Source organism: Aquarana catesbeiana, linkage group LG02, assembly GCF_042186555.1.
Source record: "Aquarana catesbeiana isolate 2022-GZ linkage group LG02, ASM4218655v1, whole genome shotgun sequence".
Taxonomy (NCBI): Eukaryota; Metazoa; Chordata; class Amphibia; order Anura; family Ranidae; genus Aquarana; species Aquarana catesbeiana.
In genome coordinates, this window is record NC_133325.1 from 350492943 (window position 1) to 350607121 (window position 114179).

The following is a 114179-nucleotide window of genomic DNA, read 5'->3' on the forward strand; positions in this document are numbered from 1 at the left end:
TGTGTGACACAGCAGTGCAGTAGGACAGCAGTAGGACATGGTAAATACATGTCACAGATTTTAATTATGTAAATGTGAGGGATTCTTCACAAAATAAGATTACAAACCTCAAGACCATTAATAGCAATAGGGGTAGGCTAGAAATAATTTAAACACAATGTGGAAATTTATATATGATTTTACATTTTGACCATAAGTATGCTTTAAACCAGTTTTCCATCCATTTTCAGACTGAATTTTCTAATCCTATAGACCTTAACTTACACATTAGCCATTTGTGTAGAAATGTGCCAAACATAGTTCAAGTATGCCATATCCACAGCCACTGTCTAAGTTTTCTGCTTACTTCCTAATAAAAAAGTAGATTTGCTTCACAACTTCCATGCTGACTAAAATATTATTTCTCAACAAAAACTCATCTACATGGTCTTCTGTGAAATTTTCAAGTATCTTCCTGAATATAGAAATTAAACAAACAGGTCTATAATAACTTGGTAAAAACTTGGTTCCTTTTTAAAAATAGGTGACATATGGGCCTTGCGCGAATCCACTGGTACCATGCAAGTCAATAAAGTATATTAAAACCCAAGAAGAAAATTGTTAGTGTGGCAGTTTACGGGTCTTTAGCTGTAGTGACTGCATTCGTTTTTTTTGCTTTATTTTAAGCTGGTAATTCTGCCATGAACTCACTTCTTGTCCTAATCTGACAACATGTCTAAAAGGTGACAACAGTGGGTATGTTAGGACTATATAACACTTCCCTCACACAGTGAACACTACCCAGAACAGTGGGAAATATTTTGTAATACACATACTGTAGATAGCAGGGAACATGTCTAACTGATAACAATCTAGAGGCTGAGAGTACAGGAAATGATCAGCTCACAAGACAAATAGCTGGATGAACAGCTGTTTTTTTTAATTTTTTTTTTATATAAAATGCTTTTTATTGTATATTTAACAGACTAAAGGGGAGCAAATAAAAGAAGTTCATTGTTAGAGTTTACATACACTTTAAATAATACCTAAAAATTACAAACAATGGCTTTAAAATTACTGAGCTCAGTTCTCTAAGAGTAGGTTGGTACACAGCATCTGGTCCAAATGCTTTAATCACCTTTATTTTGATTGTTTCTGGACCATATTAATTTTGAGTCATTGTGGTTCATTTGAGGCTGTGACAATACTACCCTCAGTATGGACTTGAGCTTCACCACTTTCCTCAGTATACATGCTCAGACTCGATTTCCTTTACTATTATTTTTATTATTATTATTATTGTTATTATTTGGGGGTTGTCTTACTGTCTTTCACAACCTGTCATTAGTTTTGATTTTTTTGTTATCTGAATTTTCCTTTTACATATTTTGTTAAATAGCATTAACTCTGTCACCACATGGTGGCACTGTGGACAGCACAATAAAATATATCATGCAACATCCTATTAGATAGTTGAAACCACTGGATAATTGAATAGAATGGACTTTATAGGCATACTTACAAAGGTTTACAATTTTTATTTATGAAAAATACAAACAAACAAATTAAAAAAACATATACAAACTTTCACAAACTTACTGTATATGTTTTTTTAATTTGTTCATGTCTTAGATTTTTTTCATAAATAAAAATTGTAAAACTTTTTAACTATGCCTATAAAGTCCATTCTTCTCAATTCTCCAGTGGTTTCCACATATTTTGTTATACCGTATTCTTGGTAACATTAAAATAATTACTGTGTTTCTTAATTTTTAATGCTGTTTTCTTAGCCTTTATGGCTTTTTAACACTGGATGTGACCCACATAAGTTTTCCTTTTAGCCTGTTCATTCTTGGAAAGCAGCCTTCAACATTGGGAAATGTACTCACTTAAAATAAAGTGTTTTTATTTTTTCAGTATGCGCTTGTTGTGTACAGCTAACATGTTATGGTCGCTGCTACCCGAATCTTCTTTTATATGAACATTTGTATATTACGTTCCACATTGTTTTAAACTATAAGGTCCAGCAGAGTGTCAGATGGGCTTCTATGAACTGTACAATAAAATAGTATTGTAATAAGTTTAACATTTCCACCCTTTTCAGTTCTATCAGTTCCATTATGGTCATGTATTTGTCAATTTAAGGGTAGTTAAAATCTCATATTATCTCCCTTATCCCAGTCCTCCCTATCCGTGTAAAGAGCTGAGTCTCTACCTTCTCGTTTGCACTGGGTTGGGGGTAACAAATTACTATAGTTAACTTTGAAATACACAAGACACTGGTGTTGGTTCAGCAAAGTTTTGTGTGAGTGTGTTTTATATGTTTTATCCTAATTTTAAAGATTTTAAACTATAGTAGAATTCATCTGTGTCCTGTGTTCTTGTGTTTTAGGGTGAAGCAATATCTAAGTGGACCTATGGGAGGACACACTAGGGTACCATATTGTGTAAACAACCTCTGATGATCTTTTTTACTATAAGGTCATATATCATCTCAAGGAAGAGGGGAGCATGCAGGTGTTGGAAAGAAAAATCAGTGTGATTTATTTTGACACTATAAAGTGATTACACCAATAAACTGATATTAATGGTTAATATTAAATAATGGGTAACATTTTTAGCCAGTGATTCCCTAATGTAAAAGTGATCCAAGCAACTGCCTTTGCCTCTCCGGGCTCTCCCATGCAATCTGAAAGCGCGGCACTGAAGCTGACGGTTCCACTGGCTGATCATAGAGCTGATCGGGGGCCAAAACGTCTCTAAACATCTCTATGGTCCAGGAGATCAGAAGTGGCGAGCATTTCTACACTTCCAGTAAGGGCAAATGTAAACAGAGCTTTTTAATTTTTTTTGGAAAGCACGAGATCAATGTATTTGAATGCGATCTGTTTGATATGCTACGAATAACTTTCTTATGTGAGTAGATTACTAATTTTTAATAAATTCCTTACTCATATACTGCACCATGAGATCTTTCCTTCCTTGCATGATTAGTGCTGGCTTGATGAGTGGTGGATCAATGTGGATGGGGGTATATTTGTTGTATTGGCAGAGCTGTTGAAGCTTACTCCCCAGTCATCCATCCATCTGGACGGAGTGTTATTCTGGTTTCATTCATCTATTACCTCAAGGGGTGCCCAATCCATCAGGAAGTGATTGTCCATCCATCCATCATGGAATATATTACCTAAATGTGATCTGACCTCTTATTATATGAGGTCAGAAGGTCTGGTAAGCGGCTTGTGATTATCTGGTGGTGTTCACAGTGGTGACAAGTTTATCGAACCACATGGTCTTTTGGGTTACTCCTCTTGGTCTATGGATTCACTACGTTTTAGGGGGCGTGGTCAACATCACCCGGTGACCACGCCCCCTAAAACGTCATAGTCCCAGCATGCCCAGGGACTGTGATGGCATAAGGGGGCGGGGTCTCCGCCTATATAAGTCACAGCGGAGCGCTCAGAGAGCAGTCCAGCCGGAGAGAATGTCGTGTCAACATCTGGAGATAAGAAGAGGGAAGAAGCCAAGAAGACAAGAAGCCAGAAGTCCGGTCCTCCGCTGGCAAAAGAGCGGCATAAAGACAGCGGAGGAGCCGGCAGAAGAACTGGAACACCGGGAGAAGAGGCCAGAGAGAGCGGAGAAGAACCAACCGGACGCCGGGAGAAGAGGAACCGGAGGGACCCACGAAGCCAGAAGAAGACCCCCAAATCCGGAGGAAGACCCCCGAAGCCGGAGGAAGACCCCCCCGGAGCTGTCTAATAAATTATTTTAAAAACCTGTGTAGTGTGTTTTATTATTGACACTTTTTTCCTAGGTAGATGGGTAGGGGTACCATGTACCCCATACTCATTCACATAGGGTGGGGGGCCGGGATCTGGGGGCCCTCTTATTATAGGGGGCTCCCGGATTCCGATAAGCCCCCTGCCAGCAGACCCCGACCACCAACGGCCAGGGTTGTCGGGAAGAGGCCCTTGTCCTCATCAACATGGGGACAAGGTGCTTTGGGGTGGGGGATGCCCCGCAGGGTGCCCCCCTCCCCCAAAGCACCCACCCCCATGATGAGGGCATGCGACCTGGTACGGTTCAGGGGGGGCCTCTCCCTCGTCCCCACCCCCTTTCCTGACCAGCCGGGCTGCATGCTCGGATCGGGGTCTGGTATGGATTTTAGGGGGGACCCCATGCCATTTTTTCGGCGTAGGGGGTTCCCTTTATAATCCATACCAGACTTATAGGGCCTGGTATGCCACGTGACGGGGCTCCCAAGGTGTCAATCTCGCCAATAAAAGTGGCGAGATTCACTTTCTTTTCTAGTCCCGTCGTACCCGAGTCACGTTCAAAATGAACGGACTTGGCCGTGTGTGGGCAAGTCCGTTCATTCTGAAAGTCCGCCGTAACTCCGGCGAAAGTCTGTCGGAAAGACGGGCGGACCAAGTCTGCTGGAAAGTCCGCTCGTGTGTACGAGGCATCACACTGCGGGATACCTATTGCCCTAGTTCCCTGCGCCTTTACTTGTATATTGTAAATATAGAACAGTAGAACAACAGACTAAGTCAGCAGCAAAGAGACAAAAATACATAACTGGGAATAAAATGACATGTTAATTTTAAAGAAACGTTCACAGAAAGAGTATGTACAAATAGCAAGACTACCACCAAAAAATAGATATCACAGATTGACTTGTATTTAGAGCACTACAGACAATGAGGTGCACCTTGGTCATACACAATTGTGCATGACGGACAGTATCATTATCTCCCTGTTGATGTTCATTGCAATTCCTGTAAGGAATTGAACCTATGATGATCACTAGAACTAACCAAGTCACTCCCATAATCCTCATGTAAACCCATCCAAAACTACGCGATAACTGACTGAGTCATTGAGACCAAGTGGATGAGTGGAACATAGAGACACTATCCACCTGGTCTCCCTTTGAAGGAGAATCTTGTCCCAGTCCCCACCTCTAGCACTGGGGTGGATCCGATCAAGTATCAGGAATTTGATGTCCAGGAATCTTCCCTGGTGGACATCCCGTACACGTCTCCCCATCTGTACCATATTAAGATGTTGTCAGTGAGATCGGTAATATTCTCATTAGCCGGAAACAATCTTTCCCCCTCCCCTAGGTACAGATTGGCGTAGGATGGGGCACAACATGTCCCCATCGCTACGCCCTGCACCTGGAGGAAGTGGGAAACATTGAATGAAAAGACATTGTGTGTCAGTATGAATTCAACAGCAATTCACCATATCTCAGTAGGTTGCTCTCTCCTTCTCCTTTTGGCCCATCCCTCCTCCCCCCTTCCCTTCTCTTTTCCCTTTCCCCTTTTTGAATCTGGATGCACTATGCTCATTATGCCTGTTAAAATGATGTCTTGCATTATAAACTATGTTATGCTTTATTTTTCTGTTATTTATCAGAACATAAATCATATTTTCGGATGCTGGAACTGGAGAAACTACTTTGTATACATATCTTCACATTCTATTTGCAAGATATTGTGTTATGTGTATTTGTGTCGTATGTCAGTGTATGTTTTAGCAATCATCATGCAATCATCATTAGTTTTGTTTTCCTTTTTGTATGCATAAAATCATTTTTTATACATTTCATTAGTGTTTTGCCAATTTAAAGTCCCATCTGGGGGTATCCAACCTTTTCTAAAAACTCAAGGCCAAGTCGACCTGTCATTGGCTACAGCAGAATAAAGTGAAGGTTCTGGAGTGGCCATCTCAGTTTCCTGACCTCAATGTCATTGAGGCACTCCGGGGAGATCTCAAACCTGCAGCTCATGCAAGACAGCCCAAGAATATACAGGAACTGGAGGCTTTTTGCCAAGAGGAATGGGCAGCTTTACCATCTGAGAAGATAAAGAGCCTCATCCACAAATACCACAATACACGGTATTAAGAACTGGGGTATGTAAACTTTTGATCCGGGTCATTTGGGTAGTTTCTGTTGTGATTATGATTTAAAAAGAGTAAACACAGTTGATTCATAATACATGGCTTCAGCCAAACACTAACCATGAGTGATATAAAAGTTTGTGTTATCATTCATATTCTCTGAAAAATGGCCAAGAAATCATAAATTCTGCCAGGGTATGTAAACTTATGAGCATAACTGTATGTCTAGGGTGTATATACACTCACAGGCCACTTTTTTCGGGTATACTTTGCTAGTAACAGGTTGTACCCCCCTTTTGCCTTTACAACTGCCTTAATTGTTCGTGGCATAGATTCCACAAGGTGTTGGAAACATTCCTCAGATTGTGGTCCATATTGACATGATAGCATCACTTAGTTGCTGCAGATTTGTCAGCTGCCCATCCATGATGCCAATCTCCCATTCCCACACATCCCAAAGGTGCACTATTGGATTGAGATCTGGTGCCTGTGGAGGCCATTGAAGTATGGTGACCTCATTGTTATGTTCAAGAAACCAGTGGTGAGATGATTTGAGACATGGTGCATTATCCTGCTGGAAGGAGCCATCAGAAGATGGGTACAGTGTAGTCATAAAGGGATGGACATGGTCAGCAACAATACTAATAGGCCGTGGTGTTTAAACAATGCTCAATTGGTACTAAGGGGCCTAAAGTGTGCCAAGAAAATATCCCCCACACCATTACACCACCACCACCAGCCTGAACCGTTAATACAAGGCAGGTTGGATCCATGCTTTCATGTTGTTTACGCCAAAAAATGAGACTCATCAGACCAGACAACGTTTTTTCAATGTTTTATTGTCCAATTTTGGTGAGCCTGAGCAAATTGTAGCCTCAGTTTCCTGTTCTTAGCTGACAGGAGAGGCACCTGGGGTGGTCTTCTGCTGCTGTAGCTCATCTGCTTCAAGGTTGGATGTGCTGTTCATTCAGAGATGGTATGCTGCATACCTTGGTTGTAACGAGTGGTTATTTGAGTCACTGTTAACTTTCTATCATCTCGAACCAGCCTGTCCATTATCCTCTGACATCAACAAGGCATTTTTGTCCACACAACTGCCCCTCACTAGATATTTTCTCTTTTTTGGACCATTCTCTTTAAACTGTGCGTGAAAATTCCAGTAGATCAGCAGTTTTTAAAATTTTAAGACCAGCCCGCTTGGTGCTAAAAACCATGCCATGTTCAAAGTCACTTAAATCCCCTTTCTTCCCCATTCTAATGCTCAGTTTGAACTTCAGCAAGTCGTCTTCACCACAGCAGATACCTAAATGCATTGAGTTGCTGCCATGTGATTGGCTGATTAGCAATTTGTGTTACCAAGCAATTAACCAGGTGTACCCAATAACGTGGCCGGTGAATGTACAGTATATAGGCCTGATTGCCCTTCTGTATTAATACACTGTATAATTAAAGTGTGCACGTATGTTTATGTGTATATAAACATAAGCTTAGTCTAAATAATATATCAATGTGAACACAGAATATGACTTTTATTGTAAACTTTATTTGAACTTCATTTCATCTTTTTTACATGCTTGTCATTTTCAGTTGTTGTATTTTGTATACATTGTATTGCTTTTAGTCAGTATGAGGAAGCTGTTTGTTTGAAGAAAGAGGAACTGTCATGCACGCTCACTATGTTGCGGTGCCAAGCCAAATACACCGCCTTTAAAAATTGCTTCATAGGGCACACAAAATGAGAACAGTTATCTAAAAATAAAGATATTAACATTCATAAGATTATTTTACCTATTATGTCCACTGGAACATGAAACACAAATACAATTTTTTTTTTTCAATATAATGATAAATGTTAGCATGCCTGTAAACTTGTAATTACTGCATAGAACCAAATACTAAAGAAAATGCAATGCTTAGTGGAAATGATTATGAATGTTTTATTCAGGGCTTTAATGTTGCTCTAACAAGGTATGGCAATCCTGAAATGGTTATAGGAGAGGAAAAAAAATCCAGAATCACTGTTGCACTGAACTAAAACTGGATTATACATGTAAAAGGGAACGGTTGTTAAAACAAGAGAGCATGTCTAGTCATGGGTAACAGCATCTGCTGACACTGGCCAAAAGGAGTTCACAAAACAGCAAGAGGTGTCTAGAGGCCAGTCTCTGGAACTTGAGATAATAACCATTCGCAAAAGGCTTCAGCATTTATCTCTGGGTCCCTGGTGAGATTTTGTAATCCTCAAACAGCAAGTTCATGCAGATTTTCTATTATCAGCTAATTAACTCTTCACAGGTGACTGATTCTTTTCCTTTGCAGAAGTATCTCTCTATATTATGGTTACTTGTTTCTCCAAATATCCATTATTTGATTTAGTTGCATGCTATATTTTCACGTTTGCAATGTTCCTCGTTTTATCTAATAATTGTAATGCTTTAAAGAGATGCAGTCACAACCACACAATGCCTAAAAGTAGACAAACTTTGGACAGATATAAAGGGATACAATAATGCTTTTCTGCATCCAATATTAAATCATTAAATATATTTTTGTAATGCAAGCAGTGCAAATACTTGAATCAGACTTGGTATTAGCTTCCTGCTGTCTCTGGATAGCAGATCCCAGACTGGAAGAGGGAGAAGCAGTGCAAGGAGCCAGTTAATTGTGCTTCCATAGGCCTAGAACAAGAAATTTGGCCTGGGGTAAAAAGTATAAATTAGCCCAAATTATGTCCATAATTCCTATTAAACACTATTACAGGCTCTAAATGTAAGTATTGTAAACTAAACTTCTCTAGTTATTATATTTATAAAAAAAAAATAAAGGATTTATTCTAGTGACTCATTGATGCAACACCAGCATCCCTGTTTATCAGCATTCCCTTTATTATACAATTATAAAGTATATACGTACAGTATATATATATACAGTAGCTCACAAAACTGAGTACGCCCCTCCCATTTGTGTAAATATTTTATTATATCTTTTCATGTGACAACATTGAAGAAATGACACTTTGCTATAATGTAAAGTAGTGAGTGTACAGCTTGTATAACAGTGTAAATTTACTGTCCCCTCAAAATAACTCAACGCACAACCATTAATGTCTGAACCGCTGGCAACAAAAGTCAGTACACCCCTAAGTGAAAATTTCCAAATTGGGCCCAATTAGCCATTTTCCCTCCCCGGTGTCATGTGACTCATTAGTGTTACAAGGTCTCTGGTGTGAATGGGGAGCAGGTGTGTTAAATTTGGTGTTATCACTCTCACTCTCTCATACTGGTCACTGGAAGTTCAACATGGCACCTTATGGCAAAGAACTCTCTGAGGATCTGAAAAAAAGAATTGTTGCTCTACATAAAGATGGCCTAGGCTATAAGAAGATTGGAAAGACCCTGAAACTGAGCTGCAGCATGGTGGCTAAGACCATACAGCGGTTTAACCGGACCGGTTCCACTCAGAACAGGCCTCGCCATGGTCAACTAAAGAAGTTGAGTGCACGTGCTCAGCATCATATCCAGAGGTTGTCTTTGAGAAATAGACGTATGAGTGCTGCCAGCATTGCTGCAGGGGTTGAAGGGGTGGGGGTCAGCCTGTCAGTGCTCAGCCCATACACTACACACTGCATCAAATTGGTCTGCATGGCTGTTGTCTTAGAAGGAAGCCTTTTTTAAAGATAATGCATAAGAAAGCCCGCAAACAGTTTGCTGAAGACAAGCAGACTAAGGACATGAATTACTGGATCCATGTCCTGTGGTCTGATGAGACCAAGATAAACTTATTTGGTTCAGATGGTGTCAAGCATGTGTGGCAGCAACCAGGTGAAGAGTACAAAGACAAGTGTGTCTTGCTTATAGTCAAGCATGGTGGTGGGAGTGTCATGGTCTGGGGCTGCATGAGTGCTGCTGACACTGGGGAGCTACAGTTCATTGAGGGAACCATGAATGCTAACATGTACTGTGACATACTGAACCAGAGCATGATCCCCTGTCGCAGGGCAGTATTCCAACATGATAACTACCCCAAACACACCTCCTAGATGACCACTGCCTTGCTAAAGAATCTGAGGGTAAAGATGATGGACTGGCCAAGCATGTCTCCAGACCTAAACCCTATTGAGTATCTGTGGGGCATCCTCAAACGGAAGGTGGAGGAGCACAAGGTCTCTAACATCCACCATCTCCATGATGTCCTCATGGAGGAGTGGAAGAGGAATCCAGTGAAAACCTGTGAAGCTTTGGGGAACTCCATGCCCAAGAGGGTTAAGGCAGTGCTGGAATAATGGTGGCCACACAAAATATTGACACTTCGGGCCCAATTTGGACATATTCACCTATATGCAGCTCAGTTTCAGGGTCTTGGCAATCTTCTTATAGCCTAGGCCATCTTTATGTAGAGCAAGAATTATTTTTTTCAGATCCTCAGAGAGTTCTTTGCCATGGTGCCATGTTGAACTTCCAGTTACCAGTATAACACACCTGCTCCCCATTCACACCTGAGACCCTTTAAGACTAATGAGTCACATGACACCAGGGAGGGAAAATTGCTAATTAGGCTCAATTACACTTGGGGGTGTACTCACTTTTGTTGCCAGCAGTGTAGACATTAATGGCTGTGTGTTGAGTTATTTTGAGGGGACAGCAAATTTACACTGTTATACAAGATGTATACTCACTACTTTACATTGTAGCAAAATGTAATTTCTTCAGTATTGTCACATGAAAAGATATAATAAAATATTTACAAAAATGTGAGGGGCGTACTCACTTTTGTGATACACTGTGTATATATAGATATCTATATATAGATATCTATCTATATCTATCTATATCTATCTATCTATCTATCTATCTATCTATCTATCTATCTATCTATCTATCTATCTATCTATCTATCTATCTATAGATATATATATATATTATATATATATATATATATATATATATATATATATATATATAGATAGATAGATAGATAGATAGATAGATAGATAGATAGATAGACAGACAGACAGACAGACAGACAGACAGACAGACAGACAGACAGATAGATAGATAGATAGATAGATAGATAGATAGATAGATAGATAGATAGATAGATAGATAGATAGAATTATACAAAAAAAATGATTAGTTAAACCCCAAATGCTTTTTTTTACCACTACTGTTTCTTTATACTGGCCTTTGAAATGTAGCAATTTCGAAAAGAAATAAAAATTGGTTAAACTAGTACTGGAAAACACTTTTTGAAAGATAAAAAAGTGAATTTTATATATAACTATATGGTTTAGACTAACATGAGGGACAAATGAGGAGGAAAGAGAGACTAAATTAGGGAGAGTCTCTCAGAATCAGGGACAGTTGGGAGCTATGCAATTAGTAGTCCTTTGAGTACTGTACAGTATTTCTGTAAATTGAACATCCCTGATGTAAAAATGATGATGGGATAAAGTAAAAACCACAAATAAAAATAACTCATTAGGCTATATGAATTTCGTTTTTTGTCATTTTGGACTTTGGTAATAAAGGAAATCTTTGTCTAAATTACATGATGTTAATATGCATTGGGTGTATTTAAGAATGAAAGGCCTAACAATAAATCACATAAATAAATGTCATAATAAAAATTAAATGATGTGTTATATGATGCCCTGAAAAAAACTGGTAGCTTACTGCTGGTAACAGTTATTCTCACAGTACATTTGTTATTGTATTTTGTGTGCTTTATGAGTGTCATAATTATAATATATCTGTCAATCCTGCCAGTCCTTTCTTGCCCCATCTGTCAGTAACAATCTACTTTAGTTGTCTCATATGCAGTATTTTATCTTTCACTACCTGCCCTGTCCTGTTTGCCGGTCACATCTTTTTCTGTGTGAGTCTCATCTTTCTCTTCCTGTCCCAACTTTCATAGGGATCTTTTTCTGCCTATTCAGCTTATAAGTCTTTCCTTGCCTGTCCTGCTTTTCAACCATTTTTCTCCACCCATGTGGTTTGTTAAAAAAGAGGTTTGTTAAAATAGATCTAAGCCATACCTCAATGATATTTAGTTTGCTAAAGGGCTAAGAAAATGTTTTAGAACTGTTTACATCCTTTTATTTGCACCTCAGTACTGCAGATCTTTTCTTGCCTCTTTCAGCCACTTCCTACCTATATGCACAACAGTAATAGTTATTTAATTAGTACATTAATTAATTGATAATAATTGATAATAATGATAACATTGATAACTGCAGAGCTTTGATCTGGACCAGTGTTCTAAAAGTGACAGCGGTGGACCATGCCTACACAATGTGTAGTCTCAGCCAGGGGTGTGTGTGTGACAGAGTCACAATGCAAGAGCACAGAACAATATTGGGCCCCACATGTCAAATCCAATTGAAAACTTTATTTAATTTACATTTAAACGTCCAAAATTCACCTCACCTGGCATGAATTTTGCCCAATAAGGGCTTAACCATAGAGCCCCTATTGGTTGAAATATATCAGAGTAAGGATCCCAGCTCAAGTAAATTTTGGACATTTCCATGTGATCCAAAAAAATGTTAAACTGAACTTATTGTGCAGCTATTTCTCCATATTGTTTGATGGACTGTGAGATTGGAGGGGCTCAAGGCTATGCCTTCACCAGAGATGTGAAGAGGAGAATCAAGTGGAGTTGTACCATTTCAATGATTGTTCTCAAATTCTAGAGCATAGCTAAGAGATAACTGTCACCCCATAAAAGGAAGTACTTGAACAAGAACCTTCATAGCATTCATTTGATGAAAGATGCAGATTTAAAAAGATTCGCCGGAAATGGAGGATACTTGATTCCTCAGCGTGACCAGATCTCGCTGAATACAGCAGCCACAGAGGACCTGACACCTCTCATTCTGCACACAGAGACTCCCTACATCATGGGCATCAGCCAGATGGCCAATTGTAAACTTAAGCAGTTGACAAACATCCTCCCGGCAAAGGCGAAACCGGCATGCACAGCAAAAGAATATAATGGCCGCAGCTCCACTCAGCATGCCAGCACAGAGCAGTTTTTCATTTACAGCTCTGGACAGCATCTGGGACCTTTGTGGCCATCAAACAGTTCATATTTTCAAAAGCTTCTAGGCCAGATGCTTTCACAACATTATATTAAAAAAATGTTGCCACACAATTGGTTCCTCATCTGGTTTAATACTTTAAAGCGCTATTGGATGTGGATTCCAAACTGAACAAAGACCCTAGCATTTTATCTAATTTAAGCTGATCTTGTTGGTAAATTACAATGTTTAATTGCTTGCCAAAATATATGCAATGAGACTCAATAGCTCTGTAGACTGGTATATTAACATCGATCAGATGGTTTTATCCAAAACAGGCAGACGGCAGACAAAATCCAGAGAGAGATAGACATAATCTCTTTATTGTGTTCAAACTGGGATTGCGGCAGGTATTCATAGGTATGTTACTTTCATTGGACCAACTTAAGGCCTTTGACACAGTGTTGTAGCCCTATTTATTTTGGTTATTGTCTAAATGGAATTTTGCCCCTAATTTCCATGCCATCCTGCAGACTTTGTATTGGGCTCCTTCGGCTCAAATTATAATGAAATATTATAAACTGGCTCCTGTTAATATCACATCAGGCACTAGGCAAGGGTATCCTTTATCACCACTTTATTTATTATAGCGATCAAAATTCTGGCCATTGTGATTCTCATTAACCCAAATATACTGTAATGGGTATCGAAAGTGGGGACAAACACTACATATGTGCTCTTTTTGCTAATGATTTACTTCTGTTCATCACCTCTACTCACACTATTCTCCCATATTTAATGGAACCCCTAGGTTTCTTTGAAATCATACCAGGTCTCAAGGTGAACTGTGACAAACCAGAGGCCCTTAATATAAATGTAGTAGATTGAACCTTCAAGAGTCTTTGGGCTCAATATCCATTTTCCTGTCAATCGTGTTCTATACCTTATTTGGGCATCAAATGAACCTCTCATGTCACAACCTTGTACAGCACGAATTACTCCCCTTTATTTGCCAAACTTCTGGAGGAGGTAGAGATGTGGTCGATGAATTCCCTTTCCTGGCCAAGCAGGATTGCAGCAGTGAAAATGGTGGTATTGCCCAAGGCAGCCCATATATTATACAATTTTCTTGTACAATTTTACGTTAAATTTACCAAAACCATATAATATGAGATCAAACCTAAACACTTTCAATTTGTATGCAATCAGGCAGGCCATTGCAATGCCTCGACTAGTTTCTAGTCGAGGAACATGATATCTGAGATCAATTGTCTTAGTGTATATTAATGACTCCATTGGCGCTATATTTGTATTGCCACCATGTTTTATTGTATTACCAATGATTTGTTCTTTGCATCAATAAAATCAACTATACATTTTTACAATAATGTTATACTTTCTATAATATTAATACTTTTTATTGTACCACAATAGTCCAATATGACCCCACTTTTCTGGTTGCCTGATTGGGGATCAGGCTACCAACCTTGTTAATTTGTACTTTGCTATCGCACTCATTGTGTTTATGGGATTCCACATGCAAACTATTCCCCCTCTGCGCCCAACACGCACTGGTAGCCCCATTGTTTAACAACCCAGTGTTCCATTTTGGGTTACAGTCTACCCAATTTCAGTGGTAGATAAATAAATAATTGGTGTACAGCAACATGAAACTCTCTTCCACAATCTCACCTTAGTAGCAGATTTAACTGTTCCTACACATCTGTCACTCTTTCAGTTAGTGACCGTGTTTCAGCCTACATTTGAAATAGATGACCATTAGCACCTGCTTAGTATAATTGGTTAATCATACACCTAAATTTAATCCTACAAATCCTTGACGTTGTGCAAGTGTGCAAGATAAAAATAAACAATTTAAACATCTATTTTTGAAAGTATTCTTACTTTTGCACAGCAATGTGTATATATATATATATATATATATATATATATATATATATATATATATATATATATATATATCTATATCAGATGCCACTGACAGCTTTTTTAGAATTAGTTTTTTGTTTGGACAGTAATATTTCCTTCTTTGCTATAACACTTGCGTATAGATTTGTCACTTCTATTAGTCCTTCTTCCCATTTATCTTTTTTGTCTACTTTCCTATCACCCTTATACATGATCCTATGCATCTATCTTAACATTTCTATATTTCCTTCCATTCCTCTAGTCTTGTAATTATTTCACTATTCTGTCTGTCAGTCATATATCACCCATCCCTTCCATCATTCTTGTCTTTCTTTATCTATCTTATCTGTCAGTTCTGATTTTCTCTAACTGCTTAAGTCTCATCTTTCCTCACCTGTTCTCTTTAAATGGAAGGTCTTTAATTGTTCTTTTTCTGTTGGGTGCTTTCGTTTTTATTTGTCCCTCTCATCCATCAGTCTTCTCTATTTTTTTGCATCTAGTTTGTCAGTCTTTTCTTTATCTGCTTATTCTGTTTGTCACTCTCATCTTTTTCTGCCCATACCATTTGTTAGTTTAATTTCTCTTTATCCATCCTATGTGTCACTTTTATCCTCCTTCACCCAGCCCATTTATCAATCTTACCTTCTGTTGTCACATATATATATTTTATGCATCCACTTTGCAGTCTTATCTTCCCGTGCCCACCCTATATTTCAGTCAAGTCTCCCTTGCCAGGTTTCATCTACGAGTATTTCCATTCCTGTTCACCCTTAGGCTGTCTCACCCAATAAATATTTTATGGTACTAAGAAGGATCTAAACGTTATCACTTATATCTAATTTTTCTGATTTGTTTTGACTTTTATACCATCGGCTCAGGGTTGTCTTGGTTGTCAAGCTAAATGTCTGATGCCCACTATGCATTTTCCACAAAGTACTTTTATATGAACCTTCAGTTGTAACCACACAACTGTCACTAAATCATTTCATGCTAAACTTATTATCAATTCTGTCTACTCTAAACATCAGCTATCTTTTCCTTGATGTCATGGCCTGTCTTATATATTTAGCTGCTCATATTTTAAGCATATTGTTTCTCTCTCCATTTGTCCTGCCCACCTGCCAGTGGAAATTTGCAGTCTCTGTCAGCCAGTTACGGTAGCTGTATTTTATCATGTACATTCGCTTTTTGTACATCTTTTAGTATCTATATCTATACTGTTAGTAAATTAACCTTGTTGCCCTTATGTGCTGTGTATTGTAAAGCTATCTCATATAGGATGAAAAATGGAAAAAAGACGAGTGAATAACATGCCCCTTATAGTCAATCAAGTATCATCTTTTATTATATGAGAAAATCAAACAACGACTGATTGGTCACTATAGGCAAGTTCACTCTTGTGGAAGAATTAAGTGCCTTTCTTTAATAAACAGGTCCCATGTAACAAATCACAACAAAATAACATAACAAAAATAAAAATAAAATGATTTTCACAGGAACTCAGCAGGTTTGTTATTAATGGCCTTTTTATTTTCGAAAGAACCATGCAGATATTGAAATTTTACTGTGGTTGAATGTTATTGTGCATGCAGTTCAACTCTTTTAAACATTTTTTCATTATTGAGTTAGGACAATATTATTTGTAGAACTGATTTTTGTGCACTTTTCCTTTTGTTACTTATATCATATTATCATATTTTTAATCCACAGATAATGTGCAATGAAACCTTTGTTTTCTTATTTCAAAAAAACCTCCCAGTAATTTCAAAGGTTGAACTCAAATGCTTATGTAAAAGACAGGCTTATCCATGTTTGATTTGACACTATACAGGAATGAGATTTGTTCTCTTCAAAACCTAAGGCATAAAGCTTGCTGGATAATCTAGGATTTTCATACCTTGCAGTGTCATAAAAATAGATATCAAACAGAAAAAGCTGAAATGAATCAGCTTTAAATGAAGCACTGTTCAAATAAACAAAATTCAAACACTTATAGTTTCCATTAAGACTCCTAAGGCCTGATTTACAAAAATGTGAAAAGAACTAGTACTTGCTTCAAACTTTTATTCTTTTGCAAAGAGAGCCTTTTCCTGACATGACTGGATGTTTAAAGTAAGCACAGGATGATATCAGTTTACCTCAGCTGATATATCAGTAAATCGAGGCTGTTTGGTGTGGATCTGGGGAGTGCAGGTGGACGTGGGCCAGGGGAGTATGGGTGCATTGCAAGAGTGGAACCAAGCATAGGGTAACATGGTTTGGGGAGAATTAAATTGTCAACAGATCAATGGTGTTGAAGGAGTTTGCAAATGGTCATCAGTTGGGGATTGCTAACTAGAAGTTCAAGAAAGTGAGGTTATAACATAAGTGAGTGCAGAAAGGTCTACAGAAAGCAGGAGGATGGTACTGAGGTGTATCTTCCACAAATTGTTTATTTATTCTACGTTGGTCCATGCGATATAGGTGAGATGGAAGGGGGGACCTATGCAGTTCATACTTTCCAAAAGCAACTCATTGATGTAACTGTATTGTACTCAAAGAGAGATGTATAGCAGTTTTTTTTGTATTGGAAAAAGCAGAGGGTTTATTGAATGATCAAGAATGTACACATCATTAAAACAAACAAGTGAAGGTGTGCCCAAATACTGTAATAAGCACACTTAAATAACCAAATAGAAAATAGGTGTGAGAAATGTAGATCAGGGTTTCTGATACTTAAAATATTGTTTGTGACTGTCCAGCAGGGACATGCGGTAAGGTGAGTGGCTGGCGAAGCACTGGCTAGTTTCAGAGCCAGATACACACAGGTTACGTATGCCGCAAACGTTGAAACAAGAACAATAATTCTAACCTCCTCTGTAACTCTAAACATGTAACCTGTAAAGAAATTTTAAAGCTTTGCCTATGGAGATTTTTAAGTACCGATGTTTGGCGCCATGTTTGGCCATCCCACGAGTGTGCGCAATTTTAAAGCGTGACATGTTAGGTAAAGTAAAGAACCCTCTACGCCATTTAAGGTTAAACCTCTTTTCTTCTCATTTTAATGAGTGGCCATGTGTCTTATTAAACTCCCTTCCGCGGAAAAGTTTTATCCTTATTGTGGGGTCACCATCACCAGTACGGCATTTGAAAATTGAAATCATATCCCCTCTCATACGTCTCCAGAACTTATTCTCCAGAGAGAATAAGTTCAGTGCTCGCAACCTTTCTTCCAGGGCCGGACTGACCATTCGGGCACTCAGGCACTGACTGAGGGCCCCATGCCACTAGGGGGCCCCATCAGGGTTGCCAGCCTCAGTAAGATCAGGGACAGATTGTAAAAATCTGTGTATTTTTACAATCTGTCCCTGAAATGTCTGACACCAACATCATTTTGATGTAAAATTTCGGAGGCTATAGCTGCTCCGCCCCTCCGCTACCTCCCCAGCCAATGGAAACTCAGTGCACACGCCCCCTTCCCCCGCGCGGCTTCTTTGAATACAGAGCAGGATATTCCAACAGCTGGAGGAGAGGAGAGGAGAGGGAGGCAGGGACACACCTGCAGTGTGGGATGGACTTCAGGCTGATGCAAGGTAAGCTGACTAACTTTGCTGAGTTAAATGTCGTTTTATCAGTGCTTTCTCTGGTGAGCTGAAGGGGGAGGCTGTATTTCCTCTAGCAGAGCTCCTGTCTCTGAGGCTGTTAGATCGTTTTTCTGTGTGTGATAAGTGCACTTCTCCTGGGGGAAGGATGTTCTGAACTTCTCCTCCAATCTCTGCTACATCTCCCTACTGATTACCTGCCCACATCATCCTCCTCTCCTGTATTACCACCGAATGTGTCTGTGAGCTGCTGGGGCACTACAAGTTCCAGCATGTCAGGAGATGCGGGCAGCAGCAGTGTGTTAGACTGATTTCTAGATGAAAAGTGCTGGTGTGTGTATACTGTGTGTGTATATATGCTGAATGTGTCTGTGTGTGTATGTAGTCTGTGTGTATACTGTGTCTGTATACTGTGTGTGTGTGTCTGTATACTGTGCGTGTGTTTGTGTGTATACAGTGTGTGTGCATACTGTGTCTGTATACTGTGTGTGTGTATACTGTGTCTGTGTCTGTATACTGTGTGTGTGTCTGTGTGTATACTGTGTGTGTGTGTTTGTGTGTATACTGTGTCTGTATCCTGTGCATGTGTCTGTGTGTATACTGTGTGTGTGTGTCTGTGTGTATACTGTGTCTGTATACTGTGCATGTCTGTGTGTATACTGTGTCTGTATACTGTGCGTGTCTGTGTGTATACTGTGTCTGTATACTGTGTGTGTCTGTGTGTATATTGTGCATGTCTGTGTGTATACTGTGTCTGTATACTGTGTATATTGTGTCTGTATACTGTGCATGTGTCTGTGTGTATACTGTGTCTGTATACTGTGCGTGTCTGTGTGTATACTGTGTCTGTATACTGTGTGCGTGTCTGTGTATACTGTGTGTGTGTCTGCGTGTATACTGTCTGTACACTGTGTGTGTGTCTGTGTGTATAATGTGTCTGTATACTGTGTGTGTGTCTGTGTGTATATTGTGTCTGTATACTGTGTGTGTGTCCGTGTCTGTATACTGTGTGTGTGTTCGTGTCTGTATACTGTGTGTGTTTGTGTGTATACTGTGTGTGCGTGTGTCCGTGTCTGTATACCGTGTCTGTATACTGTGTGTGTGTGTCTGTGTGTATACTGTGTCTGTATACTGTGTGTGTGTGTCTGTGTGTATATCGTGTCTGTATACTGTGTCTGTATACTGTGTGTGTGTCTGTATACTGTGTCTGTATACCGTGTGTGTGTCTGTGTGTATACTGTGTCTGTATACTATGTGTGTGTGTGTCTGTGTCTGTATACTGTGCCTGTATATTGTGTGTGTGTCCGTGTTTGTATATTGTATCTGTATACTGTGTGTGTCCGTGTCTGTATACTGTGTCTGTATACTGTGTGTGTGTCTGTGTGTATACTGTGTCTGTATACTGTGTGTGTGTCCGTGTCTGTATACTGTGTCTGTGTGTATACTGTGTGTGTGTCTGTATACTGCATCTGTATACTGTGTCTGTATACTGTGTGTGTGTCTGTGTGTGTATACTGTGTGTGTGTCTGTGGGTATACTGTGTCTCTATACTGTGTGTGTGTCTGTGTGTATACTGTATGATCCATGTGTGCCCTCTGCTGCTCAACAGAAATCGCTCTAAAAATCCCGTACCCATGAAAAATGCACTTGTTGCCATTTGGAGCCATCTGATTGATGAACTGCTGAGCTCGGCCTCGGATCCGGCAGCAGGTCTGGGTACACACCTGTGCAGTGACATCATGGCACACATCAAGCATGACTTTTATTTACATGCCTCAATGCCCAATCTGTGGCCAACCACAGCAGTTCACTATTCAGCTGGCTCCACGACACACTTGCGCAGTTCAAAGCCTGCAACAAGTGGATTTTTTTAATGATCTTCTTCTGATCTTCTGCTCTTTTGCAGCTCTTTTGCTAGGGGTGGCCCGGTCTTCTTCGTCGTCTTCTCCCCTCTGTTCTTGTTTTGATGTTGACACGACGCTCTCTCCCTCTGTAATGCTGGGTGCGCGTTGCGCAACGACTTATATAGGCATGGGGCATGGTCACCGGGTGATGTCATCCGATGACCGCGCCCCCTTATGATGTCACCGTCCCATCATGCACCGGGTGGTGACGTCATAAGGGAGCAGGGTCACAGGATGACATCACCTGGTGACCACGCCCCATGCCTATATAAGTCGTTGCTTAACGCGCACCCAGCATTACAGCAGGAGAGAGTGTCGTGTAAACATTGGAAGAAGAGCAGAGGGGAGAAGACAGCTGAGAAGACCGGGCCACCACTATCAGAAGAGCTGCAAAAGAGCAGAAGATAGCGGAGTAGCCCGGCAGAAGAACCGGAGAGCGGGAGACGACACCGGAGACCAGGAGAAGAGGCCGGGGAGCATGGAAAAGAAGGAAGAGACCCCCAAAGTTGGAAGAAGACCCCCGGAGCTGACTAATAAACTACTTTAAATACCTGTGTAGTGTGTTCTATTTTTGACACTTTTCCCAGGTGAATGGGTAGGGGTACGATGTACGCTCGCTCGCTCATCCCCACCCCCTTTCCTGACCCGCCGGGCTGCGTGCTCGAATAAGTTTGGTATGGAATTTGGGGGGGACCCCCACGCCGTTTTTTCGGCGAAGGGGTTTCCCTTAAAATCCATACCAGACCGAAGGGCTTGGTATTGTCTGAGGGGGGAACCACACATCAATTTTTTTTTCATTGTGGCGGGGTTCCCCTTCATCCTCAGCACACAAGTCGCACCGCAAGTCGGATCATAATGATCCGACTTCTGGTGCGACTTCTATTCAAATCAATGGGCTCCCATAGGGAACCATTGATTTTGAATAGAGGCAGAGAAACGCGGTTAAAAGCTAGCGCCAGTAAACGTGCATTGACGGCAATTCAAAGCGCTGATAAAATTGCATTTTTAAAGCAGCGTTTTCCTGCCAGCAATCCAACATTCAGAACGGCTGTTTATGAGCTCCAGTGTGCATGGAGCCTTAAAGGCATTGTAAAGTCTTGTTTTTGTATTTATTTTTAAATAACAAGCATGTCATACTTACCTCCTCTGTGCAGTTGGTTTTGCACAGAGCAGTCCAGATCCTCCTCTTCTCGGGTCCCACTTCGCCGCTCCTGGCCCCTCCCTCCTATGGAGTGCCCCCACAGCATGCAGCTTGCTGGGGGCCCCAAAATCTCCTATTGCCCGGGGGCCCCGTGAGTTGTCAGTCCTCCCCTGCTTTCTTCTTAACTAATATCCTCCAGTCCCTTTATTAGCTTTGTTGCCCTTCTCTGTACTCGCTCCATTTCCAGTACATCCTTCCTGAGGACTTGTGCCCAGACCTGGACAGCATACTCTGGGTGAGTTTTGTGGGGTGAGAGAATTAGCGCTTTATCTCTTGAGTTAATCCCCTTTTTATTGCATTCCAATATTCTGTTTGTTTTGTTTGCAGCAGCTTGGCATTGCATGCTATTGCTGAGCCTATCATCTACTAGGACTCCCAGGTCCTTTTTCAGCCTTGAATCCCCCAGAGGTTCTCCCCCAAGTGAGTAGATTGTATTCATTTTTTGCAACCCAAATGCATTATTTAAAATTTTTCCACATTCTTCATTTGCCATGTAGTTGCCCACCCCATTAATTTGTTCAGATCTTCTTGCAAGGTTTCCACATCCTGTAGAGAAGTTATTGCCCTGCTTAGCTTAGTATTGTCTGCAAATACAGGGGTTGAACTGTTTACCCCATCCTCCAGGTCATTTATGAACAAATTAAATAGGATTGGTCCCAGCACAGAACTCTGGGAGACCCCACTTTCCACCCCTGACCATTCCGAGTATTCCCCATTTATCACCACCCTCTGAACTCGCCCTTGTAGCCAGTTTTCAATCCATGTACTCACCCTAAGGTTCCATGCCAACAGACCTTACTTTGTAATGTAAATGTTTATCTGGAACTATTTCAAATGATTTTGCAAAATCCAGATACACCACGTCTAAGGTCCTTCCCTTGTCTAGATGACAGCTCACCTCCTCATGGAAGGTTAGTAGATTGGTTTGGCAAGAACGATTCTTCATGAATCCATGCTGATTACTCTAATGATACCGTTTTCATTACTAAAATCTTGTATATAGTCCCTTATCATCTCCTCCAAGAGCTTACATACTATTGATATTAGGCTAACTGTTCTGTAATTCCCAGGGATGTATTTTGGCCCTTTTTTAAATATTGGTGCTACATTGGCTTTTTGCTAATCAGCTGGTACCATTCCAGTCAGTAGACTGTCAGTAAAAATTAGGAACAATGGTCTGGCAATTACTTGACTGAGTTTCCTAAGGACCCTCGAGTGCAAGCCATCTGGTCCCAGTGACTTATTAATGTAAAGTTTTCCAAGTCTATTTCTAATTCTGTCCTCTGTTAGCCATGAGGGTGTTTCCTGAGATGTGTCATGAGGATAAACACTGCAGTTTTGGTTACTGAAGCCCCGATTCCCTCGTGAAGACTGAGGAGAAGAATAAATTCAATACCTTCGCCATCTCTCGATCCTTAGTAACTAGATTTGCTTCATCATTCTTTATCAATAAGTTTGTCCTGCCTCTTTTACTGTTTATATACTTAAAGAATTTCTTTGGATTTTTTTTGCTCTCCTCCGCTAAGTATTATACATATAATTATTATACAGTATCTCACAAAAAGTAAGTACACCCCTCACATTTTTGTAAATATTTTATTCTAACCTTTCATGTGACAACACTGAAGAAATTACACTTTGCTACAATGTAAAGTAGTGAGTGTACAGCTTGCATAACAGTGTAAATTTGCTGTCCCCTCAAAATAACTCAACACACAGCCATTATTATGGCCAAGACCATACAGCTGTTTACCAGGACAAGTCCCACTCAGGACAGGCCTCGCCATGGTCGACCAAAGAAGTTGAGTGCACATGCTAAGCATCTTATCCAAGGTTGTCTTTGGGAAATAGATGTATGAGTGCTGCCAGCATTAATGCAGAGGTTGAAGGGGTGGGGGAGCCTTTCAGTGCTCAGACCATACGCCACACACTGCATCAAATTGGTCTGTATGGCCATCATCCCAGAAGGAAGCCTCTTCTAAAGATGACAAGAAAGACAGGAAAAATTAGCTAAAGACAGGCAGACTAAGTACATGGATTACTGGAACCATGTCCTGTGGTCTGATGAGACCAAGATAAACTTATTTGGTTTGATTCAGATGGTGTCAAATGTGTGCGGCCGCGACCAGGTGAGGAGTACAAAGACAAGAGTGTCTTGCCTACAGTCAAGTATGGTGGTGAGAGTGTCATGGTCTGGGATTGCATGAGTGCTGCCAGTACTGGGGAGCTACAGTTCATTGAGGGAACCATGAATGCCAACATGTACTGTGACATACTGAAGCAGAGCATGATCCCCCCTTCGGAGACTGTACGCAGAGCAGTATTCCAACATGATATCGAACCCCAAAACACACCTCTAAGATGACCACTGCCTTGCTAAAGATGCTGAGGGTAAAGGTGATGGACTGGCCAAACATGTCTCCAGACGCGAACTCTATTGAGTATCTGTGGGGCATCCTCAAATGGATGGTGGAGGAGCGCAAGGTCTCTAACATCCACCAGCTCCGTGATGTCGTCATGGAGGAGTGGAAGAGGACTTCAGTGGCAACCTGTGAAGCTCTGGTGAACTCCATGCCCAAGAGGGTTAAGGCAGTGCTGGAAAATAATGGGGGCCACACAAATTATTGACGCTTTGATCCCAATTTGGACATTTTCACTTAGGGGTGTACTAACTTTTATTGTCAGCAGTTTAGACATTAATACCTGTGTGTTGAATTATTTTAAAGGGGACAGCAAATTTACACTGTTATACAAGCTGTACACTTACTACTTTACCTTGTAGCAAAGTGTCATTTCTTCAGTGTTGTCACATGAAAAGATATAATAAAATATTTACAAAAATGTGAGGGGTGTACTCACTTTTGTGATATACTGTATATACTGTATATTCCTCCAATGTGGACTCCCAGTTTTATAAGTTAATATTTTTTTACATTAGAGTAATATTTAATGTTACCTTCCCATTTTTTAGTTATTGTATTAAATGCAGAGGTTTTTTTTTTTTTTTTATAGAAAAGCTTCTAAAGGAAACTCTCAGTTGCTCAGTGGAATCTCTCTGCCTCTGCATTTATGTTTAAATGCCTAAGCACTAGCACACTTTAGTGCTACTTGATTCTTGTTGTGGTTCTTCCATTAAGATACAGTATGTATTCAGCATACCTAGACTAAAGCTGAAGAGCTTGCTAATACAGGCATACCCCACTTTTAAGTACGCAATAGGGTTTATTTACTAAAGCTGGAAAGTGCAAAATCGGGCTCACTTCTGCATATAAACCAATGAGCTTCCAGGTTTTATTACCAAAGCTTAATTGAACAAGCAGGGGTTAGAAGCTCATTGGTTTCTATGCAGAAGTGAGCCTGATTTTGCACTTTCCAGCTTTAGTAAATAAACCCCATTGTGTACTTAAAAGTGGAGTATGCCTGTAGTTTGTCAAATACTTTGGAAGTGTTTACCAAAGGTGATGTGTTTAAATTAGTGTATACAAGCTAGGGTTAAACAATTCTTACCTGTTTTGTCTGTTCTGGACAATTCTGTAAATTCCCTAAGAGTCCAGTGTGAAACTAATTTCCTTAAATGCATCAGTTATATTGCATGCAAAACTTTTAAATAGTAACACAAAAATACCTATAATAATGCCAAATTATAGCATGTTGGCAAAAAATGTGATATATGTAATTTGTATTCTTTTAAGAAGCAAATAATCTATCACAGCCTCATAGCATAACTACATCCTGATATATCCAGCATCTCTTACTTTCTACTCTCTCACAAAATTGGTTACAAAAAGATGATAATTTAGGAGAAATACATTTACCTAAGTGTAAAAAAACTATTTACGTGAGGAAGTAATACATTTTGACCTTCAAATACCTTGGTTTGCTTCACGCCAGTAACTGAGCCTAGTATGTCTAAATCATGACTATAATTGCGACAGTACACTGTAATCTCACTAGGGCAGATACAGACATAACTCACCTATATACTGTATGTACACTGTAGAGCAAAATGTAATTTACGACACTTTAAGAAAATATAATATAAAATGTTTTATTATTTTAGATGTGATGCAACTTAATGTAACATCTAATTATTGACTACGTAAGGAATAGTACATTTTAAAACACATTGGTTTCAGTTACTTTTGCTGTAATGTTTTAGACAACCCAAACTCTAGCATGTTAGCATAGTCATGACCCAATCCACTGCAATTCCATTCCCTTAAAACAGCTGTAAAGCTTATTTTTTGTTCTCTTAAAATAAAAAACATGTTATACTTACCTGCTCTGTGCAATGGTTATGCACAGAGCAGCCCTGAAACCTATTTTCTGGGGTCCTTCACCAACACTCAAGGCTTCTCATCTTCTGCGTGCACCACTATAACAAGCTATGAGGGTGCATGTGCAGGTTAGCTCCAGAGACGGGCTGTGTGTCATAGACACACAAAGCATAGTTCAGCCCCTCCCCCACTCCCACCTTACAAGGTTTGACTGACAGTAGCAGGAGCAAATAGCTCACACTTCTGCTGAGTCACCTGTGAGAAGAGAGAGAGGGGAGGAGAGCTGCTGGGTGGGTTGGGGGGGAGCAGCTATTGAAATGTGTTCTACCTTAATGCAGAGAATGCATTAAGGTAAAAAAAAACTTTTGCCTTTATAACAACTTTAACACTAGCGCCTACAACCAATAACTATCATTCCTTACAGCTATGACAGTTCCAGCCCAGGTAAGCCCTCTCAAAATCAAACTTCATTTATTGATTTAGTTTATTGCATAATTCTCTCAGACTTGAAAACATTTACATTGGGGGTTATTTATGAAAGGCAATTCCACTTTGCACTGCAAGTACACTTGAAAGTGCACTGAAAGTGCCCTTGGAAGTGCAGTCTCTCTAAATCTAAGGGGTAGATCTGAAATGAGTGGAAGCTCTGCTGATTTTATCATCCAATCATGCACAAGCTACAATGCTGTTTTTTATTTTCCTTGCAAGTCCCCCTCGGATCTACAGCGACTGCACTTCCAAGTGCACTTGCAGTGCAAAGTGTATTTTCCTTTAGTAAATAACCCCTATTGCCTGAACTCTATCATATATAATTTACTTAGAAACAAATGCACACTATCACTTACAAATATTGCAGTAGCTATATAACCAAAAACAGAATTAGTGAATAAAGCAAATTATGCTAAAGAACCTTTTTATTAGTGAAGATCACATTACATAGAATGACATGTTACAGTATCTAACATAAGTATAAAAAGACAAATGCATTAACTTTGAAGCATAGGGTTTCTTTTTTATAAATCTCATTATAAAAAGTGAAAGGTGTTTTACAGAGCATATTAAAATGACTTTGGAATATAATTTAAAAAAGACGCAATAATGTTCTTAGAAATACCGTATTTATCGGCGTATAACACGCACCGGCGTATAACACGCACTCCAAGTTTAGGAGGGAATTTTAAGGATAAAAACTTTTAGGAGTAAAGTTTAAGGAAGAAAAACTTACATTAAAATGCCCATCAATGCAGCCTTATCGGTGTCCATCTGCAGCCTTGTCAGTGTCAGTGCAGCCTTGCCCCAGTGTCCAGTGCAGCCTTGTCAGTGCAGCTTTGCCCCAGTGCAGCCTTGTCAGTGCAGCCTTGTCAGTGCAGCCTTGTCAGTGCAGCCATGTCAGTGCAGCTTTGCCCCAGTGCAGCCTTGCCCCAGTGCAGCTTTACCCCAGTGCAGCCTTGCCCCAGTGCAGCCTTATGTGATCGCCGCGATCCCTGCCGACATACACAGCCGTGTGTAAATTCAAATATGGCGCCGAGACTGCAGGGACCCGGCGGAGCCGAGATACACATACCCGAGAGTCCTCGGCTTTTCTCGGCGCCGCTTACAGTCCCGCCCAGTCCCGCCCTATGATGGACATCACACAGGTCCAATGGTGGGACTGGGCGGGACTGTAAGCGGCGCCGAGAAAAGCCGAGGACTCTAGGGTATGTGTATCTCGGCTCCGCCGAGTCCCTGCAGTCTCGGCGCCATATTTGAATTTACACACGGCTGTGTATGTCGGCGGCGATCGCGGCTATCGCCGCCATCGCTCCGATCACACAAAATTGGCGGGAATCGGCCTATAACACGCACCCACGATTTTCCCCTGATTTTCAGGGGAAAAAAGTGCGTGTTATATGCCGATAAATACCGTAGTTTCTTAGATTGGTCTATTGACTATATTATTGTGTCTTTTTATTTTAAGGATGCTTTTTTAACAAAATCACTCATTATAGACAAAGAAGGCATCCTTGGGCTGGGGACAGAGAGATTGAAAGTTTGGCCACTCTACCCTGGTATGCCTAAAAGTGACCCCCTAGAAGAGTTTAGCAAGCTGCTGCCCTATTCTGCTAGCAGTTAAGCTGGAATGTTTGGATGCCGAGTGGGGAAAATGTATTGTATGTACACAGTACATTGTGGCATCAGCTAAAAAGGAACAGACTAACAGGTGCTGCAACAATGAAAACCTTACCAGCAAGTTAGGCTAGCAGAATATTATAGTGGCTAACTGGTTAGTGCTAAGGTCCACCTTGTAGCACTAGGATCGTTAGTTTGAATCCCAATCAAGGTACTACCTGCACATGTTTGCATGTTCCTCCTGTGCCTGCCTCCCACACTGCAAAGACATGCTAGTAGGTAAAATAAATAGCCCTAGTAAGACCTTTTTTCCTGAAATCCTGTTCTCAGCTTAACTTTTGCACCACCTTGGATTTCTCTCCCCCCCCCCCCCTCCCCCCCCTTCCGTTCCCTTTATTTTTTTTATTATCTATTTTTAGCTTTTCTATTTTCTATTTCACTCTTGTTCTACTACCAAATAAAAAAAAACTGGGATTTGGCGGCTCCATACCTTTCATTATAAAGTTTAGTTCTTAGTCTTTGTGCAAAAGGGAAATGTTTTTGCAATGCTTCCTTGACCTGTATGTTTTTACTCTTTCAACACTGAACTTTTGGTTGGATGTTCCGTATGCCTTACTTGCTTATGATGATGCTCATATTCTAGTAATATGATGTTTTGGTTCTGCCTTTTCCTGGTGTTAAATAAATAAATAATTTACAAAAATAATAGAGGCATTTTTTATTTTTTTTGCAAATGATTGTATTCTCCTTGAGGGTAGGGACTGATGTGAATATACAGCAGGGGTAAGCAACCTTGGCACGCCAGCTGTTTTGAAACTACAAATCCCATCATGCCTCTGCCTCTGGGAGTCTTGTCTGTGATTGTCAGGGTTTTGCAATGTTTCATGGGACTTGTATTTTCACCACAGCTGGAGGGCCGAGGTTGCCTACCCCTGATGTACAGTATAGGTGAAGTGCTGTGTAAATTAACAGAGCTTTATAATTACATAAAATAAATAAATTAGCAATTAATTTAAAATTTAAATATTTTAAATAAATTAAATTAAAAAGAGTATTTAATTCACATATGAAGCTATAATTCTACCACTTTATAAAACTCTGTTTTGGCCATATGTTGAGTATGCCGTACACTCCGCAGGGAGAAATTCCTTAAACTGGAGTGTGTCCACAGAAAGGGAAGGGCAACAAAACTAATAACGGGGCTAAAGGACCTCAGTTTTGAGCAACAGCTAAACAAGTTTTCCCTGGAGTGGAGCCACCTAACGGGGAGTGAGAAGTGGTTCAGTCTCAAACTGCGTAAGGGGTTCTACACTGATAGAACGATAAAGATGTGGAGCTCCCTTCCACAGTTGGTGGTGTCAGTCGGAGTGTAGATAAATTCAAAAAACTTTCAGATGCCTTTCTCAGCAAACACAGCATACATGGATATGGAAATTGATAGCAAAATAAAGACCCATACACACACATACAGGTTAGACTGGATGAACTGGTGTCTTTACCCAACATTACCAAATATGTGACTGACTATGTAAGATGGCACTGGCAAGCAGGGTGGAACTGTAAACAGTACACAAGCATTTTTTTAAGGATTGTCAACAAAACACTCTTAGGACAGCTAAGTACCACCATGAAGCTTCTGTCATCTTTAGTCAGAGCTTATGTGACTAATTGAAATATGGGGGGCTGTGTCCAAATATGCTGGTCCAGATGCAGCATTTGACACCAGTAGTGAAAGGTTTTAGTAAACTGAGTTATAATTCCTCCTTAATCTATTTTAAAAGCTGTGCACACCTACGGTGGATTGAGTTTTCCTATGAAAAAGTTTATTCTAATGAATGTATTCATATAATGTATAATTTGACCTTTTATCACTGGTACTGCATTGTGATTATGTACACCTCACTATTTAATGTGGAAGACATTTGAAGGTAAATAATATTATATTATCAAAGCTGCTGATGGGCATGTAAAATTTTATATAATTTTTGCAAAATTAAAGCTGTGGGATGGGATTTTTTTTGTTGAAGAGATTATGGTAAATTGTCAGTTTTTTATGATTACAATACATATTTATATCATCTGTAGTAATCACAAAAGGAGGCTTTGCTTTTGGGTTTCTGGGGCTGATTTACCAAAAGCCAAATAGATTGTTTACTTTGCAAAAGAGGTTGGGAATTTTCCCTAGAGCTTAGTTAATGAGGTGAAGCCCTGCTGACTTCCATCATTCAATCATTTGCAAGCACAAATGCTGTTTCCATTCTCGTACATAACGGGACACAGAGCAGCCATATAATTACTACCTGGGTTATATGCCACCTTTAGGTGGCATATAGTAGAATAACCAAAACAGGAAGTCCCCCTCTATATTACCACTCCCATACAGGAAGTACTCCAGTTCTTCCGTCAGTGTCTAAAGGGTTGATGGTTACTTTTAACCACTTTCCACCTGGCCTATAGCAGAATGATGGGCAATAAGTGATTCAGTTATCCTGACTAGGTGTCATATGACGTCCAGAAGGATAACTGCCAGCGCGCTCCCATGGGGGCGCGCCCATGGGGGTGTGCATCGCGGCGATCGTTGTTGGAGCGTGTCAGTCTGACACACCGCAACTCTGATCTAGGTAAAGAATCTCTGACAGAGACTCTTTACCATATGATCAGCCGTGTCCAATCATGGCTGATCATGATGTAAACAGGAAGAGCCATTTATCAGCTTTTCCTCACTCGCGTCTGACAGACGCGAGTAGAGGAGAGCTGATCGGCTGCTCTTCTGACAAGGGGGTCTGCGCTGATTGTTTATCAGCGCAGCCCCTCCTCGGATGCCCACCCAGGACCACCAGGATGCCTCCAGGACCACCAGGGATGACCACCACACAGGACTACCAGGTATGCCACCCTAGACCACCAGGGATATGCCAATCAGTGCCCAGGCAGCTGCCAATCTGTGCCAATGAAAAATGCCTGCCAGTGCCAGTGCCACCAGTGATGCCTATCAGTGAAATCTATCAGTGCCAGCCATCAGTGCCCATTAATGCTGCCTATCAGTGCCCATCAGTGCCGTCTATCAGTGCCACTCATAAGTACTCATCAGTGCAGTCTTTCAGTGTCCATCAGTGTCGTCTATCAGTGCCCACCAGTGCCACCTATGAGTGCCAATCAGTGCCGCCTATCAATGCCTATCAGTGCTGCATGTCAGTGCCACCTATCAGTGCCCATCATTGCTACCTATCAGTGCCCATTGGCAGTGCCCATCAGTGCTACCTCATCAGTGCCATCTCATTGGTGCCACCTCATCATTGCTGCCTTATCAGTGCCCATCAGTGCAGCTTATCAGTGCCCATCAGTGAAGGAGAAAACTAACTTATGTAAAAAATTTTATAACAAAAACAAAGAAAAACTTTTTTTTTTTTCAAAATTTTCGGTCTTTTTTTATTCGTTTAGCAAAAAATTAAAACTGCAGAGGTGATCAAATACCACCAAAAGAAGAGCTTTATTTGTGGGAACAAAATGATAAAAAATTTAGTTTGGGTACAGTGTAGCATGACCACGCAATTGTCATTTAAAAAGTGACAGCACTAAAAGCTAAAAATCGGCCTGGGCAGGAAGGTGCAAAAGTGCCTGGTATTGAAGTGGTTAAGCTCCCTGTGAGCTTCAATGCTGTAATCCTGCACAGGTTCCTGACAATCAGGGCAGGGCCCTCTTTTCGCATGGGCACGCTGGGCAGTTGCCTGGGGGCCCCACTTGCCTGGGGGGCCACACCTGCCCAGCGACCCCAGCCAGGGCCGGATTGACCCCTACCGGCATACCTCCCAACCGTCCCTGAATGGGTGGCATTGTCATGCAAAGGGAGGGCTTTCCTGCTGCCCCGCATGTGCACACAGAAGCCCGCAGCCTGAGGCTGGTTTTCTCACTGTGCGTGTAAAAATCTTCTTTGATTGGACCTTCCGGCTGCTTGTTCTCATGGTGATTGGCTGCAGCTCATAGCAATCATGCTGTACTCACACCGTGACTCACTCTGTGCCTGGGGGCGGGGTCAGTTGCCGATCTGTACTGAAGACGAGGAGGTGCTACCCAATGGAGGAGGGCAGGTCAGTGTGCGCCTGATAGAAAAGTTGCTGCAGTTAAGCTGTGGCAGTGTCCTGACAGATGACAGATGGATTTCTGGTGAAGCCTGTGCCCAGAATCTTATCAGATTATTGGAAGACAGAAGCTGGGCTCAGGCTTCAGACACAGAGCACCACTGTTCTGTCTGCTTCATCTGTACAGAAATCTGCAGGAGATAAGGAGAGTGTGTGCTGATAATGGGGGAAGTTCTGTGTTTCAATCTGAATTGCACTGTTTATGCTTTCTCTCCTGAGCTCTCTGTCCACCCCAATTCGTCCTGAATCCTGCAATCTCCCCATCCACCCCCCAATCCCATCCTGTGATTCCCCCATTCACCCCCCATCCCAGCCATCCTGCGATCCCCCCATCCATCCCCCCATCCCAGACATCCTGCGATTCCCCCATCCACCAGCCATCCTGCGATCCCCCCATCCACCCCCCATCCCAGCCATCCTGCGATCCCCCCATTCCAGCCATCCTGCAATCCCCCTATCCCAGCCATCCTGCGATCCCCCCATTCCAGCCATCCTGTGATCTCCCCATCCACCCCCTACCTGCACCCCCTACCTGCACTCTGCACTCATCCTAGATCCCTGCACTCTGTACATAGCTCATTCCAAAACCCTGCGCTCTGCATATAGCTCATACCAGAACCCTGCACTCTGTACATAGCTCATCTCAGAACCCTGCACTCTATACATAGCTCATCCCAGAACCCTGCACTCTGTACATAGCTCATTCCAGAACCCTGCACTCTGTACATAGCTCATCCCAGAACACCGGCGCTCTGTACATAGCTCATCCGAGAACCCTGCACTCTGTACATAGCTCATCCCAGAACCCTGCACTCTGTATATAACTCAATCCAGAACCCTGCACTCTGTATTTAGCTCATCCCAGTACCCTGCACTCTGTACATAATGCACTCCAAACCCTGCATGCCTTTTTTTTTTAAATGAATGTGCTGGGGTTCATATGTATCCATGAGACTCTTGCTTGCAAAACAATAATAAAAGCATATTTTATAGGTACAAGGAAGCCCGAGTTTTGTTTAATGATGCCCCTTAAGCTCCTCCCACTGTCAGAAGTTTGACCACACCCACATTTGCAGTGGCACTCTATGCAAGGTTACTTCCTTCCTCAAGTGTCCCTCATTCGGAAGTTCAAAAGTTGGGAGGTGTGCCTACCGGGATACCGGAAAATTTCCCGGTAGGCTGTCTGCCCTGAGGCCGCTTTGAGTTGCATGCAGCGCTCCGCTCTTTCCCTCTCTCCTCCTCCTCCTGTGTATCACAGAGCTGGCTGGGTCTGTGTTTGGCGCCCACGCTGTAACAAGGTCCCGCCCCCCTAGACCAGCTCGTGTAATTGGAGATTGAATCAGTGTTCCACTTATCACACCAGCCGGTCTAGGAGGGCGGGACCTTGTTACAGTGTGGCCGTCGAACACAGACCCAGCCAGCTCCGTGATACACAGGAGGAGATGCCCGCTGTGTTTGTGCTACAAGGCAATGGTGAGTCTGTATTAATTGGCACAGTGATGCTGCATTCACAGCCACGGTGAGAGTGCAATTGTGGGCACAGTGAGACTGCATTCATGGGCACAGTGAGGCTCTAATTGTGGGCACAGTGAGGGTGCAATGGTGTGCACAGTGAGGCTGCAATGGTGGGCAAAGTGAGGCTGCATTCATGGGAACAGTGAGGCTGCAATTTTGGGCACAGTGAGGCTGCATTCACAGGCACAGTGAGGCTGCAATTGTGGGCACAGTAAGGCTGCATTCATGGGCACAGTGAGGCTGAAATGGTGGGCACCGTGAGGCTGCAATGGTGGGCACAGTGAGGCTGCAATGGTGGGCACAGTGAGGCTGCATTCGCGAGCACTGTGAGGTTGCAATGGTGGGCACAGTGAGGCTGCATTCATGGACACAGTGAGGCTGCATTTGATGGGCACAGTGAGGCTGCATTCACGGGCACAGTGAGGCTGCATTCACGGGCACAGTAAAGCTGCATTTGATGGACAATCATGCGTGATTGTGTAGACAGGGCCCCAGTGCGCTGTATTGCCCGGGGGCCTATAATGCTCTTAAGATGGCACTGAATCAGGGGACAGCTCTTTCAGATTGGATCCATTTCAAAAAGCTACTATGCTAAGATAAATGGTACCTGAGCCTCGTAAAGAAGATTCAAGAATCAACTACGAGGTTTTGCCTGTAATGCAACCTTCAGGTGCTGGACCCTGTGTAGTGGAAATCCTGGGCACTTCAGAACTAAGAATTTCCTGTAGGGTGCTGTACAGGTCCAAGGGAGTGGACCCCTATATTAAAATGGAACCCAGTCCTTGAAGGTTCGTAGTGACAGACCCCGCCGCAATGGGTGAAGGCTGGAACTCTGGCTTAGGCTATTGTCCTGCGGTTGGAGCGGTAAGTGGCCCTGTGTAAAATCAGGATCCAATTATTATCTATATTCCCCTGCAGCAGTGTATGCTTAGGCTGGCATGTTTGGAAAAAAAATGTTTGCTTACTATGCTTTTTGACCACTAGAGGGCATAGGAATGACACAAGGGCGCGCACGGGCGGGTGCACGTTGCACTGACGGCCAAGGAAAGCTTTTTTAAAGCTACATTACAAGTGTGTTGCTGGCCAGTGAAGGAGACACAGAGCAGGCTATCCTGGATGAGATTAGCAGTGGGCGAGCCTTGGACGCTTCCACTCCAGCTCGATCTACTGTCACAGGGGCCTATATTCCACCTGAATTTACACTCACTGAATTTGACAGCATGGCTATTGAAGCCAGGGTGCTAGGAGATCATGGTATCTCAGGACCAGTGATGTCTACATTGGTAACTGCCAGAAAGGTGGTCATCAGGAAGATCTATCACAGGGTGTGAAAGGCCACATTGCTTGTGTGAGGCCAGAAGTTGGCATCCTCGCAAGTACTTGGTTGGAAGAATTCTCTCTTTTCTTCAGTCAGGCTTAGACAAGAAATTAGCCTTGACAACAATTAAAGGGCAGGTTTCAGCCTTATCAGTGTACTTCCAGAAGCCTTTGGCTTCACATTCCCCGAGCCAAACTTTTCTTCAAGGAACGACTCATTTATTGCCTTCTGTGAAGATTCCTCTTTGTCCTTGGGATTTGAAGTTGGTTCTGTCAGTGCTACAGGAGCAACCTTTTGAAAAACAAGATTCCGTTAGTTCTTTTGACATTGAAGTTGGATTTTCTTTTTGCAACTCCTTTGGCTAGAAAGGTCTCTGAACCGGTGGCCCTTTCCTGTAAAGAGCCATATTTATTTTGCATCATGATAAGGTGGTTCTACGTCCTCTTCTATTCTTTTTGCCTAAGGTAGTTTCTAATTTTCATTTAAATCAAGACATTGTTCTACCTTCTTTTTTCTCTCAACCTGGCTCGCCAGAAGAGAATCAGTTTCACCTTTTGGATGCCGTGCGTGCAGTCAGAACCTATTTGGAAAGGTCTGCAAGCATCAGAAGTTCTGATGTGTTTTTTGTTTTGCCGGTAGGCCCCAAGAACGGTCGAGCGGTCTCTAAGGCGTCCATTTCACTTTGGATTTGCCAGTTAATTACTCAGGCCTATGGCCTGAAGGGTATGGCTCCTCCCTTTGGGGTTAGAGCTCATTCTACCAGGGGTGTTGGAACCTCCTGGGCTTTTTACCATCAGGCGTCAGCGGTGCAAAATTTGCAGGGCTGCTACATGGTCTTCGGTACATATGTTCACAAGATTTTATCAGGTGGACGTTAGGGCAGCGGAGGACTCGGCTTTTGGCCGTAGTGTTTTACAGGATGCTGTATAAATCTGATGGTGTTTTCATACAGTGTGTCTCCCTCTCCTCAAGGCTATTGCTCTGCAATGTCCCAGGTGGTAATGTATACAATAGAGGGGGCCCTCCTGTTTTGGTTATTCTACCAGTGTCCATTCACCTAAAGGTGGCGTATAACCCAGGTAGTAATGTATATGGCTGCTCTGTGTCCCGTGATGTACTCAAATAAATGGATTTTACAGGTAAGCATGAAGAAAAAAAAAAAATTCCCTTTACACTTGATTGGGTATTTTTTACAATATGCAATTGCACCACATTCACTTATTTGTGGGGAAGAGTCCTTTGCAAAGTGCAACTTCCGTTGCAAAGAGAACAGCCTATTTGCCTTTATTAATTCAAAACCGCTGACACTTACAAAAATACATAGAAATGGTTGTAGCAGCGCTGATAGGAGGGTGGCTTCATACAAACAAAATGATTCCTGATCCCATTAGTAATTGTATATTCAGAAGGATTTAGTCAGCTCCCTGTTTGCTCTCTATATTTTGACTGATGATCTTTTTGTACACTATTTGCAAGGCTATTTGAAATAAAAAGTACTGCTTTCATGTCCACTTTTGGCAAATAGGTTGTTTATATAAAAAAAATGCAAGAAACGGCTTTGAGGCAACATACAGTAGGTTGTTAAAATACATTACAGGCAAAGTTAAACTCACTTAGAAATAATTCTGCTTTAAAAAGTTTGATGCTGAAATGAAATCAAATACAAAAAAATATGTACTTACCCCTTCACAGGTTCTTTGTTATTAAAAATCTATTTATAGTGCACTTTCTAATGACCATTTTCTGGATTCTTCAGCCAAAATCATATTTTTTCCTTTCAAAAACAGCACAAAATGTCAATCTCTCTCAATAAACAGTTCTGCATAGTATACACTATATTGTCAAAAGTATTGGGACACCTGCCTTTACACGCACATGAACTTTAATGGCATCCCATTCTTAAGCTGGCCATACACCTATAGATTATCTGCAGATTTTCTATGGTTAGATGGAAAAAGTGGAAGATTCCTCCATCCACACAGTTTAGCGAACATGGAGAAATCTGTTGCACTTTTTCCATCTAACCATAGAAAATCTGCAGATAATCTATAGGTGTATGGCCAGCTTTAGTCCGTAGGGTTCAATATTGAGTTGGCCCACCCTTTGTAGCTATAACAGCTTCAACTCCTCTGGGAAGGATGTGCACAAGGTTTAGGAGTATGTCTATGGGAATGTTTGACCATTCTTCTAGAAGTGCATTTGTGAGGTCAGACATCCAAAGAAATATATATATAACACAAAAAATATAATAAAAATAAACGTCCAGTTCAAATAAGGAATTCCTCAATTGTGAAGGTGAAGCTCAAAAATAGCAAAGTGTACAAAAAAATATAAAATATATGGGACAAAAAATGATTCATTAATGATTCTAGCTTTTGGGGGGTGCCATTAGGGGAGGCTGCATACCTATCCCTCACCCTAAGCGCGGAGGTAACCATATTTCTTTTCATACTAATGTACAACAGGCTAATAGTACAGTCCAGGCAAAAGCACGAGTTGGAACTCATATACAGTATATACATATATATAGTACCTCACAAAAGTGAGTACACCTCTCACATTTTTGTAAATATTTTATTATATCTTTTCATGTGACAACACTGACGAAACTACACTTTGCTACAATGTAAAGTAGTGAGTGTACAGCTTGTATAACAGTGTAAATTTGCTGTCCCCTCAAAATAACTCAACACACAGCCATTAATGTCTAAACCACTGGCAACAAAAGTGAGTACACCCCTAAGTGAAAATGTCCAAATTGGGTCCAAAGTGTCAATATTTTGTGTGGCCACCATTATTTTCCAGCACTGCCCTAACCCTCTCAGGCATGGAGTTCACCAGAGTTTCACAGGTTGCCACTGGAATCCTCTTCCACTCCTCCATGATGACATCACGGAGCTGGTGGATGTTAGAGATCTTGCGCTCTCCACCCTCCGTTTGAGGATGCCCCACAGATGCTCAATAGGGTTTAGGTCTGGAGACATGCTTGGCCAGTCCATCACCTTAACCACAGCTTCTTTAGCAAGGCAGTGGTCATCTTGGAGGTGTGTTTGGGGTCATTATCATGTCATTATCATGTTGGAATACTGTCCTGCGGCCCATTCTCCGAAGGAAGAAGGACCATGCTCTTGTTCAGTATATCACAGTACTGTCACAGAATTTTCTGGATCTAACAATACAATTGGATAAAGGTATCATCAGTACTCAAACTTATTTCAAACCAGTGGAGCGAAACAGCTACATTCCAGTAGATAGCTGCCACCATGAACCATGGTTAATAAATATCCCAAAGGGCCAAATGGTACGTCTTAGAAGAAATTGTTCTGATAAAAATATTTTTCTGGAACAGGCTAAAGCTATAGGAATAAAGTTTATAGGGAAAGGTTACAATGAAGATTTCATTGAAGAGAAGATAAAAGAAGTATCCCGAATCCCAAGACATACATTAATCCAGGACAAGAATAAGACATTAAGTAAGCCTCCTGAGATTCCCCTTATAATGAATTATAATACTCAACATAAGGAGATTGAGAAGACCATCATCAGACATTGTTCACTTCTCAAGGCAGATAAACAATTACAATCGATTCTACCTGACAGACCTCATTTTATCTACAGGAGGGCCCCTACCCTCAGAAATCTGGTAGCAAAAAATATTAAGGATCCCCCCATTAAATACAACCAAATGTCCTTTTTTCAGGGAAAAGGTGTTTTTCCCTGTAAAAGGTGCTATGCCTGCACAAATATGAATTCTAGTGGCCAAAAATGCACCAGTTTTGTATCCACCAGTACTAATAAGGAACATCCCATTAGAGATTTTATCTCGTGTAGGACTGAAGGGGTGGTATATGTCCTTCAGTGTTCATGTGAACTACAATATATAGGGAGAACAAAACGTCCTCTATGGAAATGTTTAAAAGAACGTAAAAAGTGGGTTCCCCAAACATAGTGTATCACGTCATTTTGCTTCTCACCACAATAAGGATCCAACATTACTTAAATTTTGGGCGATTGACAAATATAAGCCTCATTGGAGAGGGAGAAACAAAATAAGAGAACTCAGCAAAAGTGAATCTAGATGGATATTTTAAATTGATACTTTTGCGCCCAGAGGATTAACCACTTGCTTACTGGACACTTAAACCCCCCTCCTGTCCAGACCAATTTTCAGCTTTCAGCGCTGTCGCACTTTGAATGACAATTGCGCGGTCATACAACACGGTACCCAAATGAAATTTTTATCATTTTTTTCCCACAAATAGAGCTTTCTTTTGATGGTATTTGATCACCTCTACGGTTTTTATTTTTTGTTAAAAAAATTGAAAAAGACAGAATTAAAAAAAAAAAAATGATATTTTTTTTATATTTTGTTATCAATTTTTGCAAACAGTTAATTTTTCTCCTTCGTTGATGTACGCTGATGAGGCGGCACTGATGGGCACCAATAGGTGGCAGTGATGGGCACTGATGGGTGGCGGTTATGGGCACTGATGGGTGGCAGTGTTGGGCACTGATTGGGCACTGGTTGATGGCAGCACTGCTAGGTGGCACTAATAGGTGGCACTTGTGGGCATTGATAGGTGGCACTTGCGGGCATTGATAGGTGGCACTTGTGGGCATTGATAGGTGGCACTTGTGGGCTTTAATAGGTGGCACTTGTGGGCACTGTGGGCACTGGCAGATGGCACTTGGAGGCACAGATGAGGCATCTGTGCCTCCTTCCTCTTTGGGACCGATGTCCCTTTGACATAAGCCGGTGATCGGCTTTTTTTCCTCCTCACGCTGTCAGCGTGAGGAGAAAACGAAACCGATCACCGAGCTTTTGTTTACATCATGTGACCAGCTGTCATTGGCTGACAGCTGATCACATGGTAAGGGGCCGGGACCGGCCCCTTACTCGGATCTGTGATCATCCGAGTCTCTGTGACTCGGTGATCACAGCGCGCACACCGCGCGCCCTGCAGGGTGCGCGCGGTGCGCGTGCATAGGGGAGGACGTCATATGACGTCCTCCCGGAGATTGAGGTCCGCGCTGTAGCCGTCATTCGGCTATGGCCCGGACCTCAAGTGGTTAAACATTGAATTTGATTTGAATTGTTTTATTTCTGATTTTTGAGTATTTTTAAGCAAAAAAATATTTTTACGATATTTTTAGAATAATGGTTCTAACATTTAGTCTATTTTAATACATTATTTTATAAATTTTATTGAATTGTTTTTCTATCATTATGATAATACTGATAAGTGTCTATATAAAGAAGAAGTACCTAGGAAAAAGAGTTTGGCACAAGCTTTTTAATAAATTGTGTATAGAGATTGGGTATTTATTGTTAGAAGATTATAATGATTCTTATCTGGAAAGTAATACATGCATACAACCACTGGAGGGAGTAGTTAACCAGCAGAAATTAAGTAACTAGATTGTATTTACATATTTTTTTCTAGTATTATTTAGTTTGTCTATATTTATAAATAATGATGTATTTGTAGGATTGTTTTTAAATGGATTGTTTTATGAATGAAAATTAATAAAGTATATAAGCGCTGAATCAATATGATGATTCTGATGATCACCGTCAGTCACTATGGCAACCGGCACGCTTGTACGAGCATAAAGATGGAGTCTCTGCGGTCACATGGCTACCCTTGATAAAGTCACATGACATGTGACGCAACACGTCGGGAGGAGCCAGTGATGTCATCCAATCTGTCTATGTGCGAGACACATTGTCAGTGGTGATAGGAAGGAAAACAAAACTGTTCCTGATTGTTTCACAAGCGCTGTTATTTGCCAGCTAAAATGTAAGTTAATATGCTGTTGATTCAGATGGCGTTTGTCTTTCTTTGTATTACACAAGCTAAATACGGAATGGGAGGATTCTATACCATTATCTATAAGCTTCAGAATTACAGGGCAGAGACTCACAGCCCTATTTAATTGTTTTGATTGAAGAAATTGGAAATAGCATCTTTGATGGAGGTTTTTGAACACACAAAGAATATTTGTCGCTATTTATAAGGACTGAGACACGTCATTTAATTTGCTGTACAATTTTCTCCTGTTTTTTACTGGGATGTTTTTTTAAGACAGCTATGGATTTTAATTATTTTAAGCCCTAATTTTGACTGTGGTTCACATAATATTTTTGTTTTACTTCACGGTATATATTATATGTGTAATATTCCAATAGGAAGTTAATTATTAGCGCACCTTACTATTTAAATTAGTTTTTTTTTATTATAGTGGTATCAGAGCACTTTTCGCATGAGTGCAGCTTTCATTATTTGGTTATTTCCTATTTTTCACCCACATTCTAGAGGATTTTTGGTATATATTCACTTTTATCCCAGTCCCTGTTATTTGCACATTTACTCATTTATTCATTTTTTTCACATGTTTGTTTTATAAATACTTTAACACCAGTTCATATTAATATTCATTTTACATATCAGCGCTTTAGTACACCTTAATAATTTACAGTACATGTTGGCATTCATGGTTCCCTCAATGAACTGTAGCTCACCAGTGCCGGCAGCACTCATGCAGCCCCAGACCATGACACTCCCACCACCATGCTTGACTGTAGGCAAGAACACACTTGTCTCTGTACTCCTCACCTGGTTGCCGCCACACACACTTGACACCATCTGAACCAAATAAGTTTATCTTGGTTCATCAGACCACAGGACATGGTTCCAGTAATGCATGTCCTTAGTCTGCTTGTCTTCAGCAAACTGTTTGCTGGCTTTCTTGTACATCATCTTTAGAAGAGGCTTCCTTCTGGGACAACAGCCACGCAGACCAGTTTGATGCAGTGTGCAGCATATGGTCTGAGCACTGACAGGCTGATCCCCCACCCTTTCAACCTCTGCAACAATGACAGAACTCATACGTCTATTTCCCAAAGACAACCTCTGGATATGACGCTGAGCACGTCCACTCAACTTCTTTGGTTGACCATGGCGAGGCCTGTTCTGAGTGGAACCTGTCCTTTTAAACCGCTGTATGTTCTTGGCCACCGTACTGCAGCTCAGTTTCTGGGTCTTGGCAATCTTCCTATAGCTTAGGCCATCTTTATGTAGAGCAACAATTCTTTTTTCAGATCCTCAGAGAGTTCTTTGCCATGAGTAGCCATGTTGTACTTCCAGTGACCAGAATGAGAGAGTGAGAGGGATAACACCAAATTTAACACACCTGCTCCCCATTCACACCTGAGACCTTGTAACACTAACAAGTCACATGACAACAGGGAGGGAAAATGGCTAATTGGGCCCAATTTGGACATTTTCACTTACATTGTAGCAAAGTGTCATTTCTTCAGTGTTGTCACATGAAAAGATATAATAAAATATTTACAAAAATGTGAGGGGTGTACTCACTTTTGTGAGATACTGTACACTGTTATATACTGTACAGTATACTATTTATAAACATATGCACATTATAAAAATTTCTAGACTAATGGAAATCAGTTTGTCATCCACCTACCCCTGCAGTGCTCTATGACTATCTAGAAAGAATGACAACACCTTTCCTGTTCTGAAAATTCTGTGCCATCACCCCGGACTCTCCCCGAATTTTGAACTACAAGTAATTATCAGCCCTAGTAATGCTAACACTGAGCTCTCTGCTTCTTGCAACACAATCTTTACAGAACATTCATTCATATCTGTGTTATGTGCAGATGTCAGTATTGTGTTATAAGGCACTCTCATATATTTTATTAAAGCATAAAAAGAGTGAAGATGGGTTGTATAAGCAATAGACACTTGGGGGACTAAGGAACTGAGAAGCCAGAGTGCAATCACTTAACCACAGTGTGAAATATATGGAAATGAAAAGTGTATCTGTGGAATAGAAGACTTATTATTAAGGTTCCATTAAAAGCTTAGTAAATAATCATCTGGTAATAATAAATAGTTTGAGTACTTTCTATTTAAAATTAACCTGAACTACCATTAAAAAAATACTAAGCTACCGGTACTGCTGAAAGGCACACAACATGTATTTACATTCCTAAAGTGTTACTTAACCCACAACAGTAAAATCAGTCTGTATATGCAGTAAAGCATGCTTGTTATACTCACTGTGGAATCTAAGGGGTTAATCCTCTGCATTGAGTAAAAAGAGCCGTTTGATCCCGTATGCACAGATCCTCCTCTCCGTCCACTGTCCCTAATCATTTCCTGATAGTACAGAGCTCGGGGGCAATCTGCACATGCTCAGCTTGGTGTGTATTGCTAGAGAGTTTTTTTTGGGGGGGGAGCATGCATGTGATCAGCACAGGGCCAATCAGCACTGTCCAGACAGAGGGTCAGGGGTCCTACATCCTTGTAGAACAATCAGGGGAGAAACTCCCCCTACAAGCTTTAACCAGACACCGATAGCAGTCACAAGACTGCTCTAACTGCCGATGAGAAAAATAGTTATTTGACAGTTTATATTTACTAAAATGATTGCATTTCCATGTTCGGTGTACTGTGGGAGACCAGATACAGTGAAGGCAGGGTCCTGGGTTTAGGAACACTTTAAATGGAGCGTTTGTTGCTGTGGAATCCTTTGGATTGTTTATCCAGGTTTTACATAAGATCTTTGCTTCTCTCCAAGTTGAAATCATGCCTTGCTCCCTCTAATGCCCCGTACACACGGTCGGACATTGATCGAACATTCCGACAACAAAATCCATGGATTTTTTCCGACGGATGTTGGCTCAAACTTGCCTTGCATAGACACGGTCACACAAAGTTGTCGGAAAATCCAATCGTTCTGAACGCGGTGACGTAAAACACGTACGTCAGGACTATAAACAGGGCAGTAGCCAATAGCTTTCGTCTCTTAATTTATTCTGAGCATGCGTGGCACTTTGTGCGTCGGATTTGTGTACACACAATCGGAATTTCCGACAACGGATTTTGTTGTCGGAAAATTTTATAGCAAGCTCTCAAACTTTGTGTGTCAGAAATTCCGATGGAAAATGTATGACGGAGCCCACACACGGTCGGAATTTCTGACAACAAGGTCCTATCACACATTTTCCATCGGAAAATTCGACCGTGTGTATGGGGCATAAGAGTAAGGTCACACCCCTTTCATTAAAATATCAAATGCCAAGCCCTTTACTGCCCACCTCAGTGCTGCCATTTGACAATTGAATGACAGAGAATGGAGATTAGACCAGAAAGAGGACAGGGTTAATCTTGTCTTGTGGTATAGCCTGGGTCATGAATTCTGTGTGCTTCACAGGAAAAATATAACTTTATAGAGGAAAGCTTCATTAGGTTGGAATTTCTTAATTAGTAATAAACCCAAAAGTAAACATTTATTATATTGCAGCTTATCAATTTCTAGATGTGTTGGTTGCATTTGTTTTGTTTTATGGGCTTTCTTTCTTCTATTTTCATCTGATGATCTGGTCAGTAATTCCAGTAAAAAGAGATGGATGTAGATGCTATCGACAGTACACCCAGTATCAAAGGAATAATAATAAAATGCATCCATAGGTATAAGTCTTTGTCATATATATGCAAAGTCCAAATGTCCAAAAGGAAGCACCAGGGCAAGCCATTCCAGAGTTTGGAAGTAGTTTAGGCTCTAAATGTCAAACAGAAAAACAGAAGGAAAGCGCCTCTAAGTGCATATTTACATATTTATTGTAAAGATGAAATAGCCAATTGGCCACTTTTTTTTTTTAATGATGTGGCACATATGTTAGTAAGTAGCTAAGTAGCTAATTGTAGCTAATTGTCAATTTTATCTTATATTTTATCTTTTATTTTACAATAAATATGGAAATCTGCACTTAGAGGCGCTTTCCGTCTATTTTTTGATCTGGTCAGTAAACCTGTTGTCTTTCAAAAGAACAAGCTGTCCAACAGAAAGTATCAGTTAAAAAGAAGAGACACTTAGCACTGGCAGGGGTGCCTAAAATGATCAGCTTTTATTTATGACCCCTGTGCCCATTCATCTGGAGTGGGAGCACTCTAACACAAGAGGAGTGTTACTGACCCTATCACCAGGAGAAAACAGAGGGAAAAGGCCTAAAAAATGGAAAAATAATGCAGCCACCTCATCTAATGATTGGTAAGCTGCAATATGTTACATTTTTGGTTTTGGATTTAATACCTCCTTAAATTGATGTGTGACAGCATGCAGCATTGTATTATTTAAAAGTACTGATCCCACACAGATCCTAGAATTGTACTGTTTTTCAATAATCAATAGTCATTGCCTTATCTCCTACCCTCAAAAAACACATCTTCCATTTATCGTCACTAGCTGTGCTCATAAACTGTATACTTTTTCCAGGTCTGTGTGGCCTCACCTTACATATTATAGCCAAATATGGATCTGTGTTTATTATCTTTTTTCAAATGGTTTTGCATTCCCATAAAGTCTATGGTGATTAAAAACTGACTTTAACCACTTGCCTACAGGGCACTTATACCCCCTTTCTGCCCAGGCCATTTTTCAGCTTTTAGCGCTGTCGCAGTTTGAATGACAATTGCGCGGTCATGCAACACTGTACCCAAACAGAATTTTTATCCTTTTCTTCACACAAATAGAGCTTTCTTTTGGTGGTATTTAATCACTGTTGGGTTTTTTATTTTTTACAAAAAAAAAAAGACCGAAAATTTTGAAAAATAAATGTTTTTTACTTTTTTCTGTCAGTAAATTTTATAACTAAATAATTTTTTGCCACTGATGAGGCAGGACTGATGGGCACTGATTGGCTGAACTGGTGGGCATTGATGAAGTGACACTTATGGGCACTGATGAGGTGGCACTTATGGGTAATGATTTAGTGACACTGATGAGGAGACACTAATATGCCGCACTTATGGGCACTGATAGGTGGCACTGATATGTGGCACTAATGAGCACTGATAGGTGGCACTAATGGGCACTGTTAGGCAGCACTGGTGGGCACTGATAGGCGGCACTGGTGGGCACTGATAGGCAGCACGTTTAGGCTGTACTGATGGGCACTGATGGGTGGCACTGATGGGCGACACTGATGGGCATTACTGATGGGCATTGACCGACAGCAGTGATGGGCAGTGATGGGCAGCACTGATAGGCGGCACTGATTGCCAGCACTGTCTGGCATCGCTAATGGGCACTTATGGGCACTGATTGCTGCCACTGGTGGGCACTGATTGCTGGCATTGGTGGGCAATGGGGGGCACTGATTGGTGACACTGTATTTCTATACGGTAATCAGGCCTGATTACATTCCTATATGCCCCCCTGCGTGGAGATGCCGCTAATTGGCTCTCCTCGCCACAAGGTCTGTCATTGTGAGGCGAGGAGACCCGATTACCGGTATCTCCGTGTTTACATGTGACCGGATGTGATTGGTCGTGGCTCTTTACAGAGATCGGGGTTGCGCCGTGTCCTAGCAACACAACGCAGCCGCGATCGCCACGCTGCACGCCACCGCGGGCGTGGGGAGAGCGGCAGTTCTGAGATGAGTCATATGACGCCATCCCAGAACAAGAGCCGCACCGCCCCACCTTCATTTGACGGTGGGGCGGGCGGCAAGCAGTTAAGCAGGTCCAATGCATGGCAGAAAGAGGTCAACTACAAGTCAAATGCACCTGTCAGTGTATTCTAAATGATCTCAGATGTAAAATGAATGGCATTTAACACAGGCACTAAAGCAGTTTGGCTGTCCCAGAAGATGTGCCATCCAAAGGGATCAGTGATTGGCCTAACAGCTGACAACACTGTGTTTTCTTATGACAGAGTCCCTTTAAGACAACTAACTTTGGTGTGGACTACCTATTTCTGCTTAACAACTGTCAGAAATGCTTTGATGAGTTTTGCAGATGTGATGTTTCCCCCTCCCCCTTGTTAAATTCCCGGATAAAACCTGACTAAGTGTTTGTTCACACTGGTCCGACATGCGCTCCAACTTCAAGAGCACAAGTCACATGTCACCTATGAGAGCCCTCTTAACTGGTCCGACTTGTGTCGGTCTGACTTTGAAAAAGGTTCTTGAACTACTTTGGTCCAACCTGGGCACGATTTCCACCTATTGGTTTGAATGTAAGTCACATCCAAGTTGGATCACCATCTTAACTGATCCGACTTGTGGCATGCGACTGAGGATCTTAAAGAGGAACCCCACTCCAATTTTTCTTAAAAAACTGTGTGAAGCATCCCTCAGATCCATACAAGGCCCTTTGAATCTGATATGGATCTTGAAGGGGAACCCCAAGCCAAATTTAAAAAAAAATGGCGTTGGGTCCCCCCCAAATCTATACCAGACCCTTATCCAAGCATGCAGCCCAGCAGGTCACAAAAGGGGGGGACAAGCGAGCTCCCCCTCCTGGGCCATGTGCTCTCAACATAAGGGGGGTTCTTTGGGGTAGCGGGGCTCCTCCCAACACCCTTGGGTGGTGGTTGTGCGGGTCTTCGGACAGTGGGGTTTAGCGAAATCTGGAAGGGGCCCCGAACCCCGACCCCTTCACAAAAAACAACAGACTGTTTTTGACAAGTCCTTTATTAAAAATGAATAATGTCCCCCATCGTAGCTCCAGCATGTCATCTTTCTCCAGTACCACCACCGATGTCTTCTTCCTTTGGTCTTATCCCTCCACCGATGTCTTCTTCCTCAGCCGCCACTGACCCACTAAAAATTTAAAAAACAGTGTCATCTTTGGTGTCTGCCAGTTCTTATATAGCCATGGGGCTTGGCCATCTGGTGATATAGAAAAATAAATAGAAAAATAAAAATAAATAATAAATAATATAATATATATAATATAATATAATATAATATAATATAATATAATAATAAATAATAAATAAAATACAAAATAAAAATACAAAATAGTATAGAAGAAAGCAGCACCATTTTGGACTTTCTTCTATACTATTTTTACAATTACTGTTGATACAGTGATCATTATTTGTGTATGGTTATGAACACATGATGTTATTGCCTTTATATAACATCTCTTGGATTATCATTTGCACTTTAACTGCACATGACACTTTATCATATGTAAACCTTTGGTCAATTTTTTTATTTTTACTACTTAATTTAGTTTTTGCAAGGAGATTCACTTCATCACACTTGTTTACGATCTATAAGGATCCCTATTAGTGGGGGTCCCCATTTGTCAATGTTGTCACTTTATTAGTGCTGCACATTTACTATATGATTAGTAAATAGTACGATATCTCATATTTACATGTTTTATACTTTCACATTTCTTCAGTTACTTCCTGGTTTCCAGCCTTAGGCAAATGATGTCATACATCCCAGGAGTCTTCAGGCGGCAAGGAGAAGTTTTCTCAGCTAAGCACACTCTCCTGCCTGCATCCCTGCGGTAAGAACAGATGGCTTCCAGAAAGTAAATGCTACATGAATTATCTGCCCTTTCTTAAAATGGCCACGGCCAGAATTGCTAGGGGGCATTTTTCAAAGCAATTTCTCAGCAAAATAAAGCATGGAAACATGGATGAATGGATGAGTTTGCTTTGAATATTACAAATAAATTAAACAGCCTTTTTGGTTTGTGGTGTTCAGATCAGGGCCGGCCCTACAATGGGTCCCGGGGGGGTCCATGGGACCCAGGCGACACTTTAAGAGGGGCGGCAACAAGGGCGTACTGCCTGAGGAATTGAGGCTCCCTCTCTCTAGCATGCAGTTTCATCCTTGTACTGCATCGCTGCTGTCACTCACTGTCCTGGTGGACTCCTGGCTGGCCGAGACCCGATTCAAGTTGTTTACCAGCGGCCCCTAGCTCCCTGCCCAAACTGGTTGCAAGCTGCGGCCCACCTGGCATCTAGCAACCAGTGACGTCATGAGAAGAAGGAGAGAGAGGCCCCAGCATTCAGAGCGGAGGAGGATTTAACTTCCTCCTCCTCCACTAACTCCACCCACGTCCTCCCCGTATGTTCTCCGGAGGCATGCAGCTGAAACCTCATGAGGAGCTGATTGCAGTGCCCAGAGGGAGAGAGAGCTGGAACAAAACCTTTAAAGAGTTTAGGTAAAAAAAAGACAAACCAAAGCACTTACAAACAGATGAGATATGAGGCTTAAGATCATCAGTCAGGTCTCCCCCAGCAGCCAGCGTTCTGTGCTAAACTGTGAGTACCTCACATCAGAGTTCAGGGGGTGTGTGCGTCAGCCTGGTGCCACTAGCAAGCCTCTCAGCGCAGACTGCTGAGAGGATGGTTGGCAGATGAGTATGCTGGCAGCAGAGGAGAAGACAGATGGGATGACACCCTCAGAGGGCTAGGAGGAGGACACATCCTTAGATATCTGGGCATGTGACCCCCCAAAAGTGAAGTCCCAGCATGAACCCTTGATATCTAAGGTCTAGTGAACTACAGGGCCCAGCATGAATCCCTCAGAGCTAAAGATGTGACTCCCCCTGGCCCCTGCATGGGAGGAATCACATTGACAGCCAGCAGCAGGAGAGGCGTTCACCTTCTTGAGGCTTTGGTGTGTTGGACTGGTGGTAGGCTGCAGTTGGCAAGTGGCACTGCATCTGGTGGCAGGCTGCGGTGGCAAGTGACACAGCTGCGGGTGGCAAGTGACTAGGCTGTGGCTGGCAAATGGCACTGCATCTGGTGGCAGGCGATGGGTGGCAAGTGGCACTGCATCTGGTGGAAGGCGATAGGTGGCAAGTGGCACACTGCATCTGGTGGCAGGTTATGGTGGAAACTGACACAGCCGTGGGTGGCAAGTGGTACACTGCATCTGGTGGCAGGCTATGGGTGGCAAGTGACACAGCTGTAGGTGGCAAGTGGCACACTGCATCTGGTGGCAGGCTATGGGTGGCAAGTGAAACGGCTGTGGGTGGCAAGTAGCACACTGCATCTAGTGGCAGGCTATGAGTGGCAAGTGACACACTGCATCTGGTGGCAGGCTATGGGTGGCAAGTGGCACAGCTGTGGGTGGCAAGTGGCACACTGCACCTGGTGGCCGGCTATGGGTGGCAAGTGGAACACTGCATCTGGTGGCAGGCTATGGGTGGCAAGTGACACTGCTGTGGGTAGCAAGTGGCACACTGTATCCGGTGGCAGGCTATGGTGGAATGTGACACAGTGGCGGGTGGCAAGTGGCACACTGCATCTGGTGGCAGGCTATGGGGGGGCAAGTGACACAGCTGCGGGTGGCAAGTGACACACTGCATCTGTTGGCAGGCTACAGGTGGCAAGTGACACAGCTGCAGGTGGCAAGTGGCACACTGCATCTGGTGGCAGGCTATGGGTGGCAAGTGAAACAGCTGTGGGTGGCAAGTAGCACACTGAATCTAGTGGCAGGCTATGAGTGGTAAGTGACACACTGCATCTGGTGGCAGGCTATGGGTGGCAAGTGGCACAGCTGCGGGTGGCAAGTGGCACACTGCATCTGGTGGCAGGCTATTGGTGGCAAGTGGCACTGCATATGGTGGCAGGCTATGGGTGGCAAATGGCACAGGTGTGGGTGGCAAGTGGCACACTTCATCTGGTGGCAGGCTATGGGTGGCAAGTGGCACACTGCATCCAGTGGCAGGCTATGGGTGGCAAGTGGTACACTGCATATGGTGGCATGCTATGGGTGGCAAATGGAACACTGCATTCAGTGGCAGGCTATGGGTGGCAAATGGCACTGCATTTAGTGGCAGACTATGAGTGACAAGTGGCACATTGCATCTGGTGGCAGGCTATGGGTGGCAAGTGGCACACTGCATCTGGTAGCAGGCTATGGGTGGCAAGTGGAACACTGCATCTGGTGGTAGGCTATGGGTTTTAAGTGGTACACTGCATCTGGTGGCAGGCTACGAGTGGCAAGTGACACAGCTGTGGGTAGCAAGTGGCCCCCCTCTTTTCCTGCAGCCTGCCAGGTTGCATGCTCAGATAAGGGTCTGGTATGGATTTCTTAGGAGACCCCACACCATTTTTTTTTAATTTTGGTGCGGGGTTCCCCTTAAAATCCATACCAGACCTGAAGGGCCTTGTATGGAATTTGGGGGGACCCCCATGCATTTTTTTTTTTTAATTTTAGTTTGGGGTTCCCCTGTGGGGGAATCCCATGCCGTTTTTATCAATGAACTTTTATGTGTATTGCCGGGCCCGACAATTCATTATAGATGAGTTTTAAATGACTTTTTTTCCTTTAGAAATGTAATTTTGCTGTCAGACTGTTTTAAACACGGGAAACATGCGCCCCTTTACAAGCATACTATAGACACCCCCCAGGTATGCAATTTAAAGGAATATTACACTTTTATTGTTTCACTTTAAGCATTATTAAACTCACTGCTTCCGAACAAAAGGCCATTTTTAAAACTTTTTTTTTCATTGATACATGTCTCCTGGGGCAGGACCCAGGTCCCCAAACACTTTTTATGACAATAACTTGCATATTAACCTTTAAAATTAGCACTTTTGATTTCTCCCATAGACTTTTAAAGGGTGTTCCGCGGCTTTTGAATTTGCCGCGAACACCCCAAATTGTTCGCTATTCGGCAAACGGGCGGACAGCCAATGTTTGAGTCGACTCATGTTCAACCTGAACATAAAGCCCATCCCTAGTGACAAGTGACATAGCTGCTGCATCTGGTGACAGGCTATGAGTGGCAAGTGGCACACTGCATCTAGTGGCAGGCTATGGGTGGCAAGTGCCACTGCATCTGGTGTCAGGCTATGGGTTGAAAGTGACATAGCTGTGGTTTGCAAGTGGTGCACTACATCTGGTGGCAGACTATGGGTGGCGTGACACAGCTCTGGGTGACAAGTGGCACACTGCATCTGGTGACAGGCTATGGGTGGCAAGTGATACACTGCATCTGGGGGCAAGCTATGCGTGGCAAGTGACATAGCCATGGGTGGTAAGTGGTACGCTGCATCTAGTGGCAGGCTATGGGTGGCAGGTGCCACTGCATCTGGTGGCAGGCTATGGGTGGCAAGTGGCACTGTATCTGGGGGTAGGCTATGGATGGCAAGTGGCACACTGCATCTGACGGCAGGCAACGGTGGCAAGTAACAAGCTGCATCTGGTAGCAGGCGACGGTGGCACACTGCATCTGGTGGCAAGTGGCAAGCTCAGGGCTCCCACTGATTCTGCATTGTGATGAGTTGAACTATTTCATTACATATTACAATGTAGTAATATAAATAATGTGATTTGATCATTCTTACACCATATCCATCATTGTGCTGGGATGATTTAAGTGCTAACACCAGCTATTTGCCCGACAAATCACCCGCCGCTGAATCCCCCATCAACTTCAAGACTACATCCCCCCTCAGCAGTTTGGAGATGCGGTCACCCTAGCCACCACCGCAGTACTGCTGTCGCCACATGTTGCATCATTGAGCTGGGATCAGAGCTTAGCTGGTAGGTGGCGGTGAAGAGGAAGGGGGGAGCTTTCATGGTGCTGCACAATTCATATACCTGTGAGCTGATGTTTTTGGGCATGTCTCTTTGCTGGAGGGGGCATGCCACTTTGCAGGAGAGGGCATGTCTGTTTGCAGGAGGGGGCATGTCTGTTTGCAGGAGGGGGCATGTCTCTTTGCAGGATGGGGCATGTCTCTTTGCAGGATGGGGCATGTCTCTTTACTGAAGGGGGCATGTATCTTTGCTGGAGAGGGCATGTCTCTTTGTTGTATTGGGCATGTCTCTTTGCTGGAGGGGGTATGTCTCTTTGCAGGATGGGGCATGTCTCTTTACTGGAGGGGGCATGTCTCTTTACTGAAGGGGGCATGTATCTTTGCTGGAGAGGGCATGTCTCTTTGTTGTATTGGGCATGTCTCTTTGCTGGAGGGGGTATGTCTCTTTGCTGTATTGGGCATGTCTCTTTGCTGGATGGGGCATGTCTCTTTGCTGGAGGGGGCAGATGTAGTGTAGTTCTGCTTTAAGCTGAACACATTCTGGATATGTCAGTTCACTATGATGTGTTCTAAAGGCAGGGAATGTGTAATAATGAAAGAATAAAAGGGAAGTATATTTTGAGTCAAAGGATAGTTAAGACACATTCATTCTTTGGCGATACCAGTTCTGGGTATAATTTCACCGTACACTACATGATCTAAAGTTCTTATCATGCTCATTATTTCATAAGAAATGATGACACCTTACCTTGTATAAAATAAATTGCCTTCATGCAAGGCAGTTTTGTTAATCAAACATTGCAGGACCCTTGTCCTTCTGGTGATTAATCAGATACCGAGCCTTCTCATTAAATAATAATACTGCTGAAACATCTGAGGTTTGCCTTCAAAATGTACTCAGCAGTGATCTGATGAAGTATATAAGCTACTATAGGATGCTATTATAAAATCCAGTATTTTAATTTTTAGAAATCATGTACCCAAGTAATAAAACTCAGTCGATTATATACATTTTTGCCAGTTATTATCAATGACTAATTTTACATTTATAAAATTAACCAGCTAATACACCCCTTTGGTTTAGTAGTTCATAGACAAAAAAAAAGATCATTCAGCATTGTTTTTACCATATTGAAACTCAAAGGCCTCAATCAGCAGGAGCAGGGGGGGTGGCATCAGGCCCCAAAATGTAAAGAGATTTTTTTTCTCTTACCTCTGTTTTCTTTTCTTCTTGCAATCATTTTTGGGCATTCTGAAGTTAATTTACCAATTCTGATAATATGTTCACTTTACGAAGATATTTTTAATTTTACAAGATCATTTTCCCTTAGCTTAGTGAAAGAGGGAAGCTCTGCTGACGTCCATCATCCAGTCATGCACAAGCTTTCAGATTCTGATAAGCCCCCCACCTGCAGACCCCGACAACCAATGTCTGGGTTTGTCGGGAAGAGGCTCTTGTCCCCATCAACCCCTTTGGCACCCCTCCCTATGTTGAGGGCAAGCGGACTGGTATGGTTCAGGAGGGGGGTTCTAGCTCGTCCCCCCCTTTCCTGGCCTGCAAGGCTGCTTGCTCAGATAAGGGTCTGGTATGGATTTTTGAGGGGACCCCACGCTGTTTTTTTTCTTAATTCTGTCACAGGGTTCCCCTTAACCACTCCAATACACTGTATTGTATACTATACATTATATACCCAGCACTGTATTAACCCCTTCCCGCCGACCGTACGCAGATATGCGTACTCGGCTTTCCGGGGTTATACTGGGATGATGCCCGCAGCTGCAGGCATCATCCCGGTACCGTTGTTTACAGCGGGCGATCGGCTACCCATGTATAACAACCGATGCGGCTAAAAGCCGCTCGGTTGTTGTACCGGAGGAACGGAGGGGACATCCCCCCCTCCCGCCGCTGTTGCCGGGCCTCCCGTGCGATCGGGAGGCCCGGTGTCCAATCGGGTACCTTCGGCGGCTGGGGGCGGGCTGGAACGAAGCTGTGAGCGGCTTCGTTCCAGCCTACTCGTGTAAACGCAGAAGCGACGTCATGACGTCACTTCCCGTTTACTTGGCTGCCAATGGCGCCGAATTTAAAAAAGTACACAGTATTCAGAATCGCCGTTTTCAGCGATCTGAATACTTTGAAGTGTAAAGGAGGGATGGGGGGTCTTTTAGACCCCCCATCCCTCCATAAAGAGTACCTGTCACCACCTATTACTGTCACAAGGGATGTTTACATTCCTTGTGACAGCAATAAAAGTAAAAAAAAAAAAAAAAAAAAATTTTTAAAACACAATTTATAAAGTAAAAAAATAAATAAAATAAATAAAAAAAAAAAAAAAATTTTTAAAGTGCCCCTGTCCCCGCGAGCTCACGCAGCGAAGAAAACGCATACAGAAGTTGCTCCCGCATATGTAAACGATGTTCAAACCACACATGTGTGGTATCGCCGCGATTGTCAGAGTGAGAGCAATAATTCTAGCCCTAGACCTCCTCTGTAACTCAAACCTGGTAACCGTAAAAAATTTTTAAAGCGTCGCCTATGGAAATTCATAGGTACCGTAGTTTGTCGCCATTCCACGAGTGCGTGCAATTATAAAGGGTGACATGTTTGGTATCTATTTACTCGGCGTAACATCATCTTTCACATTATACAAAAAAATTGGGGTAACTTTACTGTTTGGATTTTTTAAAATTCATGAAAGTGTCCCTTTTCCAAAAATTTGCGTTTAAAACACCGCTGCACAAATACCGTGTGATAAAAAATATTGCAACAATCGCCATTTTATTCTCTAGATTCTCTGCTAAAAAAATATATATAATGTTTGGGAACTCTAAGTAATTTTCTAGCAAAAAATACGGATTTTAACTTGTAAACACCAAATTTCAAAAATAGGCTTAGTCATGAAAGGGATATATACTACACTGACTGCACTATATACTCTCCACTGTATATTATATACTACACTGACTGCACTATATACTCTGCAATGTATTATATATACTACTCTGATGGCACTATATACGCTCCACTGTATTAGATATACTACACTGACTGCACTATATGCTCTGAACTGTATTATATATACTACATGGACTGCACTATATACTCTGAACTGGTCAATCAGCAGCCATCAATGCACTGCAATCTCACAGTGCATTATGGGGCACCCCGCGGCGATCGAATTTGGCGTAAATGCCCCATATGTTTTTTTCTTTGTACGAACAAACGAACAGCTGATGTTTCAGTCGAACGTATGTTCGACTCGAACATCCAGACCATCCATATTAGCTACATGCCATTTCCCACCCTCACCTTTCCCTAGCTTACATCACACTTTCAACCCCCTACCTTCACTACCTCTGCTGACAGAAATTACTTTCTGGCCTTATTTAACCCCCAGATAATGTATTGCTTTACTGCCTTCTGTCATAGACTTCACGATTCTCTCCCCCACATACTGTCATACTCTCCATACTCCTCTCCTGCACATACTGCCCGCACTCATACCTTGTATACTCCTCTTCTCCTGCAGATGCTGCCTTCTTTCATAGACTTCACAATTCTCTCCTCCACATACCATCATACTCTCCATACTCCTCTCCTGCAAATACTGCCCTCTCTCATACCTTGTATACTCCTCTTCTCCTGCAGATGCTGCCTTCTTTCATAGACTTCACAATTCTATCCCCCACATACCGTCATACTCTCCATACTCCTCTCCTGCACATACTGCCCACTCTCATACGCTGTATACTCCTCTTCTCCTGCAAATGCTGCCCTCTTTCATAGCCTTCACAAAAAGAAAGAAAGAAAGAAAGAAAGAAAGAAAGAAAGAAAGAAAGAAAGAAAGAAAGAAAGAAAGAAAGAAAGAAAGAAAGAAAGAAAGAAAGAAAGAAAGAAAGAAAGAAAGAAAGATGGAAGGAAAGAAAGAAAGAAAGGAATGATGGAAAAAGGAAGGAAAGAAAGAAAGAAAAGATGGAAAGAAAGAAAGAAAGAAAAGAAAGAAAGAAAGAAAGAAAGAAAGAAAGAAAGAAAGAAAGAAAGAAAGAAAGAAAGAAAGAAAGAAAGAAAGAAAGAAAGAAAGAAAGAAAGAAAGAAAGAAAGAAAGAAAGAGAGGGGGATGGAGAAAGAAAGAGAGAAAGAGAGAAACAAAGAAATGGAAGGAAAGAAAGAAAAAAGGAAAGAGAGAGATGGAAAGAAAGAAAGAAAGAAAGAAAGAAAGAAAGAAAGAAAGAAAGAAAGAAAGAAAGAAAGAAAGAAAGAAAGAAAGAAAGAAAGAAAGAGAGGGGGATGGAGAAAGAATGAGAAAGAAAGAAAGAGAGGGGGGTGGAGAAAGAATGAGAAAGAAAGAAAGAGAGGGGGATGGAGAAAGAATGAGAAAGAAAGAAGGAAAGAAAGGAAGAAAGATAGAAAGCGAGGGGGGTGGGGGAAGAAGGGAAGGAAGGGCATCCCCTACATCAGTGTACTCACTGGGAGGCAGGAGGGACTGGATGGATGGATGGATGGATCAGACTCCCCTTTTCCTTTTCTGTTTCCTGGACTTTAGCATGAATCTTCTCGGCCACACATCCCCTTCACTGAGTCAGAACAGAGAACACTGCCGAGGAGAGTGGGTGGGGCAGACACAGGAGGAGAGGGGGGAGGAGGAGCAGAACCTCTCTCTCCTCTCCTGTCTGGCTTTGCAGGCAGCAGGGGGAGGGGGAGATCTGTCAGAGCTCTGCTGAGCGTCTCTCCCTGTCTGTGATCCGGAGCTGTACATGAGCTCCGATCACACAGTGCCTTGGTCCAACTCGCAGCCTGTTATCTCTCCCTGTAGTACAGCGAGGAGACTCGGGACTGTGTGATGGCGGAGATCTCTGCTGCCGGAAGAGGCGGCTCTCTAATTAGGTAAACTATACGGCCGTGCGAGGCCCCTGTGACTGCGAGGCCTGAGGCTACCGCCTAATTTGTCTCATTAGAGAGCTGCCTCTGTGCAGGAGAGACCAGATCCCAATCCAATATGCAATTTTAAACGTAAAATTCTTCAGCTTATGTACCCTCTACTTCATTTATCCAACTTGCATCAAGTGATTCTGTGGAATTAGCTCCGCCACAAAGAGCCACAAAAAGGCAGGAATAGTGTAATAGTGCTTTTTAATTGCTTAAATATAGCACTTACATAACCCAGTAGAGGTTCAGCAAAACGAACAGTTCAAGGGAAAGCAAAAGCCGGTCCGACGCCGCTGTGTGACTCTTGGCGTGGGCGGAACATCTCAGCTATCCGAGCGGAAGTGGAGGGCTCCTGTTAATGTGCGTGTCAATTTCATTTCATGTGCGTGTCAATGTAATTTCATGCTCAAGCGCGCATCATCATTCGTTTTTCACATAATTGGATCATATAAGTCAATATTCACACACTTTATTGTCTAAAGTATCTCAAGTACTTTAGCAGATCAGCCTCACTGTAGGCGGCAATTGATTTGATTTGTTATGTCTTCTTTTTTTTGTGGGGGGGGGGTGCATTTTTCTTGTATTTTACAATTACATTAACCATTCTTTTTTTTTAATTATATTTTTCTGCTTTTATTTACTAATTGTAATTCAGCCCCAGTGTTGCCTATACTATTAAGTTGCCCACACACAGAAAGAACACTCATGATGCAACCTTCCACCTAGTTTCTTCTGAAACTTTGAAACAATTGAAACTGTTTATAGTAACATGCCTTGATCTGTTTAATCTCTTTTGGCATTTAAACCTTTACTTTGGTGAATTGCCAGGAAATTTTTGAGTGTTTTGGCTAGAATTACTATGGTAATGTGGTACACATATGCACTATGTGGCTTTAATTATTTATAGTGCAAGTGCTATACAGTACATAACCCATATGCTTATCTTATAGTGGTCATTATCAAGCAAAAAATATTTTTTTTATATTCTTGAAAATTAATAAAGCATTTGAGGGGTCAGTAATTTCACATTAACCCTGTAAAATATACCACTATCCTAAACCCATAAAACAAGGCCCAGACATTTTGACTTTCAAAAGTAAAAACTATTTTCAGATTCATTTGTATGTCTGATAATCACGTATTATGCAGCCTTAAATTAAACATTGATAATTTTTGTACTGCCAATAATGAATACCTTCCATTGTAATGCAAAAATGTAAGTCTTTTTGTATTCGACCTTATCTGTCTGCAAAACATTATATTCGGAATGCTCACCATGTCACCAGTGAACAGGAATGGAAAACATTTTAGGCATGGTGAGCAGTAACAGAAATGTTACATCATTCCACTTGATTTCTATAGCATTTGAAGATGCAGTGAGAATGTACGGTATGTACTTGTATTCAAAATTGATCCATTATTTTCCCACATGTGGCTCTTGCACAAAAAGAGACTTTTCAGAATATGAAGTTCATAATTCTTACATTTTTATGTAATTACATTTTTTAAGATTTGGTTTCAGACTCTGCGACAGTGAAACAGACATGATTGCTATTTTACTTGGCTGGATATCCCTTTTCAGGTGTAACAGTAAAAATGAGGTACCCGTTGTAATAAAAAGTTAAAACAGGATAAGAGCAAAAATCGGAGAACATGTAATGCCAACGTACACACGATCGGAATTTTCATCGGAAAAGCCTTGGATGGTTTTTCCGACGGAATTCTGCTCAAGCTTGTCTTGCATACACATAGTCACACCAAATTCCAACCGTCAAGAACGGTCAACGTACAACACGTACGGCGGCACTATAAAAGGGAAGTTTAATACCCAATGCTCCACCCTTTGGGCTCCTTCTGCTAATCTCATGTTTATCTCGTGTTAGTAGAAGTTTGGTGAGAGACGATTCGCTCTTTTCAGCCTCATGCTTTTTAAATCGTTACTGCTCTTCAGTAGGGATGAGCTTCGAGTTCGAGTCGAACTCATGTTCTACTCGAACATTGGCTGTTCGCAAGTTCGCCGAACAGCGAACAATTTGGGGTGTTCGCGGCAAATTCGAATGCCGCGGAACACCCTTTAAAAGTCTATGGGAGAAATCAAAAGTGCTAATTTTAAAGGCTTATATGCAAGTTATTGTCATAAAAAGTGTTTGGGGACCTGGGTCCTGCCCCAGGGGACATGGATCAATGCAAAAAAAAGTTTTAAAAACGGACGTTTTTTCAGGAGCAGTGATTTTATTAATGCTTAAAGTCAAACAATAAAAGTGTAATATCCCTTTAAATTTCGTACCTGGGGGGTGTCTATAGTATGCCTGTAAAGGGGCGCATGTTTCCCGTGTTTAGAACAGTCTGACAGCAAAATGACATTTTGAAGGAAAAAACTCATTTAAAACTACCGCGGCTATTGCATTGCCGACAATACACATAGAAGTTCATTGATAAAAACGGCATGGGAATTCCCCACAGGGCAACCCCGAACCAAAATTAAAAAAAAAAAATGATGTGGGGGTCCCCCTAAATTCCATACAAGGCCCTTATCCGAGCACGCAACCTGGCAGGCCGCAGGAAAAGAGGGGGGGACGAGAGTGCGGCCCCCCCCCCCCTCCTGAACCGTACCAGGCCACATGCCCTCAACATTGGGAGGGTGCTTTGGGGTAGCCCCCCAAAGCACCTTGTCCCCATGTTGATGAAGACAAGGGCCTCATCCCCACAACCGTGGCCGGTGGTTGTGGGGGTCTGCGGGCGGGGGGCTTATCGAAATCTGGAAGCCCCCTTTACCAAGGGGACCCCCAGATCCCGGCCCCCCCCCTGTGTGAAATGGTAAGGGGTTACTTACCCCTACCATTTCACTAAAAAACTGTCAAAAATGTTAAAAATGACAAGAGACAGTTTTTGACAATTCCTTTATTTAAATGCTTCTTCTTTCTTCCTTCATCTTCTTCTTCTTCTGGTTCTTCTGGCTCTTCTGGTTCTTCCTCCGGCGTTCTCGTCCAGCATCTCCTCCGCGGCGTCTTCTATCTTCTTCTCCTCGGGCCGCTCCGCACCCATGGCATGAGGGGGGAGGCTCCCGCTCTTCTCTTCATCTTCTTCTTCATCTTCATCTTCTTCTTCATCTTCTTCTTCTTCTTCTTCTTCTCTTCTTCATCTCTTCTTCCTTCTTCATTTCTTCTGCGGGCCGCTCCGCATCCATGCATGGAGGGAGGCTCCCGCTGTGTGACGGCGTCTCTTCGTCTGACGGTTCTTAAATAACGGGGGGCGGGGCCATCCGGTGACCCCGCCCCCCCTCTGACGCACGGTGAATTGACGGGACTTCCCTGTGACGTCACGGGGAATGCCACAGGGAAGTCCCGTCATGTCCCGTGCGTCAGAGGGGGGCGGGGTCACCGGGTGGCCCCGCCCCCCGTTATTTAAGAACCGTCAGACGAAGAGACGCCGTCACACAGCGGGAGCCTCCCTCCATGCATGGATGCGGAGCGGCCCGCAGAAGAAATGAAGAAGGAAGAAGAGATGAAGAAGAGAAGAAGAAGAAGAAGAAGATGAAGAAGAAGATGAAGATGAAGAAGAAGATGAAGAGAAGAGCGGGAGCCTCCCCCCTCATGCCATGGGTGCGGAGCGGCCCGAGGAGAAGAAGATAGAAGACGCCGCGGAGGAGATGCTGGACGAGAACGCCGGAGGAAGAACCAGAAGAGCCAGAAGAACCAGAAGAAGAAGAAGATGAAGGAAGAAAGAAGAAGCATTTAAATAAAGGAATTGTCAAAAACTGTCTCTTGTCATTTTTAACATTTTTGACAGTTTTTTAGTGAAATGGTAGGGGTAAGTAACCCCTTACCATTTCACACAGGGGGGGGGCCGGGATCTGGGGGTCCCCTTGGTAAAGGGGGCTTCCAGATTCCGATAAGCCCCCCGCCCGCAGACCCCCACAACCACCGGCCACGGTTGTGAGGATGAGGCCCTTGTCTTCATCAACATGGGGACAAGGTGCTTTGGGGGGCTACCCCAAAGCACCCTCCCAATGTTGAGGGCATGTGGCCTGGTACGGTTCAGGAGGGGGGGGGGCCGCACTCTCGTCCCCCCCTCTTTTCCTGCGGCCTGCCAGGTTGCGTGCTCGGATAAGGGTCTGGTATGGATTTTTAGGGGGACCCCACGCCGTTTTTTTTTTTTTTTTTTGGCGCGGGGTTCCCCTTAAAATCCATACCAGACCTGAAGGGTCTGGTATGGAATTTAGGGGGAACCCCACGTCAATTTTTTTTTTAAATTTTGGCTGGGGTTCCCCTTAATATCCATACCAGACCTGAAGGGCCTTGTATGGAATTTAGGGGGACCCCCACATCATTTTTTTTTTTTAATTTTGGTTCGGGGTTGCCCTGTGGGGAATTCCCATGCCGTTTTTATCAATGAACTTCTATGTGTATTGTCGGCAATGCAATAGCCGCGGTAGTTTTAAATGAGTTTTTTCCTTCAAAATGTCATTTTGCTGTCAGACTGTTCTAAACACGGGAAACATGCGCCCCTTTACAGGCATACTATAGACACCCCCCAGGTATGAAATTTAAAGGGATATTACACTTTTATTGTTTGACTTTAAGCATTTTTAAAATCACTGCTCCTGAAAAAACGGCCGTTTTTAAAACTTTTTTTTGCATTGATCCATGTCCCCTGGGGCAGGACCCAGGTCCCCAAACACTTTTATTGACAATAACTTGCATATTAGCCTTTAAAATTAGCACTTTTGATTATTCATGTTCGTGTCCCATAGACTTTAACGGTGTTCGCGTGTTCGAACGAATTTTTTTCCTGTTCGCATGTTCTGGTGCGAACCGAACAGGGGGGTGTTCGGCTCATCCCTACTCTTCAGTTTGTTCTTGTGGGTTTGTATCTGGTTTTCAGTGCGTGTAGTCAGTTCATATCTGTTTTCAAGTGCATTCTTGTCTGCTCATTTCTGATTTTCAGCTCACTCTTCACAGGCCTTTCTGTTCTTCAGTGCGTTCTGTTAGTTCGTTCTTACCAGCTGACCGTTTTGAAGCCATGTTGCGGTTACATACTCGTCGTAGAGTTTGTGCTGTGCGGGGGCTTGGTGTTGGGTTTCTTGCTTTAACCCAAGCCCAGTCCATGCACAGGGCGGGGAGGAGTTCATGGACGAAGAATTGGTTACTCCAGCGTGACCAGTACTCTCATATGCCTTTGCTGCAGGAGATCCAGGAGAATAACCCTGATGATTTCAGGAATTTTCTCCAGATGATGGACCCCGTTTTTCACCGTCTGTTGTCTTTGCTAACCCTGATGATTGCAGAAATTTTCTCCAGATGATGGACCCCGTTTTTCACCGTCTGTTGACTTTGCTATCCCCTTATATTACAAAGCAGGACACCTGCTTGCGGCAAGCCATCACTCCCCAGCAGAGGCTAGTCGCCACATTGGGGTACTTGGTTACAGGGAGAAGGCTACAGGACCTCAAGTTCTCGACAGGCATCTCCCCCCAGTCTCTGGGGATCATTATTCCAGAGACCTGTTCTGCCATCATTCAGGTCCTGCAGAAGGACTATATTAGGGTAAGTTTTCTCCTTTAACATCATATTCTATGTATTTAATGTATGATAATGTTTTGTATTTCTTTCATCATTCCCTAATTACCATGATTGTAATATGCTGTGAATGTCCCCTTTGTGCTCATGCATGCTGTAAGCTTTTAATGCTCCTTTTTTGGCCTACATGCATATTTGCCTTCACTAACCTCCCGGGCATGCTATCCTGGGCCCATACACACCTAGCCTAGTCACTTAACAATGTATTTTGTCAGCTCCATTGTAGTGCTTTATCCTAAACACCCCCTAAAATGTGTCCAAATGTTATTGTTGTCCTTAAATGCAGGCAGAGTGCCAGAGGCTTTTTTTTTTGGGTCCCAAAATCATTTATAACCCCCCTAAAAATTTTTCCAATGGGCCATCAGAAGGGGTGAGGAATCTGATAAGTGGACCTTACATTTTTGTCTTTAAATACTCCTTAAAATAAATGTTATACTGATGTTGGCCAAGGATGTTTGTGTCTAATCTGCTTGCAATGTTATGTGCAAAAATACAATTTTTTTTTTCTTTTTTGACTCCACAGTTTCCCTCAGCGCCACAGGAATGGCAGACTGTGGCCTCCCAGTTTGCCGAGCGGTGGAACTTTCCTAACTGCAGAGGGGCAATCGATGGGAAACATGTCCACATCATACTACCACCCCACTCGAGGTCATACTATTTTAATTATAAGGGTTTCAATAATATCGTGTTGATGGCGGTGGTGTCGGTGACATATGAATTTTTATATGTGGACGTGGGGAAGAATGGCTGGATGTCAGATGGTGGAGTCTTTGCCCAGACCGAGTTCTACCGATGTCCCCAGAGTGGTGGCTTGGGATTACCACTTGCGAAGAGAACGTTGAAGGACTCCCATTTGTTTTTATTGCTGATGAAGCATTTGGTCTGGGTGATCATCTGATGAGGCCATTCCCCCAGAGGACCCTCACCCTGGAGAAGAGGGTTTTTAATTACCGGCTGGCCAGAGCCAGAAGAGTCATGGAGAATGCCTTTGAGATAATGGCCAGCCGGTTCTGCCTATTTCTTACGGCAATTAATATGGTGGAGTACAAACTGAACCACACAGTTCTAGCATGCTGCATACCTCACAACCTTTTAAAGAGAAATGATCCTAATTATGTTGCCTCAGTTGGGCCTGAGGCCGGACTTCCTGAAAATACACTGACGGCCCTGGAAGCTGGCCGACCTTGCTTTCCCCCCCAAAGCGCCCGTGAAGTGCGGCAAAAATATGTTGATTATTTTATTGGTAGGGGGGCCATTGCTATGCCAGCAAATTTGTAAATATTTTCTATTTGAAAAAAAAATTTTATCTGATAAAATCTAGATTTTGATTTACTGCTTGTGTTTCTTTTAGCTGTCTCCTAGGTTCTCCTAGTGCACTTGTAGTGCCAAGTATTTTTTCCATTATTAAATAACACCTATTGTCACTGTAAACACCAACTTAATACAAAAACTGGTATTGAGCATTGAAAGAAGAAGCCACACATTGTTGAGTATAAAACCTTTTACTCTGTGCACATGCACATGTGCGTTATAAAACATTTTTGTGTAAAAAAACAACATCTTGGTTTTATAAAGTTTTACCTTGAACATTTTTTTTAGTACATAAACAGGCATGTTTCAAAACATAACATACACAACTCAGGAACTTACAAAGTTCAACATTGAAAAACTGAAGGCAATATCAGACATTATAGTGTCAAAAATGTGTTGATCTTGCCTTCATCAGATGGGGTGATGTCACTAATGTAAAAGCCAAATTTTGAAGATGCACACAAATTGGGAGTCAAACTGGGGATTTCCCTCCTGATCCCATGTCAACATGTGCTATCTCCCATCATGGGGGATCAATGGACATGTTTTGGGGGTGAACCACTTCCTCTCACCTACTTGAGTTGCAAGGAAGGGGTTGTACCCACAAATCCACTGGAGTACCTGTGTGAGACACCCTAAAAAGTTTGTTCTGGTGTCCCACACTAGTGCTCCTGAGTCCAGATGTGTAAACAGCTGCTGAGTATCCTCTCCTTACATTACACCGAATCAAGTTTGCAATTCATTCTAGTTTCAAACACATCTAGACAACAATGTCCTAAACTTCTTTTAATACAAATTAGCATGACCAAATGTAGTTAACCCTGTATCTGTCAAAAATAGGGATGAGCTTCGAGTTCGAGTCGAACTCATGTTCTACTCGAACATTGGCTGTTCGCAAGTTCGCCGAACAGCGAACAATTTGGGGTGTTCGCGGCAAATTCGAATGCCGCAGAACACCCTTTAAAAGTCTATGGGAGAAATCAAAAGTGCTAATTTTAAAGGCTTATATGCAAGTTATTGTCATAAAAAGTGTTTGGGGACCTGGGTCCTGCCCCAGGGGACATGGATCAATGCAAAAAAAAGTTTTAAAAACGGACGTTTTTTCAGGAGCAGTGATTTTATTAATGCTTAAAGTCAAACAATAAAAGTGTAATATCCCTTTAAATTTCGTACCTGGGGGGTGTCTATAGTATGCCTGTAAAGGGGCGCATGTTTCCCGTGTTTAGAACAGTCTGACAGCAAAATGACATTTTGAAGGAAAAAACTCATTTAAAACTACCGCGGCTATTGCATTGCCGACAATACACATAGAAGTTCATTGATAAAAACGGCATGGGAATTCCCCACAGGGCAACCCCGAACCAAAATTAAAAAAAAAAAATGATGTGGGGGTCCCCCTAAATTCCATACAAGGCCCTTCGGGTCTGGTATGGATATTAAGGGGAACCCCAGCCAAAATTTAAAAAAAAAATTGACGTGGGGTTCCCCCTAAATTCCATACCAGACCCTTCAGGTCTGGTATGGATTTTAAGGGGAACCCCGCGCCAAAAAAAAAAAAAAAAAACGGCGTGGGGTCCCCCTAAAAATCCATACCAGACCCTTATCCGAGCACGCAACCTGGCAGGCCGCAGGAAAAGAGGGGGGGACGAGAGTGCGGCCCCCCCCCCCTCCTGAACCGTACCAGGCCACATGCCCTCAACATTGGGAGGGTGCTTTGGGGTAGCCCCCCAAAGCACCTTGTCCCCATGTTGATGAAGACAAGGGCCTCATCCCCACAACCGTGGCCGGTGGTTGTGGGGGTCTGCGGGCGGGGGGCTTATCGGAATCTGGAAGCCCCCTTTACCAAGGGGACCCCCAGATCCCGGCCCCCCCCCTGTGTGAAATGGTAAGGGGTTACTTACCCCTACCATTTCACTAAAAAACTGTCAAAAATGTTAAAAATGACAAGAGACAGTTTTTGACAATTCCTTTATTTAAATGCTTCTTCTTTCTTCCTTCATCTTCTTCTTCTTCTGGTTCTTCTGGCTCTTCTGGTTCTTCCTCCGGCGTTCTCGTCCAGCATCTCCTCCGCGGCGTCTTCTATCTTCTTCTCCTCGGGCCGCTCCGCACCCATGGCATGAGGGGGGAGGCTCCCGCTCTTCTCTTCATCTTCTTCTTCATCTTCATCTTCTTCTTCATCTTCTTCTTCTTCTTCTTCTTCTCTTCTTCATCTCTTCTTCCTTCTTCATTTCTTCTGCGGGCCGCTCCGCATCCATGCATGGAGGGAGGCTCCCGCTGTGTGACGGCGTCTCTTCGTCTGACGGTTCTTAAATAACGGGGGGCGGGGCCATCCGGTGACCCCGCCCCCCCTCTGACGCACGGTGAATTGACGGGACTTCCCTGTGACGTCACGGGGAATGCCACAGGGAAGTCCCGTCATGTCCCGTGCGTCAGAGGGGGGCGGGGTCACCGGGTGGCCCCGCCCCCCGTTATTTAAGAACCGTCAGACGAAGAGACGCCGTCACACAGCGGGAGCCTCCCTCCATGCATGGATGCGGAGCGGCCCGGAGAAGAAATGAAGAAGGAAGAAGAGATGAAGAAGAGAAGAAGAAGAAGAAGAAGAAGAAGATGAAGAAGAAGATGAAGAAGAAGATGAAGAGAAGAGCGGGAGCCTCCCCCCTCATGCCATGGGTGCGGAGCGGCCCGAGGAGAAGAAGATAGAAGACGCCGCGGAGGAGATGCTGGACGAGAACGCCGGAGGAAGAACCAGAAGAGCCAGAAGAACCAGAAGAAGAAGAAGATGAAGGAAGAAAGAAGAAGCATTTAAATAAAGGAATTGTCAAAAACTGTCTCTTGTCATTTTTAACATTTTTGACAGTTTTTTAGTGAAATGGTAGGGGTAAGTAACCCCTTACCATTTCACACAGGGGGGGGGCCGGGATCTGGGGGTCCCCTTGGTAAAGGGGGCTTCCAGATTCCGATAAGCCCCCCGCCCGCAGACCCCCACAACCACCGGCCACGGTTGTGAGGATGAGGCCCTTGTCTTCATCAACATGGGGACAAGGTGCTTTGGGGGGCTACCCCAAAGCACCCTCCCAATGTTGAGGGCATGTGGCCTGGTACGGTTCAGGAGGGGGGGGGCCGCACTCTCGTCCCCCCCTCTTTTCCTGCGGCCTGCCAGGTTGCGTGCTCGGATAAGGGTCTGGTATGGATTTTTAGGGGGACCCCACGCCGTTTTTTTTTTTTTTTTTTGGCGCGGGGTTCCCCTTAAAATCCATACCAGACCTGAAGGGTCTGGTATGGAATTTAGGGGGAACCCCACGTCAATTTTTTTTTTAAATTTTGGCTGGGGTTCCCCTTAATATCCATACCAGACCTGAAGGGCCTTGTATGGAATTTAGGGGGACCCCCACATCATTTTTTTTTTTTAATTTTGGTTCGGGGTTGCCCTGTGGGGAATTCCCATGCCGTTTTTATCAATGAACTTCTATGTGTATTGTCGGCAATGCAATAGCCGCGGTAGTTTTAAATGAGTTTTTTCCTTCAAAATGTCATTTTGCTGTCAGACTGTTCTAAACACGGGAAACATGCGCCCCTTTACAGGCATACTATAGACACCCCCCAGGTATGAAATTTAAAGGGATATTACACTTTTATTGTTTGACTTTAAGCATTTTTAAAATCACTGCTCCTGAAAAAACGGCCGTTTTTAAAACTTTTTTTTGCATTGATCCATGTCCCCTGGGGCAGGACCCAGGTCCCCAAATACTTTTATTGACAATAACTTGCATATTAGCCTTTAAAATTAGCACTTTTGATTATTCATGTTCGTGTCCCATAGACTTTAACGGTGTTCGCGTGTTCGAACGAATTTTTTTCCTGTTCGCATGTTCTGGTGCGAACCGAACAGGGGGGTGTTCGGCTCATCCCTAGTCAAAAACATCGTATTTAGTTGGCAAACGAACAATGTTTACTGCGACCAATTACTGTGCCCACGAACATGAAAGTAGCCATTTAAAACTGTACAACAGTAAAGAAAAGCACATGGATCAGCATGCAAGTAATAATAATAATAATAATAATAATAATAATAATAATAATAATAGGGACACACAACAACTACTTACTTTTGATATGATAGTCTTTTCTATTTATTAACATTCAATTTGCAACAGTCATGAGCTGAAAATTGTGTGTGATTGATGAACCAAAAACTAAAACTATGTCCCTTTTTCATACACAGGAAGACCTCAGCCAGGACGAGGCTCTGGCATGTGGCAGACAGGAGGAGGCGGGGTAAGTGTCAGCCACGAGGTGGCCAGGCCCAATAGCCTCACCCAATCCCAGGTGCCTCCCCTCCGCCTTATAACAAAAAGGGCCAGGAAGGGGAGTAACATGGAGGAGGCAGCACTGGGCCTCATTAAGGAGGCTAATGAAAACACTGAAAACACCCCCCAACACTGAAGAGGTCTATGGCTGCTATGTAGCTGCAAAATTACAGCAAATGGAGGAGAGCCAACGCCTCATCTGTGAGAAGATTATTTTTCAGGCCCTTCATAAGGGGTTGAGGGGCCAAATGACTGATAACATGCACTTATGTGCACTCGACCATACTCCTCCTCCTCCTGCCACAGGTCCACCTCCAGAGCCACAGCCTCCAAGGAAGGCTGCAGGGAAGGCTGCAGGGAAGGCTGCAGGGAAGCGTGGAGGGAAGGCTACAGGGAAGACATGAAAGTGATGGCCTGGGTTCAATCTGGTCTGACAGAAGACGCAGGCTGTTGTAGTACCACAGCCTGGGGACATATATATGTCATCTGCTGCTTTTCCTGATCTCTGGGAGTCCTGGACCAGATTGTGCTCCTTATTATATGGACTTCTCAGGCTACCAATTTTTATTTACAAAGAGTTGATGTGTGCCCTGGGGTACAAAGGCTTTGCAAATTCAAGCAGTTTCTCCAGCTTTGCCTTACTCTTTATTTTGTTATGAGCCAGAATAAATGGAGATTTTTTTATATGAAAATACTTGCCTATGTGTTTTTCTTCAAATAGGACCGTTTGTTTGTGAGTAGGCAGGTACATTTCAAATATACAATGTCAAATTAACAAGGGATACCAACCAACCTCCTTGAGCTTTAAAAAAAGATAATAATGTTGTTGTCACATACCTGGTAGGTTTTGAGCCTGAAGTGCAGAGAGAGACCTCCCCTACGGCTCCCACTCACGGCCCTCTGGAATGGAGACAGAGGACACAGGAGTAAGGAGTGGTATGGGTGCCTGGCAGGATCAACAGTAACCCAGAAGTCCAGGAGTGGTGGGAACTCAGGAACCAGGAACTGAAGAGAAGACTGGAGACTGGAACGCAGACTGGAGCAAGGAACAACAGCAGGCAGCAGGCTGGATACTGGAACGCTGGACTGGAACCAGGAACAACAGCAGGTAGCAGGCTGGATACTGGAACGCTGGACTGGAACCAGGAACAACGGCAGGTAGCAGGCTGGTACTGGGATGCTGCACTGGAACCAGGAACAACAGCAGGTAGCAGGCTGGATACTGGAATGCTGGACTGGAACCAGGAACAACAACAGGTAGCAGGCTGGATACTGGAACGCTGGACTGGAACCAGGAACGCTGGACTGGAACCAGGAACAACAGCAGGTAGCAGACTGGATACTGGAACGCTGGACTGGAACCAGGAACAACAGCAGGTAGCAGGCTAGATACTGGAACGCTGGACTGGAACCAGGAACAACATCAGGTAACAGGCTGGATACTGGAATGCTGGACTGGAACCAGGAACACAACAGGTAGCAGACTGGTAACAGGGATCAAGCAGAAGGATAGTCAGCCAGGCCGGTGGACGATATCAGGCAGACAGTAGAGGTACCAGGGATCAGACAGGAGAATGGTCTAAGCAAGCCAGGGGGTCAGATGAAGGCGGATAGCTGGATAGTCCAAACAGGAAGCCGGGTCAGGTAACAGAAGGTTTCAGATCAGATCAGGTTTTTGGCACACGGAACGCTGTAGAGCAGACAGCGGGGACTGAGTATGACAGGCAGGTTTAATTAGCCCGCCTGGCGCCAACGGGGATACGTGCCTGTGTGCACGCGCGCGTGCGCGGTAGCGCCCGCGCGCCAGTGAGCCTGGAATGCCGATTACTGGCAGGATCTTCCTGATATTGCCCCCCCAAGGGGCAGCCTCCATATGCCCTTTCGGGCAAATTTTTCAGGATGGGACCTCTTAAAAGATTGTAACAGACCTTCAGCATGGATATTATCCGCAGGCTCCCAAGAATTCCCTTCGGGTCCAAACCCCCTCCATTTTATCAGGAATTGATTCTGATTACCTCTCCTCCCGTGGTCCAAGATAGATTCCACCTCGAATTCCTCCTCGCCATCTACCAAAACTGGATCAGGGGGATCCGTACTTCGATCTGGAAATGGATTGAAAATGGAAGGTTTGAGTAAAGATACATGGAATACCGGGTGAACTTTTAACGAATCAGGGAGTTCTAGTTCATATGCCTCATTAATCATTAATCATTAATCCTCCGTCTGACAGGAAAAGGCCCCAAGAACTTGGGACCCAATTTCTTCGAACGGCAGGCCAACCTAAGGTTCACCGTGGATAACCATACCCTCACCGGGTGCAAGTAACAGCTCACCTCGCCTTTTCTTATCGAAAGTTGTTTTGTTGTACTCCTAGGTCCTGGTCATGGTTTCCTGCAAAATTTGATTATTGGAGGTAAAGAAATTCAATTTCTCTGCGGGTTCTTTACATTCAGGGAGGGAATTAGGTAGGAATGAAGGATGGAAGCCATAATTTGCAAAAAATGGAGTTTGTTTGATAGTGGAGTGAATGGAGTTGTTGTAAGCGAATTCAGCCAATGGAAGTACGGAAATTGGCGAATCCAACGAACCGTTGGATTCCCTTTTTGTCTGTTGGGACCGGCCAATCTAATATTGTAGCGATCTTTTGAGGACCCATCTTAATGCCCCTACTGGAGATGATTAACCACAAAAATGGTATACTTTCCTGTTCAAACTCACACTTCTCTGCCTTTGCATATAAGCCATGCTGTCGAAGCCGAGCCAACACACTTCTGATGTGCCTGCGGTGAGATTCTAGGGAGAAAGAGAAGATTAGTATATCGTCTAAGCAGACGATGACAAACAGGTCTAGAAAGTCTTGTAAAACATCATTGATGAAATACTGAAATTTAGCAGGGGCATTACACAATCCAAAGGGCATCACCAAGTATTCAAAATGTCCATAGCGGGTACGGAAGGCAGTCTTCCACTCATCCCCGCCCCTGATACGGACCAAATTGTAGGCTCCACGGAGGTCAAGCTTAGTGAACACAGTGGCAGTTCCAAGTCTTTGGAACAATTTTGGTACCAGGGGAAGAGGATAGCGATTCTTTACTGTAATTTTATTTAGTTCACGGTAGTCCACGCATGGTCAAAGGGTATGATCCTTTTTCTGTACAAAGAAGATGCCCGTGCCTGCTGGAGATGTGGACGGGCGAATGAAGCCTTTCTTTAAGTTTTCATCAATATACTCCTTTAATGCCCCTTGTTCTACCTCTGTTAGGGGAAAAATCCTTCCGAACGGAATCTCTGCTCCAGGGAGCAACTCGATAGGACAGTCATAGGCCCGGTGGGGAGGCAAGGCCTCTTCCCCCGTTTACTAAACACATCTAGAAAGTCATGGTAAACTTCGGGAATAGACTGATGTAGGCTGGAATCTGTGTCCAGGCATAGCAAGGTAGTGGCCCTATGAGCGTCTTGAGATCCGCAGAACTGCTGACAATAGGAAGAAGAAAAGGTAACCTCTCCTGTGGCCCAGTTGATGTCAGGATTGTGCGCTTGCAACCATGGGGAATTATGGGGAACAAGGGTGAAGCAATGATGTCCAGGCGTAGCAATTCTTGATGAGAGTTAAATATGATAACAGGTATTGGAGCAGTACCTTGAGTGACAGGTCCGGATTTGATGGCGGTTCCATCAGCCAGATGGATGGAGAGTCCATGGGCCTTTGACAATAGGGGAATCTGGTGTTTTTCAGCAAAAGATGAATCCATGAAACAGCTGCAAGCTCCGGAGTCAATAATGGCGGTTATTTGCAGAGTCTTTCCTGGGAGCTGTAATGAGATAGAGAGAGCAAGGTGAGAAGTGCTCTTGGCCAGAGGAACAACATTAGTAGACAACGTCAGTAGACAGGGAGAGGCATTTACGGAGCTTAAGTGGGCAGTTCCTGACGTAGTGTCCAGGTTCCCCTCAATACAGGCACAGATTATTCATCCGACGACATTGACGCTCCTACTGGGTGAGGGAAGGCCGAAGGACCCCCAACTGCATAGGTTCAGGTGGGGTAAACGTGGAGGTAGGTGGCGCTGGTGAAGTATGATTTGGAACCTTGGGAAGCATCCAGGTTGGGCGAGAAAATCCTGTAACTCTTTCTGCCCTACGTTCCCTTAAGCGTCGATCGATCTGAATGGCCAGATCAATGAACGCATTCAGAGCCTGTGGTATACCAACCCTGGCTAACTCATCCTTCAAAGAATCAGAAAGTCCCATACGGAATAGTTAGCGGAGAGCCGCATCATTCCAGTTTGTGTCTGCACTCCACCTTCTGAATTCAGCCACATAATCCTCTGCTGCCCTGTGTCCCTGCTGAAGGGTACGCAGTGCAGTTTCCGCAGTCACAGAGAGCTGGGGGTCTTCATATAACTGGGCCAATGCGTTGAAGAAGGTGGTAAGGTTGGTCAGAGATACATCCTTTTGTTCTAAGAGACAATGGGCCCAGGTTTGGGGATCGCCTGTAAGTAAGGAAATCATGAAGGCCACCTTGGTGGCCTCCAGGGAAAAGGTGCGTGGTTGGAGGGCAAAAAATAGTTCACAGGAATTGCGAAAGGCCCTGAATTTATGTCGATCTCCGGAGAATCTTTCAGGTGTCGGAACTCTGGGTTCTGGAGGAAGCATCACCACCATTGGGGAAGCAGGAGGGGCTCCCTGGACACCGGTAGGGTTAGACAAAGTTAATACCTATTCTTCCAGCCGGGTGTATCCTTGCTGCAGATTCTTGACTGCTTCAGTCAATCCTGCCAGGTGTGCACATAGTTCCTCCATGGGAGAGGTTCCCTGCTCAGGCTCAGACATAGCTGTCTGCTACTGTCACGTACCTGGTAGATTTTGAGCCTGAAGTGCAGAGAGAGACCTCCCCTATGGCTCCCACTGGAATGGAGACAGAGGACACAGGAGTAAGGAGTGGTATGGGTGCCTGGCAGGATCAACAGTAACCCAGAAGTCCAGGAGTGGTGGGGACTGAGGAACCAGGAACTGAAGAGAAGACTGGAGAATGGAACGCAGACTGGAGCTAGGAAAAACAGCAGGCAGCAGGCTGGATACTGGAACGCTGGACTGGAACCAGGAACAACAGCAGGTAGCAGGCTGGATACTGGAACGCTGGACTGGAACCAGGAACAACAGCAGGTAGCAGGCTGGATACTGGAACGCTGGACTGGAACCAGGAACAACGGCAGGTAGCAGGCTGGTACTGGGATGCTGGACTGGAACCAGGAACAACAGCAGGTAGCAGGCTGGATACTGGAACGCTGGACTGGAAACAGGAACAACAGCAGGTAGCAGGCTGGATACTGGAACGCAGGACTGGAACCAGGAACACAACAGGTAGCAGACTGGTAACAGGGATCAAGCAGAAGGATAGTCAGACAGGCCGGTGGTCGATATCAGGCGGACAGTAGAGGCACCAGGGATTAGACAGGAGAATGGTCTAAGCAAGCCAGGGCGTCAGATGCAGGCGGATAGCTGGATAGTCCAAACAGGAAGCTGGGTCAGGTAACAGAAGGTTTCAGATCAGATCAGGTTTTTGGCATACGGAACGCTTTAGAGCAGACAGCGGGGATTGAGTATGACAGGCAGGTTTAAATAGCCTGCCTGGCGCCAACAGGGATGCGCGTGCGCGCGCCCGTGTGCGCACGCGTGTGCACGGTAGCGCCCACGGCCGCGCGCCAGTGAGCTTGGAATGCCGATTACTGGCAGGATCTTCCTGACAGTTGTGGAAACTTGACACACAAAAAAAAAAATTATGGAGATCATCATCTCCATTAGGAACGCTAGTTTTACCAGACCGAGCGCTTCCGTCTCATACTTGATTCTTAGCATGTGTGGTTTTTTGTGCATCGGAATTGTATACAGACAAACGGCATTTCCGTCGGAAAAATAGAGAACCTGCTCTCAATCTTTTGCTGGCAGGAATGCAGCCAGCAAAAGTCCGATGGAGCATACACACAGTCGCAATTTCCGACCAAAAGCTCACATCAGACTTTTGCTGGCGGAATTTCCGATCATGTGTACGCAGCATAAGTTGAACAAAATTAGCGAAACTCTAGATTGTATTCTAAACAGGATCAGGCAGATATATCTACATGAAAATATTTAGGAGACTCAAAACCTCATGATTCAGAATATGCTTTCTTAATTTACATTAGTTCACTAATATTGGAGTCTGATTCTTCCAACAGCTTCTATTTTAAAGGGCAAAAAGCAATATGCAAAGGACAACAAACATAGAGCAATAGAAAATATCTTAGATTGGTATGTGTAGGCAGGTGTTAATGTAGCCACTGGTAATCTTATGATCAGCACTGCTGCTCTGTCGGAATAGCAGGGCTAAGAGGTGATGTTGTGTTTGCTGGACTGCTAAATCCCTTCCTTCTCTGTGGTAAACAAATTAGTCACATGGTTGCTGTTGTTCATTGGGATGAGCCGAACTGCTCTGGGTTCAGTTTGAGCAGAAAACATCAAACTTCAAAAAAATTAGGTTGCTGAACCCGAACTCCATTGAAATCAATAGGAAACAAATCAGTCAAATCAGGGATTTCTGGCTATGCAATTCAATGGTGCCAGTGACATCAGCAGTTTCTAGATATGTGGTGGGTGCCAGTACCTCCTGAGCAATCACTAGCAGAGGAAAGCTGTCATATATAGTAGCGGTAGTAATACAGTATCTCAGAAAAGTGAGTACACCCCTCACATTTTTGCAAATATTTTATTATATCTTTTCATGTGACAACACTGAAAAATTGACACTTTGTTACAATGTAAAGTAGTGAGTGTACAGCTTATATAACAATGTAAATTTGCTGTCCTCTCAAAATAACTCAACACACAGCCATTAATGTCTAAACCGCTGGCAACAAAAGTAAGTACACCCCTAAGTGAAAATGTTCAAATTGGGCCCAAAGTGTCAATATTCTGTGAGGCCGCCATTATTTTCCAGCACTGCCTTAACCCTCTTGAGCATGACGATCACCAGAGCTTCACAGGTTGCCACTGAAGTCCTCTTCCACTCCTCCATGACGACATCACGGAGCTGGTGGATGTTAGAGACCTTGCACTCCTCCATCTTCCATTTGAAGATACCCCCACAGATGCTCAATAGGGTTTAGGTCTGCAGACATGCTTGGCCAGTCCATCACCTTTACCCTCAGCTTATTTAGCAAGGCAGTGATCATCTTGGATGTGTGTTTGGGGTAGTTATCGTGTTGGAAAACTGCCTGTGGCCCAGTCTCCGAAGGGAGGGGATCATGCTTCAGTATGTCACAGTAGTGTTGGCATTCATGGTTCCTTCAATGAACTGCTGATTTTTTGTTACATAAAGGAAATGTGTAAAAGAGAAGTTGTGCTGTCTGTCCCCTTTAAATCTCTTCAACCTGGCCAGCCTCACCCACATTTTGTGGTAGTCAGAAGAATGATGGAACTAATATCCACAGCAGCGGGTGTGGCGAAAGTGATGGCTATTTCAAATACCAGCAAGAAATGGTTCCTGAGCAAATGATTGATGTAAATGCAAATGCATTCAATGAAACCATCTGTTTGTAACGTGAATTAGACAGGGTCAATTTGGTTTGTTTGCAGGCTAACTAGTAGGTGTGCTGGGAAATTTTTGTTTGTGTTATTCAACCTTTTTACCTTGTCAAAAAGTTTGATATCTCAAGGATCCCCTGAAATAATGTTATACATGTTATATATAGTGTAATAGAAATAAATATTAACTACTGCAATACCGGGTACTTTCACCCCCTTCGTGCCCAGGCCAATTTTTAGCTTTCACTTTGAAAGACAATTCCGCAGTCATGCAACACTGTACCTAAACCAAATTCATTATCATTTTGTTCACACAAAGAGAGCTTTCTTTTGGTGGTATTTAATCACCATGTTTTTTTTATTTTTTGCTAAATAAATGAAAAAAGACTGAAAATTTTGAAAAAAAAACAAGTTTTTCTTCATTTCTGTTATAAAATTTTGCAAATAAATAATTGTTCTTGATAAATTTAGCCCAAAATGTATTCTACTACATTTCTTTGGTGAAAATCACCAAAATCAGTGTATATTACTTAGTCTGTTCAACAGTTATAGAGTTCACAAACTATGGTATTTATCTGAATCAATCCTGATCAATCCTAATGTACTGATGGACTATCTCATTTCTTGAGGCCTTAAAATGCCAGGACAGTACAAATACCCCCCAAATGACCCCTTTTTGGGAAGTAGACAGTTCAAGGTATTTAATAAGAGGCATGGCAGGTTTTTTGAAGTTGTGATTTTTTTGTCATATTTTTTTGGAATATGAAGAAATAAAAAAAAAAAAAAAATCACATTTTTTTTCTGCATACTGTCACCAGTGCAGTACAGCATCATCATATAACTGGTTTGGTAGTGATCAGGGACCAGGGACATTGATTTGGAAAATTAAGAAAGTAAATAAAATGTGATTTTATTTCACAAAGTTGTCATTTTATATTTGTAATTTCTCACATCATAGCATATGCAGTGAAGTGCTAGGACAGGAGAATCACCCACAAAGTTGCCACATTTTGCAAAGTAGATCCTCCAAAGTATTTAATTAGAGGTACTTTGAGTCTTTTCAAGATCACATTTTATTGCCACAAGTTTTTGTAAAATTGAAGAAAGAAAATGCTGGCTTACATCTGTCTGTGACACTGGGACTGGTGTGGTGGTGGTCAGAAATGCTGTTTCTGGCTTACACTGGTCTGATGACACTGTATGGATGTGGCGGTGATCAGGAAAACCTTTGCCTTCTTACACTGGTCTGGTGACATTGGCCCTGACGTGACAGTGATCAAGAACACTGATGCTGGGTGCACTGGTCTGGTCACACTGAATGAGTGTGGTGTCAATCAGGGATAATGTGGCTAAATGCACTAGTAAAGGGACACTGTGGTGGTCTGGCTAGTGATCAGGGACACTGGCTGGCTGCACTGACATACAGTGTCACCACAATAGCCACACAGTGTCCCTGATCACTAGCCACCCTAGTAGAGTATCGCCATAGTGATTGACAACAGTGATCATTGGGTAAAGTGCCAAGTCCATTAGCCCCAAACCCTGTTCTGTGATCTGCTGTTTCCGTTGGACACAGAAATCCCAGTGTGCCACTGCAAGCAAAGATGTGAGCAGCGCAAAGATTAGGCTGTTTTAGAATGGCCACCAGCCCTCAGTAGTCAGCCATCCTGCCATTTATGTACAATGGCCAGGAGGCAATTGGTTAAGAATTAAGCATGTGGGACATTTTCCAGTGCCATGTTCATTCCATGGAACTGGAAAATGTCCCACGTGCTTCATTTTTAACCACTTGCTGCCTGGCCATTGTAGATGAATGGCAGGATGATGACTGCTGAACATTTCATAGAAGTCAGAAAATGTTAATTTTCTAATTTCTATGCATTTTGCCTGCACTAGAAAATGCATGACAAATGGAACTTTGCAGCTTTTTTTACACATAAAAAATAATCTGTTCTTCATTGGAAAACTGATGAACTTGCCATGAAAAGATTCCCAAAGTTAATGATAATGAAAGAACAAAACTCTGCAAATGATTGAACACAATAAATTATGAATTTGCCTAATGGAAAAAAATGATAGATTACAGTTATTAAATCATCAAGAGTGATATATTGTTTTTATTTTTAATATACTGTATGTTTTCATTGTCTGTTAGCAATTGTACCATTTTATGTCTTCATCAATCTTTTTCATCCACTAGTCGAGTAATTTCTTAACAAAGAAAGGTGAAAGATACTTTTCAGGCTACATGGATACATGTCCAGAGTATTGTATATACTGTAGACATACAGCAGGTAAAATAACTATTGAACACGTCACCATTTTTCTAGGTAAATATATTTTTAAAGGTGCTATTGACATGAAGTGTTCACCACAAATGTCGGTAACAACCCATACAATACATACATACAATGAAACCAAAATAAATAAGTTCAGAAATTAAATTATGTGTAATAAAAGGGAATGATACAGGGAAAAAGTATTGAACACACGAAGAAAGGGAGGTGCAGAAAGGCATCGAAAGCCAAGACACCAGCTGAAATCAAAGCAATCCTGCCCCTTGTCAGTGCACATTAATATCAGCTGGTTCAATCTCATCTAATGACCTATAAAAAGGTGTCTCATTACCAAGGTGTCACACAAGAAACATCTTATGATGGGTAAAAGCAAAGAGCTCTCTCAAGACCTTCACAACCTTATTGTTTTAAAACATCCTGATGGAATTGGTTCCAAAAGGATTTCTAAACTTCTGAAGTTCCAGCGAGCACTGTTGGGGCCATAATCCGAAATTGGAAAGAACATCATTTCACCATAAACTGGCCACAATCAGGTGCTCCTCACAGGATTTCTGACAGAGGAGTGAAAATAGTTATCCTGTATGCATGCTCACCAGTTGGCCTGTATGCATGCTCACCACGCAAGACTCCATTATTGAAGAATTCCTCTATACTGGACTTCGGGACTGGGGGAAAATTATGTACATACAGTTTGCCCAAAGCAATAATATTCAAACAAGAAATCTGCCCCATTGAAATGGAGATTGTTGATGGTTCTCCTTTATCGTCAGGACCTGTTACCCATGAAACGATTCCTCTGGTACTCCAATTTGAGGCTGACCATTGTGAGATTATCAGCTTCCAACTGTTTACCTCACCCAAATTTCCTGTCATCCTGAGCATTCCTTGGTTTTCTTTTCACAATCCCTCCCATCAATTGTGAGGAGCACGGACTATACATTTTGCATCCCCCATTGTGAGGAACACTGCAGAAACCTTGTAAAATAAGTTCTCTACTGATCAAAGAATCACAAGTTGATGTGGTAACTACCCAGTCATATGACAACTTGACTCCACAATACCATGAGTTCTGGGATGTCTGTGATAAGAAGAATGCCTATCAATTACCACCTTATCGCCCATATGATTGTCCCATTGAGCTGCTCCCATGGGCAGAAATACCCTTCGGCCACCTATTCAATCTGTCAGAAACTGAATTAAAGGTGCTCCTGGAGTGGCTTGATGAGAATTTAAAGAAGGGCTTTATCAGACACTCAACATCTCCTGCAGGAGCAGCCCTGTTCTTTGTTGAAAAGAAAGATTTCACCATCCATGCGTTGATTACAGGGATCACTATTAAAAACCGTTATCCACTCCCCTTGATCTCTGAAATGTTGGAAAGGCTCCGTTCTGCAAAAATCTTTACAAAACTAGACTTAAGGGAGGCATATAACCTTGTTAGCATTTGTCAAGGGGATGAATGGAAAACCACCTTTAGAACCAGGGAACCAGATATGGACATTTCGAGTTCTTGGTTATGCCTTTTGACCTTTGCAACACACCTGCAACTTTTCAACACTTCATCAATGATGTTTTTTGAGATCTGCTGGACCAGTTTGTGATTGCTTATCTTTTTTAAAGGTGTTTATTTAATACTTTTCTTTTCACATAATTCCACAGCAGGAACATTTTTACAGGAATTTTCAGATAATAAACGACAAGCTATACAAGGCTAACTAGTTACCAAAATGGTGACATAGCACAGACATCTGCCAATAGGCAGTAACAGGGCACACAGTAACAATTCTAAACAAATTGGTTGGACAAAACAAAGCCCAACATATTACTCTATTAGTTTGTGAAAGAACCATACACAGCCATACCCAAACACCCATACAACATTCACACCCCTTCCACCTCCACCCTCACCATCAAACAGGAGAGGCCAAGAAGCCCATAGCCCGCACTTCCAACAAACCCATAATGTGATGGCATCAAAATATGTCCACCATATTATGATTGTTGAGATAGCGCAGTATCTTTGCAAAAGGAGTTTGCTATATAAAGCCAAGGCTGACAGATTTTAAATAACTTTTTAGGGCAAGCCCTACCCTTACATATCAACTTGAAAACAGGTAAATCTCAAAGAGCTATTGAATTTTACGTCCAACAAAATGGAAGTTCCCTGTCTAATAATAAGAGATAGATAGATTTAGCCTGGGTACAACTCCAGGAACTTCTGCATGTACTCCTTTTTCTGGGTATAAGGAGATAGGCCTTATGGATGTTTGGAGAGTACTACATCCTAAAGAGAGAGTTTTCCTGCTTCTCTAGCACCCATGGGACTTTATCCAGAGTAAGGATAAATGTTCCCACCAGAACATGCGAACAGGCAAAAAACTCGGACAAACACACAAACACCGTTAAAGTATATGGGACACGAACATGAAAAATCAAAAGTGCTCATTTTAAAGGCTTATATGCTAGTTATTGCCATAAAAAGTGTCTGGGGACCCGGGTCCTGCCCCAGGGGACATGTATCAATGCATAAAAAATTTAAAACTTTTTTTTTCAGGAGCAGTGATTTTTTTAATGCTTACAGTGAAACAATAAAAATGAAATATTCCTTTAAATATCGTGCCTGGGGGGTGTCTTTAGTATACCTGTAAAGTGGCACATTTTTCCCGTGTTTAGAACAGTACTGCAGCAAAATGACATTTCTAATGGAAAAATTGTCATTTAAAACTGATTGTGGCTGTAATGAATTGTCCGGTCTCAGCAATATAGATAAAACTCATTGAAAAAAACGGGTTCCCTCACAGTCCATTACCAAGCCCTTTGGGTCTGGTATGAATATTAAGGGGAACCCCCAAACCAAAATAAAAAAATTAATAAAAAATTGCGTGGGGCTCCCCCCAAAATCCATACTAGGCCCTTCAGGTCTGATATAGAAATTAAGGGGAACCCTGCGCCAAATTTTTTTTAAAAATGGCGTAGGGGTCCCCCCAAAATCCATACCTGACCCTTATCCAAGCACGGAACCTGGCAGACCGCAGGAAAAGAGGGGGGATGAGAGAGCATCCCCTCTCCTGAACTGTACCAGGCCACATGTCCTCAACATGGGGAGGGTACTTTGGGGTCTGACCCCAAAGCACCTTGTTGATGGGGACAAGGGCCTCATCCCCACAACCGGTGGTTTTGGGGGTCTGCGGGGGGGCTTATCAGAATCTAGAAGTCTCCTTTAGCAAGGGGACCCCAGATCCCGGCCCCCCTATGTGAACTGGTAACAGGGCACATTGTACCCCTACCCATTCACAGAAAAAGTGTCAAAAATGATAAAAAAGACAAGAGACAGCTTGGGACAAGTCTTTTATTAAAAAATGTTTAAAAAGTCCAGCGATGTAAATCCACGCCACCCGACGGACCAAAAAAAAAAATAAAAAAGCCACAACAGTTCCACCTCCATGGGAGACTTCCGCCGAGTGACGCTTCTTCTCAATGACAGCTGTTAAAGAGCTGAAGGCATGGCTACCTGGTGATGTAAACGGGTGATACCACAGGTAACCACGGGGACATGTATGTGTGTTTTTTCTATTGTACAGCCCTAATCGGGAATTTTTTATCATATTGATGTGTTTTGTCTTAATAAAACTTTTTTGAACATACATTTGTTGTATTTCCAAATTGCCTTAAAAATCCCACCTTTGAGGTACCTACTTTTTTCATATATTCAGCGATGATGGCAATTTATACGCCAAGCTGCATGAGTCTTTCAATACAGAGTAGAACATGGCATTGGCTATATCCATGATGTTACCTGTCATATCTGAAGCTACATATGCAGCTAGAGGATTGTCCGATCATTCCCATTGGTTCTTAGTCACCCTTATTGGTTTGACCTTTTCCCTTCAAAACAGAAAATAAAGCTAGATATTTTGACTTATGGCATTATTAATAAGTCTACTGTATCTTCACAGATCTATTGGGATTCATTAAAGGCTTACATGAGAGACCTGTTTATTTCACAAATTTCAAGAATAAAAAAAAATCTGGAGCCTGGAAATATACTGTGACTGAAGATGTCTTAAAGGCTGAACTTCAATACATAGCGAACCCTGCTAATGAAACACAGCAGACATGGATACAAAAACAACAGATAGATTCTGATATCTCTCGTAAAAAAGCAGAGCAGAAACGTTTTTTCCTTCAGCAACCTTATTTTGAGGAAGGGGAAAACACGGGTTAACTTTTGTCTACGATTGTAAAATTCCAAAAACCATTGTCACAAGTAGTGGAATTACAAATCTCTCCTACTGAAACTGCATGAACAATTTTGGAGATCTCATCAGCTTTTCTTGATTTCTATAAAAACTTGTATAGTTAAAAAGCATTAAAAGGAAACAAACTTTTGAATTCCATTACTTTAGTAGAATTGAGAGTGATAGGGAGATGCTGGATCAATTGAGAGTGATAGGGAGATGCTGGATCAACCTTGTCACTAGAAGAACTTCAAATAGCCGCTGCTAATTCACTTAATAATAAAGCCCCAGGCGCAGATGGGTTACCAGGGGAGGTTTACAAGGTTTTTGGAGAAGAATTGTTGCCTGAATTGTTGGAGGTATGTAATACAGCATTTGAAAGTGGTTATTTGCCATTTTCTATGAATGAAGCAATTATTATAGTGTTGTTAAAACCTGATAAAATCCCTAGTAACTCTGAATCATATCGCCCAATTTCATTACTTACCTCATATGTGAAGTTATTGGCAAAAGTATTAGCCACTAGTTGCCGAAAGTAACTTCTAAGATGCATTAGGATCAATCAGGCCTTATTCCAAATTTATCCACAGCAGTGAATATAAAGCGCTTAGTTCTTAATTTACAGGTTCCAACTGAAAACATGGGTAATAGAGCTATATTGTCGCTTGATGTGGCTAAAGCTTTTGATAGCATAGAATGGGACTTTTTGTGGTATTGCTTAGAAACATTTGGTTTTGGACCCCGGTTTATAAGATGGATTCAACTTCTTTATACTGCCCCAATGGCATGGGTGCAGGTAAATGGACATATATCAGAACCTTTTTCACTACAACGAGGTACAAGAAAGAGATGCCTATTATCACCTTTATTGTTTGCTTTAGCTTTAGAACCATTGGCTGCCCCTATCCGTCAATCAAAGAATATTATTGGGTCTTATAGATCTATGGGAGAGGACAAAATCGCTTTATATGTGGATGATACACTTCTATTTCTGGGAGATACCTCATCTTCATTGGAGGCAGTAATATCTTTAATTAATACATATGGCCCCTTTTCAGGTTTTAGGATAAATTGGGATAAGTGAGTACTTTTACCAGTGGTAATAACCTTGGTTTTACCTTGGTGATAATTCTGCCAGTTTCTGCTTCTCAGATAGCTGTAGTTTCTACATTTAAAAATCTAGGAGTACATGTCACATCACAAGTGGGTGCTTATGTGGAGGGGAATTTGTCCCAACTACTTAAGCGGCTTGGGCAAGCGGGGAAAATCTGGAGTAAATTGCCTTTGGCAACAATAAGTAGAGCTAATTTGATAAAGATGATTTGGATGCCACAATTATTACACTTGCTACATAACTACCCATATGGTTACCACAGAAATTCTTTAAACAAATAGATACTCTGTTTAGAGACCTTATATGGAGATATAAACAACCTCGGATCAGCCTGGAAATGTTGCAGCTGTAAAGGATGAAGGAGGTTTGTCTGTCCCTAATGCCCGGCTTTATTATCTGGCATCTCAACTTCAGCAATTAAATGGATGGACTACTATAGATTGTGAGGATCATATACAACAAATTATATTTTTCCCAATTGCCGATAGATCCACTAGTGCAGTTAATAGTTTCTTACCTTTTTTTAACAAACATAGTTATCCTACATTCTATTTGATACATAGGACTTGGACCACTGTTCAACAAGAAATTCATTATGAGGGTTATACACAACACATGCCCATATGGAATAATCTACAACTGCCTGAAGTGGCCAAACTTACAAATTTTGAGATGTGGAAAAAGGCAGGAAATGTGTTTTTTAGCAAACTCTATGACAATGATGTTCTGCAATCATTTGACAAATTGGCAGAGAAATACCATTTGTCTACTAAATTATTTTTTCAATACCTACAGCTATGGCATGCCTTGCAGACCCAAGCAAAGACCTTTATATTAAAATATAATCCTTCATCAATTTTGGCTATGGCAGTTACTACCAGACATGCTAAACAGGGACTAATGGGAAAGATACATTCTTCCATTAAAATGATAACAAGAATAATTTCACAAGAAGGTAGCTTAGGACGGTGGCTAAGAGACCTAGAGACACTTAGTAATGAGGAATGGGGCAAGCCTTGGAAGATTTATTGATTTATTGAAGGTATCCTTATCCTCCGCACAGTGTTTGACTCAACTATTTATTATCCATAGAGCTCACTATACTCCTTTAAAACTGTATTCCTGGGGTAAAGCATATACATCTAAGTGCTCAAAATGCATAAATGGAACTGGTACACTTATACATATGTTGTGGCGAGGCCCCAAACTGCATCGCTACTGGGAGTCCATATTTGATACTTTGAACCCCTTGTGCTTAAGTACAGCCTGACCCTAAAATAGCATTGTTAGGGGTTATGCCGGAAGATATTCTCCCAGTTAAAGTGCAGGTGACGTGGCTGAAAACTATGTACATGGCACGTAAACTTATATTGCAAAAATGGATATCAAACTCTCCACTAATGACAGATCAGTGGATTAATGCAACTAATCTTAATTTAAGATGAGAGGAACTGACTTTTAAACACAGAAGATGTCTTAAGAAATTTGAAGATATGGCATTGGTGGTTATGGTTAGTGTCTAATTTAGCTGAGAAATCAGAGGGGTATTTTAATTATGTGGGACATTATGTAAGAAATCTAATACTGGAGGGAAATGAATATATATAAAATAGGTACCATCTAGGAACAATTTGTAGGAGGGAATTGTGATAGAGTGCATGGAAAACACTGCGCTACTGAATAAAAAACAAAAGGAAGCAGCTACATACAATCTGACAAAGACAATAAATATATAAATTTAAAAATGTAGCGCATATTGTGTATGCCCCTGTTGAAGACCCCTAGGTCGAAACGCGTCGGGCTCTACACCACCCTCCATGTTGCCCATTTATTTTAATGCATTGTGATCATGTTTTTTATTGTCAAAGGTGTTTTTTTAGAAATAAAAATACCCCCCTTTTTTATCTGCACCATGTGGAGGCATATTTTTTCTTTCCACATATCCTCCTAATGAGGTCAAGTGCCTACTTCAGCTTTACAAGTGACGTCTTTGTCCACCTGATTTGTATCCTGGTTGTTTGCTGTGAGGACCTACCTGGTGGCCCCCGGAGATCCATGCAGATTCCAGCCTAGAGGATTCCAGTGACGGGACGTCCCTTTCCACGCCCTGTGTGGCACACTGCTCATGCAATTCCCTGTTGCTGACATGGGAATCCACGGGATCTGGTAAGAGGTTTTCTACATACCATCCTTTCTACCATTGCCTCATCTCTTTGTTATGGTCCGGTTTTTATGAAGTTTTATGAAGTCCGGTTTTTATGAAGTTCAATTTGGGACAATCATTTGAACACCACCAGACTTCGGAGTATACTCACCTTCCTGTGTTGAGGGACATTATTGTTCACTTATTATCATTTATCATTGACTTTATGCTTATCACAGGCCATCAGGCTGATGTTCCTCTAACTGTATTTATATTTTCCTCTGAAGCACAAATTAGAAATAATTTGGGAATTGTGATGGGGTCTGAAGAACGTAGATAGAGCGGGGGAAATCTTTTTTTTGTTTGTTTTGTTTTCTTTGGGTGGGGTAATGTGATGATAATGTCATAAGTGTTTATCTACTGTTATAAAATGTGAAAAAACTCAATAAAAAATTATTTGATTGAAAAAGGAAAACAGGTAAATCTTTATTCACCAGACGATAAAGGCATGGTATGGGGAGTGCATCATTATTATTCCATCCTAACAATATCAATTTCCTGGCATAAAACAGCTTAGAGTTCGAGCATGGGTCTGAAGTATAAAGTCATCGAAAACACCAAGCAGTCCATCCTCTGGGGTATGAGGCATAGGCAAATGTAGAGTATTATCAAAAAAAGAGAACATGTTTTTCCAATACATAGAGATATTTGGGCAAGTCCAGAACATATGTGGAAGGTCTGCACCCAAACAACGACAACGGGAGCAGGCCGCAGCAGAATCAAGGCCCATTCGGGCTAATTTAGCAGGAGTATAATGCAACTGATATATGAACAGACCTCCGAGGCCTCCTCCCAGCTTTCCTCAGACAACCCAGGGATCAGCACCTCCCACCTTTTTTGCGCAAGATGGAAAGAGTTTCACCCAACTGACTGGAAATGTGAATAGACAGTTGTAACCAGTTACAGTTTTAATATCAGGGTATGACAGTAGCACCTCAATTGGCGATTCCAAGAGCTCCTGGGTCAAGCCTCCAAACTGTGCCTGGACAGCATAAAGTAGAAATAGATATTTGTTAGTCACTCCATATCTAGCCTTTAAGTCATCAAACCATACAAAAAGGTTGTTACCAAAAATATTAGAGGTATGTCTGACCCCAAAACAGAACCACCACAAAGAGTCTGGGTGACCCTAAAAGCTCTGAAAAATGTTGATTATGACACAGTAGGGCACTAGGAGATACAGTTACCGTCTGTGACAACACTTTACCTCCCTTATGCCAAGCCAGCCAGCTAACATCGATTGGAGAGCTTCATGAGCAGTGTGTAATACTAGATCTGTGCATTGCATCAATAACATTAAGCTTAGACCCAAATAATGCATATAGTAGGGCAGTGGAAGAATTTGAGGCGGACTCCAGAAACCAAACATAAACAAAGGAGAAAGTTTTTGCCCCTAGATTACGACCAGAGGTTTCTTCATAAACCCGGCCCTAAGATGTCCTGGGAGGAGGGGAGTACTGTCAGGGCCTGAATTTGAACCCAGAACCTCTGCCACGTTAGGCAATGCCTCTTCTTCCTGAGCCGCCTGGAATGCTGGACAGTTCCCTGGATAATTACTTGAATGCTCCTGCCAGTTAAAAGCTAGGAGGAGGCCTCTTAAGTATAAACACATGATTGTTACAAGACTGCATCCAATACCGCAATGCATTTCGTGGAATTATGTCCACTTCCTTAGGAGTAGATGCAAGGTGCTTGTCTGCAGAAAATCGGCTAAAAATTGAACATGGCAGTACTGAAGATTGAATGCTCCCAAGGACGTCTATTCCAGGAGCTGTGGTAGTATGACCCGTGGGGACCAAAGGTACATAAAAAAGAGCAGTTGGACTTCCAGGAAAAAATCCACATATAGTAATCCATGGAAACATCCACAGCAAATCCAAGAGGTTTCTGTGGAAAATATTTTAATATGCATAATTACATAATGTAGATCTACAGTATCTCACAAAAGTGAGTACACCCCTCACATCTTTGTAAATATTTTATTATAACTTTTCATGTGACAACACTGAAGAAATTACTCTTTGCTACAATGTAAAGTAGTGAGTATACGGCTTGTATAACAGTGTAAATTTGCTGTCCCCTCAAAATAACTCAACACACAGCCATTAATGTCTAAACCGTTGGCAACAAAAGTGACTACACCCCTAAGTGAAAATGTCCAAATTGGGCCCAAAGTGTCAATATTTTGTGTGGCCACCATTATTTTCCAGCACTGCCTTAACCCTCTCAGGCATGGAGTTCACCAAAGATTCACAGGTTGCCACTGGAGTCCTCTTCCACTCCTCCATGATGACATCACAGAGCTGGTGGATGTTAGAGATCTTGCGCTCTCCACCTTCTGTTTGAGGATGCCCCACAGATGCTCAATAGGGTTTAGGTCTGGAGACATGCTTGACCAGTGCATCACCTTTACCCTCAGCTTCTTTAGCAAGGCAGTGGTCGTCTTCGAGATGTATTTGGGGTCGTTATCATGTTGGAATATTGCCCTGCGGCCCAGTCTCCGAAGGGAGGGGATTATGCTCTGCTTCAGTATGTCACAGTACATGTTGGCATTCAAGGTTCCCTCAAAGAACTGTAGCTCCCCAGTCCAACCACCATGCTTGACTGTAGGCATTACACACTTGTCTTTGTACTCCTCACCTGGTTGCTGCCACACATGCTTGACACCCTCTGAACCAAATACAGTCACATCGACACAATTCTAATCTTTTTGGCTCTATACACCACCACAATGGATTTGAAATGAAACGAACAAGATATGCTTTAACTGCAGACATTCAGCTTTAATTTGAGGGTATTTACATCCAAATCAGGTGAACGGTGTAGAAATTACAATAGTCTGTATATGTGCCGCCCACTTTTTAAGGGACCAAAAGTGGGACAGATTAACAATCATCCATCAAACTTTTACTTTTTAATACTTGGTTGCAAATCCTTTGCAGTCAATTACAGCCTGAAGTCTGGAATGCATAGACATCACCAGACGCTGGGTTTCATCCCTGGTGATGCTCTGTCAGACCTCTACTGCAACTGTCTTCAGTTCCTGCTTGTTCTTGGGGCATTTTCCCTTCAGTTTTGTCTTCAGCAAGTGAAATGCATGCTCAATTGGATTCAGGTCAAGTGATTCACTTGGCCATTGCATAAAATTCCACTTCTTTCCCTTAAAAAACTCTTTGCTTGCTTTTGCAGTATGCTTTGGGTCATTGTCCATTTGCACTGTGAGGTGTCGTCCAATGAGTTCTGAAGCATTTTGCTGAATATGAGCAGATAATATTGCCCGAAACACTTCAGAATTCATCCTGCTGCTTTTGTCAGCAGTCACATCATCAATAAATACAAGAGAACCAGTTCCATTGGCAGCTATAAATGCCCACGCCATGACACTACCACCACCATGCTTCACTGATGAGGTGGTATGCTTTGGATCCTGAGCAGTTCCTTTCCTTCTCCATACTCTTCTCTTCCCATCACTCTGGTGCAAGTTGATCTTGGTCTCATCTGTCCATAGGACGTTGTTCCAGAACTGTGAAGGCTTTTTTAGATGTTGTTTGGCAAACTCTAATCTAGCCTTCCTGTTTTTGAGGCTCACCAATGGTTTACATCTTGTGGTGAACCCTCTGTATTCACTCTGGTGAAGTCTTCTCTTGATTGTTGACTTTGACACCCATACACCTACCTCCTGGAGAGTGTTCTTGATCTGGCTAACTGTTGTGAAGGTTGTTTTCTTCACCAGGGAAAGAATTCTGCGGTCATCCACCACAGTTGTTTTCCGTGGTCTTCCGGGTCTTTTGGTGTTGCTGAGCTCACCGGTGCGTTCTTTCTTTTTAAGGATGTTCCAAACAGTTGATTTGGCCACACCTAATGTTTAATGATGGCTTGCTTCACTGATAGTGACAGCTCTTTGGATCTCATATTGAGAGTTGACAGCAACAGATTTCAAATGCAAATAGCACACTTGAAATTAACTCTGGACCTTTTATCTGCTCCTTGTAAATGGGATAATGAGGGAATAACACACACCTGGCCATGGAACAGCTGAGCAGCCAATTGTCCCATTACTTTTGGTCCCTTAAAAAGTGGGAGGCACATATACAAACGGTTGTAATTTGGTTGTAAATACCCTCAAATTAAAGCTGAAAGTCTGCAGTTAAAGCACATCTTGTTAGTTTCATTTCAAATCCATTGTGGTGGTGTATAGAGCCAAAAAGATTAGAATTGTGTCGATGTCCCAATATTTATGGACCTGACTGTATATTTATCTTGGTCTCATCAGACCACATGACATGGTTCCAGTAATCCATGTCCTTAATCTGCTTGTCTTCAGCATACTGTTTGTGGGCTTTCTTGTGCATCATCTTTTGAAGAGGCTTCCTTCTGGGACTACAGCCATGCAGAACCAATTTGATGCAGTGTGCAGCGTATGGTCTGAGCACTGACAAGCTGACCCCCCACCCCTTCAACCTCTGCAGCATTGCTGGCAGCACTTATACATGTATTTCCCAAAGACAACCTCTGGATATGACGCTGAGCACATGCACTCAACTTCTTTGGTCGACCATGGCGAGACCTGTTCTAAGGGGAATCTGTCCTGTTAAACCACTGCATGGTCTTGGCCACCATACTGCAGCTCAGTTTCAGGGTCTTGGCAATCTTCTTAAAGCCTAGGCCATCTTTAAGTAGAGCAACAATTATTTTTTTTCCGATCCTCAGAGAGTTCTTTGCCGTGAAGTGCCAATTTCCAGTGACCAATATGAGAGAGTGAAAGCAATAACACCAAATTTAACACACCTGCTCCCCATTCACAGATGAGACCTTGTAACAATAATGAGTCACATGACACTGGGGAGGGAAAATGGTGAATTTTGCCCAATTTGGACATTTTCACTTAGTGGTGTACTAACTTTTTTTTGCCAGCGGTTTAGACATTAATGGCTGTATGTTGAGTTATTTTACACTGTTATACAAGCTGTACACTCACTACTTTACATTGCAGCAAAATGTAATTTCTTCAGTGTAGTAACATGGAAAGATATAATAAAATGTTTACAAAAATGAGAGGGGTGTACTTACTTTTGTGAGATACTGTATAATTGTTAAAAAAAATGTTGTGTAGCCAATGGCTGCTAAGTTGATCAAGGAAGCAGAACAGAGTGTGATGAATGGTGTACTAGTAAAAAGGTATAGCTTAGATAGCTGGATAGAAAGTGAAAGAAAAATAAAGCCACTGTGAAATTCCACCCATGAAATGATAAAGACTCAAAAATGGGGGGCCATTATAGAGAAAAAAGTATGCAGGAGTGGATACCTTACAGCCCAGCATAATGGGGCTGTAGTCCAAAGTGTAATCCGCAATAACCCAAGAGGGTGAAGAAAGAAATCTAGTCTGGCTGACATTGCTTCTTATCCCATTGTCATGATCATGCTCAGAGACCAGTAGCTATAGCAGTAGAGGGACTCCCACTGACCAGCAGGATAGGTATACAAGTAGGTCACCTTGGAAAATAACGCAGGCTCACCTGTGATGCAGAGTCTAAGTACTAACTGGTGTTCACCAGAGCTTCTGATGGTGGAGATGGGTTTAACTGCATGTTAGTACCAGGTCACAATCCTCAGGATGGACCCCCCAGGAGGTGAGAAATTCGGGGTCCAGTAGCGTATATAGCAGGTAAGGATCAAACTGAAGCGTAGTCAGTAAACTAGCCAAAAGGTTGGTAACAAGTAGTTGCAGGTTGGAATCAAGCTTATGCATAGTCAAGGAACAAGCCAAGGGTCAGTAATGAGTGGTTGTAAAGATACAGATGGCAGCAGGGAAGACAAAGGTGAAATACTGGCTGGAGAGAGCACCATAATCTAGCAAACAGGAAGTGCAGAGACACAGCTTAAATTAGGAAGTTCATGGGTGGAGCAAAAAGCTCAGGATTCAGGACAAATAAGGTTCAAGGCAGGACCATTCAAGTAATTGTCCAGGGAACTGTCCAGCATTCCAGGTGGCTCAGCAAGAAAAGGCATTGCCTAACGCAGCAGAGGTTCTGGGTTCAAATTCAGGCCCTGACAGTACTCCCCTCCTCCCAGGACATCTTAGGGCCGGGTTTATAAAGAAACCTCTGGTCGTAATCTAGGGGCAAGAACTTTCTCCTTTGTTTATGTTTGGTTTTGGGAGTCCTCCTCAAATTCTTCCATTGCCCTACTATCTGCATTCTATGGGTCTAGGCTTAATGTTATTGATGCAATGCACAGATCTAGTATTACACGCTGCTCATGAAACTCTCCAATTGATGTTAGCTGGCTGGCTTGGCATGAGGGAGGTAAAATGTTGTCACAGATGGTAACTGTATCTCCTAGTGCCCCACTGTGTCATAACCAACATTTTTCAGAGCTCTTGGGTCACCCAGACTCTTTGTGGTGGTCCCGTCTTGGGGTCACACATACCTCAAATATATTTGGTAACAATCTTTTTGTATCGTTTGATGAGCTAGATATGGAGTGACTAACAAATTTTTCTACAAATATCTATTTCTACTTCATGCTGTCCGGGCACAGTTTGGAGGCTTGACCCAGGAGCTCTTGGAATTGCCAATTGAGGTGCTACTGTCATACCCTGATATTACTAAACTGGTTACAACTGTCTATTCACGTTTCCAGTCGGTTGGGTGCAACTCCTTCCATCTTGCGCAAAAGAGGTGGGAGGTACTGATCTCTGGGCTGTCTGAGGAAAGCTGGGAATTTTAAGAGAATTTTTGCTGTGAGGAGATTTGTATTTATATGGATTAATAAGTTTGCAATTATATGTATTGATCATTTTATTGTTTGAATGTTATGTGCTTCATTTAAAGTCCCAGAGTTCGTATATTCAAATTTGAAGGGAATTTCAATAGTCAAGACGAGAGTTAACAAGAGAGCGATTGAGTAGCTTGGTGATTTCATTGGTTAAAAACGTCAGAAAGGAGGGAGGCGATGCTGACGTGACGTGTCAGAGCTGGGGGAGTGGCCTGATGGCGGCGCTATAGTGTGAGAGCGGAGGCGGCTTGGAGCCGGGGAAGCAGAGCGGGGTGAGAGTCCGCCGATGCACTGCCGGACGAACCTACAGTGAGCCATACAGTGAGATAGAGTGACGCGTTTGACCGAGACCCAGCGGGAGGCGAGCGGTGGTACCTAGAAGCATCTGCGGGCACTGGCTGGCTGGCTATAGAGGCTTTAGAGGGGGCGGAGCTGTCGGTGCACTTGCACGTCCGCGTCTGCTGGGACTGGCCAGAGCCGATTGGTATGCGGTGTTGCCCCCCCCCCAAGTTGTACCTCCACGCCTGAGCGTTTTTTGGACTGAACTTTAAATGGACCTGGGCCTGCTAAGGGGAAGGTAAGCAGAAGCTTCTGTGAACTTGAGAGCCAGGCGGACCAGGACGTCCCTTGAGCTTGGCACGGAGCTACATAATACAGTGGCTGGATCGGGGCTACTTAGGAGGGTGAGGTGATGAGAAGAAGCTCTCCCCAGGTATGAATTTAATTTAATAATATCTAGAGCCATTGCGGGATTCAATGCACTAAAGACTATTTAAGAGACTTGCTAAAAGGAGTCTATGCTATTACTCTATACTAATAATGCATAATTAAGACAAGCACGCTATGCTGTTATGAGAATAGAAGGCTATAAGTCCCGGATAACTGAGTGAGGCTCCTTTCTGCTTGCCTGTACCCCTGTCTTTATGCACCTGCAGGTTTCTGAGGTGAGCCCTCAATCGAGCTATATATGCCATTATAAACTGTCATTTGGATGGACTGATAAGACAGGAGGAGTGCAAATGAGCCTTGGGGCAATTGGAAGGAAGGATACTGTGCCAGCAGGGCCGGATTGAATATATTGAGCTTTAATCGAGCTTTAAATCTTCCTATTTTCTATTTTTTCTATTATCCTACTACTATCTCTCTTGCTTGGAAGTTAATGTCAGAAGAAAAGGAAAAAAAACTGATTGTAGATTGTACAATCCTAGATTGTAAGCTCTACCGAGCAGGGCCCTCTGATTCTTCCTGTATTGAATTATATTGTAATTGTACTTTCTGCCCTCATGTTGTAAAGCGCTGTGTAAACTGTCGGCGCTATATAAATCCTGTATAATAATATTAAATGATTTTTTTTAAAAAAGGGTCAGAGAAAAGCTCAGTGGACCCTGAAAGGCAGAGCATGAAGGGAAAGGCCAGAAAAGTGACTGTATATTTTTAAATTGTTCGATACCATATAGGAGGACCCGGCAGCTCCCTTGGGGGCTACTGCTTTATCTGGGTTTGTGTCTGGCGGGCGTCCCAGGCTCGGGGTATTGCCCGCTAAGTCACCACTAATCATCACTAAACTTCCCCGCATGATTACATCATTAATATATAGAAACAGTGGGGGAAAAGGAAAAGAACAATAGGGGAACATGAGAGGCTGATCTCAAAAAACAACAGAACCCAAGACCCCAAAAGAGAGCTTAAATACTAGCACAATTCAGAAATATCTTAAAGACGTTAGCACAAAAAGCCTTGGTTTGGAAAAAAGTCAGCGGGTACAAAAGAAAAAAAGAAAGAGCAAGAAAAACACAAATCGAACCAAGGAGAAAACTCCAAGGAAGAGATTGACCAGGCAGGAGTACTTGATCTCAGCAAAATGGAAGAACAAAGAAATATGGCCCTATTTCCAGGAAATGTTTACTAGGGGAGACATCGGGCACCATTCTCTGGGAAGCTCACAAAGCATATATTAGGGGGGTCCTTATAGCTATTGGTGCAGGAAAAAAAAGAGAAACAAAAAAAGGGAAAACCTTATTGAAGAAATATATAAATTAGAACAGGAACATAAAAATCACAATGGACTGTACCAGAAATGTTTCCATCAACTGATAAATAAAAGAGAGGAATTAAAAGATAGTATAGAAAAAGATTCTAGAAGGTCCCTTAATGTATTAGCAAGAGATAGGTATTTCTGAGGAAATAAGTCAAACAAGCACTTAGCTAGGCAGCTGAAAAAGAAAAGAGAAGTGAACTTTATTGAGAAAATACAAAACAAGGATGGGGAGGTAGTCAACACATCTAGGGAAATAGCGGAAGAATTTAGGAAGTACTATGAAGCCCTCTACACAGTTAGACAGAAGGAACAACAAGGACAAGGAAACAGGGAAGGTGGAAGAATTTTTAAATAAAGCAGGTCTACATAGTCTATCTGAGAGTGACAGAGTAGACTTGGATAGACGTATCTCAGAGGAGGAAATTTATACACAAAAAGCCCTGGTTTGGAAAAAAAGTCAGCGGGTACAAAAGAAAAAAAGAAAGAGCAAGAAAAACACAACCACTGAGAAAACTCCAAGGAAGAGATTGACCAGGCAGGAGTACTTGATCTCAGCAAAATGGAAGAACAAAGAAATATGGCCCTATTTCCAACTAAATCGGAATTACTGGAAATGTTTACTAAGTTAGAAAACTCGATCAAAATGGAGATTTTGAATGTAAGGATGGATATGGGGCACCTATTAAGGAGAATAGAAGAAGCAGAGGAAATAACGGGAAAACAGGCCCAAGAAATAACAGAACTAAAAACACAAATGAGAAAATTGCAAAACAATCATCGCGACATACTATACAAGTTGGAGGAACAAGAAAATCAAAGTCATCGCCAAAATCTCAGGATCAGAGCCATGCCAGAACAACAAGGAGAAGGCCTGGTTTATAAAATGAAGAAAATTTTCAATCCAATCTTGGACAGAGGGTTTGATGAAGATCTAAAGATAGACAGGGTCCATAGGGTTAGAAACCCCCAAATCTGCGACAGGAAATACCCAGGGACATCATCATCAAATTCCACCTATATGAAGATAAAACTAAGATATGGCACAGACTTAAAGGAGCCCCCCCAGCACAATTTGAGGGCGCTAAACTACAGATATTTTCCGACCTATCAGCGGGGACCTTGGCGCAGCGACACCAATTAAAACCCCTGCTGGAACAACTGCGGACGGCCAATATCAAATATAGCTGGGGGTTCCCAACAACTTTAATAGTTCAGAGAGAGGACAGAACAATTAGGATGAAGTTCCTGGAAGAACTACACGACTTTTGTAAAGCCCTGGACATTCCTGTTCCAGATATTCATCATTAGAACATTTGAAGTTCAGATGCCCTTACAAGCAAGAGATAGACACTATTAGTGATTCTGAAGGGGTCTAAACTAGTCTGTGTAATATTATTAATTGAAGCTCTCAGGTGGGGGGGTGGAGGGGAGGGATTCAGTGCATATGAATGGGATGTGGGGAGTGGTTCGGATGGTCCCTGGGGGAGTCTTTGGGGCCTGCCTTTGTTTGCCTGCTCTCGCTCCCCCCTCCCCCCTTGTCAGGGGGGGAGAGGGGGCATGGGTGGTCGTGGTTGGAGTCACCCCCCCCCCGGGAGAGGAAGTGCGGAAGGTGGATCCCGGTAGGAATCGCATCTGCGGACTTGTGGCCGAATGGAGGCCGAGAAGGGGGGGTATGGTGGTGGGGGGTGGGGGGAGGGTTGGGTTGACGGGAGGGGTTTAATCTTGCAGAAACAAATACGAAATATTCCTAAAAGGCAGGTTATGATACTGATAAGAATTCCCTCATTAGATCTAAACAAATGACAGAAATACATTTCTTGTCCTATAATGTCAGGGGCCTAAACTCCCCTGTCAAGAGGCATAAAATATTAAAAGAACTGAAGCAATATCGAGCAGATGTGGTGTTCTTACAGGAGACCCACCTTACTCTAAAGTCAAACATTAAATTATATTCTATCAATCTCCCATTCTGGTACTATAGTGATTCACCCATAAAGAGGGCCAAAGGGGTAGCTATAGGGTTTGCGAAGACGTGTAGGTTCTCTTTGACGGACAGATTGACAGAACCTGAGGGACGTTATCTTTTTTTGAAGGGCAGTATTGGCGACAAAATGCTTACTTTAGCAAACGTATATTGTCCTAACAAAAACCCGATTAGATTTTTGAAACAAGTGTTGGTTAACTTAATGGACTTCAAGACAGGGGAGGTTATCCTGGCAGGGGATTTCAATTTCTGTCTGAATCCATCTTTGGATAGCATGTCCCAGGCACAGGGAATGAGTAAAGCTTTACTAAAAATGATTGGGTGCAAACTGCACCAATGTCAAATTATGGACGTATGGAGAGTGCAGCATGCTAAAATACACGACTACACTTTCTTCTCCCCTGTGCACGGGACGTACTCAAGACTGGATTACATGATGGTAGATCATAGTTTGCTTGACCTAGCAAGGGACACTAAGATAGAAATCACTACGCTGTCCGACCATGCCCTGATTTCAATGAGGATGAAGATCCCGGGGACTCAGAGACAACCATTTACATGGCGACTAAATGAAAATCTACTAAGAGACGACGAAGTAGCTGAAAAAATACAGAGAGAAATAGAATTCTACTTTTTGACTAATGATATAGGGGAGACATCCGGCACCATTCTCTGGGAAGCTCACAAAGCATATATTAGAGGGGTCCTCATAAACTATTGGTGCAGAAAAAAAAAGAGAAACAAAAAAAAGGGAAAACCTTATTGAACAAATATATAAATTCGAACTGGAACATAAAAATCACAATTGACAGTACCAGAAATGTTTCCTTCGACTGATAAATAAAAGAGAGGAATTAAAAGATGGTATAGAACAAGTTTCTAGAAGGTCCCTTAATGTATTAGCAAGAGATAGGTATTTCTGAGGAAATAAGTCAAGCAAGCACTTAGCTAGGCAGCTGAAAAAGAAAAGAGAAGTGAACTTTACTGAGAAAATACAAAACAAGAACGGGGAGGTAGTCCACACATCTAGGGAAATAGCGGAAGAATTTAGGAAGTACTATGAAGCCCTCTACGCAGTTAGACAGAAGGAACAACAAGGACAAGGAAACATAGGGAAGGTGGAAGAATTTTTAAATAAAGCAGGTCTACATAGTCTATCTGAGAGTGACAGAGTAGACTTGGATAGACCTATCTCAGAGGAGGAAATTTATACAGCTCTAAAAGATTCTGCCCCAGGAAAAAGTCCGGGTCTCGATGGGTTTACTACTTATTACCTTAAAAAATGTAAAAATATATTAGTCCCAAAGTTTTGCTACTATTGGAACGGCTTGGGTACTAACTGGGAAATGGGAGGAGAAGCACTGTTGGCAGCAATAACCGTGATTTTAAAAGAGGGGAAGAACAATATGCTCTGTTACAGCTATAGACCTATTGCCTTGTTGAACGCAGACAATAAGCTGTATGCTAAGGTCCTAGCAAGAAGGTTGAAAGGAAAAATGACTGCCCTGGTTCACCCAGACCAGGTAGGGTTTATACCAGGAAGAGAAGGAAGAGACAATGGAGTTCGTTCATTGCTTCTTTCGGAATCTATAAACTCCAATGGGTCCCCAGGACTATTCCTGTCGATAGATGCTGAAAAAGCATTCGACAGGGTAGACTGGGGATTCACGTTAAAAACATTGGAAATAATGGGAATGGGGCCAAGATTGATTAAATGGATAAAAGTACTATACAACTTCCCACCAGCATCTGTGAAGGTAAACGGGGTTGCATCTTTACCATTTATAATGGAGAATGGAACTAGACAGGGGTGTCCGTTGTCGCCTCTCTTGTTTGTATTGACTTTGGAACTCTTGTTGGCTTCTATCCGTAATGACCAAGATATCAGTGGGATAGAGATAGGGGAGGAGGAGCATAAACTCGTGGCGTTCGCTGATGATGTACTCTTCTACATTACCAACCCAAGAATCATGATTCCAAACTTGCTAGAAACACTAAAAAAATATGGTGAACTCTCAAACTTTAAAATCAACTCTAGCAAATCTGAAATTTTAAATATAAATGTATCTAAACAGGAAGAAGAAAAACTCCTTAAGGAATTGCATTTTCCATGGAGAAAGGATATAAAATACTTAGGAGTTAACTTGACCAACTCCTCGAGGAAAATATTCTTAAGAAACTATATCCCTGTATTAGATGAGCTTAAGAAGGAAATTTTAAAAATTTCAGTGCGTCCTCTCTCTTGGATCGGGAGTATCAACGCAGTAAAAATGGTGATGGCTCCGAAAATTCTCCATAAGCTCCAGATGCTTCCAATTCCTCTCCCACAGTCCTATATGAGAGTTTTAAGAAGTATAATAATGAACTTTGTCCGGTGTGGCAAAAAAACGCAAATAGCTTTTACAGTATTGAGCAGGGGAAAAAACAGGGGGGTTTAGCAATCCTGGATTTCAAAAAAATATTACAACGCAGTGGCACTTTCACGGGTGATGGAATGGACAAGGGAAGTTTCAGACAAGAGATGGATTAATATTGAAAACAGTATGAGTAATACACAGTTAGGGCACATAATATGGAACCCTCCTGCACATGAGTCCAAATACATTGGAGTTAACACACACTATGGGATGGTATTCACATACAAAATAGTTGGGATTACAACTCACCCTTGATATATTTGAAGGATAATTAATTTTTTAAACCGGGGATGAGGGCAGTTGGAGGGAATTGGATTAAAAAGGGAGAGCACAATTGAAAGATATTATTAAGAAGGGCAAAATAAACACTTATCACAAATTAAGAATGGACACTGAACTAATGACGATTGATGCTTGGCGGTATACCCAGCTCACTCATTTTGTCGAAAAACTCCCAAAGCCTATTAGAGGGGAAGAAGATTATAGGCCATTGGAGCAATTGTGTTTGAGAGAAAATTTAAAAAATAATATTTTGCGACTTTACAAAATACAAATGAATAAAGAGGAACTGGAGGTGCTGCCTTACATTAAGGAATGGGAAATGGAATTAGGATCACAATGTAGCAACCACACTGTAGTAAAAATCTTGAAATTGGTACACTATACCTCAGCAGATACTAAGAGGATCGAGACAAACTACAAATGTTTAGCAAGATGGTATGCGACACCAGACAGGATTAGTAAATTCCATCCGGAGAAATCCGCGGACTGTTGGAGAGGATGCAAGGCTTTAGGAACAATGGCCCATATATGGTGGGATTGTCCCTTCATTAAAGAATTCTGGAAGGGAATTTTACAGTTGATAAAGGAAATTACAGATGGAGAGATCCCGGAAGACCCGTGGGCATGTTTGTTCCATGGGACAGTCGAATCAGTCAAACAATATAAAACATCAATTGCCCTGATTTTGCTGAATGTAGCAATAAGCCTGATACTGAAAAAATGGCAGGAAAAGGAATGTGTGTTAATGAAATCTACAATATAGAGAGTTTAGACTATAGGGGAGTGGAACCAGAAGAAGAGAAGGAACGCAGGGATAAATGGGACAAGTGGCAAGCATTTAAGAAAACATGGAGATACATTGAGGAGATCACTCGCTAAGTGTAAAGAGGATAAGATTCGGGAAAAAGGGAGAAGGATTTGTGCTTTTAGTGGAAGCTGCAAGAGAAGGGAGGGAGGAGGGTGGCAGGTTTTTGTATAAGGTAGGGGAAGATGAACTGGAAGACCTATGGTCTCGCATTTTTTTTTCAGTAGCTGTCTTGGATGTTTGGCTTTCTCTGTTTGTATAAAATTAAATAAAGATTTAAAAAAAAAGTCAAAAATAGAAATAGAAATAGAAAAGTCAAGGAGGAGGGCAAGAGTGGGGGTGAGTGTCATCTCGGTTTTAGAGGAAGTGATGCAACATCTATGTTGATATGTCAGTTAGTAAGCTAGTAAGTAGTAAGTTAGTAATGCAAGAGGAGACTGAATGAGTAAGGTGAGGAGTAGAGAGGTAGATTTGGGTGTCATCAGCATAAAGATGGTATGTGATTGTGGACACGAGATGCTGAGCTTTAGTGGCACTGGCTGGCTGTTTGGGGACACTATGTTCTTTTTTTACCTTTTTTATATTAGACATATGTTCGTATACTTTCACACTTAACTGTCTAGTAGTAAATAGTACATATTGGGTACCACAGGAACATTCTAACATATACACTACTCCTTTAGTGGAGCATGTAATGAAATCCTTAATTTCATATGATTTGCCTGTTGCCGCAGCTACAAACTCCTTCTTCCTTTTGCTATTCACCTTTGAGGTATTGCAAGCTTTACACTTCCCACATGCATAGAAACCGGTTAAAGAAGGAAAAAGGGTATTACTAGACTTCTTACAAGGGGCATCCACCACATTGGAAGCTAATATATTCTTAAGAGTAGGTGCTCTTCTGTAGACAAATTTCGTAGACGGGGGTAACCTCTTACCTAACACTTTATCTTTTTTAGGGATATTCCAATATTTTTTAGTAATGTGTTCCACCTGTTTATTTTCAAGCAAGGAGAGTGGGACTTTATATGAAGCACATGGTAGCGAGAGAGTAATTTAGCTGAACAAAAGGAATTTTATTCATATAAAATTGTAGACATACATATAATGTTAATATCAGGGTAATTAACAAGCACAGTAACAACAGTAGCCATGATGATAACAAAAGTGTCTCAAAATGTAACCACTTGTGTCTCTGAAGCCTAATTTCAACTTCAATTTAACCTTCACTCCCCCACAGATATGCCTCATGTCCTATGCCCGCCCTGATGATTGCCTGTGTGGGTCGTCCTCTTCGGGCTGTCCACCACGGCTCCCGATTGGAGATGTCACCGGATGTTTTAGGTGCCTTGCCGCCGCACCATTAACTAGCGAACCTCAATTAGTAAGTATGCACTTCGGTGTTGTTGGGGGTTTTCCCTTACCCCTGTTTATGTTTTTAATGATTATTGATCATTTACATATAATTTCCATTCTAGACTATCACGTGCATGCTCCTGATGAGTAGCGTATCAGTCACGAAATGCGTAGAGCTACCTGATGCCATGTTTCCACCTATCCATATGCAGATCTTTAGCTACTATACAATCTCTACCTCTACAGGTCCAGTGAAGCCATAGGTCCTGCAGGCATTACCTTGCAATTATAATTTTATCCAATCTTGCTTTTGTTGAACTTTATATGAATAAAATACCTTTTGCTCATCTAAATTACTCTCTCGCTATCATGTGCTTCATATAAAGTCCCACTCTCCTTGCTCCCCTTCTCTTGATCCAATGGGGATGGAAATACATGACCTTACCGGGCCATGATTTCATTTAAAGTCCCATAGGGGTGGAAATACGTGACCTTACCAGGTTTTGGCTTTCTCAAGGTCCCTAAAATCTCCCTCTCTTTTTTTTTGTAATCTAAAATGGTCCTAAAGCCTTGGGCACTTTCCTAATTCTTAGGGCTATTTTCAGCTATCAATGTTTTCCTATCCATACATTTAATCGCCTTTATATCATTCTTAATCTTCTGCCGATTGTAACCTTTCTGTACAAATCTTTTTTCTAACACTTCTGACTGTTCTTTGTACTCAGTGTCACCTATAGAAGTTACCTTCCTATAAGGCTAGTATGTGTTCCAAGTATTTGGGTACCTCCAGGAGCAAAGCTATATTCACAGAACTCAGATGCGGAACAAAACCATACTTTGATTTTGATGGGGCAAAGCTGTTTTTCTACCAGGACCTTTCAAGGCTCACCCTTATGCAACGCAGAGCTCTGCATCCTTTGCAATCAGCCATTCAGGATGCAGACCTTACCTACTGCTGGGGTTTCCCCTTTAGCCTGCAAGTGATGAAAGAGTAGCGCCAAGTTACACTATGCAGTAAAGATGATTTACTGCACTTCCTCTCTGCTTTGGAGCTCGGAGACGTGGACTTCCGGACTGGAAGGGCAACCTGGATTTCCCTGCTTTCTCCCTCCGTCAGCCACGGCTAACCACAAGAGGCAAGGGCCGCTCCAGGGGCAACAGATACAATACCACCAGTGCCTCTCCTGGCCCTTCTACCACCAGAGACTGATGGAATTTTTCCCTATGGCTCCGGAAGACCCAAATGCCTTCTCTCTCTGGGCCCAGCCACTTCTAGCCTCAATGGACCAAGCTGGGAAGCCATGGTCCCATACTCATGTCTCACTAATGGATTTGTGCCATTGTTGTTTTCCTTAGGTTACAGGCATATTATATCTGCCCCAGATGTTGGACTCTGGACATGAACAATCAGCGCCCCCTGCATGATTATTGATACCCTGTAGAGGCGGTGGGCGAAGCTTGGGTTCTTCTTTTTCCCCATGCTGGTTTATGTTCCCCCAGTAGGCCTATCCATACATGGTGTAAATACTATATGGAATGGTGGGCCGTGGCCCGGGGCCCCCCTTGTAACTGGGGGGTGCCCTGTGCCTGGCTCGCTGACTAATCTTATAGCAGGCCGGTCAGATTCCACTGGCTTTGATAGGTTGTATCTTCTACTTTGTTCAATTGCTCTGATTTATATGTTAATGTGTTGTCGTTTTTTTCTCTGCTCCCTCCCTTTCTCCACTCGGAGTGCTCTAGGGCTCGTTACCCATCACATTGCTCATGCCATGATCAGTGGTGCTCCTCTGGTCTGACGGTATGCCTGGGCCTTCATGGCGTCTGTTAAGGTAATTTCTTACAATGTTAGGGGTCTCTGCTCTCCACACAAATGAAGCAAGCTGTGGTTAGAATTGAAGAGGCTAGAGGCTCAGGTACTGTTTCTGCAGGAGAAAATTTTACCTCCCAGTCCACACCTAAACTACCCACCAGTTCCTCTACCATCCCTAAAGCAAAGGGTATGGCTATAGCTATCCACAAATCATGCCCCTTTCAACCTATAGAACATTTTTCAGATCCATTGGGCAAGTTTGTCTTCCCAAAAGGGAAAATAGCCAAGATACTATACATTTTTGCAAACGTATATGCCCCTAACTCTAATCAGATTGCCTTTCTGGATGCCACTTTGGAGCGGCTGACTGAATTTAGAGAGGGCCATCTGATCTTAGGGGGAGACTTTAATGTCAGCCCGGATCCCTTGCTTGAAACATCCCATAGCCGCTTGACTCATTCGTACGCATTCCTCAAACGTTTTAAAAAAACTCTCCAATCCCACCTCCTGTTCGATAGCTGGAGGGTACTATTTCCCTCTGCTAGGGACTACGGCTACTATTTCAAAGTATAGTATGGATGCAGGCAGCATCCATAGAGAATATTACTATCATATGCGCCAGTGTCTGCCACTTTTACTCTACCACATAGCACCCAGCGTACATGGTCTTAGCGACTAAATGAGAACCTCTTGGGTGACACTGCAGTGGTGGTGGGGGTTTCTCATACCTTAACACACTACCTTAGAGAGAATTCTACCGTTGATGTGGGTGAAGGGTTGATTTGGGAGGGACACAAGGCATACGGGGTGAGATGATCTTGCAAGGGGCCAGGTGTAAGAGGGCGTGGCAGGCTGACTGTGAGAAGATCATGGATGCCCTTCAAAAGGCAGAACTCCGCCACAAGCATCACGGGGACCCTGAGGCATTAAAGAGGATACTGGAACTGAGAGAGCTTTTGTCACGCCTACTGGACCGCAAAGTCTGTAGGCAGCTTCGTTACCTCTCTCATAAATACTATGAGCATGGTAACAAGTGCAGTATTATGCTTGCTAGAGCCCTTTGGAAGCATTGGGCTCAAACACACGTCCACAAACTCCAGTCCACTTTTGGTGGGGCAGTCTCACACTCCTCTAAGATTGCCTCTCCATTCCGTTATGCGGAAGTTTATTCGTTGGATGCCAGTATGTCATCTGCGACCATGGCCTCTAGACGATCTCACATTCAAAATTATCTGGCAGCCTCTGGGCTCCCTTCCTTGTCTGAGGAACAAAGGACGTCTTTGGAGTCCCCTGTCACGCCCTCTGAAATCGAGGCGACAATAAAATCATTACCCAATGGGAAGAGTGCTGGTCCTGATGGATACAAGAAGGCATACGATAGTACTTTCCTCCCCCTATTAATTGGCCCTATGTGTAGTTACTTTAATTCAATAGCCAAAGGAAATCTTATCCCCCCTAAGCTTTATTAGCCCACATTACAGTTCTTTCAAAGGAAGGAAGGAACCTACCTTACCGCAGAACTACCGTCCAATTGAATGTGAACGTAAAAATTCTGGCAAAAATACTAGCTAACCATCTGAAACACCTTATTCCCCACATTGTACACCCAGACCAAACGTGCTTTGTTGCAGGCCGAGAGGCACGTGATAACTCTCTCAGGGCCATCCACTTTGTCCATTGGGCATGCAACGGCACGAGACTGGGTTGCCTCCTTTCGCCCATCCTGTTTGCCCTCACTTCAGAACCACTGCTGCGCAAGATACGGGCTAACCTGGACATTAAAGGGCTAACAGTTGGAAACATGGAGCACAAATTATCGGCCTATGCGGACGATGTTCTGTTTCACTTAACGGAACCCCTGATCTCACTGCCAAACCTCATGAAGGAACTTCATCAGTTTGGGGTACTCTCCAATTTTAAAATTAATTACTCAAAGTCAGAGATCTTACCGATAGTGCTTTCCCCTTCACTTGGGGACAGCCTACGGGCAGCGTTCCCCTTTATGTAGGTCCATAAAATACCTAGGTATCCAACTAACTGATCGCTTTGAGACTCTATACCATAGTAACCACCCCTCTACTGGCAGCAGTTAGAAATGATCTCAAACATTGGACTAAACTGCCTTTACCTGGCTAGGGTGGGTGAATATCATTAAAATGAATATCCTCCCGTGAGTGCTCTTCTATTTACAGATGGTGCCTTTGCTAAACAGATGATGCCTTTGCCAAACACCTTCTTCTCATCAATCACTAGCATGTTCTCTGAATTTGTGTGGAAGAGACCCCCCATAGCTATGCGAGCTGATATTGAACTGGGGTTTCCATACCCGATCCAGGCTCTGGGCATCCCTGGAAAAATGCCTGGCAGGTAGAGACCTAGCTTATGCTCCGTGTCTGACTAGGGAACACAGGGGGTTGTCAGATGCTACCTCTCTCTTAACAACATCCACATCACCCCCTCTTTCATGTACTGGGATGTGCTCCAATGCAAAGAATTTCATTTAGGCAGTGAGAAATTGTGATAAAGTCCCATATGTCTACTAATCGGGGTCTCCATTTTTTTGTTAGAGTCCAAGGGCACATGATCCTGGACCCTGTGAAAAAAGTTCTTTTGTTTTGCCCACATAAAAAGCCTTACAATCGCATTCCATAAGGTACACTACTCCAATTGTCAGGCAATCGGCGTAAAAATTAGGTCTGTATTGCTCACCATTGGGCAGCAATATCTGTGAAGCACTGAACCGATATCTACAAAAATTACAATTCCTGCAGGGCCTGGTCTCAGTTATTTTACAAGCAGGACTTTTGGATGTGGTTGTTAAATGACTATGTACAAGATGATCTCTAATCGATTGGGATCGCCTATAGGTAATTTGAGGATACGGCCCCCTCTGTGTCCCCGCTAGCCCCGCTTGGGGGATTTTGCTGGTTTCCCCCAGGAGAACAAATAGAATTTTTAAGAAATGGACGGATGATCCTAATGCTAGCTGTGGAAAATTCCTGGAGAGCGGTAGACTCTCTATTCCTGATACCCTTAGGGCTCGCCATGGCAGCTACCCTATGGATTTCTGGCAATACAAAAAACTCATTCACTTTTTTGCTACACAAGTTCAACCTATTAGAGCTACCTCTAAACTTACACACTTTGAGCTTCTCTTTGTTGTGGATGAACCCATCCCTCGCATAATCTCCGAGCTATATCAACTATTGGGCTCAGCCGCTTCAGGGCCTAAGCCGGTTTATATTAGGGAATGGGAACGGGACCTAAGGACAGAGCTTTCTGGGGAGCAGCTGGCTCACCTGTATCAGCTAACACATTCCAGCTCCATTGAGTCCAGAATGCAAGAAGCCAATTACAAGATACTGACACGCTGATACAGGGTGCCGGCTGTCCTGTCCCAAATCTACCCCTCCATAGCCGACCGTTGCTGGAGAGGCTGTGGCCACCATGGTGGGAATGCCCGAGAGTCAGACCCTTCTGGGAGGAAATTAAAACTCAGATAAAGGACATACTGGGCATTGACAACCCTTTCTTCTTTGCACTTCCACTTCCAAATTCCTCCTATACCTGTCAGCCAATATAGGAAGAGCGCCTTGCCGCACTTCCTGAATGCAGGAAGTGCGGCAAGTAGGCGCCTGCTCCCTGTCTACTGGAAGAAAACTCATGTGCCTAGCTGAGAGGAATGGACCCGGAAGGTGAAGAAGATTAGGGAAGCGGAAGAATGGGTGGAAACTAGTGTAGCACTAACTCACGGTGGAGCTGCTGGTTTAAAGCGGGCTGTTACCGTCACCTTGTTACATGTAATTTCACCGACAGCGGGTCTAGGGGTCTCCGTTGAGTTTACTGCAAGCAATGTAGGCACCAGTCACTTAAGTACTTTTTCAATGATTTAATGGGGATAACTGGAAGAAGTAGCAGGAAAGAGGTAGAAGGAGAGTTGCAGGGGTGTTCAAATACCTTTTCTTGGCGTAGCATCAAGGAATTTAAATCTTTAAGATGAATGTATCCTCAGCTTAGGATTAAATCTTTTGCCCGCCCGGATAGGTTTCTCTCACTGACTTAGCAGCCGGAACGCAGCACGAACAAAAAGTCTCTGCCACAGACTTTGGTGGGACAAACTCATACGATCCTCTTTCACAGGATGTAGTAGTTTTTGGATGAACAGCAAACACAGTACCAGAACCTTTAAGCCGACCCGGCAGTACTTGTGTGGTAGGGCAATCTAGGATGCGTCCTCCAATTAAGTCACCAGGCCCCTCTCCAGACCAACGCTCCGCATGGTCCCTTCCAAGATGGGTCCTCCCCTGGATTCTTCTCAATTATCCGGCTTCTTCCCGCAGGACAGACAGCACAGGACCATCCCAGCAGTAGCAGGCCCCAGACAGACTTCTGGGCCTACCTGCCCGGTTGCAGCGGCGTAACCCTCCAAGTCGGAGGGCTACGAGATAGCACTCACTGACACATACCTCTAGGCCAAGAGGGCCACGAGGCAAAAAGCTCCCCGAAACATGGCGTCTGCCCCATAAATACCCTCTCCCAGAATGCAACTCGGAGGACCACCTCCGCCGAGTTATCTCCGGGACAGACGAGCACTCGTACACTTCAGCTTGTTGCTTTCCAACATTGACCCACGATGACAAGGACAGCCACAAGCGCAATGTGGAACTGCACGCAACACAGCCAAGCTGGAACAGAGGCTAAACTAACCTTAGATTAAACCTGAACAATGTATAGCACAGATGATCCATTACATTTACCTATAAGCGGTAGATTAGAAATCTACCAGCGCTACACTAGGGAATGATTCAACATTACTTGGGCCCCTTGGCTAAAACACACCTCTGACCCGGGGTATATTTCCTCTAGCCTGGATGTTGCCTTACTGGAGCTTTGTTTGCCCTCCCTTAAGGGACATCTTGTTCTGCATAGTTCAACCTTTTAAGATAGAGACCCCAGAACTGGAAGTACCACCACTCTAAATATACTTTACTCTCTTTTGCAAAGCCAATCATTAGTTGTGAGCAATTACCTGCATTTTTTCAGCAGGAACATAGGTACGTGTCGGGATGAGAGGGCTCCTCCTTCTCTTCCTTTCCCTTTTTCTCTCATTTGTCATGTCTTTTATTTTTGGATTTTTATGTTATATTTTGGATCCACACATGTTTGCCTAGACCATGCTACCTGATGGAAATTAGTTACTTCAATACCACTAGGTTCACTTTTTATAAAGGCTGACGCTCCCTCTCCTCTCAGTAATGGAGACGGGGCCCACGGGGCCCATAATGGTGCAACACCTTTCTCCTGCTTGTCTGTGGGCTAGATGATGGCCGGAGAGGGTCAGATGGAGATTCTTCAAACCCCCTCTCTCCACTAAGTACATGCAGGATTGGGCTTCTTTTGGACCCGGAAACCTGGAATGGTTACTCACTCCGAGAGGCAATAGATTCTCACCTTAACACACCTCTACAAGCCTAGACAGTCTCTATACCAGCTAGGTAGTTTATTCCCTTAATGGGAAAGGTCAGCATTGCATTGTACTAATCTGTGTAATTGATTCCTGCCTTACAGTATGTTAATGACGAAGTTCATTATGTGTATCCTCATTATCTTTAATTTTTGTTTGTCATAAATAAAGATTACATAAAAAAGAAAAAAGACGAGTAGGGCTAAAAAATGTCAGTGGCCTCCACCTGTAAAACCATTCCTGTTTTGGAGGTCATATCATTGTTGCTCATCTAGTGCACCTGTTGTTAATTTCATTAACACCAAAGCAGCTGAGACTGATTAACCAGTTCCCTACTGTGCATAGTCATATGACGGCGGCAGGAACTTTGTCCCTCTGGACCACCGTCATATTACGTCTTTTTCTTCCTGAGCCTCTAGGGGGCACACGCGCGGCCCTGTCGCTAGGCACCTGATGGGCGTGCCCGGCGGCCGCGATGTCTGCCGGGCACCAGCGATTGCCTGTGAACACAGCAGGACTGTGGATCTGTGTGTGTAAACACACAGATCCACGTCCTGTCCGAGGAAAGGAGACCAATGGTGTGTTCCCAGTACAGAGGAACACCGATCGGTCTCCTCCCCTTGTGAGTCCCCACCCCCTACAGTTAGAATCATTCTCTAGGAAACATAATTAACCCCTCGATCACCCCCTAGTGTTAACCCCTTCCCTGCCAGTCACATTTACACAGTAATCAGTGCATTTTTATAGCACTGATCGCTGTATAAATGTGAATGGTCCCAAAATAGTGTCAAAAGTGTGCGAAGTGTCCGCCGCAATATCGCAGTCACGATAAAAATCGCAGATCACCACCATTACTAGTAAAAAAAATATATAACAATAAAAATGCCATAAATTTATCCCCTATTTTATAGACGCTATAACTTTTGGGCAAACCAATCAATATACGCTTATTGTGATTTTTTTTACCAAAAATATGTAGAAGAATACATATCGGCCTAAACTGAGGAAAAAATTTGTTTTTGATTTTTTTAATGGGATATTTGTTATAGCAAAAAGTAAAAAATATTGTGTTTTTTTCAAAATTGTTGCACATTTTTTGTTTATAGCGCAAAAAATAAAAAACTCAAAAGGTGATCAAATACACCAAAAGAAAGCTCTATTTGTGCCAAAACAAATTATCAAAATTTCATATGGGTACAGTGTTGCATGACCGCGCAATTGTCATTCAAAATGTAACAGCGCTGAAAGCTGAAAATTGGTCTGGGCAGGAAGGGGGTGAAAATGGAGAAAAATGTATATAACACTGCGCTGACCCAAAATGTAAAAAGAAGCAGCTACATACGAATGCGACCAATATTCAAAAACATGTAATAAAAATGTAGCGCTAATAGTGATAACAATGAACCACTCAGAAATAATGTCTACTGAAACAACAACGTGAATGTAGTTGTTATGGCACAGTAAACCCATAAAGTTCAATAATGTCCAAATAGGTAAAAATGGATTGATGATCCCATATTGGTAAGTGTGTGGAATGAATCCAACCAGAATGGAGAATCTTCACATCTGTGTGTCATTGGTTGTACAATCTTGAATAGGAAACAGATAAAATACCCTTACCTGAAGTGATGGATTTGGATGCCGGTGACACACCGAATCGAACAGGCTCAGAGATCCACGATGGACATGGAAGGTCCGAGAAACCCTGGATCTCAAGGGGAATCTTCCCTCTGCTGTCCCAGTCACGACTGCCAGTCCAAAAGGCCAAGTGGAAGTCCGAACCGCATGGAAATCACAGGGAAGTAGATGGTTCTCAAAAAATATATATATAAAGGCGCCAATGGTGCAGATCAAAAGATGTTTTTATTGGATGACACCAATAATCAAAAACAGTTTAAAATAGCGTGATCACGTAAAAATTAAAATCAAGTGTAGGGAAGAATGTAGCTCGACCAACGCGTTTCGTCCAACTGGACTTCAACTGGGGCATCAAACTCATCCCCTACACTGTACAAATATATATATAAAACTACACAAGTAATATGGCCAATCAGACATCAATTCCAAGGTCACATGGTCAATCAGCACCTGATAGGGCAAAGAGGAGTCAGCTGACTGCCAGGGGGTGAAAATGCCCTGTATTGAAGAGGTTAACAACCCCCTCTGCTGCTTAACTGACCAGATTAATATCCCAGGAGTTTAATTGACTTGATGCTATACTCTGATTAAAAAGTGTTCCTTTAAATTTTTTGAGCAGTGTATATATATTTATATATATGTAGCACACTACCCGCGTAGGAGGTGCCATCCAGGATCCATCTGGGTTTGGAGAGGAACGGCAACACTGCAGCTCGGAGACCCATCTTGCCTAAGAGGACACAATGGCGCCCTGAGAACGGAGTGCGTTTTAAGACAGGAGACCCCTAGGGGAGCTACCGTTAAGGGGACCGTGGAGCCGATTGGATTGTCTTTAGTTGCTTATAAGGCTCTTATCGTTCAGCCATGAGGTGAGAGGCTGGGGGGACCATATCTTTCTATACACCTAAGATTGATTGCTGGCACCAGAATTCTTTGATGAACTATCTTTCACTTGTTTCAATTGAGATTGTCACAATTTGGATTGCATCGTCTATGGGACCTGTTTTTGTTGAGGACACTTTGGTTTCACTACATTAAGCACATTTGCTTGATTCACATTGGATCCTAATCATTATTGTATACTTTCTTTACACCTCTGTGGAGTTTTGCATGTCATCATATGTTATATACTCGTTTCATTTCTACTTTATATTGATGTTGCACAGATTACACTTTTGCACCTTATTTTTTGAAATTGATATTTGTTATTTTTAGGGTGTTTTATTATTTATTGCCATTTATATTAATTTTTATACATATCTATTTGCACAATGGTGTCATGAATTTATTGGTGGGCACCTTATCAATTTGTTGTGTTTTCTTGATCATTTTTTAGAAAATTATTATTTTATTTTATTTCATTTAATATTAGAAGATTTTTTTTTTTACTTGGTTGTTTTACATTCCTAGTTGATTTGAGTAAGCGCCACATATTTTACCATTTTGTAGATTTTGCAATGGAAAATTCCTCCTGCTGCAAGTTCCGCACCTACTATATGCTGCACATATATACTATATATAGATATATATCTATCTACTATATAGATAGATTTATATATCTATCTATCTATAGATAGGTAGATATATATAGGTAGATAATCTATCTATCTATCTATAGATAGATAGATATATTTATCTATAGATAGATAGATATATATAGCTATATATAAAAAAATACATGTAGATCTCTCACCCTCTGCTATGCCTAACTAAACCCCCAGAGGGAAACCCCCATTTTCAATCAAAATATTTATTTGATACTATCAACATAAAATACATTTTTTTTTTAAATATGAACACTCTTTTACACACATGAAAGAGAAATAAAGTAAAAAATTAAATAAAAGAAAAGCACTAAGAAAGTCAAAGTAGACCAAGACCATATAGATAGAGAGAAAGCATCAAGCCAAGAGATTGAGTGATATAATCAGGATAGAAATGTATTTTTCATAGTAATGCGTCAAATCCATTTCAAAGTTCATCCTTTTGGGTATACCAATATCCAGCTTAAAGATCCAATATACTTCTCTTCTATTTAACAAAAAAAAGGTCACCACCCCTGATACCAATAGCATTTATTGAGGTATTATTTTGGTTTAAAACTCTTATCAGATAAAATGTGAATATTATGGACAGCTTCAAACATGTACCCTTCATTCCATAGGTGTAAAATAGAACTGAATTCAAACATTTTTAGAAGCTCTGTTACAGCTCCCTATTTGGAGATCCCCTCTTTCTGGTCTCAGTGACCATGCCAATTTTACCAACAGTACGAAAAAAACCTGAACAAGCTCTAACCCCTTTCCTACACTAGTAACACGTATGTGTTTGTTGATGTTTGAAAAAGTTTGGGGGAGATTAACTAAAACTGGTGCACACAGAATCTGGTGCAGCTGTGCATAGTAACCAATCGGCTTGTTTAATTAAGCAATTGGTTTTAGTAAATCACCCTCTTTGTCTCACTGTCAGTCTTGGTGAATAGGAAGCAAAAGAATATCTCCCCAACAGGGGTACAGGCAAACAAAAATAATTTGATTACATTTTATAACCTTTTCTCATCTCTATCCAAAGCAAAAATTTTAGCTAGAACTCTACTTGAAGCGTATAACCTAATGTGAAATATATAATGCATTGAACATTTTGCTATTATAATCACTCATCAGTCATTCTTGCTCTAACATTTACTAAATTAGGAGCAAATAAAAATATTCCATTCTTAAAATATGAAGGGACTTCACCCTTTGCACAACATGCTAATACTGTAATGTTTCTATGACTATTACCTGTTTCTAGTCGCCCTAATATGTCCCTAATTAATATTGTCCAAAAATGGAAATGCAATATTTAATATTCTGTTCCCCCACTGAGGTAATGAAGCTTGAGAATGTTCATTAAGCAGTTTCGGTTTTCACAGCTGCCATGCAATGAAGTTTACTGCAGTTGTATTAGTTCAGCATATTTGTATATCTCATTCATATTTTCATTGACTGAAAAAAATGATGCCTCTGGCTTATTATGTTTTCTTTCCCCCAGGTGTTTTACTTCATGAGCATGGACAACAGATTGTTTATGATATATTACTGAAAGAAATGTGATTGATTTTTTATTCTTTTTATTTTTTACATGTTGTATGCTTACTACATAGGCTTACACTCTTAAAGGAGAAGTATGGGCAGAGCTTTTTGGCCCTACCTCTCCCATGGATTATAATGCTGCTGACAGACGATCGGAATTTCCGACAACCAAACCGTGGATTTATTTCCGACGGATGTTGGCTGAAACTTGTCTTGCATACACACGGTCGCACAAATGTTTTCAGAAATTCTGATCTGCTAAAACGCGGTGACGTACAACACATATGACGGGACTAGAAAAAGGAAGTTTAATAGCCAGTGCGCCCCCCTTTGGGCTCCTTCTGCTAATCTCATGTTAGTAGAAGTTTGGTGAGAGACGATTTGCGCTTTTCGGCCTCATGCTTTTCCGATCATTACTGCTCTTCAGTTTGTGCTTGTGGGTTTGTATCTGGTTTTCAGTGCGTGTAGTCAGTTCACATCTGGTTTTCAGTACGTGCTATTTTTAGTGGTATTCTTTCTTTTTCAAAATTATATTTTTATTGGGTTATAAAGGAGAAAAGATACATGTAAACTCGTTACATAATGCACATTAAACCAGTAAGGAAAATGCAATGTTAACAAACATACAAAAAGAAGACAATGTAGAACACATAGATGAATGTAAGCAATGTCCACAGATACAGGACACAGGGGTGCACTGTATCACTTATCAAAAATTATAAACAACTTATAGGTGTATATTAGAGTCCAAAACCAGAACACAGTCAAGAATAATCAATAGAAGGCCGTT

At 42.5% G+C, this 114179-nt stretch overlaps 1 long non-coding RNA gene across 1 annotated transcript; it reads left to right on the forward strand.

Annotated features, from left to right (window-relative positions):
* The first annotated feature begins 40561 nt into the window (after positions 1 to 40561).
* On the forward strand, positions 40562 to 101756 carry LOC141129910 (uncharacterized). Its single transcript, XR_012241903.1, has 4 exons — positions 40562 to 40678; positions 48104 to 48214; positions 101288 to 101431; positions 101526 to 101756. It is a non-coding gene; the product is annotated as an uncharacterized lncRNA (long non-coding RNA).
* The last annotated feature ends 12423 nt before the right edge of the window (positions 101757 to 114179 follow it).